The sequence below is a fragment of the Macaca fascicularis genome, chromosome 5 (assembly GCF_037993035.2).
Source record: "Macaca fascicularis isolate 582-1 chromosome 5, T2T-MFA8v1.1".
Taxonomy (NCBI): domain Eukaryota; kingdom Metazoa; phylum Chordata; class Mammalia; order Primates; family Cercopithecidae; genus Macaca; species Macaca fascicularis.
In genome coordinates, this window is record NC_088379.1 from 24,679,171 (window position 1) to 24,823,027 (window position 143,857).

The following is a 143,857-nucleotide window of genomic DNA, read 5'->3' on the forward strand; positions in this document are numbered from 1 at the left end:
CGCCTGGCCTTAAATTCTTAATTGCTTCGTTTGATGTCTTTTCAAGTAAGTGAAATATACACATATTTTTCATATAAAAGTATATATAAAATATGTATTTTAATAAAATACATATTTTTTAAGTTAAGTGAAAAAATATGTATATTACAATTTTCCAAGTAAGTGAAATATATACAGTCATGTCAACAATGGACTGCGTATATGATTGTGGTCCCATAAGATTATAATACTGTATTTTCACAGTACCTTTTCTACGTTTAGATACACAAATACTTCCCATTGTGTTACAGCTGCCTTTGTTTAGATACATAAATACTTCTGATTGTGTTACAGTTGCCTACAGTATTCAGTACAGTCACAAGTTGTACAGGTTTGTAGCTGTACCATATATCCTAGGTGTGTAGCAGGCTACGCCATCTAGGTTTGTGAAAGTACACTCTAGGATGATCACACAATGACGAAATTGCCTAATGATGTGTTTCTCTCTCTCTCTTTTTTTTTTTTTTTTTTTTTTTTTTGAGACAGAGTCTCACTCTGTCACCTGGGCTGGAGTGCAATGGCGCAATCTTGGCTCACTGTAACCTCCGCCTCCCGGGTTCAAGCGATTCTCCTGCCTCAGTCTCCTGAATAGCTGGGATTACAGGCATGCGCCATCACACCCTGCTAATTTTTGTATTTTTAGTAGAGACAGGGTTTCACCATATTGGCCAGGCTGGTCTCAAACTCCTGACCTCATGATTCACCTGCCTCAGCCTCCGAAAGTGCTGGGATTGCAGGCGTTAGCCACTGTGCCTGGCCTCAAGCTACTGTCTTGCCTCAGCCTCTTTTAGTCGCTGGAACTACAGGCACATGCCACCATGATTTTGCCATGTTGTCCAGGCTGGTCTCGAACTCGTGACCTCAAGTGATCTGCTCGCCTCGGCCTCCCAAGGTGCTGGGATTACAAGCATGAGCCACTGCACCTGGCCTGAGTACTCTATTTAAAACGCACTCCTCTCCTGTTACTCTCAGTGTTTGTTTACCTTCATAGCAATTAGCCTCACCTGAGATATATTCTACTCATGACTCCTCTGATGTAAGCTCTATGAGGCAGGGGCTGTATTTGGGCCTTTGCTTGTTCGCAGTGCCTGGCATGGAGTTATCTCTCAGCAAATATTTGTTGAATGTCCGGACGTGGTGGCGCATGCCTGTAATTCTAGCACTTTGGGAGGCTGAGGTGGGAGGATCCCTTGAGCCCAGTCGGTTGAGGCTGCAGTGAGCCATGACGGCGCCACTAAACTCCAGCCTGAGAGACAGAGCAGGAACTTGTCTCAAAAAAATTGTTTTTATTGTTGTTGAATGAGTGCTTGGAGAGCCAAAGGAGCTGATTTAACCTTTCAAAGGCATTAGATCAAACAGGCAGGGCCAGTTTTTCAGATCTGAGAGGGTGCCCAGGAGCTCTTCCCTCTTTCCAGCCCCTCAGTTCAGCTTTCTGGAACAAGAAGGCAACACTGCATTTGGATAATCACAGCTTTTTCTCAAAGGCTTTTGACCCTGCAGTTGGTTTTTTGTTTGTTTGTTTGTTTGTTTGTTTTGAAACGGGCGTTTGGCTCTTATCACCCAGGCTGGAGTACAAGGGCGTGATATCAGCTCACGCAACCTTGGCTTCCCAGGTTCAAACAATTCTTTTGCTTCAGCCTCCCCAGTAGCTTGGATTACAGGTGTGTGTCACCACACCTGGTTAATTTTTGTATTTTTAGTAGGACACTATGTTGGCCAGGCTGGTCTTGACTCCTGACCTCAGGTGATCCGCCTGCCTCAGCCTCCCAAAGTGCTGGGATTACAGGTGTGAGCCACTTTGCCCAGCCAAACATCTTTGATCTCTGATAGTCTACCAGACCATTCTGACTACCTGCCCACCTAGTAATTAGTTATTTCCTCCCTTCCATGATTGTCTCCCCCCATTACCAATTAATAGCATATTTATTAATTTCCTGTTATGAATATGACACTATGTTAATAATGTGGGTGCTTTATTAAAATGCAAAGTGACTCTTCCTCCTCAAGTAGGGTAGAGGCAGTATCGTTTAGTGATTAAGGCAGAGAAGGATACGGATGACAGAACGTCTGGGTTCAAACCCTCTTTTTGTTTTTGTTTTGTTTTGTTTTGTTTTGTTTGAGACAGGCTCTTGCTCTGTCACCCAGCCTGGAGTGCAGTGGCACTAACACAGCCTGGGCTCAAGCAGTCTCCCGCCTTGGTCTCCCAAGGTGTTGGGATTACAGGTGTGAGCCAATAAACCTGGCTCAAACCCTCTTTTTACTACTTACTAGCCATGTGACTTGTGCAAGTCACCTAAACTCCCTAAGCCTCAGTTTTTTGTTGTTGTTGTTTTTGTTTTTTTAGATGGAATCTTGCTCTGTTGCCCAAGTTGGAGTGCAGTGGCACGATCTCGGCTCACAGCAACCTCTGCCTCCCAGGTTCAAGTGATTCTCCTGTCTCAGCCTCCCAAGCAGCTGGGATTACAGGTGCATGCTGGCACGCCCGGCTAATTTTTCATATTTTAGTAGAGATGGGGCCCAGCCTCAGTTTTTTTTTTTTTTTTTTTTTTTGAGACGGAGTCTTGCTGTGTCGCCCAGGCTGGAGTGCAGTGGCCGGATCTCAGCTCACTGCAAGCTCTGCCTCCCGGGTTTTTACGCCATTCTCCTGCCTCAGCCTCCCGAGTAGCCGGGACTACAGGCGCCCGCCACCTTGCCCGGCTAGTTTTTTGTATTTTTTAGTAGAGACGGGGTTTCACCGTGTTAGCCAGGATGGTCTCGAACTCCTGACCTCATGATCCGCCCGTCTCGGCCTCCCAAAGTGCTGGGATTACAGGCTTGAGCCACCGCGCCCGGCCCCAGCCTCAGTTTTTAATCTCAGAAATGGAGATGACAACAGTACCTACTGCCAGTGAACCACGAGTTTGTTACAGTAAGCTCCCAGAGCCTTGCTCGGCACAATGCTACCACTAGATGACCTTTCATGGCTAGCATAGAATCGTATTGTGTGCTGGGCGCAGTGGCTCATGCCTGTAACCCCACCACTTTGGGAGACTGAGACGGGTGGGTCACATGAGGTCAGCAGTTTCAGATCAGCCTGACCAACAAGGTGAAACCCCGTCTCTACTAAAAGTACAAAAATTAACTGGGCGTGGTGGCGCATGCCTGTAATCCCAGCGACTCAGGATCTGGCTGAGGCAGGAGAATCACTTGAACCTGAGAAGAGGAGGTTGCAGTGAGCTGAGATCACACCATTGCACTCCAGCCTGGGCAACAGGGGTGAAATTCTGTCTCAGAAAAATAAAAAATACAAAAGAATCATATTGTGAAGAGTGTCGATGCATCGATAAAAACTGAAATAACAATACGTGGATTGGATGACTCAGTGCAGTGTTTATACACACAGTGGACACGGGGGACATCCTGGTATAACGGAAACAGCATGTGCTTGGGAACCATGCTGGCCTGCATAGGAGTGCCCACTCTAGCTTTTGCCAGCTGTGACATCTTGAGACCTCCCTCATCCACAGTTTCCTTGTTTGCATAACATGGACTTGAATTTTTGCTTATCGGAGTATTTGTGAAGATTTAACAAGATGCTCATTTCCTTCCCTGTGAATGTCTATTGCTGTTTAGAAATCCTGAAGAAAAGGCAAAGACTGTTCTGATTGAGTTGGGAAGTGGGTAGGAAGTCTATTGACTCGCTTGGTTAATCAGAAAGACTCCTTTTAGTGAATGGGATTAGAGTTTTGACTGAAAAAAAAAAAAGCTGCTGGATGGAGTGGCTCACGCCTGTAATCCCAACACTTTGGGAGGCCAAGGCAGGCAGATTACCTGAGGTCAGGAGTTCGAGACCAGCCTGGCCAATTGGTGAAACCCAATCTCTACAAAATATTCAAAAATTAGCCAGGCGTGGTGGTGCGTGTCTGCAGTCTTAGCTACTTGGGGGACTGAGGCATGAGAATTGCTTGAACCTGGGAGGCAGAGGTTGCAGTGAACCAAGATTGTACCACTGCACTCCAGCCTGGACAACAGAGCAAGACCCTGTCTCAAAAAAAAAAAAAGGAAGGAAGGAAGGAAAGAAAGAAGCTAAAGAAAAATTGTTCTATCAAAACAGAATAAAAGAGGATAACAATTTAGTCAAGGAATGTGTTGGTGTCTGTATCATATAGATCCTTATCTTGCAATCCATGTTATAGAATCCAAAAAACTCAGCCTCTGACGGGGACCAAGGAGCTCTGTAGCTTGTTGTAGAAGCCGTTCTATAGACATCATCTCCCAAAAAGGGGTCATCTGACCTCTACTGGAATACTTCTAGGATGGCCAATTCACTGTTGCATGAGGCTGACGATTTTGCTTTTGATAACTTGAGCTCTTCCTAAGGTTTGCCCCCAAATTCTTCCTGCAGCTGACTTCCACCAGCCTCTGACAAAGCACATTTTCCCATCTCTTCTCTCTGTGACTTGGCAGCGATTAGATTTTAATGGTTATCTACTGAGCAGAGTACTTTACAGTTCTTGGTAATAGCCCCTTATTCGGGAAAATCAATACCAGAAATAGTTGAAGCTTTAAAAAAATTCACCAGACATCTATCTGAGGTGGTTTAATAGCATGACATTTGTGATTCCCACCACAGTCTGCAATGCAGTGGTGAGCACTGGCACTGATAACGGTGATGATATATTCCATAGCTAAAATATATTTCTTAGTATCACATCTCAAGTCCAGTTCATTTTGTCAACATTATTGAGCATCTTACTAGGCTGTGGAAGGCACTAAATCCAACATAAACCTGCAAGCTGGTTTTCTCTTTCAACTCCTATTATCATTGTTTAGAACCACATTCATGAGATGTGATGTAAAATAACATGATTGATGCTCTTAACAAAGCCATGAATGGGATGGGGTGGAGGGAGGCAGCATAAATGTACGCTAGAAAATGTTGATGCAAGGCTGGGATGAGGATGAGGAGAGTGAGGGACCTGGGACACAAAGTCTAAGGATCCTGTCCACCTAGTCCCTGCTCCTGTCTTCAAGGCCTCTTCTAGGTCTGGCATTTTGTGACCCAGTGCATACACATGAAGTGTGTGGTCTTCAAAGTCACCACCTGGGAAAACTTCACTTTCAAACAATGCTTCTATTGTTCAAACTTTAGAACAATGTTCAAGGTGCTTGAGAATTACCTTCAGAGCCTGCATTGCATTTTTAAATTTCCACATGTCTTTGGGGGAATGATAAATCTTCATCCTTTGGAGGTAGATTTGATTTTCAGAAACAGACACAAACCATCTGTGGCCAAATCTAGGGATTAATATGGAGTAGACAAGCCACATAACTCTATGTGAAGTCAAAAGTAGATTTTCAATTGTGTGTTGTAAATTAGCCTTGAAGGTAATCTTGACGGAGGGGGCTGCAGAATGTGTTTTGAGCTACAACTTTCCAGATTGGTACATATGCTCTGAAGGCATCCACTCCAAAGCCATTACTTGCTCTATTATGAGAGTTTGGGCATGTTTATTCTTTTTTTTTTTTTTTTGGAGATGGAGTCTCGCTCTGTCACCCAGGTTGAAGTGCAATGGCACCATCTCGGCTCACTGCAACCTCCGCCTCCTGGGTTCAAATGATTCTCCTGCCTCAGCCTCCCGAGTAGCTGGGATTACAGGCGTGTGCCATCACACTTGGCTAATTTTTGTATTTTTAGTAGAGATGGGGTCTCACCACGTTGGCCAGGCTGGTCTCAAACTCCTGACCTCAGGTGATCTGCCTGCCTTAGCCTCCCAAAGTGCTAGGATTACAGGCGTCAGCCACCGCGCCCTGCCTGGAGTGCTTATTCTAAAAGTCACTTTGATTACTTTCTAGTCAAACTCTGTATTATTGAGTTAGAGTAAATAGAAACCATTTAACTTATCTTCAGTCCTTCTTCTGAAAGGTTGTAAGTGTGGAGAAATTACATAATACTAATATATTACAAAATACTAACGTATTTGCTTTATGATTAAGAGTTGACCCTTAAGAGAAATTGAACGGAACCAAGACATCATAAGTCCTCTTTTAATCTCTCAAACATCTCAATTTCTCTTCAGGTTTGATTGAAATGTTTCATGTTGGGCACATCCAAAGATTCCTTGGTGAGTTATCTCAGTCAAAGCAGGAAAGAGGGACCTTCCGATATTCCTACTGCTGATCTGGAAAATCTTAGCTAGCAGAGAAATGAAGAGAGAACTGAAGGCCCTGCAATCCAACCAGTAAGCATCTTCAGACAGTTCCAAGAACTCAGACTCGTTGACTTCTACTGTGGTCATGTGTTGGGCCAAAGTCTGAAAAACAGAACATCTGAGCTCCATGCCTGAAGACCATCCCAATCAATATTGTACTCACTCTTTTTTTTTTTTTTTTTTTTTTTGAAACAGAGCATCACTCTGTTGCCCAGGCTAGAGTGTAGTGACACAGTCTCGGCTCATTGCATCCCCCTCCTGGGTTCAAGCAATTCTCCTGCCTCAACCTCTCGTAAAGCTGGGATTATAGTCACGTGCCACCACGCCCAGCTAATCTTTTTGCGTTTTTACTAGGGACAGGGTTTCACCAGGTTAACCAGGCTGGTCTCAAACTCCTGACTTCAAGTGATGTGCTACCTCTGCCTCCCAAAGTGCTGGGATTACAGGAGTAAGCCACCGTGCCCGGCCAGCACTGGGCACTTAATCTCCCCAGATATCTACTTACGCATTTGCAAGTCCCTGCCCCAGACAGTAAGCTGCTTCTCCAGCTTCCCAGATAGCTTTTATTCCTTGTGAGAAACCAGCAGTTTCAGATGTCATTCCTGAAATTCAGTCTGAGCTTTTTCAGGCCTAAGACCTGTTGGCCACTTTCTGCTGACGTGGCCTTTGGGTAGAAGTAACCTTCAGCTGGGCTTCCCAGCCACTTGAGTTTGCAGGAAACTATTCTGTATAAGCCTTCGAAAAACGGCAAGCTTCAAAACTCTTACTAGTCTGTAAGTTGGAGCCTTGGGGACATATTTACACACCCTGGAAATTAATTGTTTGATAGCAGAGTTATTGCTAATTGTTTTATGGTTTTGCAACTCTGTGTGGTGGTTTACAATTGGTTCTCAGCCAGGCCAGGAGCGGTGGCTCATGCCTGTAATCCCAGCACTTTGGGAGGCCGAGGCGGGTGGATCATGAGGTCAGGAGTTCAAGACCAGCCTGGCCAAGATGGTGAAACCCCGTCTCTACTAAAAATACAAAAATTAGCTGGATGTGGTGGCACTTGCCTATAATCCCAGCCACTCAGGAGGCTGAGGCAGGAGAACTGCTTGAACCCAGGAGGCAGAGTTTGCAGTGAGCCAAGATGGTGCCACTATACTCCAGCCTGGGCGACAGAGTGAGACTCTGTCTCAAATAAAAGGAAAAAAAATTGGTTCTCATCTGAGACCAAAGAAACATGTGCCTTCAGGATATATTGAAACAAGAAATTATCTTTGAATGGGTGGAGTGATAGAGGGAAAGTCCAAAGGTTTATTATGCTTGAAAGCTAAAGAGGAGGGGAGTAAACACCTCCTATGAGCTGGGCACAGTCATGCTGTCAAGTGATGCTCTGCGTTATTCTATTGGATCCACTGGTCTAAGAGGGTAGGGCCATCGACTTCTTTTTAGCAGTCCAGAAAGTAGAGACTCAGAGGAGTTACGAACTGCACCAACTCTGGCTGGGCACGGTGGCTCATGCCTATAATCCCGGCACTTTGGAAGGCCAAGGCAGGTGGATCACCTGAGGTCAAGAGTTCAAGACCATCCTGATAAACATGGTGAAACCCTATCTCTACTAAAAATACAAAAATTAGCTGGGCATGGTGGTGGGCACCTGTAATCCTAGCTGCTCAGGAGGCTGCAGCAGGAGAATCACTTGAACCCAGGAGGCAGAGGTTGCAGTAAGCTGAGGTCGCGCCATTGCACTCCAGCCTGGGCGACAGAGCGAGACTCTACCTCAAAAAAAAAAAAAAAAAAAAAAAAAAAAATTAGCCAGGCATTGTGGCACACACCTGTAATCCCAGCTACTTGGGAGCCTGAGCCAGGAGAATTGCTTGTACCTGGGGGGCGGAGGTTGCAGTGAGCTGTGATCACGCCATTGCACTCTAGCCTGGGCAACAAAAGCAAAACTCCATCTCAAAAAAAAGAAAAAAGAAAAGAAAAGAAACTGCACCAAGTCACAGAACTAGTGAGTGGCAGAGCCACAACTTTTTAACCCAGAGTCCCAGTGAGGCTGGGAATTACAGGAGAAGTCAGAGAGGGAAAGAACTGGCTATCGAAGTGGACAAGCGACGTAAGAAGTGTCTTGGAGGATAAAATCCTTGAAGAGAGAAGCTAAGGGAAGAATGTGGAAAGGAAGATGAGGCCCCAAATAACCCTGGTTCAGTCATTAATTCATTCAACAAACGTTTGCAATTCCAGCTGTTAAGTTTTCTTCAGAGTCTCAGCTGCCTAAACTCAGCCATGAAGAGCTATTTAAGATGCATGTCATCCTTAAAACCCATTTATCAGGTGTGTGTATCAGATTTCCCAGCTGGACTTAAACAGCTGCAGTTCTGACCTCTAACCCTTGACTTCTAGTAGCAGATTACCAGAATCCGTATCTCAGCTTGTATATTTCCTAGCTGGGAGACTTTGGGCAGGTCACTTGACCTCTCTGGGCCTTTGTTTCCTCATCTGTAAAAGGGGATAATAATGATAGTAACTACCTGGCACGCAGGGATCATTTATTGGACGTAAGTTGAGTTCTGTGGCTTATAGCCTAGGATGGAACCTGGTCTGTCTTCCCCTCACTAACCTATGGTATGAACTTCAGACGTTTCTAATGCAGACCCAGCCTGCTTCACTCTTCTTTTTTTGTTGTTTTAATAGAGACGGGGCCAGGCATGGTGGCTCACGCCTATAATCCCGACACTTCGGGAGGCCAAGGCACGAACTTAGGACTTCCAGATCAGCCTGGCCAACACAGTAAGACCCTCTCTCCCTCTAATTTTTGTTTGGTTGTTTGTTTTGAAGACAGGGTCTCACTCTGTTGCCCAGGCTGGAATGCAATATTTTTGGCTTGCACCAAACATAATCGGCGCTGACCGTGATGGGAGGAAAAAGGGGAGCACGTGCTGGCAATCCCTAAAGCCATGCAGAGCAGCAGCTGAACCCCACTGCTACATAGATCCTTTGACACATAAAGGCTGGATCTTGCGTCTCCTCATTTTGGGCTGGCGAGATGGGTGGACTCGACCCCAGAGATACATCCAGGAAACTCGGTGGAGAAAAAAACTCTTCGGGAAATACAGCATCGCCCCTCTTCTGGGGGACCCCTGGGGTCTCCAGCCCCTGGTGTGTTCTCTCCTGTGCTGCCAGCAGGCATAGCCCCGAGTCTATGGGCCGCAAGCCCCTCTTTCTCTGCTGTGGATGTGGTCGACTGGGGTCCCATGAATGGGCTGCTCTCAATTTGCTTTGGTTTCCGGCCAAAAGATTCTCTGGGCTCAGGATGGAAATGTAGGTCTGCTCTGAGGTGTCCTGACTGGATTCTAAGCTTCATTTAGAATAAAAAATTTGATGAGTAAGTCAGGGACTTGGGAGCGTGTGCTGTCCCGTCTCCTACTGGGGCATTTTTGGACTCTGAATTGTGTCTCATTTTAATGCGATTGCTCCAAGGACCTTGACCTGGTCTGGCCTTTGCTCAGTCGTGTGGCTTCCATTGCCTCCAACACCCTTCTGCCTCCTCCTTGAGTAACCCCAACTCCCTGTCAAGCCTCAGCTTAGGGGCCACATTCTCCAGGAAGCCCCCATGACTTCCTCAAGACAAGAAGTTGCTTTGCCTGCTCTGGGGTTTCCTCTACCCCCAGTTTCCTCTCTTAGGTCACAGGACATCACAATGCACTTGCTTGTTTAATTGTCTGTTTCTTTTTAGATTGTAGCCCTCAAGGGCAGAGATTGGGTCTGACTTATTCACTCCTGTGGCCTTAGTGCCTAGGGTGTTGGGCTCATAGAAGGTGTCCAGTGAATGTTGAATAAATTAACAAATTGAGATCTAGGGCAGGGTGGGTCTTTGGGTCTACACAATAGAGATGATCTAGAATAATAAGAACTTTTGGAAGAAGGAAAACAAGCCAGGAGCAAGGCATGGTGGCATGTGCCTGTGGTCCCAGTTACTTGGGAGGCAGAGGTGTGAGGATTGCTTAAGCCCAGGAGTTTGAGGCTACAGTGAGCCATGACGGTACCACTGCACTCCAGCCTGGACAACATTGTGCTTTGCCATGCAGGCTGGAGCATAGTGGCACCATCACTTCTCACTGCAGCCTCAACCTCCTGGGCTCAAGTGATCCTCCCACCTCAGCCTCTCGAGTAACTGGGCCTACAGGCGTGCACCGCTACATCCAGCTAATTTTATTTTTTTGTAGAGGTGGGGTCTCACTATGTTGCCCAGACTGACCTCAAACTCCTTACATCAGAGGTTTTTTTTGGTTGGTTTGGTTTTGTTTTTCTGAGACAGAGTTTTGCTCTTGTCGCCCAGGCTGGAGTGCAATGTCACAATCTCGGCTCCCTGCAACCTCTGCCTCCCAGGTTCAAGAGATTCTCCTGTCTCAGCCTCCCAAGTAGCTGGGATTACAGGTGCCCTCCCCCGTGCCTGGCTAAATTTTTGTGTGTTTACTAAAGTAGAGACGGGTTTTTGCCATGTTGGCCAGGCTAGTCTCGAACTCCTGACCTCAGGTGATCCACCCGCTTCAGCCTCCCGAAGTGCTGGGATTACAGGCGTGAGCCACTACATTTGGCCCTTGTTTGTTTGTTTTTAAGATGGAATCTCCTGTTGCCCAGGTTGGAGTGTAGTGGTGGGATCTTGGCTTACCGCAACCTCCGCCTCCCACGTTCAAGTGATTCTCCTGCCTCAGCCTCACAAATAGCTGGGATTACAGGTGCCCAATACCACGCTCAGCTATATATAAAAAATAGCTGCATCCAAGCTAGCACCAGGGACCTCTTGCATCCAGAAATTCATGGATTTTCACCTTAGAGTTGCACCATCAATATGATGGGGGCTCTCTGGGTGTCTGCTCCTCTCATCTCCTTGTGTCTGATGGGGGACTCTTTCCCGAGAGAGGCAGAGGATTGGCCCCAGCTCATCATGCTATGCCAGACATAGACACGGGCTAACGGGGATGGGCTCCATTCCCAATCCATTTGTGGTTGGCAAGGGGTGTACAGAAGAAAGCAAGATCGTAGGATGCCCCATGTGGTCCCGCAAGCAGGCAAGATCTGAGGTTGAGTGTGCCCAGGACACATGCCCAGGGCAGTCTGTGAGACCAGTCCTCTGCTACTCAGTTCCCCGCACCACGACTCTGCTCAGAGGTGAAAGCCACAATTTGAAGTTCACTGGCGTGGTCCTCAGTCCTGCATCATGAACAGCAGAATGTAATATTTATTGCCCCCCTACAGACTGGGTGTGAAGATGAAAAAAAAGTAATAATTCTAAATCTCACACAAGGGCTTTGGAGATCAATGAGGTAATTTATATGAAATAGTTTGGGCTCGCTGGGAAACAAAGTATGGCATAAATTTTGGCTTTTTCACTGGATGGACCCTCATGCCAACAACTCACCCCAGTTGATGAAAAACGTGCTTGGCTGTGTAGACAGCAGGAATGTGCAGGCTGCTGTCTGAGTTCAGAATGGAATATTTTGGCCAGGCATGGACTTCCTCTAACCAAGATGCGGACAGTTGTCTCAAGACTTTCTCGGGCCGGGTGCAGTGGTTCACGCCTGTAATCCCAGCAGCTGGGGAGGCCAAGGCAGGCAGATCACCTTGAGGTCAGGAGTTCGAGACCAGCCTGGACAACATGGTGAAACCTCATCTTTAAAATACAAAATTATAAAATTACAAAAAATTATTAAAAATACAAAAATTAGCCAGGCGTGGTGCGTGCCTGCAAATCCCAGCACTTTGGGAGGCCAAGGCAGGCGGATCACTTGAGGTCAGCAGTTCAAGACCAGCCTGGTCAACATGGTAAAATCCTTGTCTCTACCAAAATTACAAAAATTAGCTGGGCATGGTGGCAGGTGCCTGTAATCTCAGCTACTTGGGAGGCTGAGACAGGAGAATCTTTTGAACCTGGGAGGCGGAGGTTGCAGTAAGTCAAGATCGTACCACTGTACTCCAGCCTGGGTGACAGACTGAGACCTTGTCTCAAAAAAAAAAAAAAAAAGACTTTTTATCACAGGGCAGCATACAGATAAATAGGCACTGGGTGTTTGGGATTTGCAATAAAGGTGCAATAAAATAAATAATGCCTGGGACCACACCATCAAATCTTAACCTTATATTTATTTTATTTTATTATTTTAGAGAAGGAATCTCAAGGCTGCAGTGAGCCAAGATCATGCCACTGCACACCAGCCTAGGCAACAGAGTAAGACTGTGTCTGGAAAAAAAAAAAAAAAATTAAAAAACAAAAAGAGAAGGAATCTCACTCTGTCACCCAGGCTGGAGTGCAGTGGTATGATCTCGGCTCACTGCAACCTCCGCCTCCCAGGTTCAAAAGATTCTCCTGTCTCAGCCTCCCAAGTAGCTGAGATTACAGGCACCCGCCACCATGCCCAGCTAATTTTTGTAATTTTGGTAGAGACAGGGATTTTACCATGTTGACCAGGCTGGTCTTGAACTGCTGACCTCAAGTGATCCGCCTGCCTTGGCCTCCCAAAGTGCTGGGATTACAGGCGTAAGCCACCACGCCCAGCTTCTTAACCATATTTTGATGGCTTCTGACTTAACTCTAGATCTTAAGGCTGTTTTTCTTGCAAATCCAAAGAGCACAAGTTACTTGAAACAATGGAAAAATGCTCAGTTTCCACCAGTGAATGAGTTCTAAAAAAACTCTTCGAAAGAGTCGTTTCTGCTCATGCCCATGCTTGCAATTTAGAGCTCACTTTCATCAGGCTTTTGCTCTTACCAGGCAAAGTGCTCCTGCTGAGGCCATCGTGATCTCTGTGTTCCCATAGTCAATGGCTGCTTCTCTTTCTTCATCTGACTCAAACTGTCAGCCACTTTGATACCACTGATCGCTCCCCTTGACAACACTTTGTCCTCCTGGCTTCCAGAGCACCATGGCTACCGTTCTTTCTCCTCATTGCACAACTCTTGGGCGCTACGTGGGTTCACCAAGGTTTGACAAACTACAGCCTGCAGCCCAAATCCAGTAAAACTTTACTGGAACAACCATATCCATTCACTTCCATATTGTCTATGACTGCTTTTGAACTGTAATGGCAGCACTGAGAGGTGGCAACAGAGACCACATGGTCCACAAAGCCAAAAATATTTACTATGTGGCCCTTTATGGGCCAACTTGCCAACCCGTGGCACAGACTCACTGGGGACCTGGTGTTTTCTCCTACCCCACTGACCACTCCTTGTGGTCTTCTTTGCTTCTCCTCATCTCCTTAATGTCTAAACCCGGAGTCCTTGAACTCTTCTCTTCTCCCTCTGTGCCTAGTCCCTGGGTGAGCACATCCAAACCAATAGACCAATATATCCAATAGACTTCTCAAACTTAGCCCAAACTGAACTCTTGTTTTCTTCTCTGCCAACCTAGTTCTTCCTGTGGTTTTGCTCATTTCAGTTAGTGGCAGCTCCATTCTTCTAGGTGCTCAGGCCAAATACACTAGAGTTATCAATGACTCTTTTCTCTCATACCCACAGTTAAGACTCTAACAAATCCTGCTAGACCTACCTTCAAAACGCACCCCTCTCCCATTCACATCTCAGTCTTCCTACCCCCATTGTCACATTGAAACAGCCATCATCTTCTGCCTGGACTATTTCAGTAGCCTCTAATTGGTCTCTCTTTTCAGGCCCTTGATCCTTCCAACCTCTATTTCTCACAGCAGACTAAGCAAACCTTTCAAACAGAAGCCAACTATAGCCTTTCCGCGGCTTTCCAGCTCACTCCGGGTGAAAACCAGATATTTCCTGCATCCTCCTATTTGAACACCTCTTCACCCCTGCTTGCCACACTGGTCTCCTCATTACATGAACTCCACAAAAAGTCCCTGCCTCAGGGTCTCTGCTTTTGCTGTTCCTTCTGTCAGGAAACCTTTTTCCTCAGATATTTGCATGACTGCCTCATGTCTTTTTTATTTTTTATTTTTTGTATTTTTTACTACAGACAGGGTTTTACCATGCAGGCCAGGCTGGGCTCGAACGCCTGACCTCAGGAGTTCTCTCTGCCTTGGCCTCCCAAAGTGCTGGGACTACAGGCGTGAGCCACCACGACTACAGGCATGAGCCACCACGCTCGGCCTTTTCTTTTCTTTTTTGAGATGGAGTCTCACTGTGTTGCCAGGCTGGAGTGCAGTGGTGCGATCTTGGCTCACTGCAACCTCCACCTCCTGGGTTCAAGCGATTCTCCTGCCTCAGTCTCCTGAGTAGCTGGGACTACAGGCCCACACCTTCATGCCCAGCTAATTTTTGTATTTTTAGTAGAGATGGGGTTTCACCATGTTGGCCAGGATGGTTTTGATTTCTTGACCTTGTGATCCGCCTCCCAAACTGCTGGAATTACAGGTGTGAGGCACTGCGCCCAGCCCTGCCTCAAGTCTTCTTAACAAGAGCCTCCCCAGATCACCCTAAATAAAACAGCAGCCTCCCCGACTCTCCCCACTCCCTTCTTAACACCATCTGATACACTCTGCATTGACTTCTGTGTGTGTTTAGTGTTCATCTTGCCATCTCAGTAAGCTCCATGAATGCAGACCTTTGTTTTGTTTACTGTATGTCCCCATTGCCTAAAACAGGGCTTGGTGCTCAGGAAATACTTTGTTTTGTTTTTTAGAGACAGAGTCTCACTATGTTGCCTGCCCAAGCTGGCCTCGAACTCCTGGGTTCAAGTGATCCTCCAGCTTCAAATCCTAAGTAGTTGGGACTACAGGTGTGCACCATTGTGCTCTCAGTAAATATTTAAATATCTTTCCCGCCTTACAATTCTATGAACCTTGTTTTAAGTTAAGAACATGAATCCGTGGCCAGGCGCAGTGGCTCATTCCTGTAATTACAACACTTTAGGAGGCTCAGGTGGGTGGATCACATGAGTCCAGGAGTTCGAGACCAGCCTGGGAAACATGACGAAACCCTATCTCTACAAAAAGTACAAAAATTAGTTCGGGTGGTGGTGCACACCTGTAGTCTCAGCTACTCGGGAGACCGAGGCAGGAGAATCACTTGGACCCAGGAGGCAGAGGTTACAGTGAGCTGAGATGGTGCCACCACACTTAGCTTAGGTGACAGAGCGAGGAGAATCTGTCTCAAAAAAAACAAAAAAACAAAAAAACAAAATAAAAACAACAACAACTTAGGTTACGGCACTTGCACGAGGTCAAATTAGGGTGGGAGTGAGGCGGGAATTTGGAGTTTATACCTGAGGACTGTCCTCCAAATTCAGTGCTCATTCTGCAATTTTGTGTTGCTCTCAGCCTCTGTCAGTGGCTCTGAGGATTGTTTTGCAGAAAGGCAGTTGTTCCTGGGGGAAAAGGATTTTTAGGATGCATAGACAACTCATTGTGGATCTCTGTTTTTCTGTCACCTTTATATTCTTGCACCATCCACCCTGGGGTTTGGGATACGTGTGTGTGTGTGAGTTCTCTAAGTTTGTCTTCCAGTATATTGAGTAGAACTCTCTCTGATTTTTCCTGAAACAAAATTTCCATTGATTTACATATTCATGAACTGTTTCCCCTCCCCAGTGACCTACACTATTGTTATGCTGGTCTGGGAATTCAGCAGTCTTTTGTGGATGACCAAATGTCTTGAATTTTAAGTTTCTGTGCCCATTTGCACTGCTAGCTAAGGATCTCCAAACAAATGCTTAAATGGAGCGGAATTGGTTCCAGGACTCCCTGAAGATACCAAAATCCTGCTCTGTTCTCTGGTATAAAATGGCATAGTATTTGCATGTAACCCATGCACTTTCTCTTGCATATTTTGTTTCTTTTAGAGATAGGGTCTTGTTCCGTCGCCCAGGCTAAGTGAGTGCAGTGGCACGATTACAGCTCACTGCAGCTTTCAACTCCTAGGTCCAAGCCATCCTCCTGCTTCCTGAGATGCTGGGATTACAGGCATGAGCCACCATGCCCCGCTACTCTGATATACTTTAAATCATCACTAGATTACCTGTAATACCTAATACAATGTAAATACTATGTAAATAGTTTTTTTTTTTTTTGAGACTGAGCATCCTTCTATCGCCCAGGCTGGAGTGCAATGGCACTGCAACCTCCACCCACCAGCGTTCAAGCAGTTCTCATGCCTCAGCCCTCAGCCTCCTGAGTAGCTGGACTATAGGTACGTGCCACCACGCCTGGCTAACTTTTTGTAATTTTAGTAGAGACAGGGTTTCGTCACGTTACCCAGGCTGATCTCCAACTCCTGACCTCAAGCAATCCACCCGCCTCGGCCTCCCAAAGTGCTGGGATTACAGACGTGAGCCACCGCACTCGGCCTAATGTAAATAGTTGTTATACTGCATTTTTAATTTGTATTATTTTAAATTGTCATATATATTTTTCTCCCAAATATTTTCCAGACGTTGTTGGTTGAATCTGAGGATGAACCTACGGATATGGAGGGCGGTTGCAGTTTCTAGTTAAAAAAAGCTGTGGTAAATTCGAACTTTTTTTTTTCTTTTTTGAGGCAGAGTCTTGCACTGTGGCCTGGGAGTGCAGTGGCGCGATCCCAGTTCACTCAACCTCTGCTTTCCGGGTTCAAGCAATTCTCCTGCCTTAGCTTCCTAAGTAACTGAGATTACAGGCGCCTGCCACCATGCCCAGTTAATTTTTTGTATTTTTAGTAGAGACAGGGTTTCACCATGTTGGCCAGGCTGGTCTCGAACTCCTGACCTCGTGATTGGCCCGCCTTGGCCTCCCAAAATTCTGGGATTATAGGCGTGAGCCACTGTGCCTGGCCTGAACCATTTCTTTGTAGAAAACAATTGCTAATTGATTTTCTTTCTAAATTTAAGGCCTTCTTCCTTCCTTCTTTCTTTTCTTTCTTCCTTCCTACTCTGGCTTCCAGAACTGCAGGAGATCTTGTTTTGCAGCATATTTTTTCTCCCACTTTCTACATGATAGTAGAGAAAGCCTCTTTAAAGGTCAGGCGCAGTGGCTCACAGCTGTAATCTCAGCACTTTGGGAGCCAAGACAGGCAGATCATGAGGTCAAGAGATTGAGACCATCCTGGTCAACATGATGAAACCCCGTCTCTACTAAAAGTACAAAAAATAAAATAAAATAAAATAAAATAAAATAAAAAAGCTGAGCGTGGTGGTGCACATCGGTAGTCCCAGCTACTTGGGAGGCTGAGGCAGGAGAATCGCTTGAACCCGGGAGGCGGAGGTTGTAGTGAGCCGAGATGGTGCCACTGCACTCTAGCCTGGCAACAGAGCGAGACTTCATCTCAAATAAAAAGAAAAAAAGAAAAAGCCTCTTTATTCGCACCTTATTTTTATTTTATTTTTGAACCAGGCTCTTGCTCTGTTGCCCAGGCTAGAGTGTAGTGGCACACACATGGCTCACTGCCGCCTCAACCTCCTGGGCTCAACTGAGCCTCCCACCTCAGACGTATGCCACCATGCCCAGCTAACATTCTACTTATTTTTTTTCATAGAGACGAGGTTTTACCATGTTGCCCAGGCTAGTCTCAAACTCCTGGGCTCAAGAGATCCTCCCACCTAGGCCACCCAAAGCATTGGGATTATAGGACATGGGCCACGACACCCTGCAGATAAATCCTCTTTAGTGTGGCCTGAGAGGAAGAGGCACTGTGCTACCTGAGAGGTGAGAGGGGCTGCTTGTGTAGGCACCAAACAGCCGGGCTACAGCCATCAGCGCGGCTCTGTCCTGGCCTCCCGTCTCCGCTGCTGATCCTGCAGTGAGTGCCTGTGCAGAAAGCTCAGTGGCCTTCTTTAATCCCCACACTCTCATCCAGGAAACTCCTTCCCCTTCCTTCCAGACCACTTGAGTCTTGTGCTCGCTGCAGGGTCAATGCTGTCGCCCCTGGTGGTCAGGTTTGATGTCAGCCTGTCTGTCCCTCATGTCTTCCCACTCTGGGGGCCTGTGGCAGCGGGTCTAACACTTGAGGATGCTGCCTGCGAAGGCGCGTTGCCCTTTCAGCCCTGGCACCACCGCCAGGCGGGCACACCCCAGCCACCCTGCACAAACAGGCTGTCATGGTGAAATTTTGCTCTGGGCATTTGGGTTTAATCCTCTGACCTTGCCAGCTTCACATTCTCCCAGCCTGCAAGGTTTGGTTTAGTTTTTAATCCGATTGTAAAGTGTTTGGCTTCTTTGGAGAGTCACAGAGATCACAAGGATCATGTGACAGCAAGAGATTAAAGCACCATCCAGCCCCTGATGCAGAGCTTCCTCATCTGCTTTCTTGTTGCTGGTTGTTCCTTTCTTCATTTCAGAGACAGAGTGGATGATTCAGAGGCGGATGTTTATTACGCAGTCCTTAGAGTTTTTCAGACTCTTTCTTCCTCTCCTGCTCCCCCTTTCCCTGCAGGTTTATCCTGCAGACGTTTTCTCTGACATTCACACGATAGAGTGCCCTCCAGCCCTCCCCACCCCCAGTCAGGCCTGGATCCGAGTCCTGGCGGTGCCACATTGCTGCTGCGTGACTCTGGGCAAGGTGACCTCCAAGCACCGGCATCTGAAGATGGCGACTGGGAGTCACACCACCACTTCAGAAGGTCTAGAGGATTCAGTGAGACCATGGTCACCCATCACACAGCCCGGGTCATGGCACCTTCATCATTGCTATCCAGGTGGTTGATATTATTGTTGTTGAAATTACTGAACTTTCCTGCAGAAAATTAGCAAGTAGAGGCTAGGTGCAGTGGCTCACTCCTGTAATCCAGCACTTTGGGAGGCCAGGGCAGGAGGATTATTTGAGCCCAGGAGTTTGAAAACAGGTTGAATAACATAGTGAGACTGTCTCTACAAAAAACAAAAATTAGCAGGGCATGGTGGTATGCACCTGTAGTCCTCAGGAGCCTGCAGTGGGAGGAGCACTTGAGTGTGGGAGGTTGAGGCTGCGGTGATCTCGTCACTACACTCACAGCACTTTGGGAGGCCAAGATGGGAGGATCACTTGAGGCCAGGAGTTCAAGACCAGCCTTGTCAACACAGCAAGACCCCCATCTCTATTTAAAAAAAAAAAAAAAAAAAAAGCCAGGCACAGTGGCTCAACGCCTGTAATTATCCCAGCACTTTGGGAGGCCAAGGCAGGCGGATTACAAGGTCAGGAGTTTGAGACCAGCCTGACCAACATGATGAAACCCCGTCTCTACTAAAAATACAAAAGTTAGCCAGGCGTGGTGGCATGCACCTGTAATCCCAGCTACTCAGGAGGCTGAGGCAGGAGAATCACTTGAACCCAGGAGGCGGAGGTTGCAGTAAGCCAAGATTGCACCACTGCACTCTAGCCTGGGCAACAGAGCAAGACTCCATCTCAAAAAAGAAGAAGAAAAAATAAAAATAAAAAAATGAGCAGGTAGAGAGAAAGATAGCCTCTTAAATAGGCCGCTATTGAGGATGAATTTGAACATTTGAACAGACTCAAAGCTGCTGCTGGTTGGATAAATGCCTAGGCCCAGACTGGAGCAGTTTATTATCATGTATTTTTATAAGCTATTTAGTGCCTCATCATTGTTCATAATCACCCGTCTTCTTTTCCTTCTTCATACCTGAAGACTGGAACCTGCATTTGTCTTTTGATCAATGACTTTGCCTAGAAGTCCTGTACCCCCTTGTACCATCAGTTTTGAGCTGTCCAGAAAGACAGGGAATCATGGACTGTGGGACACTCAACTATGCCAGGCATACTACATTATGACTTCATTAGGTCTTCACCACAAACCCATGTGGTTTTGTGATTGTCACCATTTTATTAATAGGGACATGGAGGCTCAGAGAGATGAAGTAACTTTCCTAAGGCCACACAGCTTGTGATGGGCCTATACTGATCCCCAGGTGAATCCAACAGCAAACCCCAGGCCCTCACTCCATTCCACTGCTTCCTGCTCATTCCTCAAAAAGTACCCCTTATCATCTGAGGTCAGGAGTTCGGGACCAGTCTGGACAACATGGCAAAACCCTGTCTCTATTAAACATACAAAAATTATCTGGGTGTGGTGGTACACCCCTGCAATCCTAGCTACTTAGGAGGCTGAGGCAGGAGAATCACTTGAACCGGGGAGGCGGGGGTTGCAGTGAGCTGACAGAGTCTCAAACACACACACACACACACACACACACACACACACACACACACGCCCTTAATATAGGTATAATCCACTCTTGCCAGGCCAAGTTTTGCAACGTGAAGGGTTCTGGGAGAAGTACAATCCTTTATACCTGTATTAAGGGGGCACTTTTTGAGGAATGAGATCTAACAGGCTTATACCTCAATACAGGCTTACACCTGCACTAAATTGGACCCGTATCATTAGATCGCATTCCACCTTCATCTTACATCAGAACATTTACAACAAATTAACAGATGAAGCTCACTTCTCATGTTTTCTTTTTATAAAACATCTCTCAACAAATTCCTCTCAGATCTTTTTTTTTTTAAGATGGAGTCTTGCTATGTTGCCCTGGCTGGACTCGAACTCCTGGGCTCAAGTGATCCTCCCGCCTCAGATCCTGAGTAACTCAGACTACAGGAGCACAGCACTAGGCCCTCCTCTTAGATTTTATATTCCTCTCACTTTCTTAGGAATTATCTTTTCAACTGGCCCACCCTAGCATTCCTTTTTTGGCAGCCTCTGGTAGGGAAGAGAGCCAGAGTCTAGTCCGTGGCAAGGCAATTTCTGGCTGTTCTTGCTGAGACATAGAAACCCTCCTTGGTGCACACAACTCCTTCCAGTAGCCACCTGCATCCCTCTCCATAAATCACTTCGAAGCTGTGTGTGTGGCAGGGAGAGGTTGCTGCATCTCCAAAAGGGGACAGCAGTTACTGGTTACTCAGCTCCTTAAATATTTTGTAAGAAAGGATCTAGAAGTACCAGAGCAGCCCCTGCATTTTTCAGGTGGGAAAAGGGCAACTAAGGACAGAAAGGGTTGGAGAAGAGGTCATAGCAAAAGGGAATAGAAGAAAGAGCAAAATTACACACAGGAGATAAGTAGGCAAGAGCCCCACCCGGGATAGGCAAATGCAGCTCAGTTCAGGACAGCTTCCTGGGGCTTGAGTATCCACTCATGCCAGGCAGGGTTTTGCGACGTGAAGTGGGTTTGGGCCTCAGGCAGAAAAGGCCTCACTATTCTGGAACCAGGGTTCTAGGCGGGGGGCTCAACCCTGAGCCTAGAGGCCAGGAGAAGGTCCGATGAACAAGCCCATCCCTCACACACCCCACACAGGGCATGAATCCAGGGATCTCTACCTTTGGAAGACCAGAATCTCCTGGGTGCTTGCTACATTTAGATAGTGGGGCTGCTTCTCTACTTTTTCTTTTTTTTTTGAGACAGAGTCTCACTCTGTTGCCCAGGCTGGAGTGCAGTGGTGTGATCTTAGCTCACTGCAACCTCTGCCTCCCGGGTTCAAGCAATTCTCCTGCCTCAGCCTCCTGAGTGACTGGGATTACAGGCACCTGCCACCATGCCCGGCTCATTTTTGTATTATTAGTAGAGATGGGGTTTCACCATGTTGGCCAAGCTGGTCTCGAACTCGTGACCTCAGGTGATCTGCCCACCTCGGCCTCCCAAAGAGCTGGGATTATAGGCATGAGCCACCCCGCTCGGCTTTTTCTTTTCCTTTTTCTTTTCTTTTTTCTTTTGAGACAGAGTCTCGCTCTGTCGCCTGGGCTGGAGTGCAGTGGCGCAATCTCGGCTCACTGCAACCTCCGCCTCCCAGGTTCAAGCGATTCTCCTGCCTCAGCCTCCCGAGTAACTGGGACTATAGGCACGTGCCACCATGCCCAGCTAATTTTTGTATTTTTAGTAGAGATGGGGTTTCACCATGTTGGCCAGGATGGTCTCAATCTGTTGACCTTGTGATCCACCAGTCTTGGTCTCCCAAAGTGCTGGGATTACAGGCATGAGCCACCGCGCCCAGCCTCTTTTCTTTTTTTTTCCCCAAAAGCAATTTACCATGAGATGGGCCTCTTCTCTAGAGGTTGGAATTTAATCCTTTTGAGGCCAAGAAATCTGTATTTTATTTATTTATTTATTTATTTATTTATTTATTTTATTTTTTGAGACAGAGTCTCACTTAGTTGCCCAGGCTGGAGTGCAGTGGCATGCGATCTCGGCTCACTGCAACCTCTACCTCCAGAGTTCAAGCGATTCTTGTGCCTCAGCCTGCCAAGTAGTTGGGATTACAGGCATGCGACACCATGTCTGGCTAATTTTTGTATTTTTAGTAGAGACAGGGTTTGGCCATGTTTGCTGAGCTGGTCCCAAACTCCTGGCCTCAAGCAATCTGCCTGCCTCAGCCTCCCAAAGTGCTGGGATTGCAGGTGTGAGCCACTGTGCAGGGCTGAAATCCGTATTTCAATGAGAGCCCCTGAAGGTTCTGAAATGGAAGATCCAGAGATCATCTTTGGAGAAACACTAACCTAGAGTGAATGGGCACAGTTTAAAGAAACTTTAATCCTGTCCTTGGCTACCAGGGCCCCTTCACAATGGATCAGTCACAGCCTTTATCAGTCACTGTGGGGACCTCCTGCTCCTGTTGTTTGGGGGTTGATGAGCTCGTATCTTGAGCTGGTTGCTCGCCCAGATGGACAGAGCAAGGTGGAGAAGGCCAGAGTGTAAAGGACTGACCTCAGTGCAGGGACAGCAGCTGCCTGAGAAACAGCCCCCCCTTCTAGTCCTGAGAGTAGCAGCAGGAAGCCCTGGCTTGCAGACCTAAGCTGGGACTCCATATGTGATTCTTCCACTTCCCTCCCCAGGCCTTGATGTCCTTATCGGTGCAATGGGTCAGCATATATTTGTAGAGGATTTCACAAAGAAGTGTCTGTGGGTCGGGCATGATGGCTCACACCTGTAATCCCCACACTTTGGGAGGTCGAGGTAGGAGAATTGCTCAAGTCAGGAGAGGCCAGCCTGGGCAACATAGTGAGATCCTGTCTCTAAATAATAATAATAATAATAAATAAAAATTAAAAATAAAAAGAAGCATCTGTGGAAGTAAGTGTCAGGTATTGCACCTGACACATTTGATAGGGGGAGATAAAGGTTCCCAGTAACAATGACGGGTGCTTCAGGCACAGCACCCCACACTTTACACAGATGAACTCATGAAATTCTCACAGCAACCCCAAAACACAGCTACTTGTTTTTTTTTTGAGATGGAGTCTCACTCTGTTGCCCAGGATGGAGTGCAATGGTGTAATCTCGGCTCACTGCAACCTCCACCTCCCGGGTTCTAGCGATTCTCTTGCCTCAGCCTCCTGAGTAGCTGGGACTACAGGCATGTGCCACCACACCCAGCTAGTTCTTGTATTTTTTAGTAGAGACAGGGTTTCACCATGTTGGCCAGGCTGGTCTCAAACTCCTGACCTCGTGATCGGCCCACCTTGGCCTCCCAAAGTGCTGGGATTACAGGCGCGAGCCACTGCACCTGGCCAGCAGCTACTATTTTTAACCCACACTTTACTATTCAGGAACCAACACAGAGATGTGAGGCAGTTTGCTCAAGATCACAAAGCTAAGAGCCAGGCCATCTGTCCCTAAGGTTTGTGTTCCTTACAAGTATGCTATTCTGACACTGGGAGAGCCCTTTGCATTTCCTTTATTTTTTTTCCTGCCCCCAGACTGTGTTTTACAAGCATTTGTAAGCCATTGAAATCTCTTCCAATGAAATCTTGTAAGGAAGTCTAAAGTAAAAGCAGCCCACGAGGTGGGGTTTAGGTTGAAGGGGGAGGGGTGCTGTGTGCCCCAGCCTGGTCCCTCCCCTTCCTCTTCCCTAGTCCAGGCATCTGAAACCTGGAGGGGCTCCACAGGGCGCTGGCTGAAAACTGGAACAGTCACATCACCTGAGCCATAACTAATTTCAGCTTCAGCTTAATGAATTCTTGGAATTTGGAGTAGAAACACATGGTTTCTTCCTGACCTCAAGGCTAGGACCTTATCTGTCCACCTTGGTGATGAATGCACATAGGCACACACACACACAGACACACACACACAGACACACACACACACACAGACACACACACACACACAGACACACACACACACACACACACACACCAGTAACAATGAAGGGTTCTTCAGGCACAGCACCCCGTACTTTACACACACACAGACACGCACAGAGACACACACGCACAGAAACACACACACAGACGTCCACAGACACACAGAGACATACACACAGACACACAGAGAGACACACACACAGAAACACACACAGAGACACAGACACACATAGACACACACGGGTAGAAACACACAGACACACAGAGACACACAAGCAGAAACACACAGAGACACACACACAGACACACATGCAGAAACACAGACACACACATACACACACACACACACACACACACACACACACACGGGCCTAATCCTCTGCTTTCCCTCCTGGGCTTCCCTCCCTTTCAGATGTAGCTTTGTGGGCCACCAATCACCTCCTTTTCTTATCCCTACCCCCCTCCCTTCTCTCCATTCTCACCCCCGTTCTGTCCCCACAGAACTGGCCAATGCTCCTTTCTGGCCGGCTGGGGCCAGAGTGAGCGAAGGAAGGAGGCTTCCCCTCATGGAACCTCAGGCTGGCTCCCAAGCCAAGACTCATCAGCATCCTGCCCGTCACACCCTTTTCATCTCAGGCACTCCGTAAACAAGCAGCCTCATTAAAGTCCATTTTATAGATGGCGACACTCATCACGGTAATGACATCCCCCAGAGAGTGGCCTTTCATCTGTGGATCACAAAGGACTCTTTCCACACACTAATTAGGAGTCACAGAGCAGGACTCCCCCTGTTTTTGCCTTGTTGCAGTTCTAGAAGATGAGGACATTAGAAATGCGGACGTAGCCCATTCCTCAGCCTGACTAGCTCGGGGGTCAAGTGCGTGCATTGCAACTGGACAGTTCGGCAGCTGGGAAGGGCTCTAGGAAGGGAGAAGCAGCCTGTAGACTATTCCTTGTAGGTTTTTGGTTTGTTTTGACAGAGTTTTGTTCTTCTTGCCCAGGCTGGAGTGCAATAGTGTGATCTTGGCTCACCCCAACCTCCACCTCCTGGGTTCAAGTGATTCTCTTGCCTTACCCTCCTGAGTAGCTGGGATTACAGGCATGTGCCACCACGTCCAGCTATTTTTAAAAATTTTTATTAGAGACAGGGTTTCACCATGTTGGTCAGGCTAATCTTGAACTCCTGACCTTGTGATCCACCTGCTTTGGCCTCCCAAAGGGCTGGGATTACAAGCGTGAGCCACCACGCCTGGCCAACTATTCCTTGTAATAGTAATAATAGCAAGAGCTGCTGTGAGTGGACGCCGCCTGCAAGATTTGCACAGTTCCTGGCTAATGACAGGGGTGGGGAGCAACTGTGGAGCACTTCCCAGCACAGGAGGCCGGGGTCATTGTCCAAATCCTGCTACGGGCCTGACGCCACCCAGATGGGATCGATTTGAGGACTGGACAGCAGCCATGGAAGGAAGAGGGTGGTAGAGCTACCTGGCTGCGACAACTGATGGGATCTCGCAGCAGTTAGACCCAGGGAGTGTGCACGCGAGAGAAACTGAGTTTACCTTCAAGGTTTTGGAGCTCAGATTTCCAGGAATCTGGAAAATAGGCGTTCCTTCATTATCCATGTTCTAGCTGAACCTGGGGAGATTTTAGTTTTTATTTTTTTGAGACAGGGTCTGATTCTGTCACCCAGGCTCTGGAGTTCAGCGGTGCGATCACAGCTCACTGCAGTCTTGACCTCCTGGGCTCAAGTAATCCTCATTCCTTGGCCTCCCAACGTGCTGGAGTTACAGGCATGAGCCACCACGCCCAGCACTGGGAGATTTGTACAAATGCTTGTGCTCACGAACACCTCAGATTCTGATTCAGTCGACCTGGAGTGGGGTTAGATGTTGCCTCTTATGTGGCCCTAGACAGCTGGAGCTGAGAATCGCCGTTCTAAACCCTGTGATTGCATGTGTTGGCATCACCTAAAAACTCCTTAGATGTGCAGGTTCTCAGCCCCACTCAAGACCCACTGAGCCGAAATTTGCATCCTAACTTCTTCTCAACCATTAATGTGCCTGCATCTTACCTGGAATCATGTTAACATACGGATTCAGATTCAGATTTAGCTCCCCCTAAACCCCTAAGTCTGAGATCTGTCCATGGGCCCACTAGAAGGTCAGGGGGCTAATAATGGATATTTCTACAGTGATTCAGAGCTTGCCAGACATTTGAAGTGACCTAATTGCATCTTCCCTAACCCTCAACCTTATCCTGCTCTGCAAAGCAGGCTGGCCAGGCATCATAGCACCATGTTCATGGTTTTATTTGACAAACTGGAGACCAAGGCTCTCAAAGTGGCCTCTTTTCTGAAGACCCATAGCTAGTATTGAGGCAGGAGAATAGGGCCTTGTGGTAAGGGAACATAAGGCCCATCCACTCTGGCTTAATCAAATGAAAGCACTTCAGCAGTAATAGGAATGCGAACGGCTTTGTAAGCTCTCTTCATCCTCTCCATTTACACCATTTATACTTTGTAACTTCACATTCATCCTCTCTGTTACATAGATCACACACAGGTAATATCCTCTCCATTTACATAGGGCGCATTCCTAGTAAATGACTCCATAACTTCACTTCATTCTCTTCATTTACATAGAGCATACACCAAGTAACCAATGGGAAACCCCTGGAGTATTGAAACCCCAGAAAATACGGTAACTGGGGCTCTTGAGTCCCTATGCTCACGCCCACTCCCACACTGTGGCGTGTACTTTCATTCTCAATGAATCCCTGCTTTTGCTTTCCTCACTTTGTTAGTGCTTTTTGTCCCTTTTTTTTTTTTTTTTGAGACGGTGGCGTCTCGCTCTGTTGCGCGGGCTGAAGCGTAGTGGCATGATCTTGGCTCACTGCAACCCCCGTCTCCCGGGTTCAGGTAATTCCCCTGCCTCAGCCTCCTGAGTAGCTGGGATTACAGGCACACACCACCATGCCCGGCTAATTTTTGTATTTTTAGTAGAGATGGGGATTCGCCATGTTGGCCAGGCTGGTCTCAAACTCCTGACTCAGGTGATCCACCCATCTCGGACTCCCAGAGTGCTGGGATTACAGGCATGAGCCAGCACACCCGGCCGTTGTCCAATTCTTTGTTCGAGATGCTGAGAACCTGGACACCTTCTACTGGTAACAGTATGGGTCCAATCAGGCTTTGCAACTTCAACTCTTTGGCACCGATACCAGACCACACTGATAAGGCTCACCAACCTCCCATAAGTATTTGCTAGTTGAATGACAGCTTACCACACTCTGTGAAGGGGGAAGATGATTAACAGGTGACTTGTGGGAGGGGAGGAAAGTGGTCCTGGATCAGTAAATTTCAACCTTGGCTACACAATGGAATCTTCAAAAAAAGTTCTGAAACCTGTGTTTAGCCCTAAGGATTCGGTTTTAACTGAAATAGACGTGGCCTGGGCTTTGAGACTAGCTCACACTAGAGTATAGTGGCACGATCTTGGCTCACTGTAACCTCCGCCTCCTGGGTTCAACCAATTATCCTGCCTCAGCCTCCTGAGTAGCTGGGACTACAGGGGCCTGCCACCGCGCCTGGCTAATTTTTGTATTTTTAGTAAAGACTGGGTTTCACCTCCATGATCAGGCTGGTCTCGAACTCTTGACCTCAGGGGATCCACCCACCTTGGCCTCCCAAAGTGCTGGGATTACAGGTATGAGCCACCACACCTGGCCGCTTTGAGACTGTTTAAAAGTCATGCAGGTGATTCTAATGTGCAGCGGAGGCCAGCAACTTCTTCTTGTCTTCTGCCCCAAATGACACAGTCTTGTCCTCTGAGTGGAGACAGCCTTCTCTCTCTATTTTTTTTTCTCTTTTCTTTTTTTATTTTATTTTTATTTTTTGAGACAGAGTCTTGCTCTGTCACCCACCCAGGCTAGAGTGCAATGGCGTGATCTCAGCTAACTGCAACCTCTGTCTCCAGGGTTCAAGCGATTCTTTCTCCTGAGCCTCCCAAGTAGCTGGGACTATAGGTACACACTACCATGCCCAGCTAATTTTTTGTATTTTAGCAGAGATGGGGTTTTATCATGTTGCCCAGACTCGTCTCAAACTCCTGAGCTCAGGCAATCTGCCCACCTAGGCCCTCCCAAAGTGCTAGGATTACAGGTGTGAGCCACTGCACCTGGCCATTTTCTTTCTTTTCTTTTCTTTCTTTCTTTTCTTTCTTTCTTTCTTTCTTTCTTTCTTTCTTTCTTTCTTTCTTTCTTTCTTTCTTTCTTTCTTTCTTTCTTTCTTTCTTTCTTTCTCTCTCTCTCTCTCTCTCTCTCTCTCTCTCTCTCTCTCTCTCTCTCTCTCTTTCTTTCGTGACAGAATCTTGTTCTGTCACCCAGTCTGGAGTGCAGTGGTGCAATCTTGACTCACTGCAACCTCCACCTCCCAGGTGCAAGCGATTCTCCTGCCTCAGTCCCCTGAGTAGCTGGTATTACAGGCGTGTACCACCACACACCTATAATCCCAGGTAGGGACAGGTTTTGCTATGTGGGCCAGGCTGGTCTTGAACTCCTGACCTCAAGTGATCTGCCCACCTTGGCCTCCCAAAGTGCTGGGATTACAGGCGTGAGCCACCTCGTCTGGCCAGGAGACAGTCTTCTGGCTGCTCAAATCCACCTTCCGAAGACCTGGAATTCCCTGGAGTTGGCCTTTTATCCCTGGGTAGCCTTGCACTGGGAATGCCTGCTGGGATCCCAATCTTCAACTTAATTTAGGGTTGCCACATACAGCCAAAAATAATAATAATAATAGAAGAAGAAGAAGAAGAAGAAGAAGAAGAAGAAGAAGAAGAAGAAGAAGAAGAAGAAGAAGAAGAAGAAGAAGAAGAAAAGGACTTCCAATTTAAATTTGAATTGCAGATGAACAACGACAAGTAATTATTTTGGTATAAGTATGTTCCATTGCAATACATGTGGCATTTTCATACTTAAAATCTGTTGTTTATCTGAAATTCAAATTTAACTGATTGTGCTATATTTTTATCCAGTAACCCAAATTCTCATTCCCAGCGACCAGGGTGTGCGGCGTGAGGGTATCTGGATATAGTGTGTGTCACCCAGCTTCATCAGGTGCAGCTCCCAAGAGGAATGGTGGGTTTTCAGGTTCCTTTGTTAAAACTGCCCCAGATGGACAGACACAACACCCTCCTTGTCTCCTTGGCTACAGAGTCGGTTTTCCGTGAATACATCTCATGGGAATGAGCAAACCGGTTTCTCCTCTTCCTGGCACCAGACAGTGTACACCAATAACGTAGCCCAGCTAGAACCTGGGAGCCCAGATTTGAACATGGAAAGATTTTTTCCCTGGAGCCACATAACATGAGCCAAAAAGCTATACATAACATTTGGTAGAAATGTTACTGCTAGCACATTCTGAGAAGGTTGGTGGTAGGTGATTTTGACTTAGTGACGCAGCTGGTGTTCACACTGAAGGCGCACAACAAATGCACTCTATTGATAATAAAAATAGTAGCTGGCTGAGTGAGGTTGGCGTGATGGCAATCTAAAATGTAGGGGCATGAATTAGTATAAGTTGCTGTTCACTCACTAATTCATTCAAAAGTGATTTCTGGCCAGGCGCTGTGGCTCACGCCTGTAATCCCAGCATTTTGGGAGGCCGAGGTGGGCGGGTCACTTGAGGTCAAGAGTTCGAGAACAACCTGGCCAACATGTGACACCCCATTTCTACTAAAAATACAAAAATTAGCCAGGCGTGGTGGCGCATATCTGTAATCCTAGCTGAGGTGGGAGAATCACTCACCTCACCCGGGAGGTGGAGGTTGCAGGGAGCTGACATTGTGCCACTGCACTCCAGGCTGGGGGACAGAGCGAGACTCCATCTCAAAATAAATAAATAAATAAATAAATAAATAAATAAATAATTTCTTCTCCACCTATTATGTGACAGGCATTGGGCAACAAAGATGCACCCCTGTACTCAAATTGTTCCATTCAATCTCTTTAGGAGAGACAGATGAGCGAAGGTAATTATAGTGCAACATGATGAATGCTTTGATGAGGGTAACTACAGGGTGCTGTGGGCACCCTTGGAGGGGATTTATCCAGGAGCGAAGGTCAGGAAGGCGCCTCTAGAGGAAGACCTGAAGCATGAGTGCGAACTAGTGCAGTGAAGCAAGTGGGAGGAACAGAGAGAACTCCAGGCAGAGGAAATAGCACATGGCAAAGCAGGGGGAAGGGAAAGAACATGACACCCTCAGGATGGTGCAAGTTCAGGGAGCTGAGCAGGGACCAATGAGGACATTGGTGAGCCTGTGGTTTGAAGCAAACAAAACTCTCACGGAAGGTGTTTAAGCAGAAAAGTATGGTCAGATTTGCCCTGGCTAAAGTATGAAGGATGAATTGCAAGGGGCAAGCCTAAAGTCAGAAAGACCAAGTTGAAGACTGGCCTAGGCATCCATGGGAGAGATGATGATGGACCTGCCTAGGTAGTGACAAAGGGGTGGAGACAAATGCATACACGAAGCGGCATTGTGGAGGTGGGGTCTGCAGAACTTGGAGCATTCACAGGATGTGAGGAGTGAGGGAGGGCTAGTGTCTAGATGGATCCCAGGGTACTAGATGCATTTGGCAGTATAGATGACCAGGTTAGGAGATGTGACCCAAGCTGGTACCTGAGCTCCAGGCTTGAAGACCCAACTTCCTTCTTGTCCATCCTCACGGACAGCTAATAGGCTTTTCCAATTGGATGTGGCTATAGGGGAGGAAAAAACTTTTTCTTCTACCCTCAGTCAGACACGGTGGCTCATGCCTGTAATCCCAGTACTGTGGGAGGCTGAGGCGGGCAGATTGTCTGAGCTCAGGAGTTTGGGACTAGCCTGGGCAGCATAGTGAAACCTCATCTCTACTTTTTTTAAATAAAAAAGAAATTAAAACATTTTTCTTTTACCCTCTCAGGTCAGTGACAAGGGCTCTGCAAATTAAACAAATGACAGATTAACAGAAAAAAGGCATGTTCATTTTATTTGATGTTAATATTTTAATTTTTACATGTACATGGGGGTCTCATAGAAAAAGAAGTAAAAATCTAAAGAAGCAGTTAGGTCTGAGAGTTTATATAATAACAAAGAGCATTACATTTATAGAGAAGTGAAAAGACAAAGGAAAAGGGTGCGGGCTTCTAGGGAAGGTAATTCTGGGAAGGTAAATATATGGGGGAAAGAAGGCCGGGTGAGGTGGTTCACGCCTGTAGTCCCAGCTCTTTGGGAGGCCAGGGCGGGTGGATCACTTGAGGTCAGGAGTTTGAGACCAATCTGGCCAACATAATAAAACCCCGTCTCTACTGAAAATACAAAAATTAACCGGGCGTGGTGGTGCGCACCTATAATACCAGCTACTCAGGAGGCTGAGGCAGGAGAATTGCTTGAACCTGGAGGGCAGACGTTGTAGCGGGCCAAGATCCCGCCACTGCACTCCAGTCTGGGTGACGGAGCGAGACTCTGTCTCAAAAAAGCAAAAAAAAAAGTTGTTTTCCTTCCTGGATTGGAGAAGGGAGGGGGAAATCTTCATAATAGGAAATGTATGCCCTGCTTTTAGACAGAAAGGAAGGTGGTAGAGAGCTTTTCCTGTGTCTGCTATTTCTAAACTGCCATCATTTCAAAATAATCTTCATGCCAAAGAGGCGTATTTTGGGGTAGCATATTTTGGAGAGGCATATTCTGATCCCCTTTATGGCCAATATGGGAGTATTGGTCTCATCCTTCTCTCTCCATTCTGGATCCCTCTCTTCTGTCCCTCCTTCCTCCCTCTTTCCTTTAATTCCAGTTCTGCTCCCATCTATTTGACTTCAGGTAGGTCATTCAAACCCCTGGGCCTTTCTGCATCAGGGAAATGGGAGGCATCAGTGAATTCCTGTAGCTCATCTTCAAGGAATCTTCCTGTTCTAAAGTTTCAAGACTTGGGCCTTTGAATAAGCAGAACGTAACAGCTATGAAGGAGGACTTTCAAATCCAACCACCAGGATTTTATCCCAGCTCTACCAATGCTAAGCCTTTAATCTACAGCAAGTCACATCAACTCTCCAAAGTTTCAGTTCCCAATATAAATTAGGAACAATCATAATACGTACCAAATACAGTAATTGTGGGGATATAATTTATTTAGTACAGTGCCTGACACAAAGTAAGCTCCCAATATATGTTAGCTATTAAAATATAATATAGGTAGGCTGGGCATGGTGGCTCATGCCTCTAATCCGGGCACTTTGGGAGGCTGAGGTGGGTGGATCATGAGGTCAGGAGAGCGAGACCATCCTGGTCAGCATGGCGAAACCCCATCTCTACTAAAATACAAAAAAATTAGCTGGGCGTGATGGTGCGCGCCTGTAGTCCCAGCTACTCAGGAGGCTGAGGCAGAAGAATCGCTGGATCCGGGAGGCAGAGTTTCAGTGAGCTGAGATCACGCCTCTGCACTCCAGCCTGGTGACAGAGCAAGACTCTGTCTCAAAAACAAACAAACAAACAAACAAACAAAAAATATATATATATAAATAAATAAATATATACACACACATACACACATATATATGTATATACAATATAGGTAATGATATCACTGTAGCCATTATTATTATCCATGCATTAGCAAATGTAGTGAGCGGATAAGTGAACATAATAGCTAACACTTATTGAACCCCTGCAATGTGCCATGAATTTTCTGCATTTTACATAATTCATTTATTATTTGTACAATTCCTTGAAGAGGGCCTATAATTAGCTCCATTTAATATATCAAGAAACCTAAGCACAGTAAAGTTAAGTGACTTGCTCAAGGTGGTGTCACTAAGAAATGGCAGAGCCAGGCCTTGGAACTCAGGAAGTCTGGCTTTGAGGACTATATCTGTGGTTACTATGTGCCACACGAACTTATCAGAATACACATTTTCAGGCCAGGCACAGTGGCTCATGCCTATAATCTCAGCACTTTGGGAGGCAGAGGCAGACTGATCACCTGAGGTCAGGAGCTCGAGATAAGCTTGGCTGACATGGTGAAACCCCGTCTCTACTAAAAATACAAAAATTAGGGCCTGGCACGGTGGCTCACGCCTATAATCCCAGCACTTTGGGAGGCTGAGGCAGATGGATTGCTTGAGGTCAGGAGTTTGAGATCAGCCTGGCCAACATGATGTATCAGGGGAATCCACCCCCAATATTTCAACGTAGGTTCTTTCTATTTTCCCTAACTGTTGGCCAGCTGAGAAATAAAGAGAAGGAGTACAAAGAGAGGGATTTTACAGCTGGACCTCCGGGACTGACATCACATATTGGTAGGTCCGTGATGCCCACCTGAGCCACAAAATCAGCAGGTTTTTATTAAGAACTTCAAAAGGGGAGGGGGTGTAGGAACAGGGAGTAGGTCACAAAGATCACATGCTTCTGAGGCCAAAAAAGATCACAAGGCAAAGGGCAAAGTGAAGATCATAAGGCAAAGGGCAAAATCAAAAACTCCTGATAAGGGTCTATGTTCAGCTGTGCACATATTGTCTTGATAAACATCTTAACAGAAAACAGGGTTTGAGAGCAGAGAACCAGTCTGACCTCAAATTTACCAGGGCTGGGGTTTCCCAATCCTAGTAAGCCTGAGGGTACTGCAGGAGACCAGAGCGTATCTGAGTCCTTATCTCAACCGCATAGGACAGACACTCCCAGAGCAGCCGTTTATAGACCTCCCCCCAGGAATGCAAGTCTTTTCCTAGGGTCTTAATATTACATTCCTTGCTAGGAAAAGAATTTAGCAGTATCTCTGCTACTTGAACTTCTGTTTATAGGCTCTCTGCAAAAAGAAAAATATGGCTTTTTTTGCCTGGCCCTGCAGGCAGTCAGACCTTATGGTTGTCTTCCCTTGTTCCCTAAAATTGCTGTTATTCTGTTCATTTTCAAGGTGCACTGATTTCATATTGTTAACACACACACGTTTTATAATCAATTTGTTCAGTTAACGCAATCATCACAGGGTCCTGAGGTGACATACATCCTCATCTTAGGAAGATAACAGGATTAAGAGATTAAAGTAAGACAGGCATAAGAAATTATAAGAGTATTATTAGGGAAGTGATAAATGCCCATGAAATCTTCACAATTTATGTTTCCTCTGCTGCGACTCCAGCCATTCCCTCCATTCGGGGTCCCTGACTTCTCGCAACAATGGTGAAATCCTGTCTCTACAAAAACACAAAAATTACCTGGGCGTGGTGGTGGGTGCCTGTAATCCCAGCTACTAGGGAGGCTAAGGCAGGAGAATTGGTTGAATCCAGGAGGCGAAGGTTGCCGTGAGTCGAGATTGGGCTCATTCACTGCACTCTATCTAGCCTGGGTGACTGAGTGAGGCTCCATCTCAAAAAAATAAATAAATAAATAAAAAATAAACACACACACACACACACACATTTTCAGCATTTTATTCTCAAAAATAAATACACACACACACACACACACACACATTTTCAGCATTTTATTCTCAATCTCTGCTCATTCCTTTGCAACATCCCATGAATCTCCTCATCCAGGAAAATAGACTTAACATCCATGTAGCTTAGATTATTTTTTCCACCAAGAACTCTAAAAGCACTGGGTGCAGTGGTTCACAGCTATAATCCCAGCAATTTGGGAGGTTGAAGCAGGAGGATTGCTTGAACCCAGAGTTCAACACCAATCTGGGTAACACATGAGACTCTGTCTCTACAAAAAAATCTAAAAATTAACCTAGCATTATGGTGCATGTCTATAATCCCAGCTTCTCGGAAGGCTGAGGTGGGAGGATTTCTGGAGCCCAGGAGGTCAAGGATGTAGTGAGGCTGGGTAACAGAGCAAGAACCCGTCTCAAAAAAAAAAAAAAAAAAAGCTTCAAGTAACCTAAATCTGTGCTACTCAAATTGTGTTCCATGGTCTATCACTTCTGTAGCAGTAACATGTTTTGGTTTTTTAATTGACTTTTTAGGGGGCTACATAAATTCCAAAAGAATTTATAACACCGTTTGTTTGTTTCTTTTTTTTTTTTTTTTGAGATGGAGTCTGGCTGTGTTGCCCAGGCTGGAGTGCAATGGTGCTATCTCAGCTCACTGCAACCTCTGCCTCTGGAGTTCAAGCAAATCTCCTGCCTCAGCCTCCTGAGTAGCTGGGACTACAGGCTCACGCCACCACACCCAGCTAATTTTTGTGTTTTTAGTAAAGACAGGGTTTCACCATGTTGGCCAGGCAGGTCTCCAACTCCTGACCTCAGGTGATCCACCTGCCTCGGTCTCCCAAAGTGCTGGGATGACAGGCGTGAGCCACCACACCCGGCCTGTCAGCCTGTGTTGTTGTTGTTGTTGTTGTTGTTGTTTTGAGACAGAGTCTCCCTCTGTCGCCCAGGCTGGAGTGCAGTGGCGCAATCTCGGCTCACTGCAACCTCCACCACCCAGGTTGAAGTGATTCTCCTGCCTCAAGTAGATGGGACTACAGGCGTGTGCCACCACATCTGGCTAATTTTTGTATTTTTAGTAGAGACAGGGCTTCGTCACATTGACTAGGCTGGTTTCAAACTCCTGACTTCATGTAATCCACCCACCTTGGCCTCCCAAAGTGCTGGGATTACAGGTGTGAGCCACCATGGCCATCCTGTTTTTGTTTTTTTGAGACAGGGTCTGTTTGTCACTGAAACTGGAATGCAGTGGCACAATCTCAGCTCACTGCAGACTCAACCTCATGACAGTGAGCTGTCATCGCACCACTGCACTTCAGCCTGGGCAACAGAGCAAGACCCTATCTTAAAAAAAAAAATGTGCCAGGCGTGGTGGCTCACACCTGTAATCCCACCACTTTGGGAGGCCAAGTCAGGTGGATCACTTAAGGTTAGGAGTTGGAGACCAGTCTGGCCAACATGGAGAAACCCCATCTCTACTAAAAATACAGAAATTAGCCGGACATGGTGGTGCAGGAGAATCGCCTCCCAGGAGAATCCAGGAGACAGGTTACAGTGAGCTGAGGTTGCACCACTGCACTCCAGCCTGGTCTACAGAGCCAGACTCCATCCCCCCCACCTAAAAAAAAAAAAAAGTGTGAGAAGTTATGCCCCCAAAGGGTTCTGTGGCCCCATGAGCTTGGAAAATAGTAGACTATGCAAAGTTTGCTTGCTTAGTAAACTGCAGGACTTCTCAAACATTTTAAAGCACCAGTGGACACTGTGAATCTCTGGCTGGGAAATATAAAAAGCAGTTAATGTTGAAACACGCTAATAGAGAGGCTGGAGAAGAAGAGCAGGGCAATTACAATATATTTTTAAGTTTTTTGTAGAAGTGGGGTCTCATTATGTTGCCCAAGCTGGTCTGGGACTCCTGGCCTCAAGTGATCTGGCCTCAGCCTTCCAAAGTGCTGGGATTACAGGCATGAGCCACCATGTCTGGCTGGACAGGGCAATTAAAATCTGTAGTCTGGCAGTAAAAGTCAGAAGTTTGAATATCAAGTCAGAGTGACCGGAAACTATCTAACTTAAAGGTCACTGACAATGGCGAACTGGAACATAGATTTTGTTTGACCTCACTGTTAAAAGAAGAAAAAAAGGTGTGGGGCAGGGGGTGAGGCTACAGGGAGATTTGTAGAAATGCTTGTGCTCAGGAACACCTCAGACTCTGATTCAATCAACCTGGAGTAGGGTTGGATGTGGCCTCTTATGTGACCTTAGGGGACAGCTGGAGCTACGAATCGCTGTTCTAAACCCTGGTGATTCAAGGTGTGGCCCATGGCCCACGGCATTGGTATCACCTAAAAACTCCTTAGAAGTGCAGATTCTCAGCCGGGTGTGGTGGCTCATGCCTGTAATCTCAGCACTTTGGGAGGCTGAGGCGGGTGGATCACTTGAGGTCAGGAGTTCGAGACCAGCCTGACCAACATGGTGAAATGCCGTCTCTACTGAAAAATACAAAAATTAGCCGGATGTGGTGGTGAGGGCCTGTAGTCCCAGCTACTCGGGAGGCTGAGGCAGAAGAATCACTTCAACCCTGGAGGTGGAGGTTGCAGTGTGCTGAGATCTCACCATTGCACTCCAGCCTGGGTGACAGAGCGAGACTCCATCTCAAAAAAAAAGAAAAAAAAGGGAGAGTGAATTTTACCTAAATGTCCAATATCAGAGTATTTGATAACACTGGCCTCACATTTTCACGTGACAATAATTGGCCGCCCTGTTTAGACAAATTTCCTCAATTTACCGCAGTACCCATTGTACCCTATTGTATTATATTACAGTTGGCCCACTTCTGTCACTTATGTTACATGGAAGTGGTTGAGTTTGTGACCCTTGGTCTAACTGCAAATTGTAGACTTCTCAGAAGCTGGAATAGTGGTCTAGATTCTATAACTGCCACACAGGCATTTATTTCTGTAACTTGTTTCTTTTTTTCCGATTATAAAAGTTACTCATGCTGATTCTAGAAAACTTGGAAATATAAAAAAGTATGAAAAATAAAACAGTGACATGCATAGTAACTGCAATTAGTGATGACTGTTTAACTTCTGTTATTTTTTTCATCTTTTTTTTTGCATCTAGTTATCTAAATTTTCATCATATTTTGGATCAGACTATATTTGCAGTTTGGTATTTTGCCTTATTTAGAAGACATTCTACCAGCTACTAAGTATGGCTTGTTCTGCCATATTGCAATAGTTGAGTTGTCAAGAAAACTCATTGGATCAAAAATCAAGACTCCCGCAAAAAGGGTATTTTTTTAATGCTGGAATGTCTATCTGAAAGTCATTTTTTTATAGTTACAAGGGCACAGCTCTAAAAGTTAAACATAATTGGAGAATTCCAACATCATACGGTTCGAAAGTCACTCAAAAAAACAAACAAACAACAAAAAAACAAAAAACTAATGTCTAAGTGCACGTGAAAGGCTTGAATAATGTTATTTCATTAAATGAGAGAATTGAAGGTCAGGTGTGGTGGCTCATGCCTGTAATCCCAGCACTTTGGGAGACGAAGACGAGCGAATCACTTGAGCTCAGGAGTTTGAGATCAGCCTGGGGGACATGACGAAACCCTGTCTCTACAAAAAATACAAATTTAGCCATGTGCAGTGGTATGCACCTGTAGTCCCAGCTACTTGGGAGGCTGAGGCAAGAGAACTGCTTGTGCCCAGGAGACAGAGGTTGCTTCTGTCCAGGAGCAGAGATCATGCCACTGCACTCCTGTCTGGGCAACTGGAGTGAAATCCTGTCTCCAAAAAACAAAGAGATTTGGAAAAAGCAAATTTTCTAAATTCCTATTTAGAATTATAAATTCCTATTCATAATTTTATGTAATAAGTACATGTAAAGATTTGCGTAAATAACTGATATAATGAAAATATGGGCCAGGCGCGGTGGCTCACGCCTATAATTCCAGCACTTTGGGAAGCTGAGGCAGGCGGATCATTTGAGGTCAAGAGTTCGAGACCAGCCTGGCCAACATGGTGAAACCCTGTCTCCACTAAAAATACAAAAATTAGCCAGGCGTGGTGGTGGGCGCCTGTAATTCCAGCTACTCAGGAGGCTGAGGAAGGGGAATCACTTGAACCCAGGAGGTGGAGATTGCTGTGAGCCGAGATTGCGCCACTGCACTCCAGCCTGGGCAATACAGTGAGACTCTGTCTCAAAAAAAAAAAAAAAAAAAAAAAAGTATGACTAGACATTTGACTATTTCATCCATATGCCTAAAAGGTATTTTATTTTATTATTATTATTATTATTATTTTTTGCAGTGCAGTGGCATAATCTAGGCTCACTGCAACCTGCACCTCCCGGGTTCAAGAATTCTCTGCTCAGTCTCCCAAGGAGCGGGGATTACAGGTGCCTGCCACCATGCCTGGCTAATTTTTGTATTTTTAGTGGAGACAAGGTTTCACCATCTTGGCTAGGCTGCTCTTGAACTCCTGACCTCGTGATCCACCCACCTCAGCCTCCCAAAGTGCTGGGATTACAGGCATGAGCCACCGCGCCTGGCCTTATTTATTATTTTAGAAATGGGGTCTTACTCCTTATTTTAGAAATGGGGTCTTACTCCTTATTTATTATTTTAGAAATGGGGTCTTACTCCTTATTTTAGAAATGGGGTCTTACTCTGTTGTCCAGGGTGGAATGCAGTGCTTTGCTCATAGCTTACTGCAGCCTTGACCTCCTGGGCTCAACTGATCCTCCCACCTCAGCCTCCCTCATGGCTGGGACTATAGGTGCAGGCCACCACTACTGGTTTTTATTTTTTATTTGTAGAGATGGGATCTTGCTATGCTGCCCAGGCTGGTCTCAACCTCCTGGCCTCAAGGGAGCCTCCCACCTTGGCCTCCCAAAGTGCTGGAATTACCGTTTCTTTTTTTGTAAATTAAATTAAATTTTACTTTTTAGACAGGATCTAGCTCTGTCGCTCAGGCTGGACTGTAGTGGTACAAAATCACAGCTCACTGCAACCTTAACCACCTGGGTTCAAGCTGTCTTCCTGTCTCAGTCTCCTGCGTAGCTGGGAGTCCAAACACATGCCACCATGCCCAGCTAATTTTTCATTTTTTTCTAGAGACAGGGATCTCACTATGATGCCCAGGTTGGTCTTGAACTCCCAGGCTCAAGTGATGCCTCCACTTCAGCCTCCTAAAAGCAGTGGGATTACAGGTATGAGCCACCACACCTGGCTCAAAACCTTTTTCATGAAGAAAAACATTGGAGATATTAGAAACATAAGAGTAGTCATTGTATTCGTTTTTTTTTTTTTTTTTTTTGGACAGTCTCACTCTGTCACCCACACTGGAGTGCAATGGCGTGATCTTGGCTCACTGCAACGTCTACCTCCTGGGATCAAGTGATTCTCATGCCTCAGCCTCCCAGGTAGTTGAGATTACAGGTGAGCACCACAATGCCTGGCTAATTTTCATATTTGTAGTAGAGATGGAGTTTTTCCATGTTGCCCAGACTGGGCTTGAACTCCTGGCCTCAAGCAGTCCACTTGCCTCAGCCTCCCAAAGTGCTGGGATTACGGATGTGTGCCCCCATGCCTGGCCTCGTATTTGGCACTTTATTTCGAACCCTAGCATTCTAAAAGTGAGAGGGCTTTGGATGCCATCCCTGTAACTCTCTCCTTGAAATAGGAATCCCCGCCGGCTGCAGTGGTTCACACCCGTAATCCCAGCACTTCGGGAGGCCAAGGTGGGCGGATCACGACGTCAGGCGATCGAGACCATTCTGGCTAACACGGTGAAACCCCGTCTCTACTAAAAAATACAAAAAATTAGCCGGGCGAGGTAGTGGGCGCCTATAGTCCCAGCTACTCAGGAGGCTGAGGCAGGAGAATGGTGTGAACCCAGGAGGTGGAGTTTGCAGTGAGCCGAGATCACACCACTGCACTCCAGCCTGGGCAACAGAGCAAGACTCCATCTCAAAAAAAAAAAAAAAAAAAAAAAGAATAAAAGAAATAGGAATCCCCTCTACAAATCACAGTAAGTGATTGTCTTTTTTCCACCTGAAGGTCTCTTGCAGTAGGAAACCCACTGCCCCAGAGGAGCAGTCCAGAGCTTCCTGACTAACAAGTTCTTCCTGGCCGGGCTCGGTGGCTCATGCCTACTATCCCAACACTTTGGGAGGCCGAGGCTGGTGGATCACCTGAGGTCAGGAGTTTGAGGCCAGCCTGGACAACATGGTGAAACCCTGTTTCTACTAAAAATACAAAAATTAGCCAGGCGTGGTGGTACAAGCCTGTAATCCCAGCTCCTTGGAGGCTAAGGCAGGAGAATCACTTGAACCCAGCAGGCAGAGGTTGCAGTGAGCTGAGATCGCACCACTGCACTCCCGCCTGGGCGACAACAGAGAGACTCCATCTCAAAAATAAAGTTCTTCACATTAAAGCAAAGTGTCTTCTGCTGATTTCCACCTGGTTGCCCAATTCTGCTCTCCAACTCTGATTCTTGTCCATATGACAGGCTCTTCACTATTTCAAGAAAGTGATGACATTGCCAAGCCATCTTTTTTAAGCTAACCATCTCCAATTTTTTCATGTTTCTGATATGTCATCGTTTCCAGATGTTTTTAGAAATTCAGAATGATTTTAGGATTACATGAAATTAAAAAGGAGTTAGATGAAAATAGCTCTGGATCTGAACAAGGAAAGGAAAGGAATCTTGCTCATAGTAGGACTACTTCATGTCATCTCAGTCCTCACGGCTGCACACTAAGGCCGACTGTTGGTCAAGACTTACTGTCCTGCAAGTGACAGACAACCTAACTCAACCTGGCTTAAGCAAAACAAATAAATACACTAATGAGGAGCTAAAAAGTCCCACAATTGACCTCAGCCTTCAGTATAACTTGAGCAGGAACTTGCAGGGACTAAAAGAAATTTCCTCTTCACCCTTTGAAAGTTTGCAGAAAAAAAATCAACTCACAAAAGACAGATTCATTGGAGAAAAGGGATACAAATCTTTTTTTTTTTTTTTGAGCCAGAGTTTCTGCTTTCTCACCTAGGCTGGAGTGCAGTGGTGTGACCTTGGCTCACTGCAACTTCCGCCTCCTGGGTTCAAGTGATTCTTCTGCCTTAGCCCCCAAGTAGCTGAGATTACAGGTGCGTGCCACCACAACCAGGTCATTTTTGTATTTTTAGTAGCAATGAGGTTTCACCATGTTGGCAAGGCTGCGTTCGAACTCCTAGCCTCAAGTGATCTGCCCGCCTCGGCCTCCCAAAATGTTGGGATTACAGGCGTGAGCCACAGCGCCTGGCCATGAATCTTAGTAGGTATTTGGGGAGAACCACAGAGTGATTACCCAACCCACAGTGGTTCAGAAGTTTATATACCATCCTGGTAAAATAGCTTATGGGAGGACGGGAAGAGAGGAAATCTATTGAAGGGATTACTAGGAAGAATGAGTGGATCAGGGAACAGAGAAGGACTTGGACAAGCCAGTCACGGTGGCTCACGCCTATAATCCCAGCATTTTAGGAGGCCAAAGCCGGTGGATCACTTGAGGTCAGGAGTTTGAGACCAGCCTGGCCAACACGGCAAAATTAGCCAGACGTGGTGTCACAAGCCTATAATCCCAGCTACTGGGGAGGTTGAGGCAGCAAGAATTGCTTGAACCCGGAAGGCGGAGGTTGCAGTGAGCTGAGATTGCACCATTGCCCTCCAGCCTAGGGGTCAGAGTGAGACTCCCTCTCAGAAAAAAAAAAAAAAAGAAAAAAACTTGGAGATTATCTTGGGAGAAGGTCTGTTCAGGTGTGGTTACATTCTTGGTCTAACAAGGAGGGGAAAGAAAACACAGTAGGTTTTTTTTTGGCGGGTCTAGATTTCAGTCAGATAAAGGAACTTCAGTGTTATCCTGTGCTTTGGGAGGGATGGCTGGGGAAGGGGAAGGTCAGAGAGGCCTTGAGGCTTCTTCAGTTTACCACATTGAAGTGCCATATGTTGGTTTCTGTGCTCCAGCAAACTCAAATGATGACACTAGGTCCCGGTTTCTGGCCACCTCTCAACAATGTTATCTTCTGCATTGCCTTCATTCTTGGTCAAAACTGGTGGCTCCATGGCCTGGGGTAGTGGCTCATGCCTAGAGTCCCAGCACTTTGGGAGGCAGAGGCTGGAGGATCACTTGAGGTCAGGAGTTTGAGGCCAGCCAGGCCAATATGGTGAAACCCCATCTCTACTAAAAATACAAAGAATTATCTGGGCATGGTGGTGTATGCCTGTAATTCCAGCTACTTGGGAGAAGGAGATAGGAGGATTGTTTGAACCCGGGAGGTGGAGGTTGCAGTGAGCAGAGATTGTGCTGCTGCACTCCAGCCGGGGTGACAGAGAGAGATTGTCTAAAAAAAAAAAAAAAAAAAAAAAAAAAAAGAATTAACTGGGCATGGTGGCTTGCCTGTAGTTCAGCTACTTGGAAGGCAGAGTTGAGAGGATCTCCTGAGCCAGGGAGGTTGAGCAGTGGAGCCTGTGGCGAGCTGTGAACACGCCACACAAGTACACTCCAGACTGGGTGACAGAGCGAGACCCTGTCTTCAAGAAAGCAAGAACAAAAAAATCACTTTTAGTGACTCCTGCAACTGTAGGCTCACATCCTCCCCAAGTTCAAGTATATCAGGGAGAGGTACACTCTCCCCAAGTTCAAGTACATCAGTAAAAAAGCACTTGATGTTCCAATAAAAGTTTCATTGTATGGCACTGGCTCTGACTGCATGATATGCCTGCCTGTGAACCAGTGATTTGGCCAGGGACACGGTAAGTCTTGCTGGTGGTCAGCGTCCCATATCACCTCTGAAGTTAAGGGCAGTGATGCATGATCCAAAATGTATGGACTACAAGTGGCAGAGGCGTGTTTCCCCAGAAGCAAATCTGGATGCTGTTACCCAAAGGAAAGGAAACCAGATCACCCACGTCCAGTTACTATTTTATTTTACTATTTTATTTTTATTTTTGAGATGGAGTTTCACTTTTGTCGCCTAGGCTGCAGTGCAATGGCGTGATCTCAGTTTACTGTAATCTCTGCCTCCTAGGTTCAAATGATTCTCCTGCCTCAGACTCCCAAGTTGCTGGGATTACAGGTGCCCACCACCATGCCTGGCTAGTTTGTTTTTGTTTTTGTTTTTGTTTGTATTTTTAGTAGAGATGGAGTTTTACCATATTGGTCAGGTTGGTCTCGAACTCCTGACCTCAGGTGATCCACCCGCCTTGGCCTCCAAAAGTGCTGAGACTACAGGCATGAGCCAGCACGCCAGCCCAGTTATTATTTTAATTTTCCATTTAGATATAAGGGAACTAAAGCTCAGAGAGAGGAAACATTTGTCCAAGGTCATTCACTTAGAAAGAGGCAGAACTGGGGTGGCTCACGCCTGTAATCCCAACACTTTGGGAGGCCGAGGTGGGTGAATCACCTGAGTTCAGGAGTTCTAGACCAGCCTGGCCAACACCACGAAACCCTGTCTCTCCTAAAAATACAAAAATTAGCCGGGCGTGGTGGTGCACGCCTGTAATCCCAGCTGCTCGGGAAGGTGAGGCAGGAGAATTGCTTGAACCCAGGAGGTGGAGGTTGCAGGGAGCCGAGATCACACCACTGCACTTCAGCCTGGGCGACACAATGACACTCCATCTCAAAAACAAACAAACAAAAACCAAACCAAACCAAAACAAAAACAAAACAAAGAAAGAGGCAGAACTGGGATTTATGCATGTTTGTCTGCAAAGCCATTCTTTTCTCCTTCTTCCCACAGTGTCCAGGGAAGTTCTACTGACTGGAACTGAACCATAGCAAATGCATCTCCACTTTCCATGATTCAGTAGCTTTGAGTGACAAAGTAACTCATCTCCAGCCCTGGTTATTGAGAAACTCCTGAATTGTTTGCACTGAGCTACCGGTTTCATCCAGAATTCCTGGCAAAGGTGTTAGAACGGCTCCATGATTGGTCAGTGAGATCACCAGCATCTTCCCAGAACTCAGGCGCATGCTGTTGGGATGGGAAGCCAGTCACCCACTTTGTTTTCATTTCCTGAAAGTGATCTGGTACGGTTTGTCATGGGTCTTTGTCTTAAGAAGCCTCAACCGTAAGCACAGAGACTGGGGACACCACCGTGGACACTGATGCTCCAGGGATGAGGTGTGCCCAGCCAGTGCAGTTTTAAGACAGAAATGTGAATGCCTTGGTCACCATGGGCACCGGTCATTATTGTTGCTCTGCAAAGCATTTCATGTATTTCTCTTATTTGTCTGTCCTGAAGACATTTGAAATGCCATTCCCAGTTAGAGTTCAGAAAGTTAAATTACGTCCCTCATCGATAGCAGAATAAACTGTGATGTAACCATGCAGATAATATGTTCATGCATGGAATACCATCCAACTGTTTAAAGGAATAAACTGGCTGAGCATGGTGCTCACAGCTATAATCTCAGCACTTTGGGAGGCCGAGGCGGGAAGATCCTTTGAGCCCGGGAGTTTGAGACTAACCTGGGCAAAATGGCAGAACTCCACCTCTACAAAAAAAAAAAAAAAAAAAAAAAAAATTAGCCAGACATGGCTATAGTTCCAGCTACTCGGGAGGTCGGCTTGAGCCCAGGAAGGTGCTGCAATCAGTTGTTATTGAGTCACTGCTTTCCAGCCTGGGTGATAAACTGAGGGCTGGGTTTGGTAGCTCATGCTTATAATCCTAGCACTCTGGGAAGCTGAAACGTGAAGATCTCTTGAGCCTAGGAGTTCAAGACCATCCTGGGCATCATAGTAAGACCCTGTTTTTTGTTGTTGTTGTTGTTTGTTTGTTTGTTTTTTGAGACAGAGTTTTGCTCTTGTTACAATGGAGTGCAATGGGGTGCAATGGAGTGATATGTGGGCTACATAAGAGGTAAAAATGTACACACACACACAGGCACTTCAAGATGATAGGCCCTTGAAATAAGAGGTGGGGGTTTTAAGTGGTAAAGAGGAAACAGAGCCATCAATTTTATTTCCTTCTTTTTTTTTGAGATGGAGTCTGGCTCTGTCACCCAGATTGGAGTGCAGTGGTGAGATCTCGGCTCACTGCAACCTCTGCCTCCCGGGTTCAAGTGATTCTCCTGCCTCAGCCTACCCAGTAGCTGGGATTACAGGCACCCACCACCATGTCCGGCTAATTTTTGAATTTTTAGTATGGACAGGGTTTCACCATGTTGTCCAGGATGGTCTTGAACTCCTGACCTTAGGTGATTTGTCCGCCTCGGCCTCCCAAAGTGCTGGGATTACAGGCGTGAGCCATTGCACCCGGTCATTTGTTGTTGTTGTTGTTGTTTGAGACGGATCTCACTCTGTATTGCAGGCTGGAGGGCAGTGACCCAGTCTCGGCTCACTGCAACCTCTGCCTCCCAGGTTCAAATGATTTTGTGCCTCAGCCTCTCAAGTAGCTGGGATTACAAGTGGTGCCACCATGCCAGTCTAATTTTTGTATTTTTAGTAGAGTCAGGGGCTTTGCTATGTTGGCCAGGCTGTCTCGAACTTCTGACCTCAAGTGATCCGCCTGCCTTGGCCTCCCAAATTGCTGGAATTTCAGATGTGAGCCACCTCGCTCAGCCTCAATTTTATTTTTGAAACTTGGTGGGGGGTACAAAGATGTTTGTCATGCTATTCTCTATGCTTTTTTTTTTTTTTTTTTCTTTTTTTTTTTGAGACGGAGTCTCACTCTGTCGCCCAGGCTGGAGTGCAGTGGCCTGATCTCAGCTCACTGCAAGCTCCGCCTCCCGGGTTCACGCCATTCTCCTGCCTCAGCCTCCCGCGTAGCTGGGACTACAGGCGCCCGCCACCTTGCCCGGCTAGTTTTTTGTAGTTTTATTAGAGACGGGGTTTCACTGTGTTCACCAGGATGGTCTCGATCTCCTGACCTCGTGATCCACCCGTCTCGGCCTCCCAAAGTGCTGGGATTACAGGCTTGAGCCACCGCGCCCGGCTATGCTTTTTGTTTAAATGAAGTCTTTGGCAACGAAATTTCCTCTGCACCCCAGTCATGGTCAGATTTTCATCTCAATGCTGTATTGGTCAGGAGTCAGTGACAGACATAATCTACTCTAGCTGGCTAGCTAGTTTAGGCTGAAGGAGAATTAATATTGATTACAGAATTGATCAGGAGGCTGAAGGTACCCCTCTGAGTTTTAGAAGGGGGAAGATACGCCAGACATGCTGGTTCATGGCTATAATTCCATCACTTTGGGAGGCCAAGGCGGGCAGATCACCTGAGGTCAGGCGTTTAAGACCAGCCTGGCCAACATGGTGAAACCCTGTCTTTACTAAAAATACAAAAAAATTAGCCAGGCATGGTGGCACACGCTTATAGTCCCAGGTACTTGGGAGGCTAGGGCACGAGAATTGCTTGAACCCGGGCAGTGGAGGTTGCAGTGAGCTGAGATCGTGCCACTGTACTTCAGCCTGGGGGACAGAGTGAGACTCCATCTCAAAAAAATAAAAAAGAAAAAAAAAAAAAAGAAGGCCAGGCACGGTGGCTCATGCCTGTAATCCCAGCACTTTGGGAAGCTGAGGCAGGTGGATCACGAGGTCAAGAGATCGAGACCATCCTGGCCAACATGGTGAAATCCCGTCTCTACTAAAAATACAAAAATTATTCGGGTGTGGTAATGTGAACCTGTAATCCCAGCTACTCGGGAGGCTGAGACAGGATAATCGCTTGAACCCGGGGGGCGGAGATCATGCCTCTGCACTCCAACCTGGACAGCTGAGCGAGACTCCATCCCCTCTCCCTCCACCAAACAAAAAAAAAAAAAAAAAAAAAAAAAAAAAAAAAAGGAAGAAAAAGAAAGAAAAGAAAAAAAGAAGTGGGAGGTCAGGCAGCAAGGAAATTACTGACTCTTTTGTTATTGGCTGGTTTGGGAAGACACTGTGGGAAAGCCAGATTCCACAGGAATGACCCTTGCCACGAGAAACAGTGGAAGCAGCAGGATAAGGATAAGAAGCGGGGGTCTTATCCTTGTTGCTTCCTGCTGGTTGATGGAACCTCATCAGCATCTGGAATCCTAGAGCTTGGGAATTGTGGTTCTTAACCTTCCAGCCTCTGCTATGGAGGAAGACCCACCCTAGGAGAAGGCAGGAAATGTTGATCCATCCACTGTATGTACTTCTCACAGAAGCCATCTCGTTCATCTCTTTTAGCTTCTACACACCCGGTCCTCCAGCTCTGAACTTCCACCTTTGCCCCCACTCTGAACTCTTACCACTAGCCTTCGTAATAGATTGGGGTAGGCAGTTGGAGCGACTCTTAGTGAAAAGCAATGCCATTCAGTAGGCACTATTATAAGATGGCATGTTTATGCATGTAGGACGCTGGCACAGAATTGGTACGAATGCATTAGTTCTAGAAAGATATCTGAGGTCACAGTGGACCACAGCTAGCTAGATGGTCCGGGGAAGGCAGTAGTGTTTAGTGGTAAAAGAGCTTGGCTCTGAGCTGGGCACAGTGGCTCACACCTGTAATCCCAGCACTTTAGGAGGCTAAGGTGGGTGGATCACAAGGTCAGGAGTTCGAGGCCAGCCTGACCAGCATGGTGAAACCCCATCTCTTCTAAAAACACAAAAAATTAGCTGGGCATTGTGGTATGTGCCTGAAATCCTAGCTACTTGGGAGCCAAGATAGCACCACTGCACTCCAGCCTGGGCAACAGAGGCAGACTCCATCTCAAAAAAAAAAAAAAAAATATATATATACACACACACACACACACACACACACACACATATATATATGTATACACACACACACACACACACAAAGGGTTTGGGACAGACTGTGCACCTGGTGAGGCCAAAGTAACCTTTAGGTGTTACTCCTAGGTGGATCAGATAGAGAGAGAGGGTGGGGAACTAACAACAACTACCTGTTGAGTCAAATGCCAAACGTGTGCTCCATGTGGCCAGGGGCTAGGGCAGAGCTTGGCTGCGGCCCCTGGAGGCAGTCAACTGTGTTATCTATCACCAGGCACTCCTACCTACTGTGTCCAGAATTTATTCATTCCGGTGAGTTCTTGGTCTTGCTGACTTCAAGAATGAAGCCGTGGACCTTCGTGGTGAGTGTTACAACTCTTAAAGATGGCATGTCCGGAGTTTGTTCCTTCAGATGTTCAGATGTGTCTGGAGTTTATTCCTTCCGGTGGGTTCGTGGTCTCGCTGACTTCAGGAGTAAAGCTGCAGACCTTCACAGTGAGTGTTACAGCTCTTAAAGGTGGCGTGTCCAGAGTCGTTTGTTCTTCCCGGTGGGTTTGTGGTCTTGCTGACTTTAGGAATGAAGCTGCAGATCCTTGCGGTGAGTGTTACAGCTCATAAAGGTAGTGCAGACCCAAAGAGTGAGCAGCAGCAAGATTTATTGAGAAGAGCAAAAGAACAAAGCTCCCACATCATGGAAGGGGACCCGAGTGGGTTGCTGCTGCTGGCTCGAGTGGCCAGCTTTTATTCCCTTATTTGGTCCCACCCACATCCTGCTGATTGGTCCATTTTACAGAGTACTGATTGGTGCATTTACAATCCTTTAGCTAAACACAGAGTGCTCATTGGTGAGATTTTACAGAGTGCTGATTGGTGCATTTACAATCCTTTAGCTAGACATAAAAGTTCCCCAAGTTCCCACCCAACCCAGAAGCCCAGCTGTCTTCATCTCTTACTACCATGTGAGGGGTGGGGACAAGTGAAAGGAAGAAGAACCTGCAGCGAAAGCAGTTTTGATTTTTATCACTTTTTAGAAAGTTCTCCCATGTGACCAGCAGCAGCAACCCACTCACTCTTCCTCAAATGGAAATGGAATCTACTGGAAGTCTGTGGGGGCTCTGGATATCAGTGGCTGCCCAAAGGTGCAGGTTGCGAAGATGGGTGGGAGCTGAGAAGGAGCTGTGGAGAGGAGTCCTGCAGGTGATGGCCAGTAGGGATACTGCAACTGTGATGTCCCCGAGAGAGCTTCTTATCACCTCTTCATCTCCTGGGTATTAGCATCTAAGTGACAGTGCTTAGGTGTGCCTGGGCTCCTGGCTCCCAGGAGGTGAAAAGTACCACCAGGAGCTGTTCAATTCTAATCAGATATTTCTGCTTGGGAAAGGTTCTCAACCTGTAGCCTCCTCTAAGTTACAAAGGGAACTTAGCAAGTGTTAGAAAACTGTTAGAGACAGACTGGTACCTAATGAGGACTTTCTTAGGTAGAAGATATATTCATAGATAAAATGTCACATAAAATTAAGAAACTCTTTCAAATAAATATGTATTTTATTAAATTCAGTAGTGATAACATATGTCCGGGCGCGGTGGCTCACGCCTGCAATCCCAGCACTTTGGGAGGCTGAAGCGGGCAGATTACAAGGTCAAGAGATCGAGACCATCCTGACCAACATGATGAAACTCCATTTCTACTAAAAATACAAAAATTAGCCGGGCGTGGTGGCGGAAGCCTGCAGTCCTCGCTACTCTGGAGGCTGAGGCAGGAGAATTGCTTAAACCCGAGAGGCGGATGCTGCAGTGAGCTGAGATCACACCACTGCACTCCAGCCTGGGCGACAGATAGAGACTCTGTCTCCAAAAAAAAAAAAAAAAAAAAAAATTGACGACATAATGCTGAAAAATAGCAGTAGATAGAAACACTAAAAGTATTCCCTCAGTCTGCAGATAATGACTGCTTGGTGAATATATGCATGAGAGGATGAGACGGGGAGAAGGAAGCAGGAGGATCTGAGTCCCCAGCCCTTATGATTTCCATATCCACTAGGCAGGACCGGTTACAGAATTTGCAGAACTCAGTGCTGATAGAAAATGTGAGCTCATTGTTAATAACTTATTAGGAATTTAAGGCCGGGCGCGGTGGCTCATGCCTGCAATCCCAGCACTTTGGGAGGCTGAGGTGGGTGGATCACCTGAGGTCAGGAGTTTGAGACCAGCCTGACCAACATGGAGAAACCCCATCTCTACTGAAAAAAAAAAAAATACAAAATTTGCCAGGCATGGTGGCGCATGCCTGTAATCCCAGCTACTCAGGAGGCTGAGGCAGGAGAATCGTTTGAACCTGGGAGGCAGAGGTTGCGGTGAGCCAAGATCGCACCATTTCACTCCAGCCTGGGCAACAAGAGTGAAACTCCATCTCAAAAACAAACAAACAAACAAACAAACAAAAACCCACAAAGAATTTCAGCCAGGCGTGATGGCTGAGGCCAGGCATGGTGGCTCATGCCTGTAATCCCAGCACTTTGGGAGGCTGAGGTGGGCGGATCACTTGAGGTCAGGAGTTTGAGACCAGCCTGGACAACATGGTGAAATCCCATCTCTACTAAAAATGAAAAATTAGCCGGTGTGGTGGCACACACCTATAGTCCCAGCTACTCAGGAGGCTGAGGCAGGAGAATCGCTTGAACCCAGGAGGCGGAGGTTGCAGTGAGCCGAGATCGCTCCACTGCACTCCAGCCTGGGCGACAAAGTGAGACTGCATCTCAAAAAAAAAAAAAAAAAAAAAAAGAATTTTAAGATAGTAACAGAAGAGCGTTAAATTAAATGTAAGGGCTTTTTAAGTGTGGGATCCTGTATGATGGTATAGGTCACACATACTCAAAGCTGGCCTGCTGCTAGGGGATTCTCCCCAAATAGACTGGATGCGGCAATGGTCACTCTACTGGAATCCCCTTTTTCATGCTGGGAAGTTAGGTGAGCAGGCTGACAAGACATATTTGTGGACTATCACAGTATGTGAAGCTCAATGGGCTCCTATTGCCCATCTTCTATTCTTTCTTTCTTTTATAGAGACAGGGTCTCCTTATGTTGGTCAGGCTGGTCTCCAACTCCCAACCTCAGGTGATCTACCTGCCTCAACCTCCCAAAGTGCTGGGATTACAGGAGTGAGCTACCATGCCTGGCCTTTTCTTTTTATCTACAAGCAATCTTTCGTTTGTTTGTTTTTAAACCATTTTCTCGGTGTGGGGTGCTGGGAAAAACAGAGCTCCCTCCTTTAGGATGCTCATAGTCTAGTGAGGCAGACAGTTTGTGTGTTTGCTTTTTTAGATGAGGTCTACTTCTGTCACCCAGGCTGGAGTGCAGTGGTATGATCTTGGCTCATGCAACCTCCCAGGTTCAAGCGATCTTCCCACTTCAACCTCCCAAGGAGCTGGGATTCCAAACATGTGCTACTGCACCCAGCTAATTTTTGTATTTTTTTTTTTAGTAGCCACAGGGTTTCACCCTGTTGCCCAGGCTGGTCTCGAACTCCTGGCCTCAAGAGATCTGCCTGCCTCGGTCTCCCAAAGTGCTGGGATTACAGGTGTGAGTCACTGTGCTTGGCCTTGAGGGAGATAATTTTGCAAGCAAAGAATTAAAATGCTGTGGAATCCTCAGTGCACGGGACATACATGAAGGTCTGAGAGAGGGGTCCCAACTTGGCCTGGGGGAGGCAAGAAATGTCCTCAATGGGCCATTCCAAAGACCATGGACTTTGCATATGGTGGACACGGAGCTAGGGTTCTGATTTGTGTTTAGAACATCACGTGGCTGAGTGCGGTGGTAGCTCACGCCTGTAATCCTAGAATTCTGAGAGGCCAGGGTGGGTGGACCACTTGAGCCAGGAGTTCAAGACCAGCCTGGGCAACATGGCGAAACCCTGCCTCTATAAAATACACAAAAATTAGCTGGATATGGTGGTGCGTGCCTGTAGTCTCGGCTACTTAGGAGGCTGAGGGGCGGGATGATCGCTTGAGCCCAAGAGGTCGAGGCTGCAGTGAGCTGGGATCGTGCCACTGCACTCCAACCTAAGTGACAGAGTAAGACCCTGTCTCAAAGCCCCCCAAAACAGGCTGGGCACGGTGGCTTATGCCTGTAATCCTGGCACTTTGGGAGGCCGAGGCAGGCAGATCACGAGATCAGGAGTTCGAGACCAGCCTGACCAACATGGCGAAACCCCATCTCTACTGAAAATACAAAAATTAGCTGGGCGTGGTGGCCCATGCCAGTAATCCCAGCTACTTGGGAGGAGAATTGCTTGAACCTGGGAGGCAGAGGGTGCAGTGAGCTGAGAGCGAGCCAAACCTCCAAGCTGTCCTTGTTCATTCCTAGACATAATTTTGGGAGGCACTTAGCTTATAGTTTATAGTTTAGAACAAAGATGATAACAGCCCTTCCCCAAAACAAACCCCTTTCTTGCCTGGGGACGAGAGTGTCTTTATAGACTAACAAATTAGTCAAAAGATGAGAATTATGGTTTAGGAGTCATGCAGTTGGAGGCTACAAGATTCTGACTGTTCCTGGAGATAGCATCACTTTGTAAAGCCTGAGGTCAGTGCTTGAGATATTTTGCAGACCCTGACCTTGATGGATCAGCTGGCACCACCCAGGTCGATAAATTGGCTCATCTGATCCTGTGGCCCCCATCCATCTGTGTTCTTGTGGAACTCACCCAGGTGAGTTCACGTCTGACCCAACCAATCAACACTCCTGACTCACTGGCTGTCCCCCCACCCACCAAATTATCCTTAAAAACTCTGATTCCCCTATGCTCAGGGAGACTGATTTGAGTAATAATGAGACTCCAGTCTCCTGCACAGCTAACTCTGCGTGAATTACTCTTTACTGTTTTCTCTCTTGCAATTCTTCCTGTCTTGATAAATTGGCTCTGTCTAGGCAGTGGCCAAGGTGAACCCATTGGGTTATTACACTCACTATCCTGGTGAGGCACAGCCAGGTCCTGAGCTACAACAGTGGTACCAGGCCTGGGGAGGGGGTGTGGATTCAATAGTTAATTCAGGGCTGGGTGTGGGGGCTCACGCCTGTAGTCCTAGCACTTTGGGAGGCCAAGGAGGGAAGATCACTTGAGGTCAGGAGTTTGAGACCAGCCTGTCTAATACGGTGAAACCCTGTCTCTATCAAAGATACAAAATATAGCCAGATGTTGGTGGCACGGGCTTGTGGTCCCAGCTACTCAGGAGGCTGAGGAAGGAGAATCGCTTGAACCCTGGAGGCTGAGGTTGCAGTGAATGGAGATTGTGCCACTGCACTTCCGCTTGGGCAGCAGAGTGAGACTCTCTCAGGAAAGAAAAAAAAAAAGGGTTAAAGAGTTAATTCAGGCTGGGTGCAGTGGCTGCCTAGGTGCTGTAATTTCAACACTTAGGGAGGCTGAGGCGGGAGGATTCCTTGGGCTTAGGAGTTTGAGACCAGCCTGGGCCACATAGTGAGACCTCATCTCTGTTAAACAAACAAACAAAAAAAGAGTTAATTCAGAGATGGGATCGACTTGGGCTGTTGATTGATTGGATTAGGTGCAGGTTGAGTGGGTATTAGAGTTGAAACAATGTTCTTTTTTTTTTGCAAAGTCGAAACAATATTCTAAGATGACTGATTGGATTCTGAGTTTGGTCAGATATATGGACACAAGAAAGTTAGCTTGGAGGGAAAGACTATGCATGTTATTAGTAATTTCGTAACTCAGTAAAGATATTGGGAGAACTACATGTCACTAAATGTTTTTTTGTCTTGCAGAATCACCAATGATTTTTAGTATAAATATGGCAGGTTGGAAACCTGGAAAATAGAACAAAATGAGTGGATTGGCTATCCTACCACTGAAGCAATTAAAACAGCACAACTCGGGAAGAGAAAGTCTAGGGTTCACAATTGTTTTTAGTTCTGTAATTAAGCCAATCATTCTAACACAAATATGTTATTTGAAAATAAAAACCATTTCCCTAGCTTTTATCAGTAGACTTAGAACTTATTTATTTATACTTTTAATAGACTGTGATAGAATTCAGGTACTTAAATTAAAAGATGTAGAGGGATGGTGGGGAAGGAGGATTCTTCTAAAGTTCAACTAAATCATTCAAATTAAAAAATGTCCTTAATGTTTTAATTGGTTAGTAGTCACCCTGTGTATACAACATAAATCCTTGAAATGATTAACAGGAGGGAAAGATGGGTGGCAGCCCATAATAGTCTCCTTATTTAGAAAGCATTTGGAGGCAGGTTTTATAATGCAGTCTTAAAATAGCCGCTAACCAGATTCTGATTTCAGGAGCTGTAAGAATGTGGAAGCCTTAGCCACATCACCTGAGTGGTAATTAGCATTAAACCACGCAGCAACCATTTCTCATTTCACACTTTATAGGCCCCTTAGTTCCACCTCGGCAGTAATGGAGGGAAACTATTTAGATATTCATATATGCGAGATCACACCGGGTACCCCTGTGGGGGAAATATTCCTTTGATAGAATTTAGCAAGGGGGGACCAAGTGCAGTGGCTCACGCCTGCAATCCCAGCTACTCAGGAGGCTGAGGCAGGAGAATCGCTGGAACCCAGGAGGCAGAGGTTGCAGGGGGCCGAGATCGCACCACTGCACTCCAACCTGGGTGACAGAGCGAGACTCTGTCTCAAAAACAGCAACAAAAACAACAACAAAAAAGAATTTAGCAAAGGAATTCTTGTCTGTTGAAACACACCAGTTTTCAAGGTACCCAGTGCAGGTCTTAAAGCAAGGGCTTTTCTTCTCTTCCCAGCTGTGATGAGGACTCTGCCACCTTGAAGCCATGTGCTTGTCTTAGCTCAGGTTTGGGAGACAGACGCAGGGAACTACAAGGACAGAGGTACCTGTTCTCAGAGCTGCCAGGCTTCTCCTTTCTTTTATTTTTTAATTTTAATTTAATTTTGTTTTATTTTTGAGATGGTGTTGTTCTCTGTCACCCAGGCTGGAGTGCAGTGGCGCGATCTCAGCTCACTGCAACCTCTGCCTCCCAGGTTCAAGCAATTCTCCTGTCTCAGCCTCCCGAGTAGCTGGGATTACAGGTGCCTGCCACTACGCTCGGTTAATTTTGCATTTTTTTTTTTTTTTTTTGAGACGGAGTTTTGTTCTTGTTGCCCAGGCTGGAGTACAGTGGCGTGATCTCGGCTCACCACAACCTCCGCCTCCCGGGTTCAACCAATTCTCCTGCCTCAGCCTCCCGAGCAGCTGGGACTATAGGTGCTTGCCACCATGCCCAGCTAATTTTTGTATTTTCAGTAGAGACAAGGTTTTACCATGTCGGCCAGACTGGTCTCAAACTCCTGACCTCAGGTGATCCACCCACCTTGGTCTCCCAAAGTGCTAGGATTACATGCTTGAGCCACCGTGCCTGGCCCAGCCTTCTTCTTTCATAGCTTCCTGCAGGAGGGAGTTACCACAGCAGTTGGCAGGGGCAGATCAGAGGGAGACTTTGCTACCAACCTGTTAAATAATGTGATAATGTATTTTTATTTTTCTTTAGAATTTTAAAATATTGAAACAGAGTCTCCTTATGTTGCCCAGACTGGTCTTGAAGTCCTGGCCTCAAATGATCCTCCTGTCTCAGCCTCCCAAAGTGTTGGGATTACAGGCATGAGCTATTGCACTCAGCTGATAACACACTTTTCATATAGGTAATGGCTCAGTGAATTTGGTTTATGAGTCTTTCCACCTAAAAGGCTGGGCAGCTGGAAGGATGAATGACATAACAGCCCTGATGATACAGGCCCTCTCTTCTCTCTGCATTGGGGACATTGGTTTTTGTCAGAGGCCAGCTGTCTCCCGGAGCACACGTTCACTGGGGCCAAAGAGTCTGCACTGGTCTGAGGGACTTCGCGTGTGGAAATCACATTACTGCCTCTTACAGGAACTCCTTGTGTTTGGAACCAGCCTAACGAGACTCCTCTCTGGGCAATAGTTGATGAAGAAGTGTTTTTTCTCTTGACAGCCTGCTCTAGGGGTTGAAGAATGACCAAGTTGATTCGGGTTCTCAAAACTTAATCAAGCATCTTCCTAAATGGGATTATTCACATTCTTGCGGCATGTGAAGCAAAATTGGAATCTGCTTGAATATTTTTGCTGGAAGCAGGTGGAAGTTTTATAACCAGCCTTTAGGGGAAAATGCCAGATATTCTGACGGACAAAGAAGTGAGTTTGCTGAGAGAGTCGGCAGCTGGAGGGCATGCATAGGGGTCATAGACTGTACTTGGCAGCCAGGGTGGGACAGTTGCTGGCCTTGGAGGAATCATTGAGAGATTGCTCGTCACATGGCTCTGTGTCAAAGTGTCAGACCATGAAACGCCTCCACCCTAGGTAACTTCTGGATGACTGAGCACAGAGCACATCGGGGCTAAAACAGCTTCAAACCTTCCGTGAATTAGTGACAATCATTGTTTGGTTATCAACTCTTGCATGTGGGGGCCGAGCCCCTGACGGCTAAACCAGGGGAATCAAACCGCCTTCTCCACTGAGAGCCCTTAACCCATTGCTGACTTATGTTCCGGGTCCTGCTTGGACAGCCTTTCAGATTGGCTACAGGATGTGTTGATCTAGGTACTGCAAAAAAACTTCCTTCTACAAGCCAGGACTCTTAACTTTACTCAACTATCTCTTTGACAAAAGGATGTGGTTATTTTGTTTCCTTCTCTCGAGCTCAGGGACGCTGTCAATAGCTCTCTGAGGCAGAGTCTTCCAGCCGAAAACGGGTACCTCTGGGATTTAGGAGGGTATAAACGCAGGAAGTTCCCATAACTATGTACAACTTAATGTATGCATAATAATTAAAAACAGGTTTTTTGTTTGTTTGTTTGTTTTTTTGAGACAGAGTCTCGCTGTGTCACCCAGGCTGGAGTGCAATGGCACAGTCTCGGCTCACTGCAACCTCTGCCTCCCTGGTTCTAGTGATTCTCCCACCTCAACCTCCCGAGTAGCTGGAATTACAGGCATGCGCCACCACGCCCGGCTAATTCCTTATGTTTTTGGTAGAGATGATGTCTCACTATTTTGCCCAGGCTGGTCTCAAACTCCTGAGCTCAAGCGATCTGCCCATCTTGGCCTTCCAAAGTGCTGGGAAGGTCATTCCTCCCAGGTCATCCCTCCCACAGCGCCCGGTCCTAAATTATTTTCAAAAAATAAAAAAGTGGAGAAAGGAATGACTTTAAATGTTCTTCCTCAGATCACCCAATATAATTTATCTCCCCCCCACCCACCCAGGCGCTATCTACTATAATATCACTCTGATATATTTCCATATATAGTATAACACATTGCTATTTAAAATGATCCTGCTTGAGCAGATGCTGCGTCGCTGCAGAGGCCCCGTCCTCTGCCTTTCCTGTTTCTCCGCTGAGGCCATCAAGCTCTCCTTAGCCTCTGGCTGGCTGTCTCCTTAAGAACCAACACCCATAATACCTTCAATTAAGTTGCTGAGTTCTGATGGAGAGATATTTGAAGTTGATGTGGAAATTGCCAAACAATCTGTGACTCTCAAGATCATGTTGGAAGATTTGGGAATGAATGATGAAGGAGATAATGACCCAGTTCCTCTGCCAAATGTTAATGCAGCAATATTAAAAAGGTTGTTCAGGCTAGGCACGGTGGCTCATGCTTGTAATCCCAGCACTCTGGGAGGCTGAGGCCGGCGGATCACATGAGATCAGGAGTTCGAGACCAGCGTGGCCAAGATGGTGAAACTCCGTCTCTACTGAAAATACAAAAGTTAGCCAGGTATGGTGGCAGCATGCCTGTAGTCCCAACTACTCAGGAGGCTGAGGCAGGAGGATCACCTGAACCCAGGAGCTGGAGGTTGCAGTGAGCTGAGATCATGCCATTGCATTCCAGCCTGGGCCACAGAGCAAGACTCCATCTCAAAAATAAATAAATAATAATAACAATTTTTTTTTTTTTTTTTAAAAAGGCAATTCAGTGGTTCACCAACCAAAAGGATGACCCTCTTCTCCTCCAGAAGCTGATGAGAACTAAGAAGAGCGAACAGATGCTATCCCTGTTTGGGACCAAGAATTCCTGAAAGTTGACCCAGGGACACTTTTTGAAGTCATTTTGGCTGTAAACTACTTAGACATCAAAGGTCTGTTTGATGTTCCATGCAAGACTGTTGCCTATTTGATCAAGGGGAAAGCTCCTGAGGAGATTCGCACGAACAGTCTTCCGTCGATACCAAAACTGACTCTACTGAGCAGGAGGAAGCCCAGGTACCCAAAGAGAACCAGCGGTGTGAAGAGACGTGAAATGTTGTGCCTGACACTGCCACACTGTAAGGATTGTTTCAAACACTGGTTGCACTGCCCTGTTTATAATTGTCAATATCAGACAAACAGTGGACAAGCACAGCAGCCTATCAATTGTATCAGCAGAATATCGTCCTCACTGTATGGGTAGTTTGAGTGCAGATTCCAAACTTACGGCTGAGTTTCCTCTAGTATGATCGAAAATTTCTTTTCTCTTTGTTGTGAATAAGACTGAACTGTGGGTTCTCTATAAGTGACATTTTGAGCTTTCTTTCCTTTTTTTTTTTTTTTTTTGTAAAGCGATGTCTGCCTAGTTTATTGTCCAGTTAACTTTAGTGACCTTTTAAAAGGCAGTATGTAAATAAAACCACTTGCAAAAAATAAATAAAATAAAAGAATCTTGTTTATTTAAGTGTTTCTTTGATTATGGTCTTTTCCCCATCTAAAATAAACTGCAGGTTGGGTGAGGTGGCTCACACCTGTAATCTCAGCACTTTGGGACGGAGGCAAGCAGATCGCCTGAGGTCAGGAGTTCAAGACCAGCCTGGCCAACATGGTGAAACCCTGTCTCTACAAAAATACAAAAATAAACTGGGCATGATGGCGGGTGCCTCTAATCCCAGCTACTCGGGAGGCTGAGGCGGGAGAATTGCTTGAACCCAGGAGGCGGAGGTTGCAGAGAGCTGAGATGGTGCCATTATACTCCAGCCTGGGTGACAGAGCAAGGCTGTGTCTCAAATAAATAAATAAATAATAAAATAAATGCCAGGAATCTAATTTGTCTCTTTTTTAGAGACAGGGTCTTACTATGTTGCCCAGGCTGGTCTCAAACTCTCAAGCTCAAACAATCCTCCTGCCTCAGCCTCCCGAGTAGCTGGGACTATAGGTGTGTCCCACTGCATCTACTTCATCTGTCTTGATCATCCATCTATCCTCGAGCTAGGACAGTGCCTGGTCCAGGGTAGGTGCTCAATAAATATGTGTTGAATGAAGAGATCCATGAATGTATGGATTTCTTCAAGTGTGAACCTTCTACAGAGTCCCACACCTTTTTTTTTTCTTAAGTAGACATTTGGGTTAGAAATTTTCTAAAATGAATTATTCAGTTCCATGCTATCTGCAGATAGAAGATATCAGAAAATTAAACCTACTGAATGACTCAGGGCACCATCAGGAACACTGCCTATTATACTGGGCTATCATCCAGTCCTATTGAGCTCATGAATTTTTTTTTTTTAACCTCTACCCAAATCACTGCGATTGTTGAATTTTTGGCTGTCTCTGCCATGTGTGGCTTTTCTCTCTTCGTTTTGGCTGGGCTATCAGCTCTTTCTCTCATGGAAGCACCTGCCGCAGCTGTTTTCCTAATACTCATTTATAACTTTGATAAAAACTGCATAACTGAGCTTGTGAAGAATGAATTTAAAATACAAGTAAATAGGCCCTGCCTGAGATGTAAGGGAATCTCTTAAGCAACATGTGTGACGATTAAGTTGTCCTTAGTAGCATTTATTTAACTTAATTCAAAATTTTTTTCCCACCCCTTGTTCATGGTGGATAAGTTAGGGAGTAGTTTGATTGCAAGCAACAGAAACTGGTTTTGGTTATCTCTAGAACAAGGGGGACTTTTTTGGAGCCCTGTGACAGAGCACATAAAATGGAAGTGATTCTCTCACCAAGGAGCTCATAGTCTACACAAGGAAATTAGATAAACCATTTGGAGGTAATAATAGAAGAGGCAATTGTATCATTCTTTCTGTTGAGTCTCCATGTTATGTATACAAACTCTAAATGAGCAGGAGTTCTGAGGAAGAAGGGGTCTTTCTCCACTGAGAAGGTCACATTAGGCTTTAAAGTAGAGGCGAGATGGGATTGGGAGCCTAAGGGGGTTATAATTTGCCTAAGTGGGCCGAGCACAGTGTCTTATGCCTCTAATACCAGCACTTTGGGAGGCCAAGGTGGGAGGATCACTTGAGGTCAGGAGTTTGAGACCAGCCTGGCCGACATGGTGAAACCGCTGGCCTGACTGGGGCGTGGTGTCTCATGTCTGTAATCCCAGCACTTCGGGAGGACAAGGCGGGAAGATTGCTTGAGGTCAGGAGTTCAGTGCTGCTGCAGTGAGCAGTGATCACACAACTGCAATCCAGGCTGGATGACAGAGTGAGACCCTGTCTCGAAAAAAAAAAAAAAAGAAAAAGAAAGAAAATTAGCCAGGCATGGTGGTATGCCCCTATAGTCCCATCTATTTGGTGGAGGGTGGGGGTTGGTGGGGGAGCTAAGGAGGGAGAATTTCGTGAGGCCAGGAGGTCGAGGCCACAGTGAGCTATGATTATGCCATTGTACTCCAGCAAGGCAACAAAGCAAGACCCTGTCTCAAAAAAAAAAAAAAAAAAAAAAGTTGAATCTCGACTCAAAAATGCCCCTATAATGCAAAGGCAAAGTTTTGAGCGCCTTCACAGTGTGCTAGGTGCTGGAATACAGCAATGAGTGAGACAAAGATGGTTCTGTGTATATTTCTCATCTATTTTTGCAATGAAATAGATATTTTGTGGGAAAATGCTTAATATAACGTCTGGAAGCTAGGGTGGGCTTAATCAGTGTCAGCAGAATGAGTAAGTGAATACATGAATAAAAATGATAAAGCTAGCAATTTCTCTGATTGTTTAGTAGGGGAGCACAGAAATCACCTCATTCAGTATTTTCCAATTTTCTATCATTTTCATACCATCATCATGATTTTGCAATATACACAAATCACATTACTATTATTTATTGAATAGTCATTCTTAAAGCCTAATCACTCGCTTTTTGCCTAAAAAATTATTTGAAATGAAAACATGCTATTACTGTGACAAAAGGAAAATTGTTATCACTTTGTATTTAGATAGAAGTAACCCTGAAAGTGCATATAATGCAAAAAATAATTCTCTTCTATGCAGGTATTTCTTCTTGAAGAAGGTTCTGAGCCTGTGGCTTCCTTTCTACTGCTTATAAAGGGAACTTAGCAAGTATTAGAAAGGTGTTAAAGGCAAGCTAGTATCCAACTGAAACGTTCTTTAGTACAAACATGCACAATGATAAAATGCCCCTTAAAATTAAGAGACTTGGCCGCGTGTGGCGGCTCATGCCTATAATCCCAGCACTTTGGGTCACTGAGGCAGAAGGACTGGTTGAGCCCAGGAGTTCAAGACCAGCCTGGGTAACATAGTGAGACTCCCATCTCTCTTTTAGTGTGTGTGTGTGGTTTTTGTTTGTTTTTGAGACGGAGTTTCGGTCTTGTTGCCCAGGCGGAGTGCGATGGTGCGATCTCGGCTCCCGGCAACCTCCGCCTCTCGGATTCAAGCGACTGTCCTGCCTCAGCCTCTCAAGTAGCTGGAATTACAGGCGCCCGCCACTGCCCCCAGCCGGAGACCCCCATCTCTACAAGAAATATTTCAGTCTGGGCACGGTGTCTTACGCCTGCAATGCCCGTGCTTTGGGAGGCTGAGGTGGGTGGATCACTTGAGGTCAGGAGCTCAAGACCAGCCTGGCCAACATGGCGAAACCCCATCTCTACTAAAAAAAACAAAATTAGTCAGGCACGCGCCTGTAGTCCTAGCTACTCAGGAGGCTGAGGCAGGGGAATCACTTGAACCTGGGAGGCAGAGGTTGCAGTGAGCTGAGATTGCGCCACTGCACTCCAACCTGGGTGACAGAGTGAGACTCTGCCTCAAAAAAAAAAAAAAAAAAAAAAAAAAAAAAAATTTCATTTTCAGCTCAGCTGGGTGCAGTGGCTCATGCCTGTAATCCCAGAATTTTGGGAGGCAGAGGAAGGAGGATGGCTTGAGGCCAGGAATTCAAGACTAGCCTGAGCATCAGAGTGAGGCCCTGTCTAAAAAAAAAAAACCAAAAAAACAAAAAACTATTTTCTAGCCAGGTGCAGAGCCTTGTCCCTGTAATCCCAGTGACTCTGGAGACTGAGGTGGAAGGATTGCTTGAGTCCAGGAGTCTGAGACTAGGTTGGGCAACAGAGTAAGACCCCATCTCTAAAAAAAAAAAAAAAAAAGAAAAATCCAGTGTCCAACCCTCATCCCAGACCCATTGCCCATTGAATTGGACTCTCTGAGGGAGAGGCCTTGAAATTGGTATTTTATCAACCACCCCACATGACTTCATGTTCAGCAAACACTGAGAACCAAGGAACTCCATGCCTCTCTGAAGAGTAGGTAGATCAAGTGATTGCAAGTTCCAGGGGCGCCCACACTTGCCTCGGTCTTTAAAGGAACTGCCTTTCTACTTTGACCATCCTTCCTAACTCTCATTTTTCCACACTGGGACACACTTCTCCATCCATCCAACCAAGACTCGCTGAGTATCAATGTGGCAGCTACTGGGAGAAAAATATAAATACCACATGACCTTTCCTGTTTAAAAAATAAAGCATACAGTCTTGGGGGAAAACCAGAAGTATGATTATTTAATAAGGATAGTGCTATTCATTCATATATTTATACATTCATTTATCAACTATTATTTATTTATTATATATATGATATATACTTTTCTTTTTTTGAGACGGAGTTTTGCTCTTGTTACCCAGGCTGGAGTAAAATGACGCAATCTCAGCTCACTGCAATCTCCGCCTCCCAGGTTCAAGCAATTCTCCTGCCTCAGTCTCCTGAGTAGCTGGGATTGCAGCCATGCACCACCTCGCCCAGCTAATTTTGTATTTTTAGTAGAGACGGGGTTTCTCCATGTTGCTTAGGCTGGTCTCGAGCTCCCAACCTCAGGTGATCCTCTCACCTCAGCCTCCTAAAGTGCTGGTATTACAGGCATGAGCCACCGCACCTGGCCATATATACATATTTATATCTATATAAATTAAAGATGGGGTCTTGCTAGTTTGCCTAGGCTGGATTTGAACTCCTACCTCAACCTCCTGAATAGCTGGACTATTGGCATGTGCCACCATGCCTGGCTTTCATTGATTACTTTTTGTTTGTATTTTTAAATATTTATTTATTCATTTGCAGAGGCAGAATCTTGTTCCTTTACCCAGGCTTGAGTTCAGTGGTAGAGTCAGGGCTCATTGCAGCCTCGACCTCTAGGCTCAAGCAATCCTCCCACCCAGCCTCCTGAGCAGCTGGGACTACAGGTGTGTGTCACCACATCTGGTTAATTTTTTAAATGTTTAATTAATAGATATGGAATCTTGCTATGTTGCCAAGGCTGGTATTGAACTCCTGGCCTCAAGTGGTCCTCTCACTTTGGCCTCCCAAAGTGCTGGGATTACAGGAGTGAGCCACTGCACCTGGCATCATCAATTACTTTTTTTTTTTTTTTTTTTTTTTTTTAGACAAAGTCTGGCTCTAGCCCCTAGGCTGGAGTGCGGTGGCACAATCTCAGCTCCCTGTAGCCTCTGCTTCCTGGGCTCAAGCCATCCTCCCTCCTTAGTCTCTTGAGTAGCTAGGACTACAGGCATGCCTCACCACACTCCATCTAATATATATATATTTAGAGCTGGGGTTTCACCACGTTGTCCAGGCTGGTCTTGAACTCATGAGCTTGCATGATCCGCCTGCCTCGGCCTCCCAAATTGCTGAGATTACAGGCATGAGCCACTGCACCCAGCCTCAACTACTTTTTGAATATCTACTATGCACCACACTGGGTGCCAGGGACACAGGTAAGAGCAAGAGAGCCAGTGCCCATCCCCATGGCTCTGGCAGCAAAGAGAGAGGTTGAGCAGCAATCAATTGTGGGATAAGTTATGGTAGAGAAGGGCAAGGCATTCTGGAGACACACACCAAGCGACTCAAAGAAAGAAGGAGCATTGCCTTGAGGAACTGACATTTAAGTTGATATCTCAAAGATAAAAAGGAGCCACCCAGGCCAGTGTAGCCCTCATAAGAGCAGAATCATGTTGCCTTCTTATTCTCCCAGTGTTTGGCTCACATTAGGAGCTCAACGGATTTTTGTTAAATGGCAGAGGGAAAATATCAAAGTTGATGGCTGGAGGGATAGGTAGGGGCTAGATCAGGGAATTTCATAAACTGTCAAAAGAAGTTTGGCTTTATATTGGAGTCAAGGGGGAGCCACTGCAGATTAGGAAGAGTGGCCAGATTTGTGCTGTAGAAGCATCATTTTGGCTGTGATGTGGGATTGGATTGGAGGGGGATGTGGGAAATGAGATCAGCAGCTGGGTGACAGTGGTCTGCTCTAGGGACTGGAGAAATGAGGATTATCCAGGCAGGATAGACTGGGCCTGGTGATTAATTGATTGGATTTGGGGTGAGGGAAGAAGCAGAGGCAACCCTTGGACAGCTGGTTCAGGAAGCTTGGGGATTGGTGACACCATCCACTAGAGCAGAAAGCACTGGTGACTGGGCAGGTGTGGGGCAAACATGCACTGTTTGTCTTTTTAATTTTTTTATTTATTTAATTTCTGTTGTTTTATTTTATTTTATTTTATTTTATTTTAGAGACAGGGCCTTGCTCTGTCACCCAGGCTGGAGTGCAATGGTGTGATCATAACTCACTGCAGCCTTGAAATCCTGAGCTCAAAGGATCCTCCTGCCTCAGCCTCCTGAGTAGCTGGGACTACAGGTGCCCACCACCATGCCCAGCTAATTTTTGTATTTTTAGTAGAGATGGGGTTTCTCCATGTTGTCCAGACTGGTCTCAAACTCCTGACCTCAAATGATCCACTGGCATCGTCCTCCCAAAGGGCTGGGATTACAGGCATGAGTCACCGCACCCAGCTCAACCTTTCCTTTACACAAAGGGTGCAACCTACATCATAAACTGACTTTTTGAGTTTGTCGAATCTTTTGACGAGCACAAACAATAACCACCATTTACTGAACAACATAATATGTATGAGGCACCCCCGCACGTGTTAGCTGTGTGGCTTTGGGGAGATTCCTTAGCCTCTTTGTTCCTTAATTTTCCAAACTTCAAAATGAGGCAAAAATTACTTACTTCAAAGGGTTGTTGTTGTGAGGGTGGAATGAATTTCTTACTAGATGTAGACTCCTGGAATAGCTCCTAGAACATAGTAAGCACAATCTGTCATGTGCTGTTGATCACCTTTATTATTGCTGTTGCTGTTTTGTCCAATTACTCTGCACAGCAGGAATTAGTAGCATCATTTTCCAGGTAAGAAAAGAGAAGCTCAGAGAGGTAAAATAACTTGTCCAGAGTCCACCCCTAACCTCTAAGGAGTTTTGTGTCTTTTTTTGTTTGTTTTCTTTGTTTTTTGTTTTTGTTTTTGGTTTTTGTTGTTGTTGTTGTTGTTGTTGTTGCTGTTGTTGTTTTGAGACAGGATCTCACTCGTTGCCCAGACTGTAGTGTGGTGGCATGATCTTGGCTCACTGCAACCTCTGCCTCCAGGTTCAAGCGATTCTTCCACCTCAGTCTCCTGAGTACCTGGGATTACAGGCACACGCCACTACTGCCTGGTTAATTTTGTATTTTTAGTAGAAACAGGGTTTTGCCATGTTGGCTAGGCTGGTCTCGAACTCCTGACCTCAAATGATCCACCCACCTCGGCCTCCCAAAGTGCTGGGATTACAGAGCTTATTTCGGGGGATGTATACAGGACTGTCTCATGGAACTCAGGCATCTGATATAACTTCATATATCAGTCAGTACCTCTCAGTTGCAAATCAGAGAAACCAACTCTGGTTTTGCTAAAACAAAAGGGAACTTAAAGACAGAAAGAAGGGGGCACACAAGGCAGAAGGCTGATGGCAACTGAGGCAGAGGCAAGGCAGCCTGGAGGGGTGGGCAGGAGGCCTACCAGGACCGCCTGGGCAGGTAGCCACCACTGCAGTCACTTGCGTGGGATTTGTGACCTGGGAGAGGCCAGCTGAAAACACGTGTCTGTGTGTGGCAGTCCCTGGCAGTGGGCAGAAGAATTTGGCTCCCCGCAGTATGGTGAAAGTGGCCTGGAATGACCCTTCTTCAAAAGGTGACCCACTGTTTTAGTTTATTTGGGCAGCTGTTACAAAATGCCATAGACTGGGTGGATCACAAACAGAAGAAATGTATTTCTCATGGTTCTGGAGGCTGGGAAGTCCAAGATCAAGGTGCCAGCACGTTTGGTGTCTGGTTAGGGCCAAGTTCCTGGTTTGTAGAAAGCACCTTCTGTCTGTATCCTCACATGGTGGAAGGGGTGAATGAACTCCTGTGAGCCTCTTTTATAAGGCGACTAATCCCAAAGGACTCACCTCCTGATACCATCATCTTAAAAGGATTTCAACATATGAATTTGGGGGGAATATAAATACTGAGACATAGCACTCATAGTGGAAATGGGGGCCTGTTTTGGAAGGTAATGGGTACTGGACTGTTAAAAACACACAAACCTGCACCTCCTGAGGCCCTGACCGGGGACTTGCCAGGGACAGGAATGCTCACAGGACTGTCTCCAAGTCCCATTTCAGCCCTTATTGTATTTCTGCTTCACGCTTCTCTTTTTCTTTTCCTGAAAACAGGCTGTCTCTGCAACCTATTATCGTTCCCAGTGTAGAAAAGGCCTTAGAATTTCTTTTCTTTTCTTTTCTTTTTTTTTTTTGAGATGGAGTCTGGCTCTATCACGCAGGATGGAGTGCAATGGTGCAATCTCAGCTCACTGCAACCTCTGCCCCTTGGTTCAAATGATTCTCCTGCCTCAGTTTCCCGAGTAGCTACGATTATAAGCACCCACCACCATGCCTGGCTAATTTTTGTATTTTTGTAGAGATGGGTTTTCACCATGTTGGCCAAGCTGGTCTTGAACTCCTGATCTCAGGTGATCTGCCCACCTCGGCCTCCCAAAGTGCTGGGATTATAGGCATGAGCCATCGCACCTGGCCAAGGCCTTAGGATTTCTTGACTGGCCCAGCCACCATGGGACTGAAATCTCTTAGCATGATTTCAAAGTTTGAGGCCAGGGACCCATTGGTTCCACTCAGGTCAGATGTCTACTTGTGGGCCAATCAGTTGAGGCTGGAGGGTGGAGACAATCTGAACACTCTACCAGTGTGGATTGGGAGAGGGGAGCACTTTGTGAGACAGAGTTGGGGACCTCTCATAGGATATGACCCCAGTCTATGGGGTTTGTAAGTCCCTGTCTACTAAACAGTCCCTCATTGGCCCCAAGATCCCAGACCAATCTCAGGGGAGATGCCCTAGCCTTGCATCTCCTGCATATCTGGGGTCTTTGGAGACTCTAGCAACTCAGCAAGGCAGAGACAATAAGACACTTGTCATAGTAAGACATGAGCCAGGAGTGAACATTGCTGGTCAGGGCAACCTAAGAGATGCTGAAAGAGGAGGGTGGGTTGGGGGAGGCAGCATGTGCAGAACTGGGGACTATGTTCTGTGGGAAGATGCACAAAAGGACCAAAGATTCTGTTCCCTGCCATCAGAGAGTGGTGCCTGCAAGCCGCCCATGAACTGGGACTGCAGCCCTTGAGGTCTGAGCCTGAATCCAGGGAAGGAGGAGAGAGTCAGAAGACAAGCTCGAATTGGGAAATTAGGCCAGAGGGGAAGCTGGGGCACATCAGCCCAACTCTCCACTTCACAGATTCAGAGGTTCAGCGATGGGATGCCTGATCCAATGCCTGCTGCTGGTGACAGAGCTGGAACCTATACTTAGGTCTCTGGATTCTTCATCTGGGCATTCCCCATGCCATCGTACTACCTCCCGTGTCTCATTTTTTTTTTTTTTTTAATTACAATCTTTTATTGAATAGCACTGCTCCTTCCATAGCAGGGTGACCCAACCAGGAGGGAGGACGTGAGCTTTTTTCAGAGCCACTGTGGGGTTGGTGTCCCCTTAGATTTCATAGTTAATCCCAATTGTGAGCTTCTGGCTGCGATATCCCTTTTTTCCCCTCCAACAGACCGAGAGAGGATTAAGGACTGGCTGGCCAGGCCACTTACCCCTCATCAGTGCAGTCTTGGGAGCTGTCCTGTGAAGATTGTTCTTGAGACTGGATCATTTGGAACCCAAAAGAAAAACTTTGTAGGCCCGGTCTTGCTCTGGGCCGATCCGAGATTAGCAGAAAGTCGCATATCTGGGGAATCTAAAATGCGGGTCCAAGGAGTGAACTAATGCTGGGGAGCCTGGTTCACTTGGCAGCCAGGGAAGACCATTCTGGGAACCCATGAAGATTTTGTTGAAATAGAATGCATTTTATGGCTAATTCACTCCAGTGTTCTGAAGATAATTCGTAAGTCTTTTCTCTTTTTAATTTTGAATTTTAATTCTAACATTTTTTTTTTTTTATTAAAAAAATTTTTTGAGACAGAGTCTTGCTCTGTCACCCAGGCTGGAGTGCAGTAGCTCGATCTTGGCTCACTGCAACCTCCACCTCCTGGCTTCAAGAGCTTCTGCTGCCTCAGCCTCCCAAGTAGCTGGGATTATAGGCGTGTGCCACCACGCCCAGCTAATTTTTGTATTTTTAGTAAAGACGGGGTTTCATCATATTGGTCAGGCTGGTCTTGAACTCCTGATTCAAACGATCATTCCGCCTCAGCTTCCCAAAGTGCTGAGATTACAGGTGTGAGCCACTGGGCCCAGCCAACATTTATTTTTGAAGAGGTAATATCTATAGTTAGATGGCTCCAAGTTCAGAAGTGCAAAAGGGTGTGCAGGAAGAAGGACCCCTCCTTGTGCATGTGCCCCACGCAGCTAGTTCCATCCCACGAAAGCAGCCAGTGGGGAACTGGTAAGTTTTTGCCAACTTTCCTCTTGAGGAGAACTTGATTAATGAATGTAAGTTGCCAGTACGTGGCATGTTCTGTAAGATAACCTGTTCACTGGAGTTTATTCCTCCTTAATCCTAGCCACACTGGGCGCCTTCCAGAGCCACCAAGAGGCAATGGGCAGAACATCAGCTCTGAGTGCAGATGTCAGATTCCAAAGCCTTCTCGCATTCTTTCTGGGATCCCATACAAGCTCTGGCCTCTCTCTGAGTGGTGTCATCTGCTAAACACGAGGCAGGAGTGAAACGGATTGCAAACCGGTTGAGAGGATGATGTGAAATGACGCAGGTTATTATTGACATATCTGTTGCACACATAATTCTTTTTTTGAAAAATTTGTTATTGGCAGGGTGTGGTGGCTAACACCTGAAATCCTAGCACTTTGAGAGGCCGAGGTGGGTGAATCGCTTGAACCCAGAAGTTTCAGACCAGCCTGGGCAACATAGGGAGACCCCGTCTCCACAAAAAATAAGAAAATTAACCAGGCATGGCGGCTCACACCTGTAGTCCCAGCTATTAGTGAAGCTAAGGTGGGAGGATCGCTGGCTCGAGCCAGGGAGGTCGAGGCTGCATTGAGCTGAGATCATGCCACTGCACTCCAGCCTGGGCAACAGAGGGAGGCCCTGTCTCAAAAAAGAAAGAAAGAAAGAAAGAAAGAAAGAAAGAAAGAAAGAAAGAAAGAAAGAAAGAAAGAAAGAAAGAAAGAGAGAGAGAGAGAGAGAGAGAGAGAGAGAGAGAGAGAGAGAGAGAGAGGAGGGAGGGAGGGAGGAAGGAAGGAAGGAAGGAAGGAAATTTAAAAGACTGAAAACGGACCAAAAAAAAAAAAACCAAGATGAAAATGTATTATTAATATTATTTTTGATGAGCAAATCATAATTGTATGCATTTCTGGAGTACGGTATGATGTTTTTGTATAAGTATACAACGTGGCATGATTAAATCACGCTAACTGACATTTCCGTCACCTCGCTTACCTATCTTTTTTTTTCCTTCGTAAATAATTTATTGTCATTAAGATCCTAAGTGCCGAAGATAAAAGGCTAAACTGGGCCTCAGGACGTGAACATTTTAGAAAGTTCCATTCTTTTCTTATTATTTTAAATTTGGGGAAAAAAATCTATTATAGGCCAGGTGCGGTGGCTCATGCCTGTAATCCCAGCACTTTGGAAGGCCAAGGAAGGAGGATCACCTGAGGTTTGGAGTTCAAGATCAGCCTGACCAACATGGAGAAACCCTGTCTCTACTAAAAACACAAAATTAGCTGGGTGTGGTGGTGCAGGCCTGTAGTCCCAGCTACTCAGGAGGCTGAGGCAGGAGAATCACTTGAACCTGGGAAGTAGAGGTTGCGGTGAGCCGAGATTGTGCCACTGCACTCCAACCCGGGCAACAAGAGCAAAACTCTGTCTTAAAAAAAAACAAAACAAAACCAAACCAAAAAAAAACCAACTATTATAAAGGGGCAAAGGACAGGATAAACCCACAGAGGACTCAGCATGGGGACCTCATTCCCCACGACTGAAGTGTCATAAGAAAAGGATAGAGTTGGAGGAAGAATGGCTTGGGGGGAGTCACTGCACAAGAGGATCCTCTTTCCTGAGCTGCATTTAGAAGGCTCAGAGTGGCTGCTCTTCCTAAAGAAATATCGAAATGGGGAGAGAGGGCTTAGAAACCCAGTGAAGCCGCTGGCTCCTCGCTCCTTAGGTGGAGATGAGTTGTGCTGCAGCGGTGGGACAACTGGCCCTGGCAGGCTGTCACCCCCACTAAGAATCTTGTCTCTGGACATCAGTGATATCAGAGGCCAGAGTCTCCTGCAGTCCTTGTTGGGTTTTGCTTTCCCATTTTCTCCTATTTTCCATGAGGGCCTTCTTTTTGCTGGGGTTTGGCTGGGAGTCCCTATCTTGGCCCTGTCCAGCCCTGGCCTGCTGAGGGAGCTGGGCTTGCCAATGTGTTTCCGTTTCCTCGTCACAGCTCCTACAGCTTTCTTTTTCTTTCTTTTTTTTTTGTTTTTTTGTTTTTTTGAGACAAAGTCTCCCTCTTGTCCCCCAGGCTGGAGTGCAGTGGCACAATCTCGGCTCACTGCAACTCCTGCCTCCCGAGTTCATCAATTCCCTGCCTCGGCCTCCTGAGTAGCTGGGATTACAGGTGTCCGCGACCACGCCCAGCTAATTTTTGTATTTTTAGTAGAGATGGGGTTTCACCATCTTGGCCAGGCTGGTCTTGAACTCCTGACCTTGTGATCTACCCGCCTCGGCCTCCCCAAGTACTGGGATTACAGGCGTGAGCCACCACACCCGGCCTTTTAGCTTCTACTGCTTTCTTCTCAGCTGGGACCTCCAGCTCCCGGTTGATGACTTCCTTATTTTCTGTCTCTTCTCCTCGTTCTACATGGCGGGAGAGGCCTCAGAATCATGGCGGAAGGCGAAAGACACTTCCTACATGGTGGCAGCAAGAGAAAAATTACCTACCTTTTTTTATGTTGAGACATTTGAAAATTATTCTCTTAGTTATTTTGCAATATATAATACATTATTGTTGACAATAGTCTGCCTGCTGTGCAATAGCTCTCAGAACCTATTCCTCCTGTCTATCTGAAACTTTGATCAAAAACAACTCTCCATTTTCTCCCTCCTTACCCACCAGCCACTGGTAACCATTGTTCTACTCTCTACTCTATAAATTCAAGTTTATTATCATTTTATTTTTATTCTTTTTTTGATTTGTTTGTTTGTGACAGTCTTACTCTGTCGCCAGGCTGGAGTGCAGTGGTATGATCTTGGCGCACTGCAAGCTCCACCTCCGCAGTTCAAGCAATTCTTCTGCCTCAGTTTCCCAAGTAGCTGGGACTACAGGCGTGTGCCGCCATGCCCAGCTAATTTTTGTATTTTTAGTAGAGACGGGATTTCACCATGTTGGCCAGGATGGTCTCGATCTCTTGACCTCATCGTCTGCCTGCCTTGGCCTCCCAAAGAGCTGGGATTACAGGTATGAGGTACCGCATCTGGATTTTTTTTTTTTTTTTTAGACATTGTCTTTCACTGTCACCCAGGCTGGAATGCAGTGGCGTGATCTCGGCTCACTGCAGGTGCGCGCCACCATACCAGGCTAATTTTTGTAATTTTAGTAGAGACACGGTTCACCATGTTGACCAGGCTGATCTCAAACTCCTGACCTCAGGTGATCTGCCCTCCACCCCACCACAGGGCCTCCCAGAGCTTCAACGAATTCTCCTACCTCAACCTCTCAAGTAACTGGGACTACAGATGTGTGCCACCACACCCAGCTAATTTTTTTTTTTTAGAAACAGGGTCTTGTTCTGTTGCCCAGGCTGGTCTTGAACTCCTGGCTCAAGCGATCCTGCTGCCTCAGCCCCTTGAGTCACTGGGATTACAGACGTGAGCCACTTCGCCTGGCAATGCGTTCAGCTTTATCAGATTGTACCTATAAGTGAGATCATGAACTATTTGTCTTTCTGTGCCTGGCTTATTTCATTTTTTATTCTATCTAATTTTTTTTAAAGATGGGATCTTGCTCTGTCACCCAACCTTCTTAGCTCGCTATAGACTTGAACTTCTGGGCTCAAGCAATCCTCCTGCCTCAGCCTCTCAAGTAGCTGGGACTACAACTGCATACCACTGCACCTAGCTAATTAAAAAAAAAAAAAATTAGAGATGGGATCTCACTATATTGCCAAGGCCAGTCTTGAACTCTTGGTCTCAAGAAATCCTCCTGCCTCGGCCTACCAAAATGCCAGGATTATAGATGTGAGCTACTATGCTCAGCTGGCTTATTTCACTTAGCAAATCCTTTGAACCTGGGAGAAGAGGTTGCAGTGAGCCAAGATGGCGCCACTGCACTCCAGCCTGGGAGCAAGAGCAAGACTTGGCTCCCTGCTCCTTCCATGGCAGATTTCGTCATCAGGCATTGATGACTTCATATAAACTCCACAAGCCACACCAAGGGCAGAACTGGGTGTGGATTGCTTATTCCGAACTTTATCCTTTCACATATGGGGAATGCCCTTGAAGTGCCCTTTGCTTTGCCTCTGGAAATCTGTTTCCTTTCAGGACTCACATCCTCCACAAAGATTTAGGCATATTGGGCCGGGTGCAGTGGCTCACACCTGTAATCCCAGCACTTTCGGAGGCTGTGGCGGGTGGATCACCTGAGGTCGGGAGTTCGAGACCAGCCTGACCAACATGGAAAAACCCTGTCTTTACTAAAAAATACAAAATTAGCTGGGCGTGGTGGTGCATGCCTGTAATCCTAGCTACTCAGGAGGCAGAGGCAGGAGAATTGTTTGAATCTGGGAGGCAGAGGTTTCGATGAGCCAAGATTGTACCATTGCACTCCAGCCTGGGCAACAAGAGTGAAACTCCATCTCAAAAAAAAATAAATAAAAAATAAATAAATAAATAAATAAATAACGATTTAGGCATTTTTTTCCTTTGCTTTTTAAAATTTTTAAATTTTTAATTTCTGCGGGTACATGGTAGGTATATATGGTTTGTAGACATGACTTACTCCCTTTTAAAGGCTGAATGATATTCCATTGTATATATATATGCCACATTTTCTTTTCTTTTTTTTTTTTTTTTTGATATGGAGTCTTGCTCTGTCGCGCAGGCTGGAGTGTAGTGGCATGACCTTGGCTCACTGCAACCTCCACCTCCCAGGTTCAAGCAATTCTCCTGTCTCACTCAGCCTCCCTAGTAGCCAGGACTATAGGCACATGCCGCCACACTCGGCTAATTTTTTGTGTTTTAGTGGAGATGGGGTTTCACTGTGTTGCCCAGGCTGGTCTCAAACTCTTGAGCTCAGGCAATCCATCTGCCTTTACCTCCCAAAGTGCTGGAATTACAGGCATGTGCCACCGTGCCTGGCATATACCACATTTTCTTTACCCATTCATCTGTTAATAGAGACTTAAGTTGATTCCGTATCTTGCCTGTTGTGAATAGTGCTGCAATAAACATGGGAGTACAGATACCCCTTTGACATCCTGATTTCAGTTCCTTAGGATAGATACCCAGAAGTGGGATGGATATCTCCTGTGGGTTGTATGGTAGTTCTATTTTTAGCTTTTTGAGGAACCTCTGTATCATTTTTCATGATGACCATACTAATTTACCAACAGCATATAAGAGTTTTCAGCTAGGCATGGTGGTTCACACCTGTATTCCCAACACTTTGGGAGGCCAAGGCTGGAGTGCTGCTTGAAGCTAGGAGTTCGAGACCAGCCTGGACCACAAGGTGAGACCTTGTCTGTACAAGAAAAAAAAAAATTTTTTTTTTTTTTGAGAGCCTCGCTCTGTCGCCAGGTTGGAGTGCAGTGGCGCAATCTCGGCTCACTACAACTTCCGCCTTCCAGGTTCAAGCGATTCTTCTGCCTCAGCCTCCTGAGAAGCTGGGACTACTGGCATGCGCCACCACGCCCGGTTAATTTTTTTCAAGACGGAGTCTTGCTCTGTTGCCCAGGCTGGAGTGCAGTGGCTCAATCTTGGCTCACTGCAACCTCCGTTCCTGGGTTCACGCCATTCTCCTGCCTCAGCCTCCCGAGTAGCTGGGACTACAGGTGCCCGCCACCACGCCCGGCTCATTTTTTTGTATTTTTAGTAGAGACAGGGTTTCACCATGTTAGCCAGGATAGTCTTGATCTCCTGACCTCGTGATCCACCCACCTCGGCCTCCCAAAGTGCTGGGATTACAGGTGTGAGCCACCGCACCTGGCTTTTATTTATTTATTTTTTTTTTGAGACAGAGTCTCACACTGTTGCCCAGGCTGGAGTGCAGTGATGTGATCCCAGCTCACTGAAAGCTCCACCTCCTAGGTTCACGCCCTTCTCCTGCCTCAGCTTCCCTAGTAGCTGGGACTACAGGCGCCCGCCACCACGCCTGGCTAATTTTTTTGTTTTGTTTTTGTTTTTGTTTTGTTTTGTTTTTAGTAGAGACGGGGTTTCACTGTCTTAGCCAGGATGATCTCGATCTCCTGACCTCGTGATTTGCCTGCCTCGGCCTCCCAAAGTGCTGGGATTACAGGCGTGAGCCACTGCGCCTGGCCCCCAAAATTTTTTAAATAAGCTGAGCATGGTGACATGAGCCTGTGGTCCCAGCTACTTGGGAGGCTGAGGTGCGAGGAGGATTGCTTGACCCCAGAAAATTGAGGCTGCTGTGAGCTGTGATTGCACCACTACACTCCAGCCTGGGCAACAAAGTGAGACCTTGGCTGGGGGAAAAAAAGTTTTCTTTTTTCTGCATCCTCTCCAACACTTACTGTTTATCTTTTAAATAAAAGCCATTCCATTCCAAAAGGTACACATAATTCTCGATATTACCTGTTCATGGTGTGACTTCCCCACTAGCACCTAGAGCTCCTTAAGGGCAAGGCTGTGTCCATCACAAGTACTACTATATGCCCACTCCCTAGAACAGTGGCCGGCACGTGGCAGGTAATAAATCAACATCAAGGCTAATGGTCTGAAACACTTTCTAAACGCCAGACACGGTACCAAGCTCACTCCAGATGAACAGATGAACTCACTTAATTCTCACAATAGCCTCCTCGGAGGCTTCTCCCATCCTCAATGCGCAGAGGAGGAAAGAGAATCACAGAGAGGTTGTTCCCTGGCTGGGAGCAGCAACACCAGGATTTGATTTCTGGCAGCCTGACTTTAGCACCAGCTACTCCTAGGGTGGCCACCTTTTCCAGGTTTTCCCAGAACTATCTTGATTTTAAAGCTGAAGTTCAGGCCAGGGGCGGTAGCTCACGCCTGTAATCCTAGCACTTTGGGAGGCCAAGGCAGGCAGATCACTTGAGGTCAGGAGTTCGAGATCAGCCTGGACAAGACAGTGAAACCTTGTCTCTACTAAAAATACAAAAATTGGCCGGAAATCGCTGGAACCCAGGAGGCAGAGATTACAGTGAGCTGAGATCATGCCACTGTACTCCAGCCTGGGCAACAGAGTGAGACTCCATCTAAAAATAAATAAATGGGCTGGGCACAGTGGCTCACGCCTGTAATCCCAGCACTTCAGGAGGCCGAAGGGGGCAGATCACCACAGGTCGGGAGTTTGAGATCAGCCTGACCAACATGGAGAAACCCCGCCTCTACTAAAAATACAAAATTAGCTGGGTGTGGTGGCGCATGCCTGTAATCCCAGCTACTCGGGAGGCTGAGGCAGGAGAATCCCTTGAACCTGGGAGGCAGAGGTTGTGGTGAGCTGAGATCGCACCATTGCACTCCGACCTGGGCAACGAGAGCGAAACTCCATCTCAAATAAATAAATAAATAAATAAACAAATAGATAAATAGATAAATAATAAATACATACATAAATAAATAAAACTGGAAGTCCAGGCCAGGCACCGTGGCTCATGCCTGTAATCTCAGCACTTTGGGAAGTCCAGGTGGTAGGATGGCTTGAGGCCAGGAGTTTGAGACCAACCTCGGTAACACAGCAAAACACTGTCTCTCCAAAACAAACAAACAAAAAAGAGTCTCACCTCCCAGGTTTTAGTCTCCTTATGCATGTGTCACTGCCAGCAAACCAGAAGGACTCAGGTTACGGCAAAGTGAGTGAGTCACTCAACTGGAGCACAAAATCTAAAGGATTCCAAAAAACTCAGCACCCAAGAGAAATAATATCTTAATGCAATATTTAAAAAGTAATCTAAGGTAATGCAAACAATTCATAATGAACAAAGTAACAATAAGACATAGTCTTGCTCTGTTGCCCAGGCTGGAGTGCAGTGGCGTGATCTCAGCTTACTGTGACCTCTGCCTCCCAGGTTTAAGCCGTTCTCCTGCCTCAGCCTCCCAAGTAGCTGGGATTACAGGTGTGCACCACCACACCTGGCTAATTTTGGAATTTTTAGTAGAGGTGGGTTTTCACCATGTTGGTCAGGCTGGTCTCAAACTCCTGACCTCAAGTGATCCATCCGTCTCAGCCTCCCAGAGTGTTGGGATTACAGGCGTGAGCCACCACACCTGGCCATAAAATTTACATAAATAAAGAATTGGTGCCAAGTGCATCACTTCTCCCCTCCTCCTGCTCTGAGAACACATATATTTGGGTGGGAGACATGGGACCAGACACAAGGAAGAAAAAGCAGGAATGCTAACAGCCTCGGGCAGGTTAGCGGAGATGGGAAGGTCCAGCCTCTCCTCCCCTCCCTCCCAGTTTGCCCTAGGGAACCTCCTGGTTTTTCTTCAATTTAGACTGGTGGGCGGGGGTCTCTGTAGATAGCAGGAATAGCTGCTGCAATGGAGAAGGAGCAGGCTGGGCTTGTGGGAGGAAATGCAGGAGGTGGGATTCCCTCCAAGGGAAGTGTGTGGCTACTAAGAGCAAGGTCACGGGGGAAAGACCAGCACACGGGACAGGAAAGCAGTCCTTTTAGCATCTGTAGGACAGAGGACTAACGCTGTTGGGAGATGCTTCTAGAAGCCCATTTGCTGTAAAGGCATCCTTGGCAGCTGAGGTCAGAGGAAGGAGAAAGGTGTGCTACAACAGAAGAAAGAGAAATAATTGGACCCAGGATGGAGTATCTCGGTGGAGCTAGAGACAGAGAATGATGCTCCTACATTAACTTGATGTGACCCCTCCCGCTGCCCTCCCCTCCCCATCTTGAATTAAATTTGCGTCCATCACAAATTGCCAGGGATGGGGTCTGTAAGGAGACAGCAGAGGCCAGGGTCAGCATGGCCCCTAGCTCACTCTGGATTGTGCTAACATCATATCTGTTGGAAACGGATGCATCCCCCTCTTTCTGGGAAGGATGACTCCTTTGTGACTGTTAGCCAGCAATTACGGGATCCCAGAGCAATTTTGCTGTTGATTAGATTGCCTATTTTTGTATTCACTTTGGATCTCCATAGATCTGGGAGAGCAGAAGGTCTCTCTCAAGGGTTATAACAGTGACTTTGCCATTTGGCAGAGATTTATGGAGCTCGCCATGGGTATCTCAGAAAGTTGAACTCTTGATTTTCTCTCTGAATCTGTTCCTGTCTCATTTTCTGCATCCCAGTAAATGGCACCACCATCCACTCAGTTGCTCAAGCTAAATTCCTATCAGTCCCCATCGATTTCTTCTTTTCCTTCCTTCTATCCATCAGTGAGTAAGGTGGACTTGGTCTACCCATGGTGGCCTAGGATGACCACTCATCCAGGTTTGCCAAGGACTGTCTCATTTTAGCACTGCAGTTCCTGTGTCCCAGGAAACCCCTCAGACCCGGCAAATTGGGGTCGTTGGTCACCCTCATCTTTCACAGCCATGCGAGTCCAATTGGCACTGTTCTGTCCCTTCCTAGCCAGCCCCTGCTTCCTCCTGGACCCGCAAACATTATCCACACAGCAGCAGAGTCAGCTGGTAACTGAATGAATCATAGGATAGGATTCCTTTGTCTGCCTGAGACCCTTCAATGCGCTTGAACCCACAAGAGTCCCCTTACAGTTCTGTACGATCAGCTCTGGCTTTGCTTGGGCCTCTCTGCCACAGCGCTTCCTCATTTGCATTCTACAGCCGCATGCTTCAGTGTGCCCAGGCCCTTCTTCCATGTCTGCCCCTGTTGTCCCTCCTCCCTGACATGCTGTCCCTTAATCTCCACAAGGGGCTTGCTTCTGGTCATTCAGGTCTCAGCACACAGTTGACTATCTCAGGAAGGACCACCCAGATCTGAATTAGCCTTCTGTTTCCTGACTGAGTGAAGGCTAAAGTTGATCTGTTTCTAATAATTGGCCTCTTTATCTCATAACTCTGTTTTAATCTCCTGATGCATGTGCCACTGCTAAAACAACTTTGTGCTGGGCACGGTGGTTCATGCCTGTGATCCCAGCACTTTGGGGGGCTGAAGCAGGTGGATTGCCTGAGGTCAGGAGTTGGAGACCAGCCTGGCCAATATGACGAAACCCTTTCTCTACTAAAAATACAAAAATTAACTGGGTGTGGTGGTGTGTGCCTGTAAGGAGAAAACGATCCCTAAATATTTGTGGAGGATGTGAGTCCTGAAAGAAGACGGATTTCCAGAGGCACAGCGAAGGGCAGCGCTTCAAGGGCATTCCCCATATGTAAATGGATAAAGGCGGGAATGAGCAATGCACACACAGGTCTGCCCCTTGGTGTGGCTTGTGGAGTCTATATGAAGTCATCAATGCCTGAGTGATGAGACCTGTCATGGAAGGAGCAGGAAGCCACAGAATGCTTTGCCACAACACATCTTTTGTTTAAAATTTTTTTTAAGAGATGGGGTTTCACTCCGTTGCCTGGGCTCATCCCATTGCAATCACAGCTCACTGAGGCCTCGACTTCCTGGACTCAAGTGATCATCCCAAGTAGTTGAGACTACAGGCATGAGCCACCACACTTGGCTGATTTTTAGAAATGTTTTAGTAGAGGCCGGGTGCGGTGGCTCACGCATGTAATCCCAGCACTTTGGGAGGCCGAGGCGGGCGGATCACGAGGTAAGGAGATCGAGACCATCCTGGCTAACACAGTGAAGCCCCATCTCTACTAAAAATACCAAAAATTAGCCAGGCGTGGTGGCGGGCGCCTGTGGTCCCAGCTACTCAGGAGGCTGAGGCAGGAGAATGGCTTGAACCCGGGAGGCGGAGCTTGCAGTGGGCCAAGATCGCGCCACTGCACTCCAGCCTGGGCGACAGAGCGAGACTCCATCTCAAAAAAAAAAAAAAAAAAGAAATGTTTTAGTAGAGCCAGGGTCTTGCTATGTTGCCTAGGTACCAAATAGCATTTTGGCGAAAGTCATTCAGTTTGCAGAAGACAGCAGAGTGAGCAGAGTGGCATGGAGAGCTATTGGTCCAGGGCTGGGAGGCTGAGGCAGGGGAATCAGTTGAGGTCAGGAGCTCAAGACCAGACTGGCCAGCATGGTGAAACCCCATCTCTACTAAAAATACAAAACTTAGCTGAGTGTGGTGGTGGATGCCTGTCATCCCAGCTACTCAGGAGGCTGAGGCACGAGAATAGCTTGAACCCAGGAGGCGGAAGTTGCAGTGAGCCAAAATTGCGCCACTGCACTGCAGCCTGGGCCACAGGGCAAGACTCTGTCTCAAACAACAACAACAAAAAAGAGAGAAGCATTGCTAGGGCCTGATGGCAGTTTAGATCCTTGTGGCAAAGAGGAAGGAAATCTCCAATCAATTACCAAATTCTATTGATTTCCAATAGAATTGATCAAGAGACTCAGGTAATTTCAGAGATCAATAGAACTAGGGAATTCAATAGGAAGAGAAACAGAATTAAGTAATTGGCCAGACATTTTTGGTAAAGGAGAGGGTGAAAGCTGACAAAATTTGGGTTGCTGGGTAGGGAGTGATCTCTGTGTGAAGTACTTACTTGAGAGGGTCACATTAGTGAAACGGTTTTGTGGACTATTACATGTAGGGTGCTGGTGGCTTCCCAGGTGTCCTCAGCAGCCACTGTGTCCTGTGGGGCTGGAGAGAGACAGACAAGTTGCTTCTGCTGTAGGAAAAAAGGTTCTTAAATTCCTTTAGGACAAGGAGCTTTGTGAACACACAAAAAGCTCCCCAGAAAGATTCATTTACCCACAAACTTAGAAAAACTTGCATTCATAACCAGTCATTGAGACTAGTTAAAACAAATAAATAAATAATTTTTTAAAATTTATTTTTGTTTTTTGAGACAGTTTCACTCTGTCACCCAGGCTGGAATGCAGTGGCTCGATTTCAGCTCACTGCAACCTCCACCTCCCAGGCTCAAGTGATTTTCCTGCCTCAGCCTCCCGAGTAGCTGGAATTGCAAACATGCCCCACCATGCCCGACTAATTTTTGCATTTTTTAGTAAAGACGAGGTTTCGCCATGTTGGCCAGGCTGGTCTCAAACTTGTGGCTTCATGTGATCTGCCCGCCTAGGCCTCCCAAAGTACTGGGATTATAGGTGTGAGCCACAGTGCCCGATCTATATATATATATATATATATATATATATATTTTTTTTTTTTTTAAAGAAAAACTTGCATTCTAATTTAACCCATCTTTCTTTGTTTTGTTTTGTTGAGACGGAGTCTTACTCTGTTGCCCAGGCTGGAGTGCAGTGGTGCGATCTCAGCTCACTGCAACCTCTGCCTCCTGGGCTCCAGCGATTCTCCTGCCTCAGCCTCCCCAGCAGCTGGGACTACAGGCGCATGCCACCACGTGTGACTAATTTTTGTATTTTTAGAAGAGACGCGATTTCACCTTTTTGGCCAGGCTGGTCTCGAATTCCCGACCTCAAGTAATCTGCCCTCCTCAGCCTCCCAAAGTGCTGGGATCACAGGCGTGAGCCACCGCGCCTGGCCAAACACGTCTTTTAAATGGGTGTTTTTTGTTTGTTTTTCATTTTTGTGTGCGTCCTTGACAGTTGGGTTTTATGCATGGAAAAGATTTTCCAGAAATGATTTTGGTTTTTGAAACAGCATTTCAAATTTGTTAGAGTTTTAACTTTTAAAAACGTTCTTGTTTTCTTCATCTTCTTAAAGTCAGTTTATAAATATTTTTGTACTATTTCTAAAGTTACGAAAGTTTAAACAACCCATTTTAAAAGCACTTTAATTACATTTGAAACTTCACTTATACTTTCAATATATTTAGTTTATTTTTATAAGTTACTCCAATTGTCTAATGTAACAAACCTTCCAATATATCTGAATACTTTTTATAAATCTAATGAATTAAACCTAAAAATGATGGATCTGAAGTTCTCATTGGGGTTCTAACATGGTTTACAAACTTAATGAGATTTCAACTTAATCAGAGTTCCAATGCAGAAAAAAAAGACTTCAACTTAAATTCACAAGTCTAAATCAATTATTTTTATATTTACGTATTTAGAGATGGGGTTTCGCTCGTTGCCCAGGCTGGAGTGCAATGGCACGATCTCGGCTCACTGCAACCTCCGCCTCCTGGGAATTTCAAGAGATTCTCCTGCCTCAGCCTCCCGAGTAGCTGGGATACAGGCATGCGCCACCATGCCCAGCTAATCTTTTGTATTTTTAGTAGAGATGGGGGTTTCTCTATGTTGGTCAGGCTGGTTTCGAACTCCCAACCTCAGGTGATCCGCCCACCTCAGCCTCACAAAGCGCTGGGATTACAGGTGTGAGCCACTGTGCTCGGCCTCAATTACCAATTTTAAATTATGATCACTGGGTTAGGCCTGGCGTGGTGGCTCCTCTTGGTAATCCCAGCACTTTGTGAGGCCGAGGCCAGCAGACCACTTGAGCTTAGGAGTTTTAGAGCAGCGTGGGCAATGCATGGAAAAACCCCATCTCCACTAAAAATACAAAAATTAGGTGGGCATGATGGCGCATGCCTGTAATCCCAGCTACTCCAGAGGCTGAGGCATGAGAATCCCTTGAAACTGGGGGGCGGAGGTTGCAGTGAGGCAAGATCGTGCCACTGCACTCCAGCCTGAGTAACAGAGGGAGACTCTGTCTCAAAAATAAATAAATAAATTTAAAAAAATAAAAAATATATAAATAAAATTAAAATTAAAAATAAAATTTAAAAAATCATTGGGTTAACCTACTATAAATGCCAATATGCTAAATTATCCTTAACACTTCAAGAAATTAAAATGACAGACATGTATGGATTATTTTTAAATTCATCACAAAAAATGTGAATATTCTAGGTTTGATTTACCTTGTAGCTCTTCTAAATTCTGACTCTCCCCTGGGGTTAGTTTTTCTGGCAAGAAAAACTTTATCAAGAGATAAAATATCATTTAATCAGGGGACAAGATTATGCCACCCCAATTTGGAGCCTATTTTTACAGTCCTTCTATCAAGGCTCCAAAATTCTGAAAGGGATTGGCTGTCATCTCCTCCTAGAAGTCTGCACGGCCCGCATCGCCATCCAGACGACCCTTACAAGATGACATTTTTCTGTTTTTCGTCAGACTTGATGTTTAAAAATAGATTAGATGAGATTTTCTGGACTTTTTGTTTGTTTTCTGTTCTTAGGATTGTTAAAATACTTTTCTATCAAACTCCAAATACCTTGAACTTGATGGAATTCTTTCATATGTCCTGTTTCTGTCTCACTTGATGGGACAGGAGTGGGTGGCAGGATCTCCCTGGTCACGTGAATCTCAGGCCTGCCGGGGCAGCAGGGTGGTAAGAGGCCAGCCAACCCCGGGGAGTGACCCCCGAGGCATATGTTACCAGTCGAATTTAGAGACAGTAGAGAAGGGACCTTGTTCATCGGGGTGAGGGAGGTGCTGGGAGGGTGCCAAGCAGTCACTGGCAGGACAAACTGAGCCAAGAACCGAGAGGGCACCCAGACCCATGCAGTGTCACAGAAGCCGAGGGTGGAAAGTGTTTCCAGAAAGAAGCGTTTATCAAAAATATCAGGCTGGTCGCGGTGGCTCATGCCTGTTATCCCAGCATTTTGGGAGGCTGAGGTGGGCAGATTACGAGGTCAGGAGTTCGAGACCAGCCTGGCCAACCCAACATGGTAAAACCCCATCTCTACTAAAAATACAAAAATTAGCCGGGCATGGTGGCGGACGCCTATGATCCCAGCTACTCCGGAGGCTGAGGCAGGAGAATTGCTTGAACCCAGGAGGCAGAGGCTGCAGTGAGTTGAAATTGTGCCACTGCACTCCAGCAGGGACAACAGAGTGAGACTCCGTCTCAAAAAAAAAATAATAAGTCAAAACTAGGTAAAGCTTGATGGCTGGGCGTGGTGGCTCATGTCTGTCATCCTAGCACTTTGGGAGGCTGAGGCAGGCAGGTCTCTCAAGGTCAGGAGTTTCAGACCAGCCTGGCCAGCATGATGAAACTCCGTCTCTACTAAAAATACAAAAATTAGCCAGGCATGGTAGCGGGCACTTGTAATCCCACTACTTGGGAGGCTGAGGCAGGAGAATCACTTGAACCTGGGAGGCAGAAGTTGCAGTGAGCCGAGATCACGCCAATGAACTCCAGCCTGGGTGATAGAGCAAGACTCAGTCTCAAAAAAGAAAAAAACAAAGAAAACAACTAAGTAAAGCTTGAGATGGATAAGGGCTTATGAAAGATCAGAAATCATTCGGATTACAACAGCTTGGTTCCTGAACTTGATCGTTAGCTGAAGCTTTTCGGATACCAGGCACAAAGGTCAGCATCATTTCAGAGAGTGTACCCTTTTCTTAAAAGGTGTTGGAATTTCTGTGTCCCCAGTACTATGTTATAGTTAAAGTGGCAGCTGTGTTTTTTCATACAGACTCCATATTGTCATACCAGGTATTTCAAATTTATGTCAAAGTCCCTGGATCTGTTCTACTGGGGACTAGAAGAAGAAATTGACCATTTGACTTTCCTTAAGGTCACCTCCCTGCGTCTCTTGCAGAGAGGAATTATTCTTCACATAATAAGCTTCCTAGATGAGGCTGGAAAACAGCACCACGCAGTAGATGGGACATAGATTTAGGACAGAGATTGCAAAGTGGCAACCTCTTTGCAGCTCAGGATTTCTTGACTGTGGCACTAATGACTTTCTGGGCTGGATCATTCTTGGTGGTGGGGTCGGTCCTGTGTATTGTATTATAGGATCTTCAGCAGCATCACTGGCCTCTACCACTAGATGCCAGTTACACTCCTTGCCCCTAGTTATGACAACACAAATGTCTCAAAGCTTTGCTAAATATCCCCTGTGGGCAAAACTGCCCCTAGCTGAGATCCTGTGCTGTGGCTATTTTAAGCAGAGAGGGGTTTAATTCCAGGAACGAGAAGGTGCTTTCAGATCCACACTGACATCGTTGCGGGAGCCAGGCTGGGCTTCAGAACACACAGAACTGGCCTTGCCCTGGCCCTGCCTCTCAGCCCCAATCAGTGGTTGCTCTCTATCATTCCCTTGCCCTATAAGGGGTCCCCCTTGATTCATTCACATCCCCCAGCCTCCAAAGTCTTTGATTTTGCATCAGTGTCTGACAGACCTGTTTGCAAATCCTTGGTTCTGCTTCTTGTCAGCTGGGCATTCTTGGGCAAATTATTTAATTTTCTTGAGCTTGGTTTCCCCATCTCTGAGATGGTAAATAATACCTACTTGGACCAGTTAACTCTGTCTTTCCGAAATGCAGATACTAATAGTACTGGATAGTACTAGGTAGGGCTGTTGTGACAATTAAATAGAAATACACTTCAAAGACTGGGCATGGCGGCTTGCTTTTTTTTAAAGAAATCAAGGTCTCACTATGTTGCTCAGGCTGGGCAGGATCCTGGCCTCAAGCAATCCTCCCACCTTGGCCTCCCAAAGTTCTAGGATTACAAGCTTGAGCCACTGCGCCCAGTCAGTTTTTCTCCTTGCAATATGAACTGTAATGCCTTTCACTTGTCAGAAAGGAAACTGAGCATTTTCTCCATGGAAGATGAAGAAAAAGATTATAAAGAGCCTCAAGTGTTTTCAAAATTTAGATAGAAATGAAGATATTATTATGTCTAAAATGTTTATTTTTTGAAAAGGTTGAATTCACAGCTGAGCTGGATGACCTGGCTCTTTCCTCCCCTGCAGCCCTTTCTTCTAATCTCCCTTGGATCTCACTAGTCTCTTGGTCTGGGAGTGGGTCTGTCCTGCTGCCTGAGCCACTCCCTGCTCTCGCTCCTCAGTGAGCCTGAGCGTCTTTCTCAGCTCATATTCTCTCTCTGCCTTGTGGCTGTCTGTGAACTCCCACAACTGTCTCAACTCCTCTTTCTACTTCCCTTCGTCTTTTATTTTCCTTGACATCTTTTTTCCTTCTCTGTGCCTTTCCTTCAACAACTAAAGTACATTGATCAAATGTGAGGTTTGACGGTGTGCTCTTTAAAAAACACCGCATTGCAAAACAAAACCTCTATCAAAGAAAATCGGGAAAAATAAGGAACATTTAAAATACTCCCTTTAATCTTATCTCCCTAAAACAATCTTTCTGACAAATCTAGATGCATCTTGTCTTTGTTGCATTGCTTGTCTTTCCCGCCTATTTTTTTCTTACCATAGGCAGCGATAATAAAATACCATAGACTGGGTATTTTATAAAAAAACAGGCTGGGCGCGGTGGCTCACACCTGTAATCCCAGCACTTTGGGAGGCTGAGGCAGGTGAATCACCTGGGGTCAGAAGTTTGAGACCAGCCTGGCCAACATGGCGAAACCCCTTCTCAACTAAAAATACAAAAATTTACCCAATATGGTGGCAAGCGCCTGTAATCCCAGCTACTCTGGAGGTTGAGGTGGGAGAATCGCTTGAACCCGGGAGGCGGAGACGTGGTGAGCCAAGATCGAGTCACTGTACTCCAGCCTGGGCAACAAGAGTGAAACTCTGTCTCAAAAAAACAAAAACAAACAAAACAAAACACAAAACAACAGCAACAACAAAACTCCAGAGGTTTAAAGTTTATTTCTAAAAATTCCAAGGCTAGGAAATTGGAGATTAAGGCGTTGGCATATTTGGTGTCTGGTGAGGAGCCGCTTTCTGGTTCACAGAACAGCACCTGCTAGCTATGTGTTCACGTGGTGGAAGTGGCAAGGGTCTCTCTTGGGCCTCTTATTTTTTTTAAATTTTTTTATTTTTTATTTATTTTTGAGATGGTGTCTTGCTCTGTCACCCAAGCTGGAGCAGTGGCACGATCTCAGCTCACTGCAACTTCGGTCTCCCAGGGTCAAGCAATTCTCCTGCCTCGGCCTCCTGAGCAGCTGGGATCACAGACACCTGTCACCACACCTGGCTAATTTTTGTATTTTTAGTAGAGATGGAGTTTCGCCATGTTAGCCAGGCTGGTCTTGAACTCCTGACCTCTTGGGCTTCTTTTATAAGCACACTAATCCCATTCATGAGGGCAAAGCCTTCATTACCTAATCACCTCCCAAAGACCCTGGGTTCCAATACCATTACCTTGATTAGGTTTCAACATAAATATTGGGGGAGGGGAGTCATAAACATTCACACTATAGCACCCCATATTTCTGTTTTGAATTCATAATTTCTTTGTTATATTGTATCATAAACATTTTGATGTTGCTACATTGTTTTCATAAATGCCATTTAAAAATTTTTTTTTTTTTTTTTTTTTTTGAGAAGGAGTCTCGTTCTGTCGCCCAAGCTGGAGTGCAGTGGCACAATCTTGGCTCACTGCAAGCTTGGCCTCCCAGGTTCACGCCATTGTCCTGCTTCAGCCTCCCAAGTAGTTGGACTACACGCCCACCACCACGCCCGGCTAATTGTTAGTAATTTTAGTAGAGACGAGATTTCACCTTGTTAGCCAGGGTGGTCTGTATCTTCTGACCACGTGATCTGCCTGCCTCGGCCTCCCAAAGGGCTGGGATTACAGGTGTGAGCCACTGTGCCCAGCCCATAAATGCCATTTTTTAAAGTGACTGCAAATAGTCTTCCTTACCTAGTGAAAGGGTCACAACTTACTCAGGTCACTCTCCCATTCTGGAAATGTAGTTTGTGTCTTTCTTATCTTTATTCTTTACTCTGTAATGAATATTTTCATGCTTAAGGATAAAATATTTTTTCAGTGTAGGTATCCGTAAATATAATTATTAAGTCAAAGGATAAAAAAAGTCCTGTTTCTTAATAAATGCATATTTCCAGTTTTCCCTCAAAGGTTCTATTGACGTGAATCACCAATATCTATTACATTTCCCCCTCACCACTGTTAGACATTAATGTTTCAAACAAATTGTACTAGCAGGAAGAAGTGTCCTATTCACGGTTTTAATATGTACTTCAAAAATTATTGGCATTTTTCATGATTGAATTAGTAGATCTGTATCTTTTGTGGTGGATTTTCTGCTTATTCCTTTTGTTTATGGAACCCTTAGTGTCTGGCTTCGTAATTTAAATGAACTCTACAAATGATCCGTCTATTGTTTGTTATACTGTTCAGTGGGGATATTTTTTCCCACTGTGTTTGCCTAATTTTACATAGCTATATTGTCAAAACTATAGCTCTTTGGGTTTATCTCATTCATGGATTTTCTGTGATCTGAGTTTTAAAGTCTATCTCCCAGAATTAATTTTTGTTGTTGCTGTTTTTTTGTTTGTTTTTCCTTTTTTCCTGTTGTTTTCCATCCTGAATTAATATCCTTGGAATTAATTTTGATATCTGATATGATATATGTCTGAGTCAATTTTTTTCTGATTGACAACTGGTTAGTCTAGAAAATTTATTAGTAATCCTTAACTTTAAAAATTGATTTGAAATACCTTTTTAACCTAATAGCAGGAATCTATTTCTGGGCCATTTTATTCAGTCATTCATCTTGCTGCTCCTTGGTTATTACCACATTGTTTTGATCATTGTAGTTTATTAGTGTGTTTTTATATCTTATAGGACTTGTTTCATCTCATTTCTTTAGTTTCTTCTGAATTTTCTTCTATATTCTTGTCTTCTCTATCCTGTGTTAGTGTTACAGATACTTTCTTTTTTGTTGTTTGCTTTATTTTTTCCTTTGGAAACAGGGTCTCGCTATGTTGCTTAGGCTAGGCTCCAACTCTCCATCCTTCCATCTCAGCCTCCCGAGGAGCAAGGATCACAGGCATGCACCACCTTGCCCAGTAACTCAGATGAGTTTAGAATTTTCTTGCCAATGTCCTATCTTCTCCTTTGGTGGGGGATGCCAGGGCGGGCTGGCCCAGGTGTTTTGGTCCTTAATGTCTGACACACATACACACACACACGTGTGTGTATGTGTGTATGTGTGTCAGACAGGCCTGCTCAGGCTGGTCACCAGAACAAGAGGTTTGATGTGAGTGTGTGTAGAACCAAGGAACAAGCTCCAAAACAGGGGCTTCCAACCAGAGAGAGGTGATTAAAACCGCCTTAGGGTGGGACTGTGTTGATTAAATTAAGGAGGTTGCAGGCATGGGTGGGGCTAAGTGGGACCTATTTGAGGCCTCTTATCTTCCCCGTTCTCAGACTATTGGCTTACAGCTCTGACTGAAGTGGTCTCCAGCTCTGAAGGGTCTCCAGCTCTGATTCCAGCGGTTTCCAGCTCTGCAGCAGTCTCCAGCTTGTAGCAGTCTCCAGCTCTGCAGTGGTCTCCAGCCCGGCAGCGGTTTCCAGCTCTGACTCCAGTGGTTTCCAGCTCTGACTCCAGCAGTTTCCATCTCTGACTCCAGTGGTTTCTAGCTCTTCTGGACTGAATTCTTTCCAGGTAGGAAGACCAATGCGGGGTATCTGGAACCTTCACCACAGTATAACTAATTTCTTCAAGTTCTGGGTGAGTAAAGGTGGTCTCTGGGGAGGTGGTGAAGGCTGGGGTGTCAGAGCGTCATGTGGGGCTTGGAGTAATGAAGGAAGTTGGGGTGACCAGTCAAGGAGGTCCCCATTTTCTGGCCTGGCAGGCTCTCCGTGTGTTGTTGGGAGTGGAGCAAGGGGCCAGTCTCTGTGTCCAGTGAAATGAGAGTGTGTTCGTGTGTCAATGAGCTCCCCATGGGGCCTGTTGGAGAGCTTGGGTCTCATTTAGGAGATGATGTTCACAGATTCTTGCTGAGGCTTATGAGAGGTTGGTAGAGTTGTGAATCTGGTTTGAATCCTGAGTGGACCAGAAACTTGGGCAAAATCTAAACTCCTGAGCCCGACTCCTCATCTGCAAAATGGAGATAAAATTACTGGCTAATCTAGGGTTGTTGTGAGAATTTAACAATTGAGTATTCAGGCTTTTGACGTTTATTGGAGACAGGGTCTCGATTTGTTGCTCAGGCTGGGGTGCTGTGTTGTGCTCATAGCTCATTGTAGCGTTGGTCTCATGCTCAAACAATCCTCTCACCTCAGCCTCCCAAATAGCTAGGGCCCCAGGTAGGCATCTCCCTGCCTAGCTGATTTTTGAACTTTTTGTAGAGACAGAGTCTCCATATGTTGCCCAGGCTGGTCTTAAGCTCCTGGACTCACAAAATCCATCCTTCCCAAATTTGTGAGATTACAGGTTTAGAAATCAAAAGTTAAGAGATGAAAGTTTAGGCTGGGCGTGGTGGCTCATGCCTGTAAACTCAGCACCTTGGGAGGCTGAGGTGGGTGGATCATGAGGTCAGGAGTTCAAGACCAGCCTGGCCAAGACGGTGAAACTGCCTCCACTAAAAATACAAACAAATTAGCTGGGTGTGGTGGCGCGTGCTTGTAATCTCAGCTACTCGGGAGGCTGAGGCAGAGAATTGCTTGAACCCAGGAGGTGGAGGTTGCAGTGAGCCGAGATCATGCCACTGCACTCTAGCCTGGGCGACACAGCAAGACTCCATCTAAAAAAAAAGATGACAGTTTAGAGGTGAAAAGTGATAGCTTTTAACATCTTGGTTTCACCATCTGATGCACGTAATCTGCAAAATGTGGATAATGGAATCAAGGGTGGTTGTTAAAGTTTTAACTTTTAAAAACTCTCTTGCTTTCTTCATCTTAAATTCAGTTTATAAATATTTTTGTACTATTTATACATTTACTAAAGTTTAAACAACACATTTTAAAAACACTTTAATTATATTTTAAACTTCATTTATACTTTTAACATATTTAGTTTATTTTTATAAATTATTGCAATTGTCTAATATAACAAAACTTCCAATCTATCTGAATAATTTTTATAAATCTAATGAATTAAACCTAAAAATGATGGATGTGAAGTTCTCATCGGGGTTCCAACATGGTTTACAAACTTAAGATTTCAACTTAATCAGAGTTCCAATGCAGAAAAAATTTTTTTTTCAACTTTAATTCACAAGTCTAAATCAATTATTCAATTACCTATTTTAAATGAAAATCATTGGGTTAGGCCGAGAGTTGTGGCTCACACCTGTAATCCCAGCACTTTGGTAGGCAGAGGCGGGCAGATCAGTTGTGTTCAGGAGTTCAAGTGCAGCCTGGGCAACACGGCGAAACCCCATCTCCACAAGAATTAAAAAAATTTAGCTGGGCATGGTGGCATATGCCTGCAGTCCCAGTTACCAGGGAGGCTGAGGTAGGAGGATTGCTTGAGCTTGGGAAGTGGAGGTTGCAATGAGCCGAGATCATGCCACTGCACTCCAGCCTGGGTGATAGAGCCTGACCCCACCTTGAAAAATTAAAAAATTAAACAATTAAATTTAAAAAAAAGAAGCAGGACAACCTGGGGAGGGATGGGGTGAAGGTGGTTCATTGTTTCTTTGGCAATCACTCTCATCAGAATTGGGAAGCATTTGCAAGCTGGGAGGTTGACAGCTTCAAAGAACATTTGGTGACACAGAAAAGTGTTCACAATATAATGTAGGGAAAAATAGGGAAATCAAACTTCTTCATGAAATGATAGCAATTCCATGAACATCTCCATTGGCCATCTCATTTCCATGCCAGTGGTGCCCAAATAACCTTTGTTCGAGACGTGCCCCTGCCTAGTGCCGTGCTTAAGTTATTTTTTGGCTCAGATTCTTCCAGCCTGCAGACAGCAACATGAGAATAGGAAGCCATATTGAATCTGGAGGTAAAAAGTTGACTTGGCTTCAAGTAGATAAATTTTAGTAAAAGCCAGCTTTGGTTCCAAGTGGAAAATTCATGCTAATGCACCATCTGGATGGGGTGGGGTGGGTAAGCCATGTCACTCCTGATGGAAACTTCTCCACACCTGCTCTTCTCTACATTGAGCCCAACTAGACAAAGGCTCCTTCATTCTATCACTTTTTGAAGTCAGGCCCCCCCACACCGCCCCACCAGCTGGAACCCTGTTGAAAGGTTCTGGTTACGTCAGCACAGTGGTGTTTTTGGTTAGATTGGTTTTGTTTTGCAGGGGAATGTAAATGCTTTAGGGCGGGGCATGCCCTTTTCACTTTGCCTCAAGCCCCACATTTCCCTATGAGTTACCATCTGGCCATTCCATACATTGTCCTGCTTGCACTAAAGGCACTGAGTTTCTCTCTTTCTTTTTTTAAATTGTCCACCCAGCCCCAAGTTTCGTTTATTAAGTCAATAAATATTCAAAGTATCTGTTGTGCATCACCACCAGAGAGTTTATGGTAAGCAAACAATGGGAAAAGTTGAAAATACATAACAATGTTGTAAGTTTGAAGAAAAGGAAAACAAAACAAAGTAAGGGGTTACATGGCACCCAAGTGGTGGTCAGGGTAGAACTCCTGGAGGAGGCAACATTTGAACAGAGACCTGAGTGAAGCAAGTTGTGCAAATATTTTGGCCATCTAGGAAGAAGGACCAGAAAGGCCAATCAATGGCCCTGAGACAGGAGCATGCGAGTCAAGTTTGAGGAACAGCGGGAACGCTGTGGACAGAGTGGAAGGAAATGGGGTTAGATCAGTTTGGTTTAGTCTTAGAAAGATTTTTTGAGACGGAGTCTCCCTCTGTCACCCAGGCAGGAGTGCAGCAGTGTGACTTCGGCTCACTGCAACCTTCGCCTCCCAGGTTCAAGCAATTCTCCTGCTTCAGCCTCCCGAGTAGCTGAGATTAGAGACACGTGCCACCACGGCCAGCTAATTTTTGTATTTTTAGTAAAGACAGGGTTTCTTTTTTTTTTTTTTTTTTTTTTTGAGACGGAGTCTGGCTCTGTCGCCCGGGCTGGAGTGCAGTGGCCAGATCTCAGCTCACTGCAAGCTCCGCCCCCCGGGTTCCTGCCATTCTCCTGACTCAGCCTCCCGAGTAGCTGGGACTACAGGCGCCGCCACCACGCCCGGCTAGTTTTTTGTATTTTTTTTAGTAGAGACGGGGTTTCACCGTGTTCGCCAGGATGGTCTCGATCTCCTAACCTCGTGATCCGCCCGTCTCGGCCTCCCAAAGTGCTGGGATTACAGGCTTGAGCCACCGCGCCCGGCCAAGACAGGGTTTCACCATGTTGGCAAGGCTGGTCTTGAACTCCTGATCTCAAGTGATCTGCCCACCTCGGCCTCCCAAAGTGCTGGGATTACAGGCATGAGCTACTGCAACTGAACCAGGAAGACTTTTAGATTGTATTGTAAGTGGGATGGGAGGCATGGGAAGGTTTGAGTAGAAAAGGACACAGTCTAGAGTATGTCAAAGATCTCTTTGGCTGCTGTAGTGGAGAATAGACTGTAGGGGGTTGGAGTGAAGACACTAGACATAATCCAAGTGAGAAGCTAATGGCCAGGCTAGCATGGAAACAGACGGTGAGAAACGAGTGCATTGGGGATGCATTATGAAGAGAGACATTGGAAGGATTTTATGACATTAGGTGTGGGGTGAAAAAGTCAAAGGGGTACAAATTCAGGCTGTAAGATTTTTGATCCAAGCAACTACGAAAATCATGACTGAGAAGAGAAGCCTGGGGGAGTCGGGAGTTGAGTTAGGGGCATGTGAAATTTGAAAGGCTGGTGGGGTGTGCCCATGAAACACTCAGGAGAACTGTCCTGTAGCCTTTGAGATTCAGGTGTAAAGCTCAGCTCCAGGCCGGAGATAATAAAGTTGGAAGTTGTCTGAACGTAAAAGGCACTTGAAGACATTTAGAGATGAAGGCAGTGTTTTTCAAGCTACAGTAGTAACCTATTACTGGCTCATGAAGTCTGTTTCATAACTCAATGGTATTCCTGACCATCATTTTTAAGAGTGAGAAGAAAGAAAATAGAAAACTTTAGAGTGCAGTTTACCTAAGGTTTGCCATTGTTTTGTGAAATGTTTTAATTGTATTTGTGTGCATGTCCATGGACTTGGTCAGGATGTGAAATGTATTTCTTACTGTGAGTCACGGTCAGGAAAGTTTGAGAGATGAGTGGCTCTAGAGAGCTGAGGGCTGAGCTCTGGGACACTTTGATATGTGGAGGTCAGGATGGGACTCCAGTAAGGGAGGCTTACTGGAGGAATGGCCAGCAGTGTAGGAGGAATATCAGAAAAGCAGAGTGATGAAAGCATATGAAGTCAGTGCAAGGGACTATGAGTATTTGATGCAGTTGATAGGCTGAGTCAGATGACTGAGCACAGACCTTGGGTTTAGCAACATGGGAGCCAGTGATGACCCTTGATGGAAGCACTTCTAGTGGCACAGTGGGGACAAAAGACTGGATAGAATCGGTTCAAGGGAGAATGAGATGGAGAAAAGAGGTGGAGAGGGAATATGGACAACTCTTTCAAGGAATCTTATTGTAAAGAGGACCAAGATAAATGGGAAAGTAGCAAAGAGAGATGGGAGGTCAAAGCGGGTAGGATGGCTTCTAAAGATGGGAGCAAATCCAACAAGTTGTTTGCCAATGGGAAAGATTCCCATTGAGAGAAGAACTAAAAGATGCAGGAGGTGGGGCATTTATGGGAGCACATCAGAGGGGTGAGAGCATCGTGCCTCTGTAAGTGTCTGTCTATGATAGGAACAGACCTGTTTGGCCAGGCAGCAAGAGGAAATGCAGAGTATGAGTATATGGTACATATTCAGGGAGATCGGTTCATTTGGTGGAAGGATGGGAAGGTGTCTTCTGAGGGCTTCCATTTTTCTCAGCAAGACTAGAAAGAGTATCGCTAGTCCAGAATGAGGAAAGGGGAATTTGTGATCTCTGCTACTTGCTCTACAAAAACCCAAAGTCATCAATGGTTTGTAGCCTGCTGCTAAAGCATGCCCAGCCTCCCCTCTGAGCTGTTGGAGAATGCTTGGCGGAGGCCCACTGTGATGGCTATAACTCTGGCCTCACCCTGGCTCTAAGTGTAATACCACTTTCCTACCCATTTTTCCAAGGGTCCTGGATCTTTCACTTATGCATATCCACACTAACATGCAAGGTCACCGAAAAAGGGCAATTGTGGTTCAAAATAGAATGAAACCAGACCCATGGTGTCAGCCTGGTATAAGCTGAAATCTCTGCAACTACATAGTACTCCACCATCAGTCTTCTGTAGGAATTAGGAGGAGATTCTCTGACTCTGATTGGACACAGCCTCAGGTTGAAAAATAACAAAACCCTCTATATAGAAAAATGTAAGAAGTGGAAGGGCATGCAGCAGAACCTCAACTGTGGCTTTTCCTTGATAGTAACTGCCCCGGTTTTTGGAAATGTCAGTTTCCACAATGACTATAGATCGTTTTATAATAGAAATCTTCAATAAGCTTTTTTCCCCCAAGTAAAAGGGTGGGATCAGATTTTCAAACAGCAATTCAGGAATCCCGGAATCCCACAGCTTTCTCCTGGATATGCACCACCCACCCTGCCCTCCCCATCTTTGTAGGTTATGCCAGGGCAGGAAGGGAGATGGAGAGGAAGAAAGACCGTGGTAACGTGGAGGGACGATGAGCTCAAGCAATTCTGCTTTTGTTTCATCTGTTTGCACTGGAAAAAGTCACCAGGCTTGACGGTTTCTATGGCTTACTCCAACTTCAACAGTCTGCGCTTCTGTGTTGCCTATAAATAGTTGATGGTCGCAGGACTACACTTTTATCTGAACAAACGTTTTGACAGAATTATACACAGGATGGTACCCTACAAGCCTGGAAGGGAAGAGAGTGTTTTGATAGGTTTGTGGTGAGAAGGGGTCAGTGGGTACCACTGATCTGGATCAAAAGGGGTTACTCAGGAAGCTTCTGGGAAGAATTGACATTTGACCAGACTTGTTGTGAGAGAAGAGACTGACTTGTGCATGACCCCAAGTTGGGAAGGCTCCCTTTCTGAAATAGGATGAGAGTAGGTTGTGCCTTCCTCCTGTGTCTGCCCACTTGCACGTTCCTACGAGTCACACTCAAGGATCCCAGATCCTGCCGGTCAGGAAGAATGAAGGAAGTTAGCTGTAGCCGTTAAAAATGGCAAGCCTCGTCCGCCTTTCTCAGGGGTTACAAAGCCTGTAGCAAGGTACAAACATACATCAATTTTATGTAGTTCCTTTAAGGTCAAAGAACCTGTATTGTTCCTGTTATTGAGTGCTGTTCCTGGCATACGATCCTCAGGACACCTGGTTAGTGTTAACATGGACACATCAAAGAGATGAACAGCCCCTCCCAACCCTCCAGTGATGGGATAGAACAGGAAGGGTTTGGGGTGGGAATGCGATGTCTACAATCAGGTGGGCTCTGTTAGTGATCCCAGAACTTCCTGAGATGAACGAGGTTCTGTTAAAGGGAGGAATTAGCACAAAGACAGGCCATGGTATTGGTGGTTTAGGGCTGTCCTCTGTGCCATTCATTCATTCCCACAAATGTCAGTTGAGCTCTGCTCCAAGGCAGACATAGGTTTGGGGGATGCAGCAGTGAGTAAGAGACAAGCACCCCTATCCTCATGCAGAGTATCTTCTGTCAACAAAAAACTTGAGCACCAGGCAGAGGTAATAAGCTGGCAAGCAAGCAGCTAGTGGGCTGCATTTAGCTTGACATGGATTTTGCTTGGCTCCTACAGTTGCTTAAAACTATATATATATATATATATATATAAAACCACACTTAAATTCTGAACATTTTTTCATTTATTTTTAAATTATTTATTTTATTTTGAGACTGGGTTAAGAGACTGGTTAATTTTTGTATTTTTGGTAGAGATGGGGTCTCACCCTGTTGGCCAGGCTGTCCACAAGTGAACCGCCCACCTCAGGCCTCCCAAAGTGCTGGGGTTACAGGTGTGAGCCACTGTGCCTGGCCAAAATTCTAAAATTTTACCTGAACGTCTTAATTTCTAGCTTCTGAAATGTGAGAAAGGTAGCAAAACTTGCCCCAATTCCCAACAGCGGCAGTCAGGCAAAGTTGAGGAGTGGCTGCTCCTTTTAGGGGGAAGTCAGTGCATCAGTTCTCTACTCTGAGATCTTTTTTGTCCCACCTGGCCTTTTTCTGTTTTATTTTTGAGACAGGGTCTCCTTCATCACCCAGGCTGGAGAGCAGTGGCAATTACTGTTCATTGCAGTCTTGACCCCCTGGGCTCAAGCAGCCCTCTTGCCTTAGCCCCCTGAGCAGCTGGGAATACAGGTGTGTGCCACCACGCCCAGCTAATTTTTAAAAAATGTTTGTGTGGAGACAGAGGTCTTTCTATGTTGTCCAGGCTGGTCTTAAACCCCTGGGATCAAGGGATTATCCCGTTCCAGCCTCCCAGAGTGCTGAGATTATAGGCATGAGCCACCACACCAGGCCAAGAGCAGGGGGTTTTAAGGGAACATTTATAACTTTAAAAAACTAATCTCTCAGCCAGGCGCGGTGGCTCATGCCTGTAATCCCAGCCCTTCAGGAGGCTGAGGTGGGCGGATCACGAGGTCAGGAGTTCGAGACCAGCCTGGCCAACATAGTGAAACCCCCATCTCTACTACTAAAAATACAAAAATTAGCCTGGCGTGGTGGCGGGCACCTGTAATCCCAGCTACTCAGGAGGCTAAGGCAAGAAAATTGCTAGAACCCCAGAGGCAGAGGTTGCAGTGAGTTGAGATTGCACCACTGTACTCCAGCATGGGCGACATATCAAGACTCCGTCTCAAAAACAACAACAACAAAAAACTGATCTCTGCCAGGCACGGTGGCTCATGCCTGTAATCCTAGCACTTTGGGAGGCTGAGGCGGGCTGAGGCAGGAGAATCGCTTGATCCTGGGAGGTAGAGGTTACCGTGAGCCAAGATCGCACCCCATTGCACTCCAGCCTGGGCAACAGAGTGAGACTCTGTCTCAAAAAAAAAGGGAAAACAGGCCAGGCGCGGTGGCTCACGCCTGTAATCCCAGCACTTTGGGAGGCAGAGGCGGGCGGATCACGAGGTCAGGAGATTGAGACCATCCTGGCTAACACGGTGAAACCCCGTCTCTACTAAAAATACAAAAAAATTAGCCGGGCATGGTGGCGGCGCCTGTAGTCCCAGCTACTGGGAGGCTGAGGCAGGAGACTGGCGTGAACCCGGGAGGTGGAGCTTGCAGTGAGCCAAGATCACGCCACCGCACTCCAGCCTGGGCGACAAAGCGAGACTCCGTCTCAAAAAAAACCAAAAAACAAAAACAAAAACAAAAAAACAGCAACAAAAAAAACCTGATTTCATGCGGGCAAGATTCAAATGTCAACTGAAGTTTGAGATTTGGAGGCCCTGATTCATTAAACCCATAGTTACCTATTGGACCTGCCATGAGTTGAATGCATGCGTACAGTGTGGTGGGAAGGGTCTGTGAGCCCTGAGAGGCCAGAGTTTGAGAGTCTGGTGGTGCTTCTAGTCATAACAGCCACATAATAGGAAATAAAAGGAATAGTATTTACCTATGAGGTACCAGGCCTATGATAATGCTTTATGTTCACTGACTTACCAAATAACTTACAAACTATACAAACTTTATTATCAGGAACTGTTCGTTATATTTAATAACTCGGGCAAAATATTCACATACTCTTACTAGTACCAATAGTCATTACCACGATTGATCTTTTAGGCTGTCTTTGACATACAGAAATGGACAGTGTCGTACGGTTCCACCTAATAAGTAGCACTTACCTCTCTTCCACCTCAATCTTACTTCCCTACATTTCTGTTTGCCTCTTCTTTCTCACTTAGTTTCGAATCAGTTACACTTTGTCAATTTGTAAGCTGTCTTAAATCCTTTTAGGAGCAGCATAGAAATAGAAAAATACAGTGTGCCCTATGCCACAACCAGATATAACCACTATGGACATTTTTGTGTGTTGCTTTGCAGTATTTTTCTCTGCATATTTATGCACACATTGAAGCCAGGTTGAAGACAGCCTGTAATTATGTCAGCCCTGTGTTCTGTTCCGTTAGCATTTCTCCATTTAAACCTGACTCTTTGAAGTCTAGTGCTGTCTCACGACTATGTAACACATTATTTGACTTTTCCGGAATTCTGGCTGTATCTAAGGGGATAGGTTTCCTGTCACCGAGCCTGACTGAACAATTCTGAGATTATCAACACTGCCATAGGGCCCCGAAGAAGCGTCTAATGAATGCAACAGTTCAAAGCGGTTTTGTTCAGGTGTTATTTTTGGAGACACTTTCTCTGGCTTTTATGATGCAATCCTCTTTGTGCCCCTTTCTTGCAGCAGCTGCGGCCAGGAAAAAAGCACTAAGTGGGCTTGCTTACAGGTCCCCAGGGGTGGGTACCCTGGGCAGGCCAGCCCAGAAGTCAGTTGCCTCCTCTCCAGGCCCTGCCTGGACAGCTGAGAGTCAAGCAGACAGTTATTCGCCATCCCTACCTCCGTTCTGTCTTCAGTAACTGGCAGCTTCATCCTGCCGGGGAGTTTGGAATGAGCTAGGACCTTCCCATCAGTCTGAACTCCTGGGTTTTCCCAGGCCTGGTGACTCAGAGGGTAAGGCACCGAGCCGAGGAAGAGAAAGGAGAACCTGGACTCCTGGGTGCCTTTGTCTCAGCACACAATCACCTCCCAGGAAGGTTGTCATCCACTCACTCCTGTGGAATCTCTCTGCCACTTTGTTGTAAAGAAAGTCAGCCCCAATGAAGGGTAAAAAGAAGTGCCAGGGGGCCGTGGGGACAAGACATATACTGGTAGAAAGGGCACTGGGGCAGGGTCTGGACAGCTGAGAATGTGTCTAGCACCGGGATGAAAAGCAGTAGTTCACAGGGCTGCTTTGTTTGGCCTACTCAGTATTTTTTTAATGCTAAATTTCACATAAAGACCTGTATATCTGGCTTCCCCAGAAAAGTCAAGATCTGACAGCATCTGACCATATCTTCTCATGCAATATCTGAGGCTGGGTAGCAGCCGGCCCCGGATGGGCTGTTTCCTCTCCAGATTAACACAGAGCCCACCCACTTGTGAAATCTCACCTCATAGGACGATAGGCACAAAAATATACTGAAATGAGTTGAAACAATGGTAATACTTTTTTGATGAAAGTATTTTTTTTTTAATTTAATTTTTTTGAGACAGATTCTTGTTCTGTCACCCAGGCTGGATTGCAGTTAGCGCTCACTGCAACTTCCGCCTCCCGGGTTCAAGTGATTCTCGTGACTCAGCCTCTTGAGCAGCTGGGATTTTTAAAATACTTTTAGCAGAGACAGGGTTTTGCCATGTTGGTAGACGGGTTTCCAGCTCCTGGGTTCAAGTGATCTGCCCGCCTCGACCTCCCAAAGTGTTGGGATTACAGGCGTGAGCCACCGCACCCAGTCTCGATGAAAGTATTTTAGATGTTTGTGTTTACACGTAAGGCTCTATGTTTGAAGTACTAAATAGTGATAGTATTTTGTATCTCAGATGGAATAACAATAGGAAAATGTTCTTCAGCAAATTGTATTCCCCCAAAGGGAGAGATTATAGAGTGATGAACACAGACACTCCATCTACCTTTCCTCCACACTTTGTAAAAAAAATTATAGAAATTACCATCCCACACTAGAATCAGATACCATCCCTGATCTGCTACCAAGATCTACACACATTAAGAGAACAATATTCTGGATTGAACCTGTTTTGCCTTTTTAATTGGAACATAAAAGGGAAACCTTTTTCTCTTTCCAAGTTTTTGAAATTTTGGTCTCCCTCCTACATTCACTCCTTGTTGAAAGTAATGGAAAGGCAATTAGGTCTGTGTCCTACATGAAAGCCCACAGTCAGGAGGGGAGTCTCAGTGAGGTGATTGTCCGGTTAAGACCTGTTCCTGGCCGGGCGCGGTGGCTCAAGCCTGTAATCCCAGCACTTTGGGAGGCCGAGACGGGTGGATCACGAGGTCAGGAGATCGAGACCATCCTGGCTAACACGGTGAAACCCCGTCTCTACTAAAAAATACAAAAAAAAAAACAAACAAACAAACTAGCCGGGCGCCTGTAGTCCCAGCTACTCCGGAGGCTGAGGCAGGAGAATGGCGTGAACCTGGGAGGCGGAGCTTGCAGTGAGCTGAGATCCGGCCACTGCACTCCAGCCTGGGCGACAGAGCGAGACTCCGTCTCAAAAAAAAAAAAAAAAAAAAAAAAAAAAAAGACCTGTTCCTGTGAACCTCCAAGCACCGGGCAGAGCAGGACACGAACTAAGAGCCAGGCTTTGCCGAATCCGGGTCAAGTTCACCGAGAGCAGTGTGTGCAGCACCCTTCCTCCTCTGCACCCTGGCAATAGAAGCCTTTCTCACTGAAAACCCAAGTGGTGTCTGCAGTCCGCCTTGCCCAGGTCTGGAGGCAGAGCTGAGCTTGGTGAACAGGTGCCAGGGGATTCCTGTCGTCACTGGACTCTGCTTTAGAAGCTGCTTATTGCAAAGGTACTGCTTGATCACGGTCTGAGAGCTGGATTTGAAGGCCAACACCCGCTAGCAAAACCATCATCCCTCTAATAACAGCAACCCAAGCCGATTTGATTTCTCCAGTGAAGGTTCCAGATGAGTCTAATCAAGGCTTCCCACCCATCTTCTCCCAACACCAGAGGTTCCCTGTGTAAACGATCATGGTTAACTCGCACTGAATACTATTTATATGCCAAGTACCATTCCACATTCTTTACATATTTTAGCTCATTTTACTCTAACAGGGACCATTATTCCCAGTTTGCATATGAGCAAACAGAGCCAGGGAAAGCAAGGGCAGAACAGGGAACTGATTTCCCGGAGTTTGGGCCCAGAGTCAGTGTGCTTAACCACGGCCAACACCAGCCCCAGAGAGCTCCAGGCTCTGTGGTTTCTGGAAGTTGTGCTCCCGACTCCTTCCCCTTGCACAGTGGTGAGAACTCGGTGTTGGAATGAAACCAGCTGATTCCAATAGGGCGCTTCGGCTGTTGTGAGGAGCTGGGCAACGAGTGAGCTCGCCAAGCCTCACTTTGCTCCACTATAAAACCAGGAGAGTGTAGCAGAGGAGAGGGTCTGGGTTTCAGAACAAGCCGCGGGTTTTCTTCCTGCTTAGCAAATCCTGGGTAATTGTATCATGTCCCCTAACCCCTTAAACCTCAGCTAGAAAGGGAGCCACTCTAAGCCCCAGGGAAGGCTTTCGTGTGCACATTGGAGACAGCCCCTCCCAGCAGTGCCCGGCACAGAACTGGGGCAAGCTGTTGCGATAAGCACGGGGGTGCACTCTCCCTGGGACACATCCTATCTCACAGCGGTTTGGAGAACTGTTGTATACACACGCAGGTGACACAAGGCAGAGCAGGATGTCTGCAGCAGGCTTAGGACCGAGCGGTGATAACAGCCCCCTTCCCTTTCCTCAGCCTGACGGTCCCAGCCTTTCCCATTGCGAACCTAGAGCCCAGACTCCCAAGGCAGAGAGCTCCCTACAGGCTGATAAAGCCGAACAATCCAGGCTTGGTTTCTGACAGCTTTATCCTTGACTTTCCAACTGGTTTTTATGTGTGTCTTCACATCTCTGACCTCCTCAGCCTCACAGGAACTAGACTAGGAGGTTCAAGTTCTTGAGGAGAAGGCAGGAGCGGGGGAGCTTCGCTAGCCCGCACTTGCGGGAATCTCGTGCGGACCGAGTCGGGGCGGGAGAGGGCGCGCACCAGCCAGGCTAGGGCGCACGGGGCGCCAAGGGGCGCGGGGCCGTTCGGGGCCGTTCGGCCCCTTTCGCGCGGCGGGGCCAGTCGGAGCTTTTCTCTCGGCAGCTTGGTTGGCCGCCCGTCTTCTCCGCGCAGCGGGCGAAGTCTCGATGGGCTCATTAAGGCGGCAGGTAGGCAGTGCCCCGGCGGCGGCGGCAGGCGGTCCTGGAATGTGCGAGGGGCGTGATGACAGCGGCCGCCGGCCTCTTTGCGCAACACCTTCGCCATATATACCCGGGGCGCTGCGCTCCACCTGGCCGCCGCCTCCAGCCCAGCACCTGCGGAGGGAGCGCTGGTGAGTACCGCCGCCGGGGCAGGGGCGCTTCCTGGCTCTTTCAAGGACTATGATTCACTTAATTCTTGTAAATACCCCTCGATGCTGACTTCAAGGAACTTGGCTGGCTTTGGGCCACAGAAGTGAAAAAAAAAAACAAAGCTTTTCACAATGTTCAAGCTGTTTTCTTCTTAATGTCACGGTTACTGATTTTGTTACAGCTCTTACTGCTACACTCTTACTATTGACAGTGTTATTAATCAACCACACTTGCGGATTCTAAAATGATCACTGTTTTGAGAGTCGTGGTTTGGAAGAGAAAGGCCCAGGGGATAGAAGGCTCCACCCAGGAATCAGGATGGCTAGGCTCTTTGTGGCTGGGTCACCAACTAGCTATGTGACTTAACGCTAGTCCCTGTGAGCCCCTGGGCTGCCGTCTTCCACCCTTTATAAGAAGGGGAATGCGACAGCTCAGGAACATGAAAATTCTAGGTTTGTGGTGGCTGCCTGGTGATGCGACACTGCCCCCCACCCAAGTGTGACTTCCACGTGCTACAGTGCTTGTTTACAGTTATTTAGGGTACCTAGGAGACAGCCTTAGTTTGTTTCTATTAGGGCCCGTGGCCATCAGCAAAGGGTCCGTCCTTCAGCTGTCTTGGGGAGCAAAGCCCACAATTTCTGTTTTCCAAGCCAGAAATGGGTGAGCAGGCTGGGGAGATGACTTACAAGGAGATGTGCACAGAAGTGGTTGGCTTCGGGGACTGCGCATCCTCAGGCCAGAAAGTAGGGGGCTGCATGGCATGGAGGTAGTTCACGTTCTGTGGAGCGATGCCTGCCACGGGTGGCTCGCACTGCGCTGAGGAGAGTTGGAATCTCGTTTTCTTTGAGGAGGTCCCTTTCTCAAACATGTTAATTTCATGGAAGCAGCTTATGGATTTCATCACTCCGAGTCCGCTCTTCCTGTTCAGGTGCCCCAGGAGGTTTATGTGTTAGCCCTGATGGCTCTGGGCCTTGTCCTTCTTTCCTTTTTCCTTCTTCCCTTGTGTGCTGGCAGTTCTTTAACTTGTCCTGGGTTGGGTATTCTTGGAAAACTGTGCCTGTGGGAGTGGCCATTGTTTCAGATTGTTTAAAAAAAAAATGAAAATAAAAAAGACTGCTTCTTTTGTCCCATGCCAGCTGATCATGATCTTCTCTGCTTTTGTAATTTGGGAAATGGGTGATAAGAAGGGCGTGCTTTGTAAAAGGATTGGATACTAAACAAATTGCCCCATCCAAAACTCTCCCAGATTGTTCAACCGTCTCACTGAAGCAAGTGCCCTGTGGTATGAAGATGGGCTTCTGATTGTTGCTGTTAGACACAAAGGGGACACAAAAATAGCCCGAATTCAATGTAATGAGGAAAACAGCCTCTCAGAATCAGAGTGCTTTGGAATAAACTGGGCTTTAATAACCAGTTTCAGGCATCTTCCATCCCTCCATCCTCACCCACACCCCCACTTCCATTCTGGGGACAGCAGGGAGCAATCAGGACATCCAAGGGAATTTATTCATCTCAGTGAATTTTAAAAATGCAAAGGTACAAAAAGAGGGCTATAAAAAGATTGTGGTATGTTTAAGATGTTTATATTTACAAATTTAACTGCTTTAACCTCCCCCCCAATACAATGCAGCATAACTGATATAGTTACAAGTTATTTACAGGATTTATTTTAAGATGCCAAAAATACAAATTGATAGTGCATGGTGAGGGTGAGGTTTGGTGATATGGCCGAAGTTTAAAGTGATAGAATAAATGTCTTTAAAATTTTATTAGTGTGTGACATCAATAATGTAAACTGAAGTTATCTAGCCATGTGAGGCCCAGGCCAATTGCTTCTTTGACTCCTCTCATCACTACCACCACTGTGTCCTTGAAGAGATTATTATTAGCAGTAATGTAGGGACAGGGTCTCGCTATGTTGTCCAAGCTGGTTGCAAACTCACAGGTTCAAGGGACTCTCCCACTTTGGCCTACCAGAGTACTGGGATTACAAGTGTGAGCCACCATCCTTAGCCTGTAGGGGTGATTGTTCCTTGTGATGGCTGTAAGGGAAGCAGAGAAAAAAGAGCCATCACCCTCTTGGGAATGTTTGAAGCACGGAGTCATTCTTTCAAAGTACAAGAAAGTTTTCCTGGGCATCCTGAGAACATTGGCCTGCATAAGGTTGAACTTATCTCTGCAGTGTTTGGTGCCTATGTGATTTGAAGCAATTACCTTCTCTGCGGCTCAGGTTTTCCCTCTTTAGAACGAGGATACTGTTCATTCTAAAGGAGACTCTAGTTTACATAGATACATGAAATGCTGTGAGTAAATTTGTGCACCAATTTGCAAGTGCCAGGCACAAAGTCCTTAATAAACACTGCTGGCTACCATGTGCCTGGCACTGTCCTATGTGCTGTGGATACAGTGGCCGTACTCTACTCCCTGTGCTGGTGAAGGCCACCATCTGGTGGGAGACTGTGTGTCCATGTCCTGGTTCCTCACAGGACCACTGCCCTGGGCTTCCTCTTCTCTCCATTTCTTCAGATGGCCTTGACTGCTGCTCTGAATACAAGGGGCCCCGGAACAGGCCTTGGTTGGAGAAGCCCAAACAATGTGAATGTAGGGGTTGGGTGATTGCCAGGTGCCCTACATTCCCCTGCTTCCCAAGTCTGAGACGAGTCAAGAAAGTTCCTCTCCTGGGTCTTTGAGAAAGTATAAGAGCTCTTTCTGGCAGTGGGTGCCCATGTGGGACAGGAAGTGGAGCCAAGAGGGTGAGGCACACAGGCAGCTCAGTTATAGAGGCCAGTGTGGGCAGCAGGGGAGCCCCTCCCTGGGCTTTAGTAAAAAGCTTCCAAATGATGACTTCTCCCTTCCTCTGCTGCTTCTGGTAGGTGGCAAGAATGTGCTGGAGTGAGGCCTTGGGAAGGCTGGGAGAAAACAAGGCAGTGGTTACGCCAGGTCTATGAGGGTAGGAGAAAGGCTTCAGAGGGGCTCAGAGCTCCAGGGTACATTCTCTGCCTGCACCATGTAATACCCGCCCCCGTCCCGCCCTCCTCCCCGCAGCCCCAACCACATGCTCCTGCTCAGCCATTGCAACATTCTTGGGTGGGCATTTCCAGCATCTGAATGACCACGTGGGAGTGACCTGTAGACATGCCAATCTAGCTAGCTATCCGAAAACACTCAGAGCCCTCAATGTGCCTAGACCTAAGGTCCTTGGGTGCCCTGGTGCTTTGAGGGCTGGAGAATTCCTCCTCCCACCTTTGCCCCTCGCTGTGAGATCTATGGAAAAGCTTCTGGCTTTGGAGCCAGCAGTCTTGGGTTCATATCCTGACACCAGCTCCAGGTAGCTGGGGGCAAGCTTCTTTGTTTCTCTGTGCCTCAGTTTCTTTGTCTGTACACTGAGAAGAAAAACTCCTTCCTTATTAGATTTAATGAGGTCACAAACTGCATAGGACACTCCCCTGCCACAAAACAAATGTTAGCATCTTTCTCCCATGAAGGCTTTGGGTTCATTTATTCAAATATTGACTGAAATTCACTACCGTGCTGAACATTGGAGATGAAGAGCTTATGGTGTAGGGTACACACAGTGCACCCACAATGCATTTCCACATAATAAACACTCTTGTTTATTGTTCGTGACACAGTGCATTTCCACATTGTGTCATGAAGAATAAACAAGAGTTCTGAGTGTTTATTCTGCCAGGAACCATGCTGTAGCCTCACCCACACTTATTAACCAATTAGTCCTCATAACAGCTCAGTAAGCGAGATGGTATTGTCCCCATTTTTGAAATGATGAAACTGAAGCTCAGAGTGGCTCAGGGTTGCATGTAGTCAGAGGCAGGCCTCTGCAGAACCAGCACCCCCTCCATTGTGATTCCCTCTCTCCAGGTATGACTGAGCCATCTTACCTTTGTGGGTTTAGGGGTTGAGTTGCATCATTTAAAAGAATTTGAAAATTTTAGAAGAAAATTTAAAAAATCACCCACAGTCTCACCACCCACTTTAACCCCAGAGAACATTTCTGGATCTTGTCTGCCTTGTTGAGATGATGCTGTGAATGGGAAAAAGAAGTGCTTTAGATTCACGGTTTATCTAAAGCATTTTCCTATGGTTTTACTGATGCAGTATAACCTTTTTAATAGCATACTCTTACAACGTATGGACATACTATAGTTAGAAGGAGTAATTTCTCTTTTTTTTATTTTATTTTTTAACACTGTAAATGATAGAGCAGCAAATATCTTTCTGGTCTACATCCCATTCATTCTGTCGTAAATACGCCCGGCAGAGCTTAAGACCTTGAAGATGAAGTAATGAACAAGACAAAGTCTCCTTTTTGGTAGGCTTTGCAGTCTGGTAAGCAGGAAATAGGTTGAAGAGGAAAGGGGTCAGGTGGACTCACGCTCTAGAAAGCCCTCTTGGAAGAGGCGATCACTGCAGATTAGGTATTTCTGAGAGCAAATATTCCTAGCTTCCTGATTCCTAGAGTGAAATGACTGGGTCACAGATGTGTGATGAACGTAAGACACTTTGGACAGTTTGCTAACTTTTCCGGAGCTTCTAGCAGTGTTCAACTCATAACATCTTTTCCAGCACAGCATAATAAACTTAAATTCTTTTTGCTACTTTGATAGTTGTCACTGTTTTAGTTTGAATATATTGGATTGCTTCCTTTTTTTTGTTTTGAGATGGAGTTTCACACTTCTTGCCCAGACTGGGTTGCAATGGTGTGATCTCGGCTCACTGCAACCTCTGCCTCCCAGATTCAAGTGATTCTCCTGCCTCAGCCTCCTGAGTAGCTGGGATTACAGGCATGCGCCACCACGCCTGGCTAATTTTGTATCTTTAGTAGAGACGGGGTTCCACCATGTTGTCCAGGCTGATCTCGAACTCCTGACCTCAGATGATTCACCCGCCTCGGCCTCCCAAAGTGCTGGGATTACAGGCGTGAGCCACTGCACCCATCTTGGATTGCTTCTTTTTTAATGGGCATTTTAGCCATTTGTTCCTTTTCTGTGAATTGCCTTTTTCCAGTCCTTTGGACTGCTGTGTCTAATGGACAAGGACTAATTGTCTAGTGTCAAAGAAAAAGGACTGCAAGGACTGGAATGTGAGGTGTGTCAAGTGCCTTGTAACTGAGAAAGGCTTTGTGAAGAAAATGGATTGTAGGAAGGTCTTTTATGAAGGCTGAAAAGAATGTGGTTCTAACAAAGGATGATTAATCCAGACAACATGACATAGTAATAATTGCTGCTATTTATTGGATGCCTCCTCAATGCCAGTCACTTTCTAGACTTTTAATTTCACCATTAGTCTCATAACCCTGCAAGAACTGTTCCATTTTATAGATGGATAAACTGGCAGTTTATGCTCAGAGGCATAAAGGGACTTGCCTAAATACACACCCACTAATAGGCGGCACTGCTGGATTTTAAAACCAGGTCCATCACACTTTTCACAGAAGCCCTGGCTGGTAGGTAAAACACGCAGATGGTATACAAACACTTGCATATATATATATATATATATATTTTTTTTTTTTTTTGAAACAGAGACTCGCTCTGTATCCCCCATGCTGGAGCACAGTGGCATGATCTCAGTTCACTATAACCTCTACCTCCCAGGTTCAAGCAATTCTCATGCCTCAGCCTCCTAAGTAGCTGGGATTACAGGCACCCACCCCCTGCTAATTTTTGTCTTTTTAGTAGAGACAGGGTTTTGACATGTTGCCCAGGCTGGTCTCAAACTTCTGGTCTCAAACCCACCCACCTTGGCCTCCTAACGTGCTGGGGTTACAGGCCTGAGCCACCTCGCCTGGCCCCTGCATATATATTCACATACACACTAAGTTGTATAAATCTGTTATATTTCACCGGACAAGGTTTTGCATAGATCTGCAGTGCACTTGTCTTGATATAAGAAGTAGATGGAGTGCCATTGAAGGGTTGTGAGGATTTGGTATGCTATGAGACAACAAAGATGAATGGGCTTGCACCCTGCCTTTTTTTTTTTTTTTTTTTTTTTTTTTTTTGAGATGGAGTTTCACTCCTGTCACCCAGGCAGGAGTGCAATGGCGCAATCTCGGCTCACCGCAACCTCTGCCTCCCAGGCCTCCCAGGTTCAAGCGATTCTCCTGTCTCAGCCTCCCGAGTAGCTGGGACTACAGGCATGCGCCACCACGCTGGCTAATTTTTGTATTTTTAGTTGCCATGTTGGCAAGGTTGGTCTCGAACTCCTGACCTTAGGCGATCCACCTGTCTCAGCCTCCCAAAGTGCTGGGATTACAGGCATGAGCCACGGCACCCGTTGCTCCCTGCTTTTGACTGAAGGAGAGAGTCAAGACAAAAACAAGTTTAGGAGATTAAAGGTGGTGCGTGCAGCTAACTCAACATTGTAAGAAGTAGTTTGCTTTAGTGACCGGGTGAGTGAGGCGGAACCACAGAGGACTGAAATATGGCGCTTAAGATGCCACACTTAGGGGGCATAAGTATGAAATCCTTCCCTTTCTTTTGCTGCCGCCTCCCCCCGAACCCCCCACCCAGTAGACGCTTTGCAACTGATGATTCTTCCTCTTATAGCATCTCGGTGCGCCTCCTTTCCATGACTGCTGCTTTAAACTGTTTTCTCATCCACAGACCATGGCTCCCTGGCCTGAATTGGGAGATGCCCAGCCCAACCCCAGTAAGTACCTCGAAGGGGCTACAAGTCAGCAACCCATCACCCCTGATAAAAGCAAAGAGACCAACAAAAGTAAGTGTCGCTCGTTTGTCTGCAGATCGGCCTCTTGTGAGGGGTCTGCAGGACACCCAGGTCTGATTCCTCATGACCCCTTTTGCTTGTTTCAGCAGATAACACTGAGGTACCTGTAACCAAGTTTGAACTTCTGCCGACCTACTCCACGGCTACACTGATAGAGGAGCCCACTGAGGTGGACGACCCCTGGAACCTACCCACGCTTCAGGACTCGGGGATCCAGTGGTCAGGTAAGAGTGAAGCCAGCTGAGACATTCAGGAAGGAAACAGGAAACCTCCTGTGGTTCACAGTGTCACCATCCTCGTGTCCCTCCCCCCTTTTCATTGTTCTGATGCCCTTGAAGCAGGGGTCCTGGCTAGGGATGTCACCCTCCCGTCTTTTTTTTTTTTTTTTTTTGAGACAGAGTCTTGCTCTGTCGCCCAGGCTGGAGTGCAATGGTGCGATATTGGCTCAGTGCAACCTCTGCCTCGTGGGTTCAAGCAATTATCCTGCCTCAGCCTCCCGAGTAGCTGAGATTACAGGCTAATTTTTGTATTTTTAATAGAGATGGGATTTCACCGTGTTGGCCAGGCTGGACTTGAACTTCTAACCTTGTGATCCATCCGCCTTGGCCTCCCAAAGTGCTGAGATTACAGGCATGAGCCATGGTGTCTGGCCACCCTCCCATCTTTGAGGTTGAGTCAAAGCATGTTGGAGCAATTGGGGGTCATTCATTCAACAAATGTGCCCGGCACTGTGGTTGTAGCAAAGATGGACATTGTCTGGCTCCTTATAATTCGCTGTGGGAGAACAGTTTCCAGGTACTGGTTTGGAGATGCTGTGGATACAGTGATAAACAGAAAAGGCCCCTCTTCTCAGAGAGATTGCAGAGGGGTCTCCTCACCCAAATATGGACATAGGGAAGGTTTCTAGAAAAACAAAATATGCAGCCAGACAGCTGGTGCAAACAATCACTGTTTCATTTCCAAGTGTATGTAGGGCAGAAGGTCTGCCAGTGAACTAGACAGCAAGGAGGAAAAAGGAGATTGGGGTGTGGGGTGGGGAGGAGAGGTAGGAAGGAAAGAGCTGGGAGGGGTAAGATGGGAACCATTTTAAAAGCCAGTGGAATAAACAGTAGTTAACGATGAACGATGTAGCATCCCAGGATGTATGATGCCCCAAGCCCTCCATAAATTGAGGCTGATTGCTGCTGTGCAGCTGCATTCTGGAAAATACTCTGCTGTTCGGAACGTGACAGCCATTATCTCCGACCCTGCACTTAGCAGGTGGCGAGTGCTGTTAACTGCCTCACTCAGCGACACTGTGGCTCAGCTGAGCATGGAGCCTGGTTTTTCTGTCACAGACCACATTGAACCCCTCCTCCCAAATGCAAATCCTTTAGAGGCACTTTACCAGGGGTTTCGGCTAAATGGACCACAGTGGTAACTGCTTTGAAAGCTACAGCGATGGCTGCGTCCCATCTGTAAGCCTCGCTAGACATAAGAACTTACGGCTGCCAGGCTGGGAAGGGAGGGCAGGCGGGGGAGCTCTGAGCTCATTGCCGAACTTCTCAGTGTTTCCAACGCTAAAAGTTTCATGCCTTTCTCTCTCTCCCGCCACCCCACCCCGCTGCAGAGAGAGACGCCAAAGGGAAGATTCTCTGTGTCTTCCAAGGGATTGGGAGATTGATTTTACTTCTTGGATTTCTCTACTTTTTTGTGTGCTCCCTGGATGTTCTTAGTAGCGCCTTCCAGCTGGTTGGAGGTAAGAATGAAAGACCGAAAGGTCTGGGGGTGAGGGGCGTTATCATGAAATGTGGTTCCGAGAATAAAACTCAGCAAGCCCTCTCCAGCTGCAGCCTCCTCGAGTGTTTTAGGACTGGAACCCACCTCAGATCATTTATGAAGTCTATGCTTTCTGTTACAGAAGAGAAAACCGAGGCCTACACAAAGGGCTATGACTTGGCCCAGGTGGCTTAGGCCAGGAACTGGGGCTAGAGACTATTCCAAGCTATCAGCCAGTTGAGTTTGTCCACAAACCCCAGGCAGGAAGTTGTTTGACATAAAAACTTAGCCAAGGAATTCCTATATCCTCCCCACCAGAGATAATTCTGGAATGAGAAAGAGCGCCCTTTCAAAGGTGGGCCCTTGCTGGGGGAAGGACAGAGCCCCTTCTCTGGGCTGGAGGAATCTGCATCCATTGTAGTTACCTACACAGCCCTCAGGGCTGCGTGTGCCCATGCAGTGTGAGAACCCGGAAGTGAAGTCACCATGTGCTTGGTTACCTTGGTACCTCAATGGTGACATCAGAAACAAACAGGCAGCACTCTGAGTGTCTACTAGGTGCAGGCATTTTTGGGGGCCCTCTATCAAACATTCTTTCCCAAAGCTCTCCCATTTACAGAGATATCATGAACCAGACCTGAGACTCACAGCCTGTAATTAGCAGAGTAAGATTCAGTCTCAGATCTGGGTGTCACAAAGGACCATGGATTTCTGCAACCCTTGGTGCCTCTCTTGGGAACCCATCTGTGTGGCTTGGGAGAGTTGGGGAGGTAGGCATTCATGGGAGAACATGAGGGGCAAAAACTTCTTTTTTTTTTTTTTTTTTTGAGACGGAGTCTCGGCCCAGGCTGGAGTGCAGTGGCCGGATCTCAGCTCACTGCAAGCTCCGCCTCCCGGGTTCACGCCATTCTCCTGCCTCAGCCTCCCGAGTAGCTGGGACTACAGGCGCCCGCCACCTCGCCCGGCTAGTTTTTTGTATTTTTTAGTAGAGACGGGGTTTCACCGTGTTAGCCAGGATAGTCTCGATCTCCTGACCTCGTGATCCACCCGTCTCGGCCTCCCAAAGTGCTGGGATTACACGCCTGAGCCACCGCGCCCGGCCTTTTTTTTTTTTTTTTGAGACAGAGTTTCATTCTTGTTGTCCAGGCTGGAGTGCAATGGCGCGATCTTGGCTCACTGCAACCTCCGCCTCCCGGGTTCAAGCAATTCTTCTGCCTCAGCCTCCTGAGTAGCTGAGATTACAGACATGCACCACCATGTCTGGCTAATTTTTGTGTTTTAAGTAGAGACGGGGTTTCTCCATGTTGGTCAGGCTGGTCTCCAACTACCGACCTCAGTTGATCTGCCCGCCTCGGCCTCCCAAAGTGCTGGGATTACAGACGTGAGCCACTGCGCCCGGCCTCCTGAACATTGTTTCTGGGCTCCCTGGTCCATGGGAACATCGGCTATGGGCTTTGCTGTCTGGTTATCTCGGACAATTCATCTGCATCCTCTGGGCTTCCATCTTCTTTATACAATGGACTTGGGAATGCATTGATGGTTTCAGGCACACTCTTGAGGATAACTCTCCCAGCATTCAATTACAGGCTGGTGCTAGGGCTAAGGATGGATAGAGAGATCTACTCTTGGAGGATAAATCTGAATTAGGTATACACCCCAGAGACATCCAGGAGGCTCACTGGCACCCACTGGTCCCAGTACAGAGTTGAGGCTGGACTCCTGAGCATGGAAGGGCTTGCTGACCGAGGAGTGTTTGAAGAGTGGGAGGATGCAGGGCAAAGGAACAAGAGTAACTGGGGGCTCACAGTGGGTCGAGAACCAGGGCAGAGAGACAGAGACAGGAGGCACGTGTGGGCAGCCAGTGGGTTTCCTGCCTTATCAGCAGCACTGGGAAAAGACATGGGGAAGCAAGATTCCTTGGGTGACTGCCGGGATGGAGACTGGAGGCTGGACTCTCCAACCCACAGCCAGCTGGCCTTGGATGGAGGCTTCTGTTTACTCATTGCCTACCTAATCCACCTCGATCACGTTATGATTGTTTTTTGTTTTTTTTCCCCAGGAAAAATGGCAGGACAGTTCTTCAGCAACAGCTCTATTATGTCCAACCCTTTGTTGGGGCTGGTGATCGGGGTGCTGGTGACCGTCTTCGTGCAGAGCTCCAGCACCTCAACGTCCATCGTTGTCAGCATGGTGGCCTCTTCATGTGAGTCAGGGCACCCATGAGCCCACCTGCATTCCAGACACTCTTCTGTCTGTCTGGGGGAGGGAAGGGGTGGGCAGGAATTCACGCTGAATATGTCCAGGCCTTGTTACCGTTGTCTTGCTATCTTGTCCCGGCTACAGTGTGTTCCCCTCTTGATCCAAGGCAACTTCCTGTTTCCATTTCAATGGCAGGATCTGGACATAGACCCTGCTGCTGGAGTTCTCAGCTCTGAATTCTCTAGGACTGTGCTTTCCAGACCTGTGGCCACTAGCCACATGTGGCAATATTAATTTTATTGAACCTTAATTGATTTAAAATTAAAATATAACATTCAGTTCCTCAGTTGTACTAGTTACGTTTCAAGTGTTCAAGAGCCACCTGTGGCTGGCAGCTACCCTACTGAGAAGTAGAGACACAGAACATTTCCATCACTGCAGAAAGTTAGTTCTCTGGGACTGGGCAACTCTCAGTGCTAAGCAGAAAGACAACTAATCTCATCACAAATTGCTCTGGGACAACTGAGCTTGGGGAGATGGCACACTAAACTTGTACCTGCCTGATAATTGCTGCGGCTAGGTTGGACAGACTCTCTGAGGGGGACCAGTTTGAACTGATTATTATTATTCTTTTCTCTATTTTCTTTTTAAATAGAGACTTGGGTCTCACTGTGTTGCCCAGGCTGGTCTCAAACTCCTGGGCTCAAGTTATCCTCCCACTTCGGCCTCCCAAAGTGCTGAGATTACAGGCCTGAGCCACTGCCCCTGGCCAGAACTATTTTTCTTCCCAAGCCAGCATCGTAGCCAAAATAAAATGTTTCCGGTCCAGTTAGAAAAAGGTATTACACTTTCAAAATATTTTACTTGTTTATGTCAAAAAAAGTGCAGCAATATGCTGATTTTGTTTGAAAAAGTTACACTGCCTGGAATGAAGTGTCTGATATCTAGCACAGAAATGATGCTTCCTGGTGGGGCCCAGTGGCTCACGCCTGTAATCCCAGCACTCTGGGAGGCTGAGACCAGCCTGACCAACATGGTGAAACCCTGTCTGTACTAAAAATACAAAAATTAGCTGGATGTGGTGGTGCGTGCTTCCAATCTCAGCTACTCGGGAAGCTGAGGCAAGAGAATCGCTTGAACCTGGGAGGTAGAGGTTGCAGTGAGCTGAGATCGCGCCATTGCACTCCAACCTGGGTGACAGAGCGAGATTCGTCTCAAAAAAAGAAAAAAAAGAAGGAAAAAAATGATGCTTCCTTAAAAGCGAGCCTTTGTGCCATGCACAACTGACTCACCTGTACGTGCAAGCCCTGGCACTCCACCTAAGTCCTTAATCAGTGGGTGCCTCCGGGTCTCCTTCAGGCTAGCCTTGGATCTGCAATAGGGAGGAGGGAGGAATCTAGAAAGGCACTTTCATCAGATTCATAGTGAGGTGCATAGTGAGGTGCAAAAAAAAAAAAAAAAAAAAAAAAGTTTAAGAATTCACTTGCATAGGGGATAAAAACTACTTCTTTAGAGGATATCAGCATGGATCACTTTAGCCTGTCTCCAAGCTGCCTTTCTAAGCTTGCTAATGGCACTTTTCCATACTCTAGTGCTCACTGTTCGAGCTGCCATCCCCATTATCATGGGGGCCAACATTGGAACGTCAATCACCAATACTATTGTTGCGCTCATGCAGGTGGGAGACCGAAGTGAATTCAGAAGGTAAGAGGCTCAAAACCAGCCTTTGCGATATCAGCTCTATTGTTCTCGGCCATGTTGTTGTAACTACTTTTAACCAGTCAAAGATGACATGCTTATCAGGTTCATTCCTGGAGTTCCTAGAAGTAATCACAGGGAGGTATGGCTAGGGTTGGATCACATACTCACCAGCTGATTAGACTCAGCTCCGTGATCGGCAGAGCAGGGATAATATTATCTCTCACCACTGCGTTGTCATAGGATTAAATATACAATCCAGCAGGTAGAGCACCCAGCACATTGAGTTCGCTAAATAAATGCAAACTCTAGCTAGAAACTTAGCCGCTGGGTGGCAGAATTGAAACAAGGCCAGTTAGAAGAGTAGAATTTATTAGGACTGGGGGTGGTGGCTCATGCCTGTAATGCCAGCACTCTGGGAGGCCAAGGTGGGCGGATCGCCTGAGGTCAGGAGCCTGACCAACATGGTGAAACCCCATCTCTACTAAAAATACAAAAATTATCCAGCCATGGTGGCAAGTGTCTGTAGTCCCAGCTACTCTGGAGGCTGAGGCAGGAGAATCTCTTGAACCCAGGAGGTGGAGGTTGCAGTGAGTCGAGATCACGCCACTGTGCTCCAGCCTGGGTGACACAGCGAGACTCCATCTCAAAAAAAAAAAAGAAAAAAAATTAATAAATAAATATTGTTTTGTTTGGTCATAATTATAACTTATTAAAACTTCCACTTTCGGTCAGCTCAACCCATTCCACCTTTTCTTTGTTCTTCACTTACAAGTTAATAAAAAACAAAATGTAGTTTCTGGCATGCATAAAATCTGAAAATAGAGCAAGTAGACAGTTGGAAACTCTTTTCTTTCAAAAAGGTTAATGTGAAAATTAAGTGTTTCTCAGCCTCTTCTAGCTAGGTTTTTTTTTTTTTTTTTTTTTTCCTTCAGTTTTTTTTTTTTAAAGGGAAGCTGTTTCATTGAAGACAACATCCAAACAGAGTTTTTAAAATCTGGAGATAAGATGGAATCGAGCAGGAATCTTTGAACCTCCTCAGATGGATGCAAAATATTTTAGCCTTGTTTCCCGTGGAAACTATTCATGTTTCATCACTTTCAAGATCTTTAAAAAAAAAAAAAAAAGTTTAAGAATTCAGTTGCGTGGAGGTCTTTTTAAGTTAAATTTTTAAAAATTGCTTTGGGGATTTATGACTTCTACGTGTTTGGAACAATTGAAAATTCCTCATAGAGGGCTTTGGTTGCCTTCATACTGGTCCCCACCTTTCCAAAAGAAGGTGGGCTTCAATATACATGATACAAAAGTGCCCTTGATGCAATTCTTCGAAGCAGTAATTGCTGAGCTAATTATTCCAGCCGTAACATGCTTGCTGGCCCGCAGCTTCCTCATCTGGCCAATGGGGATATAGCTACCAGCCACTTTGGGGATTGCTATGAGAGAACAGAAATGAGATTGCATACATGTGCACACTTCCGTAGGTGACACCTAGCAGAGGGTGGCAGATGACACAGGTAATGGCCCACCTCACATGGTGCCCACTTGCTTAGTGACTAATCTGGCTGTTGGGCTTTCCCTCCCATAGAGCTTTTGCAGGAGCCACTGTCCATGACTTCTTCAACTGGCTCTCCGTGTTGGTGCTGTTGCCTGTGGAGGTGGCCACCCATTACCTTGAGGTCGTAACCCAGCTTATAGTGGAGAGCTTCCACTTCAAGAATGGAGAAGATGCACCCGATCTTCTGAAAGTCATCACTAAGCCCTTCACAAAGCTCATTGTCCAGGTAACTTGGCTCCTTCAGAGAGAGAAAGAGACAAATTTCCTATCCACAACATCCCCAACCTAAGCGGACAGATATAGAGTGTCTACAACACTATTCTGGTCCTGGCACAGTGGCTCACCCTTGTTTTCCCAGCCCTTTGGGAGGCCGAGGTGGGTAGATTGCTTGAGGTCAGGAATCCAAGACCAGCCTGGCCAACATGGCATAACCCCATCTCTACTAAAATACAAAACATTAGCTGGGCATGGTGGCGTGCACCTGTAGTCCCAGCTAGGTGGGGGCCTGAGGCAGGAGGATTGCCTGAACCCCGGGAGGTTGAGGCTGCAGTGAGCTGAGAATTGTGCCATTGCACTCCAGCCTGGGTGACAAAGTGAGATTGTTTTTAAAAAATAAATGGATGAATAAACACTACTCTGTAGCTGCCTCTGGAAAAGGCCAAGTGAGGCAGAATTTTAGGACCACCTAATAGAGTGACCTTGACGGTTACTTTGACTTCCATGATATGCCACCTTTATTGGGGTGGAGGTGCTTCTTAAGACTGGACACTTGAGACCACTTTGTTCCCACTGCTGTCCTCAACACCGGTGGACTTAATAAAGTATGTTCTACCCTTTCCTGCCTAGAGTCATCTCAGCCCCTTCTCCCTGGGTCCTTGCTAGGACCTTGTGATTTCACTCTTACTGGTTTTCTTGGCCATTCAGTCATCCAGAAACTATCTACTGCCTATTCCCTAGATATCAGTGCCTCTGCAGATAGAGCGAGCCCCACTTTGCCTCTCTGGGGGCTCACAGTCACATTTATCTCCTTAGAGCCCCTCTCACTGCAACCCCCTGGGTTTGTGTCCTAAATCGGTTCTGAGGATGTACTGATGGTCTCCTGTCTACTGTTTCCACAGTTGGATAAAAAAGTTATCAGCCAAATTGCAATGAACGATGAAACCGCAAAAAACAAGAGTCTTGTCAAGATTTGGTGCAAAACTTTTACCAACATGGTACGTTTCCAAGATATTCCCGGGTGGGTGAACCTTTGCATCTCAGCATTAAGCCAAATCTTGCCTTCAAGGAATTTAAATAGAAAGTCAGAGGAAAGAAATATTGGGAGCCCCTGAAAAATCAAAAGTGACCAGTGAATGCCTTTAGAAAACAAGTCCCTGAATGAATGCTGAATGCAGGTAAACAGTAGGACAGACAGACTCCCTTTTGCCCCATCCCGGGGATACATTATTCCTGATTTGTTATTTCCATGCCTCTTGGACAAGACTTAGCTCTGCCTGCCATTCTGTTCTCATTTTTGGAGGGACTTGTGGAAGGAAATAGTCCAGCACGCCCTATGGGTGTTGGCAGCAAGTATCGTCTCTCTTACTTTCCAGAGTCTTCCAGAGTATTCCCCCTGCTTGGGCCCAGAGCATTCATGCCCTCTGTCAGGAACCTACCCAGCCTGCTTTGCACCTGGGTTGTGGCTTGCCCTTGCTTCTGGGGTGTACGTGTATTTTTTTTTTTGTGGGGTGCTAAAGACTGGAGACTAAAATAAACAAACTAGATGTTTTTAAATGGTGAAGGCTGATTTCAGTTGTCCTCAGTTATTCTAAGAGATTTCTAATAAAGGTGACAAATAAGTCTTCGAGAGAAAGGAACTGTTCTGTTGGGACCACACTACATGCACCGTGTGTGGTGTCTGTGCCCGTTCATTCCCACCCCCGCCATTGCCTTCCATTCCCCACTAAAAGCCAACGTTGTGGGCATTTGTCATGTTTGTCATCCAGACCCAGATGAATGTCACTGTTCCCTCAATGGCTAACTGCACCTCCCCTTCCCTCTGTTGGACGGATGGCATCCAAATCTGGACCATGAAGAACGTGACCTACAAGGAGAACATCGCCAAATGTGAGTGGAGCTCAGTGGATTGGCCGCTATGACAGGTGTTGTCTGGGGGTGACGTATTTATCTGTGTGAAGTCCCAATAAGTGAAGACAAGGACAGTAGGAGTCACTAAGCACCTGCCCTACATCAAGCAGGAGCCACACGCTTTCACAGCAGAGGAAACTATGGCTTAGGAACTGAGGTGACAGGCCCAAGGTCCCACAGCAAGGGCAAAACTGGAACTTGGAGTCCATTTCCTTTGCCAGCTCCACACCACCTCAGAAAAGCCCAACAGATTCTATAGGGTTTCCTGTACGTGCTTTGTTCAGACTCCTTTAGTCAATAACTCTAGGGGCCAGGCATGGTGTCTCATGACTATAATCCCAGCACTTTGGGGAAGACAAGGTGGGCCGATCACTTGAGGCCAGGGGTTCGAGACCAGCCTGGCCAACATGGTGAAACCCTGTTTCTACTACAAATAATACAAAAAAATTAGGCAGGCATGGTGGCACAAGTCTATAATTCCAGCTACTTTGGAGACTGAGGCATGAGAATTGTTTGAACCCCAGGAGGCAGTGGTTGCAGTGAGCCAAGATCGCACCACTGCCCTCCAGCCTGGGCAACAGGGAGGTAGCTTGTGTCAAAATAAAATAACTTTAGGGAGATGACAACCAGATTTGAAGGAAGATGTGGGACCCACATAGAACAGATGTATTCGCTCAATTAGTCCCCACTGTACAGCGGGCCCCATTTCAGGGCACTGGGGCTATAGCGCTTGAACAGACAGTGAGCTTGCATGATGCTCTGATTATTAACAAGCTGTAATGTTTTTTCCAACCCAGCCACCCTTCATTATTCTAATTACTCCTTACATATACTTTTGTATATCTCTGCTTCTCTCTTCCCACCCTCCCACCACATTAATTTTGAGCAGTATACTTTAATACTCTAGGTATGATTACCCCAAAGAATCAAGTTAACATACCACCTCCCACATTCTAGGCACTATATAATGGTTATATATTAATTCGTATAACCATGTTTTGCTGGAATTATCTAGGGGATGCAGAAGGGGCTTTATAATTAGCAATGCCCCTTACTTTGACTTGCCCATGGAACCCCTCAAAGCATACTTATCATTAGTAAAAAATTAGACCATCCACAGCATGGTCTTTAGAGACAGAACTGGGCTGGGTCTGCCCCTGAGTAGTTGTGTGATTTTTAAAGTCATCACTTGATCTTCCAGCCTCATGCGATCCCACTGACTATGACATAATCTCAGTGGTGCCCTTTGCTGCAAAGGAGGCTGAGAAGAGCTGTCTTGATTTGGGGCTGCCATATGTCAAACTAACAACCAGGAATCTGTTCGTAGAAAAGATAGGATCTGGGGGAATAAATAACAATCTGTAGCCGTGGTGGCTCCATGCCCTCCTGACAAGGTTCTTCGTGGTCTTTTTAGGCCAGCATATCTTCGTGAATTTCCACCTCCCAGATCTTGCTGTGGGTATCATCTTGCTCATAATCTCCCTGCTGGTCCTCTGTGGTTGCCTGATCATGATTGTCAAGATCCTGGGCTCTGTGCTCAAGGGGCAGGTCGCCACTGTCATCAAGAAGACCATCAACACTGGTAGGTGCACTGCCCTCACTTGTGGGCCTTGAGGGATGGTGTCATCATGGCCACTGCATGAGGTGTGAGGGTGCTTTAGATTCCCATCTAGCAATGGCCTCTGCATGGAGTTTCTCTCTCAGATTGGATCAGCAGCAGAAGTGAGGATGTCATTCATGTGGAAAAGTTCTTGGTGTCCTGGGTGGGGTCTAGGGAGCAGGCCCAAGCTTCCATTGCATGTTGGCAAGGTCCTGAGAAGGAGTTCCTATCTGGAGAACTGTGAATCAGGCCTTCCTTCCTAGTGGATTTCCTGTATGCTCAGGGCTTTACTGGCTCTGTCAAGACCCCTTAGAAAAAGGACCCCAGGTGTCCACCCACACCCCCACCTCCCTTCACTCTTGTGAAGGAAATGTGACGTGTAAATACATCAGCATCTAGAGGTGGCCAATGAGACTGCTGGCCAAGAGGATTTCCTGCCAAGTAGGGTGTCCTGGCCAATGAGAGCTCACTAAGCCAATGACATCATCACTCCATGACAACTCAGTTAAATGTAGCCAAGAAAATTCACCCCCCACCCCAGGTTGTCTTGGGGGAACAGAGCAACTCTGAGTGCTTGTGGGAAATGCAGGGCCTGATCTGGTGCTGGTTGGGTGGAGGACTCAGTTAGTAGGCATGTTCCAAGCTGCTGTGTTTTCCTGATGCTCCTTAAGGCGGACATGAAGGTTGAAGGTTGAATGTGGGTGCTAATGGGAGGCCAGGGCAGGGGAGGAAGCATGCTCTCAGCCCTTTCTGGAAGGAGAGTGGTTACTTGGGTGGGTTCACTCTTTCTAACCTGACCTCCAGGGAGTCTGTGTTTTTGTTTCCATAACACTTACCTGCATCCTTGGTTTTTCCATCTGAATATGTGGAGCAAAAGACAATGGGGAATGAAACTGGATTCTAAAACTCAACTCTGTAATCTGAGACCATATATAGGATGAGGAGGTGCCTGTACAACCTTACCTGTAAGCCCAGCCCCTGCCCTAGGCCATCAGCCCATTCCTTCTCCAGAGAGGCCATGACATATCTTCCTTCTGTCTTCCAGATTTCCCCTTTCCGTTTGCGTGGTTGACTGGCTACCTGGCCATCCTCGTCGGGGCAGGCATGACCTTCATCGTGCAGAGCAGCTCTGTGTTCACGTCGGCCTTGACTCCCCTGATTGGTGAGTTATTCCTGAGCTTCTCGCTCTGGCCACCACTGCCATTTCCTGTCATCCCATGGGGCTGATGTGTTTGTGTTTGTATCCCCCCCAAGGAATCGGAGTGATAACCATTGAGAGGGCTTATCCACTCACGCTGGGCTCCAACATCGGCACCACCACCACCGCCATCCTGGCCGCCTTAGCCAGCCCTGGCAATACATTGAGGAGTTCACTCCAGGTGAGGACTCGGGGCCCCGGGGCAGGGGCCCTGGGGGTGGGACCACACATGGTCTTGCAAACTGGTCTCTAACAAGAGCCAGGCTTTTTCTCTGTGCTGTCCAAAAGATGGAACTGATATGTGGAGGGGAAGCCACAGGTAAAGTTTTCAGGACCTTGATATGAGAACAATCAAAACTATCAGTTCTGAGACAGGCAGTAAGACTCCCATAACTGGTGGTGGTTTCAGCAGAAGTGGGGTGGCCCCTTGATATAGATGTAGAAAGGGTACTTAAGAAGCACAGCCACCACCTCCCATCTCCTCACTGCCTCCTGTGGGGAACTTTACAATTAGGAGAACTCCTTGGCGTGGACCATCTAGGTTACTTTGTGCAAGACCTTTGGGATTTGAATTTATTTGTTTTATTTTATTTTATTTTATTTTATTTTATTTTATTTTATTTTATTTTTTTGAGACAGTCTCGCACTATTTCCCAGGCTGGAGTGCAGTGGCGTGATCTCCACTCACTGCAACCTCCGCCTCCCGGATTCAAGTGATTCTCCTGCCTCAGCCTCCCGAGTAGCTGCGATTACAGGCACCTGCCACCACGCCTGACTGATTTTTTTGTATTTTTAGTAGAGACGGGGCTTCACTACGTTGGCCAGGCTGGTCTTGAACTCCGGACCTCATGATGCACTTGCCTTGGCCTCCCAAAGTGCTGGGATAACAGGCGTGAGCCACTGCGCCCAGCCTGAGATTTGAATTCTTATCTCACCATTTACATCCCAAATGACCTTTGGCAAGTGATCTAACCTGAGTGTCAATTCCCTCATGTGAAAGATGGAGGATATAACCCCTATCTCATTAGGATTACTATAAAGATCTGATGAGGGAAAGCAATCTATGCAACAGAAATAGAAATTCAAGCATATAATATAAATTAACCACATATGTCATCCTAAAAGATTTTAGCAGATACATTTTTAAAAGTAGAAACAGGCAGATTCATTCTTCAATAATGTGCTTGATTTAAACCATTATCACTTTAACATGTAATCAGTCTGTCAAAAATTGAGATATTTGACATTGTTCTTTTCTGGGACTAAGTCTTTGAAATCTAGTGTGTATTTCATACTTAAAGCAAATCTCAGTGTGGACATGCGGCTAGTGTATTGGACAGTGCTGGTTCATAGCCTGGGCATGGTACTTTGCACCTTGGCAGCCTTGGAAAAGTGACTAAGCGCCTGGCCTCTGGAGCCAGGCTCCCAGGATGTGAATTTCCACCTCTTCCATCTCCCACCTGTGGGAGTTGAGGAGCCTCCATTATCTCATGTCAAGAAATAATGATTGACACTCTGTAGAGTGTTTTTTGAGGATTGAGCTAATGCACAGTTGAGTGCTCCTGGCCCTCCCAGACATGTAGTAGGTCCTCATGGAAACCAGGTACCCTCTGGGCTGAACCGCAAAGACAAGGAAGGCCTGGAAGGCCCGAGACTGTGCTACCTGTGATGCCTGCTAGCTTACCTCCCCCGTCCCCTCCTCCCTACTGCCACCCCCATTAGGCAACAGGCCCTCACCTGTCCAACCTCTTGTGTTGCAGATCGCCCTGTGCCACTTTTTCTTCAACATCTCCGGCATCTTACTGTGGTACCCGATCCCGTTCACTCGTCTGCCCATCCGCATGGCCAAGGGGCTGGGCAACATCTCTGCCAAGTATCGCTGGTTCGCCGTCTTCTACCTGATCATCTTCTTCTTCCTGATCCCGCTGACGGTGTTTGGCCTCTCGTTGGCCGGCTGGCCGGTGCTGGTGGGCGTCGGGGTTCCCGTCGTCTTCATCATCATCCTGGTACTGTGCCTCCGACTCCTGCAGTCCCGCTGTCCACGCGTCCTGCCCAAGAAACTCCAGAACTGGAACTTCCTGCCACTGTGCATGCACTCGCTAAAGCCCTGGGACGCTGTCATCTCCAAGTTCACCGGCCCTTTCCAGATGCCCTGCTGCTGCTGCTGCCGCGTGTGCTGCCGCGTGTGCTGCTTGCTGTGTGGCTGCCCCAAGTGCTGCCGCTGCAGCAAGTGCTGCCAGGACTTGGAGGAGGGGCAGGAGGCGCAGGGTGTCCCTGTCAAGGCCCCTGAGACCTTTGATAACATAACCATTAGCAGAGAGGCTCAGGGTGAGGTCCATGCCCCAGACTCAAAGACCGAATGCACAGCCTTGTAGGGGGAGGCCCGGATCGTCAGAGGTGGGGGGATGGGCCTTGAGTTTTGCATGCTCTCCTCTCTCCCACTTCTGCACCCTGCACCCTTTCACCACCTCGAGGAGATTTGTTCCCCATTAGCGAATGAAATTGGTGCAGTCCTACCTAACTCGATTCCCTTTGGCTTGGTGGATAGGCCTGCAGGGCACTTTTGTTCCCGCCCCTGGTCACTCAGTAGTCTTTTACTCCAGGAAGGCACAGGACGGTACCTAAAGAGAATTAGAGAATGCACCTGGCTGGACGGGGGTCTAATCCTGCATCTGGCTGGGTTGGTCAGTAGAACCTGTTTTCAGACTCAAAAACCATCTTCAGAAAGAAAAGGCCCAGGGAAGGAATGTATGAGAGGCTCTCTAAGATAAGGAAGTGTATTCTCCGTGACTATGAAGCTCAGGCCTCTCCCTTTTTTTTAAACCAAAGTCTGGCAACCAAGAGCAGCAGCTCCATGACCTCCTTGCCCCAGATCAGCCCGGGTCAGGGGACATAGTGTCATTGTTTGGAAACTGCAGACTACAGGTGTGGGTCTATCCCACTTTCTACTACTCCCCACATTCCCCGTCAGGGTTTCCTCACGTGGGCAGGTGTGCTAGTCCAAGCAGTTCACTTGAGTGTCCTTGTCCTCATGCTTCAGGAATGGGAGCCACACCTGAACTACAGAGAGTTCAGGCTGGATACACGTGCTCACCTGCTGCTCTTGTCTTCCTAAGAGACAGAGAGAGTGGGGCAGATGGAGGAGAAGAAAGTGGGGAATGGGTAGCATAGCATTCAGGGGATATGGTTTATCTGCCAAAAGGGCCTCAGGTTCTTAATTTAGCAAACTAAGAAGCCAAATTAAAAAGCATTGTGGCTAAAGCCTAATGCTCCTCTCTTGGTCAGATAACAAAAACCTTCCCTGTTGGATCTTTTGAAATAAAACGTGCAAGTTCTCCAGGCTCATAGCCTGCATGCTGCCACCTTGAAACCCAGGGAGTATCTGCGCCTGGAATAGCTCTCTCCCTCTCTCTGCTTCCTCACTTTCTGTGCAAGATGACTTGCGGGGTTTACTTCCTTCTTTCCATGCACCCACCCACTGGAATCTCTTTCCAAACATTTTTCCATTTTCCCGTAGATGGGCTTTGATTAGTTGTCCTCTTTCCATGCCTGTAAAACTCCAGATTTTTGGGGAAAGCTGTACCCAACTGGACTGCCCAGTGAACTGGGATCACTGAGTACAGTCTAGCACAGGTATGTCCCCGGGTCAAAGGGGTGTGCTCCTTCTCATCCTAGATGCCTTCTCTGTGCCTTCCACAGCCTCCTGCCTTATTACACGACTGCCCCCGCCCCACCCTCAGCCATTCCAATTCTTCCCGGCCAGTGAGCTCCAGCCTTATCTAGGAAAGGAGGAGTGGGTGTAGCTGTGTGGCAAGACTGGGGCCTCCCCCATCCCAGCTTCTCCACCACCCCAGCAGGTCAGGATATCAGACAGTCCTCCCCTGACCGCCCCCCCCCTTGTAGATACCAATTCCCAACCAGAGCCGAATACTCGATATTTATAGTCACACCCCTGTACAGCATTTTTCATAAGTTATATGGTAAACGGTCTGGATGATTTGTGCTCCTAGTGCTCTCATTTGGAAATGAGGCAGGGTTCTTCTATGAAATGTAAAGAAAGAAACCACTTTGTATATTTTGTAATACCACCTCTGTGGCCATGCCCGCCCCACCCACTCTGTATATACGTAAGTTAAACCCGGGCGGGGGCTGTGGCCATCTTTGTACTCCGGTGATTTTTAAAAATTGAATCTTTGTACTTGCATTGATTGTATAATAATTTTGAGACCGGGTCTCACTGTATTGCTCAGGCTGGTCTCAAACTCCTGAGCTCAAGCAATCCGCCCTCCTCAGCCTTCCAAAGTGCTGAGATGACAGGCGTGAGCCACCACACCAGGCCTGATTGTAATTTTTTTTTTTTTTTACTGGTTGTGGGAAGGGATAAATAAAATAATCAAACCCAAAAGGAGTGTGTTGTTTTTAATTACAGGGAAATGGGGACCTCCTTGGATCTATTTTATAAAGAAGTGAGGTCTCTTCCCTTACCGAATGTCACTACCCACCACTTACTATGTGACCCTCCAGCTGCATAATTTGTGGAGCCTCTTGTTCAAAAACCTGGGGAAAAGTGTAGTTTTATATTGTGCAATGCCAATTTCAAACACAAAGATAAGGCCTGTTAACTCGTCTGTGGAATCACTGACATGACGTAGCTCTTACGTGTAGCTCACACATGTATTTTATTCCTAAAAGAACAGTGAGAGCATTGCACAAAACTAACTCAATTGTTTTCATTTCACTAATTTTTTTTTTTTTTTTTGAGACAGTGTCTCGCTCTGTCGCCCAGGCTAGAGTGCAGTGGTGTGATTTCTGCTCACTGCAACCTCTGCCTCCAGGATTCAAGTAATTCTCCTGCCTCAGCCTCCCAAGTAGCTGGGATTACAGGTGTGTGCCACCACACCCAGCTAATTTTTGTATTTTTAGTAGAGACGGGGTTTCACCATGTTGGCCAGGCTGGTCTGGAACTCCTGACCTCAGGTGATCCACCCGCCTCGGCCTCCCAAAGTGCTGGGATTACAGGCATGAGCCAACCTGCCCAGCCTGATTTCACTTTTTGTACACATTCTGCCCATGCTCTCTGCCTTCCTGATGAGTAAGGAAGAACTGAAAGGAAAAAGAGCAATGGGCCACCCTTTCCAAGTTAGCGTTTTTCAGCCTAAGTGAGAAAAATAGGATAGAGTTTCTTAGTTGTTCCTTGCTTGTTTCCTTGGAGTGCCACTACCTTTTTGCTGCATTCAAAGAAAGTTCTGGTTTGAATGGAAAGTATGGCCTTTCAGTGCTATGTGTTCTGCCAACCACCTGTGCTAGTCAAAATAACATGTTGGTTGGGTGCGGTGGCTCATGCCTGTAATCCCAGCACTTTGGGAGGGAGGCCGAGGCAGGTGGATCACTTGAGGTCAGGAGTTCAAGACTAGCCTGGCCAACATGGTAAAACCCTGTCTCTACTAAAAATACAAAACTAGGTGGGGTGCAGTGGCTCCCACCTGTAATCCCAGCACTTTGGGAGGCCGAGGAGGGTGAATCACAAGGTCAGGAGATCAAGACCATCCTGGCTAACACAGTGAAACCCCATCTCTACTAAAAATACAAAAAATTAGCTGGGCGTGATGGTGGGCACCTATAGTCCCAGCTACTTGGGAGGCTGAGGCAGGAGAATCGCTTGAACCTGGGAGGTGGAGCTTGCAGTGAGCCGAGATCACGCCACTGCACTCCAACCTGGGCGACAGAGTGAGACTCCATCTGAAATAAATAAATAAATAAATAAATAAATAAATAAACAAACAAACAAATAATACAAAACTAGCTGGGTGTGGTAGTGGGTGCCTGTAATCCCAGCTACTCAGGAGGGTGAAGCAGGAGAAACACTTGAACCTGGGAATAGGAGGTTGCAGTGAACCAAGATCGTGCTGCTGCACTTCAGCCTGGGCAAAAAGAGCTAAACTCTTAACTAAATAAATAAATAACTTGCTACGGAAGAGTTGACTTTAAGAAATATTTGCAGGACTAAGCAGGTCACACCTCTTTGTAGGTCAGCTGTACTGAGGGCTTAATCCGGATTGCAGAGCACAGTGAGTTTGGACTTGGAATCACTCAGGTTGCTGGGTTTCACTCGTAGCCCTGTCATTTACTGTCTCAATAGCAACTTCCTCATCTGGAATATGGGACAGTAACACTTGGTTTCCTGTGATTATGCAAATGAAGCAATATATGTAAATATTTAGGCAGGGTGGGTTTACTGTAAGTGCTTGGCATATGGCTCTGCCTCAAAATATAGGGGATGAACATGCATGGCAGATGTACAAGACACACTTCCCACGCTTGTTTGCATTTTTCTCCCTCTGAGTATTTCCAAAGTGACATGCCAAGTCAAGAAGGCTGCTACCAACCCAAGAAACCAAGGCCAGCACTGGCCTGGGATTATTAGGATGAGCTGAATAAATGCCACATGGCCTGAGAGCAGTCCTCGGACTGGGCTCTGCAGCCACAGGACAGGAGCCAAGGACCACTCGGCATTTCCAAAACAAATCGTTGCTCTGTAAACTCACTTTCTAGTCCCAACTAATGGCAGTGGTGAGTGTTATTTTTAAAGGAGGTTTTGTTTTTGTTTTTGAGTCAGAGTCTTGCTCTATCACCCAGGCTGGAGTGCAGTGGCATGATCTCGGCTCACTGTAACCTCCACCTCCTGGGTTCAAGTGATTCTCCTGCCTGAGCCTCCCAAGTAGCTGGGACTGCAGGTGCCCACCACCATGGCTGGCTAATTTTTGTATTTTTAGTAGAGATGAGGTTTCACCATGTTGACCAGGCTGATCTCGAACTCCTGACCTCAAGTGATCCACCTGCTTCGGCCCCCCAAAGTGCTGGGATTATAGGCGCAAGCCACCACGCCTGGCCTTAAAAGGGTTTTTTACATTATTATTTGTCAAGATTGAAGATCACATATGTCTGGCTGGGCGCAATGGCTCATGCCTATAATCCCAGCACTTTGGGAGGTCAAGGCAGGCAGATCAGTTGAGGTCAGGAGTTTGAGACCAGCCTGGCCAACATGGTGAAACCTTATCTCTATTAAAAATACAAAAAATTAGCCAGGAGTGGTAATCCCAGCTCCTTGGGAGGCTGAGGCAGGAGAATCGCTTGAACTCGAGAGGTAGAGGTTGCAGCGAGCTGAGATCATGTCACTGCACTCCAGCCTGGGCAACAAAGCAAGACTCCATCTCAGAAAAAAAATAAAATGTCTAGAGATGTACAATAAACAACATTGTCATTTCCTCTGCTCCCCGCTCTGTCCAATACTCGTCTCTGGCTCCCCAGGGGCAATCATCCTTTCCAGCTCTTTCAGTGCTTTCTTCTGTATTTTGTTCTGCAGTTATCACATGATTATAGTGGCTTTTTCTTAATGCAGCCATTGATCTGTTTTGGAGGAGATAGAATTTAGTTCTCATGCCACTCACCCTCACTACCAATGACTCCTTCTCCCAACCAGTAGTTAATATTTACAATATTATTATTATATAAATGTGATAAACTGCAGAACTAAATAGTGCACCAACATTTTCTTTCTTTGTTTTCATCAGTGCTGTCATCTACCTATAAATAATCTTCCCCAGTTGCTTTCAATCACCTGACAACCTTTTGGCTTCTTCCCTCCCCTCTCTCTTCCCCTTCCCTCACGTCCTCTCCCCTTCCTCCCTCTTTCTGTCTCTCTTTCTTTTGCTCACCTTCTGCACTTTCTCCCTCCCTCTCTCCCTCCTTTTTTCTTTCTCTCTCTTTCTTTCATACCCAAGAAAGGATACAGAGAAAATAAAATTTTTGAGTCTATGCGTTGAGTCCATGTGTGTGTGAAAATGTATTTTTGCCCCAAGATTGATCAATAGTTTGAAAACCACTGCCTCGGCATAAGGAAAGTATTGCTCCATTGTCTTCTAGAATCTTGTGGATAAGTGACCTGGAGCAGAGACAGGCCCAGCATCCAGTCAGCACTGTCACCAGACATGCAGATGAAGCCACCATAGAGCATCCAGCCAGCATCCTGCCTGACTGGTGGGGTCAGCGGAACAGCTCAGAAAAGCCCGTCCCTGATTGCTGACCATGGAGTAACCAAATAAAATGGTGATTGTTTTTACGACGTTACAAATTTGAGGTTGTTTGTTACACAGCACAAGATAACGGATACAGAATTCAACACTGAAGTGTAGACCGTGGCTTCAGTCTGCTGTATTTCCTGCAGCTCATCACCCACCCTTTGTCCTTCTTACTGTGGCTCCTTTGGTTAATTCCTTCAGAGAAGAAACCTCCTGTCTCTTGCCTGGCGTGGTGACACAGGTTCACCAGGGCGCATTAGTTAATCATTAGCTTCAGGCCAGGCACAATGACTCAACCTCGCAATCCCAGTGCTTTGGGAGGCTGAGGTGGGAAAATCACTTGAGCCCAGGAGTTCAACACCAGCCTGGGCAACAAAGTGAGACCCTGTCACTACAAAAAATTGTTTAGGCCTGGCGCGGTGGCTCATGCCTGTAATCCCAGCACTTTGGGAGACTGAGGTGGGTGGATCACTTGAGGTCAGGAACTCGAGACCAGCCTGTCCAACATGGTGAAATTCTGTCTCTACTAAAATAAAAAAAATTAGCTGGGTATGGTGGCGGGCACCTGTAGTCCCTCAGTAGCTACTCAGGAGGCTACTGAGGAGACTGAGGCATGAGAATTGTTTGAACCTGGGAGGCAGAAGTTGTAGTGAGCCAAGAATCGTGCCACTGGGTGACAGAATGAAACTGTGTCTCACAATAACAACAATAATAATAATTTTTAAAAATTAGCCAGGTATGATGGTGTGAGCCTGTAGTCCCAGCTACTTAGAAGGCTGAGGCAAGAGGATCACGAAAGCCCAGGAGTTGGAGGCTGCAGTGGGCTATGATTCGCCACTGCACAGCAGCCTGGGCAACAGAGCAAGACTCTGTCTCTAAAAAAAATTTTTGGTTTTTTTTTTTTTTTTTGAGATGGAATTTTGCTCTTGTCTCCCAGGCTGGAATACAATGGCGTGATCTTGGCTCACTACAACCTCTTCCTCCCAGGTTCAAGTGATTCTCTTGCCTCAGTCTCCTGGGTAGCTGGGGTTACAGGCACACAGCACCACATTAAGCTAATTTTTGTATTTTTAGTAGAGACGGGGTTTCACCATGTTGGCCAGGCTGGTCTTGAACTTCTGACCTCAAGTGATCCACCCACCTTAGCCTCTCAAAGCGCTGGGATTACAGGTGTGAGCCACCATGCCCGGCCTAAAAAATATTCTTTTTAGTTAAAAATAAATCACTAGCTTCAGCTTCAAGTCATTGGTGTGCTGTATTAGCAGAGTGAATCATCCTTTGCAGGCCCTGGTTAACATATGGCCTGTGAGGACAGCATAAATTACGCTGCCATGAAGTAAAATTACGTCTTCTGATTTGGCTCTGGTTAATTACCTAGGACCCAGAGGGGCTCTGGAACCTGCCTGTTGGTGCTGAGATTGTAGTTTTGCATTTTACTTCATTGGAGTCTTAGGAAGTCAGTAAATAACATCCTTTTCTTCCCTTACAGAATGTATGTATTTATTATTTATTTATTTTATTTATTTACTTATTTATTTTTTGAGGCCGAGCCTTGCTCTATTGGAGTACAGTGGTGCCACCTCAGCTCAGTGCCACCTCCGCCTCCCAGGTTCCAGTGATTCTCGTACCTCGGCCTCCGAAGTAGCTGGGATTACAGGCATGCGCCACCACGCCCGGCTTCTTTTTTTTTTTTTTTTTTTTTTTTTTGTATTTTTAGTAGAGACGGGGTTTCACCATGTTGGCCAGGCTGGTCTCAAACTCCTGACCTCAAAAGATTCACCTGCCTCAGCCTCCCAAAGTGCTGGGATTATACGTGTGAGCCACCACGCCTGGCCACCTTACAGAATTTAGAATCAACTGAAAAATAAGACACACAGGACAGAATGATGGAGATGAAAATATTCATTGTATTATTTATTAAGGAAGCTAATTGTAAGATGTGGCATTTAGAATTGCCAGGAGGTGGGGACAGGGGAACTTACTAACACTTTACCTTTGAATTAAACGAATTTTCTCACCCAGGCTCAGGCAGAGGTGAATCTACAGGCCTTTCCCATGAGAATGGAGCCTGTCATGAGGTTCCCCAGCTGACCCATGGGTGGGCGAGCTCCAGAGCTCAGCGTGCTCTGTTTCTCCTCCCAGACTTGACAATCAGATGCCATGGAGGCCCAGATGTGACAACCATGGATGCTCTGGGTGGTTGAAGGTCCCACTCTAACATCCTAGTAAGGTCGGGTGCAGCGGCTCATGCCTGTAATCCCAATACTTTGGGAGGCTGAGAAAGGCGGATCACTTGAGGAGTTCAAGACCAGCCTGGCCAACATGGAGAAACCTCATCTCCACTAAAAATACAAAAATTAGACAGGCATGGTGGTGCACGCCTGTAATCTCGGCTACTCAGGAGGCTAAGACACGAGGATCGTGTGAGCTTGGGAAGCGAAGTTTGCAGTGAGCCAAGATTGCCACTGCACTCTAGCCTGGGCAACAGAGCAAGACTCTGTCTCATAAAATAAAAAACAAACAAAAAACATCATAATAGGAACTGCAGGTGACTTCCCAAAATAGGCATTTTCTTTCTTTCTTTTTTCTTATATAATCCTCATTATTTTGGAGGCATTTTCTTTTTTAAAAAAAAAAATATGTTTTTTCAGAGTCGGTTCCCTCTTGTCACTCAGGCTGGAGTGTCGTGGCATGATCATGGCTCACTGCAGCCTCCAACTCCTAGGCCCAAGCAATCCTCTCCCTTTAGCCTCCCAAAGTGCTGAGATTACAGGTGTGAGCCACTGCACCCAGCCCTACATAGGCCTTCTCCATTCATCACCTCACTGACTCATCATATAGCCTGAGAAATAGGAGTTATTTATCTCCATTTAGTAGAGAGAGAGATGCAGAAGCTTCCAGGGACATAGCTGAGGGTCCCAAGATGAGAAGATTAAGATCCACAGCCCACTCCTCGGACCACTGAATTGTGCTGCCTTGGGATTCACTGACCTCACAGTAATCACAGTTACTAGAGCAGGACAGACGCATGGGAGTCGAAGGATCAAGGTGTCTGGAAGGAAGGACTTATAGAAAGGCTGCAGAGCCACCCAGATACAAGAATAAAGGGCAGGCCAGGTGCGGTGGCTCATGCCTGTAATCTTAGAACTTTGGGAGACCGAAGCGCATGTATCCCTTGAGGTCAGGAGTTCCAGACCAGCCTGGCCAACATGGTGAAATCCTGTCTCTACTAAAAATACAAAAATTAGCCAGGTGTGGTGGCATGGGCCTATAATCCCAGCTACTTGGGAGGCTGAGGAAGAGAATCACTTGAACCCAGGAGGTAGAGGTTGGAATGAGCCGAGATCACACCACTGCACTCCAGCCTGGGCGACAGAGTGAGACTCTGTCTCAAAAGAAAAAAAAAAAAAAAGGAAAAGGTCGGAGACTCAGAGACTCCGTCTTACTGAAGGTCATTAAGCCCCAGCTTCCTTGTCCTCGGGAGTGACCTGGTCCTTGCATTTCACAACTGCATGAAGTATTTGTGGGACACGTTGTGTGTCAAGGCAGGAAGGTCACTTCCCAAATATCCACGACTGTGGGGAAAGGGAATGAGGTTATCATTGCAGGCTGCCTTGGAACCAGGTGAGAACCTTGAGGTTAGCTGGTGGAGGGAAGAAGCTGTCACCCTTCTTTCCCTTGGAGTTTATCGTCCCTGGTAGCCAATGAGGACATTTGTTTGTTCGTTTGTTGTTTTTCTCAGTTATGTTAACTTTATTTAATAGGCTGAAACGGTCTTAAAAATTTTTCTCTTCATCATCAGATGTTTGCAAAACTTTTGGCCTTTGAGCTTAAACCTGGAGCTTTACTCCACCTATAATATGATTTTCCTGCTGTAGTGCATTCTGAAGTTCTGAAGAAAACTGAACCCAACCCAAACCTCTGTGAAAGCCAGTCTCCTTGTCTTGACGCCACGGTCCAAGGAATTTTTCTTACAAAAACAACTGGCCGACTGATACTTCCACACAGCGCCATGGCACCTCTCCCTGCTAAGGCCACCATCTTTAGACTTTTTTTTTTTTTTTTTTCCTGAGACAGAGTCTTGCTCTGTTGCCCAGGCTGGAGTGCAGAGGCACGATTTCAGCTCATGGCAACCTCTACCTCCCAGGTTCAAGTGATTCTCCTGTCTCAGCCTCCTGACGAGTGGGACTACAGGTGCCCGCCACCACGCCCAGCTAATTTTTTTGTATTTTTAGTGGAGACGAGGTTTCACCATGTTGGCCAGGCTGGTCTCGAACTCCTGGCCTCATGTGATCCGCCCGCCTGGACCTCCCAATGTGCTGGAATCACAGGCGTGAGCCCCCATGCCTGGCCACCAATGGGAAAATTTGGTTAGAAAATTGTGTCCACTTCTGGCCCTGTTCCTGCCCCTGGTCCCCCAACATTCTGTATGAAAACAGTGAGAAAATCTTGTTCCTTCTGTTAAAATAATTAAATGACAGGCCATTAGCCTGGAATCCTACATAAGCAAAGGGAAACTTAACTCAGAATTTAAAGGAAAAGGAAGCTTAAACTCTGCCCAGCACGGGCAGCTACTTGGGCATTGGTTGTCTTCCCATTAACCTCCCACTGGGATAGGCCAAGTAAAGGAATGGCTCAAACTTGAACCAATCACAGAGTTTCTTTGCTCTGCCTCTTCATTCACCCTATAAAAGCCTCACCTTCATGCCCCTACCTGATTCATCCTTGCCTGCTCAGATAAACTCTACTTCTTTTCCCGTTTAGAGAACAAAAAGTGCAGCTCACTGGCAGCGCTCATTTAATTTTACATAAACACACTCTTGGAGGCTGAAGCAAATCTGACTGATTTTCAATGTAATAAGAAGATATAAAAACTGTTCCTGGAGTTCTTTCTAAACATAGCTAGCATCAGAATCCTCTGAATGAAAAATCAGATTCATCAAATGAATCTGTGGCCAACAAGTATTCAAGAACAATGCTAACGTCATGCGTAGGAATGTTTTGTTTTCTAGGATTTCACATTTTCAGTGATTGAGAATGACTATATTTTGTCAATGGAAATACCACTACTGAAAACAGAATGCTCTAAGTAGAATGATGGCTTTTGTTTCCAAAGTCTATATTATAGAGCAATGCAAAAATGATTTTAAAAAGTGCCAGGTGCGGTGGCTCACGCCTGCAATCCCAGCATTTTGGAAGGCCAAGGCGGGTGGATCACGAGGTCAGGAGTTCAAGACCAGCCTGGCCAAGATGGTGAAACTCCATCTCTACTAAAAATACAAAAAATTAGCCAGGCGTGGTGGCAGGCGCTTGTAATCCCAGCTACTCGGTAGGCTGAGGCAGAGAATTGCTTGAACCTGGGAGGCAGAGGTTGCAGTGAGTGGAGATCGAGCCACTGCACTCTAGCCTCGGTGACAAAGCAAGACTCTGTCTCAAAAAAAAAAAAAAAAAAAAAAAAAGCGAGATCTTTTGTGGCAAAATTATCTCAGGGTAAACACTGTGGCTGCAAGTGCCACTGGCGAGTATTTTGGGGGGCAAGCAGGAAATGGGTTGAAATTTTAACATGACCAAGCTTATTTTATGACACTTCTTTGATCTTCCTATCACTCTCATTCTTACGCCCCAAGGAAAAAAGGAACGTAAGTATTAAGAATCTGTATGTGGTGGATGGAAGACATTATCAGGAGATATTTTTAGACAAAGCAAGAAGTGTGGGCAGAAGCAGGCCTGGCTGTTGGTGGCCCAAGCTAAGCTGAGGAATGTTGGCTGTGATCACTAACTTCCTGCTCCCCACCCCTCCATATGTTTTCATCTGAGGGCCAGTCCAAGATGGGTGCTATGATTGGAATATCTGTCCCCTCCAAAACTCAGGTTAAAATCTAGTCCCCAATTCAACAGTGTTAAGAGGCGGGGCCTTTAAGAGGTGATTGAGGCTGGGCGTGCTGGCTCACACCTGTAATCCCAACATTTTGAGAGGCTGAGGCAGGCAGATCACAAGGTTAGGAGATCGAGACCAGCCTGGCCAACATGGTAAAACCCATCTCTACTAAAAATACAAAAATTAACCAGCCATGGTGGCAGGCGCCTGTAGTTTCAGCTACTCGAGAGGCTGAGGCAGGAGAATTGTTTGAACTCCAGAGTCAGAGTTTGCAGTGAGCCAAGATTTCACCACTGCACTCCAACCTGGGCAACAGAGCAAAACGTCATCTCAAAATAAAAAAATAAATACATAAATAAATACGAGATGATTGGGTCATGAAGACTGCACTCACAAATGGATTAATCCATACATGAATGAATGGATCAATGGGTTATCGTGGGTATAGAACTTCATAAGAACTTCATAAGAACATAAGGAGACCTGAGCTATCACGCTTACCCCCTCACTTTGTGATGACCTGTGCCACCTTGGGACTTTACAGAGTCCCCAGTGGCAAGAAGGCCCTCACCAGATGTGTCTCCTCAACCTGGGACTTCCCAGCCTCCATGGTTGTAAGAAATAAATTTATTTTCTTATAAATTACCCAGTTTCAGGTATTAAAATGCAACAGAAAATGAACTAAGACAATGGGCATGCTTCCTTCTCCCTCGAAGTCTGGTGAGATGGCTTTAGTGGAACCCTCAGAGAGCTAGGTAGGAGTTCTCTGCTACTGGAAGCATGAAGGTCTGCTAGCTGACTTGTGTCCGAGAAGAAAAGGTTGTATTTAAGAAATAACCAGCCGGGCGCAGTGGCTCACACCTATACTCCCTGCACTTTGGGAGGCCGAGGAAGGTGGATCACCTGAGGTCAGGAGTTCAAGACCAGCCTGGTCAACAAGGTGAAACCCCGTCTCTATTAAAAATACAAAAAATAGCTGGGTGTGGTGGTGGGCACCTGTAATCCTAGCTTCTTGGGAGGCTGAGGCCTGAGAATAGCTTGAGCCCGGGGAGATGAAAGTTGCAGTGAGCCTAGATCGTACCACTGCACTTTAGCCTGGGCAACAGAGTGAGACTCCATCTCAAAAAACAAAACAAAGCAAAACAAAAACACCTCACTATTATTCTGGTCACTCTTAGATTTTTAAAGAAAGTTTTATTTTTGTAGTCAATATAAAGTATACTAATGAGATATTTTGCATTCCTTTTTCATACAAAGGCTTCAAAATTCAGTGTGAATTTTACATTTACACCACATCTCAATTCAGATGCTAAATGATCACTGGAAATACTTTACTTGTTTTGTGATCACTCTAAGCATAAATCTCATGGATTAAAGAAGGCCACACATGTTTTGCCATTCTTCCACTGGAGAGGTGGAATTATACATATATATAACTTTCGTATGTGACATAGTCTCTGTCTGCCACCCAGGCTGGAGTACAAAGGCACAATCTCTTGAATCCCAGGTTCAAGCAATTCTCCTGCCTCAGCCTCCTGAGTAGCTGCGACCACAGGCTTGTACCACCATGCCCAGCTAATTTTTGTATTTTTTGTAGAGACAGGTGATCTTGCTTGGTTGGCCAGGCTGGTCTCGAACTCCTGATCTCAGGTGATCTGCCCTACTCAGTCTCCCAAAGTGCAAGGATTATGGGTGTGAGCCACCATGCCAGGGCTCTACAAAATATATATTTTTAAAATTTAGCTGGATATAGTGATGTGTGCCTGTAGTCCCAGCTACTCAGGAGGCTGAGGTGGAAGAAATCACATCACTTGAGCCTAGAAAGTCGAGGCTGCAGTGAACCATGATCATGCCACCGCACTCCAGCTTGGGTGACAGACCAAGATCTTGTCTCAATAAATAAATACATAAATAAATAAATAAGGGCGTAAAGCTGCCTGTTCAGTACAGCAGATTGTAGCCATGTGTGGCTGCTGAGCCTCTGAAATGTGGTTAAGGTGATTGAGAAATTGAAATTTTAATTTTATTTAATTAATTTTAATCTATTTAAATATGATTTTAAAATGATTAATAATTTTTTAAATAAATTCATGGGATGCAGCTTAAGTGGTGCTTGAAGGAAGTGAATAGCTTTTTTTTTTTTTTTTTTTTTTGATAGGGAGTCTCACTCCATCACCCAGACTGGAGTGCGGTGGTGTGATCTCTGTTCACTGCCACCTCTGCCTCCTAGGTTTGAGAAGCTCTCATGCCCTAGCCTCCCGAGTAGCTGAGATTACAGATGCCTGCCACCATGCACAGCTAATTTTTGTGTTTTTAGTAGAGACAGATTTTCACCATGTTGGCCAGTGGCTGGGCTTAAACTCCTACCCTCAAGTCATCTGCCACCCTCAGTCTCCCAAAGTGCTGGGATTTCAGGCGTGAGCCACCATGCCTGGCTGGTATTAACAAATTTTAATTTTGTGACTGGTATTATCAAATTTTTAATTTTGTGACTCTATTTCTTCAACTTCTTCAACTAGATTTTATGACATCTAGACACAGATTATTTCCAATGACATTTTAGCATCTGAATGGAGATGTGCTGTAAATGTGAAATTCACACTAGATTTTAAAAACTTGGTTTGAAAAAAAGAATGCAAAAGATCTCAATATATTTTATATTGGATACATGATAAAATGATATTACTTGGGTTATATTGGGTTAAATAAAATATATTAATTAAAATTAATTTTGCCTATACCTTTTTATTTTATTTTATTTTTTGAGACAGGGTCAAACTCTTGTCACCCAGGCTGGAGTGTGTGGCATGATCTCGGCTCACTGCAACCCCTACCTCCCAGGTTCAAGCAATTCTCCAGCCTCAACCTCCCGAGTGGCTGGGAGTACGGGTGCACGCCACCACACCCAGCTAATTTTTGTATTTTCAGTAGAGACAGGGTTTCACCATGTTGACCAGGCTGGTCTCAAACTCCTGGCCTCAAGTTTGGCCCTCAATACTGGGATTACAGGGATGAGCCACCGAGCCTGGCTGTATCAGGGGAACAAGCCCCCAATATTTCAACGTAGGTTCTTTTCTATTTTCCCAAAGTGTCAGCTGGTCTGAGAAATAAAAAGAAAGATTACAAAGAGAAGAATTTTACAGCTGGGCTGCCGGGGGTGATATCACATATCGGCAGCTTCCATGATCCCCACTTGAGCTGCTAAACCAGCAAGTTTTTATTAGGGATTTCAAAAGGGGAGGGGGTGTACGAATAGGGAGTGGGTCACAGAGATCACATGCTTCAAAGGGCAATAAAAGATCACAAGGCAAAGGGCAGAGCAAGAGCATAAGGCAAGTATGAAATTAGAATTACTGATGAGGGTCCATGTCCTGCTGGGGACACATTATCTTGATAAACATCTTAACAGGAAGCAGGGTTCAAGAGCAGACAACCAGTCTGACTAGAATTTACCAGGCTGGAATTTCCCAATCCTAGTAAGCCTGAGGGCACTGGAGAAAACCAGGGCATATTTCATCCCTTATCTCAACGGAATAAGACAGACACTCCTAGAGCAGTCATCTATAGACCTACCCCTGGGAATGCATTCCTTTCCCAGGGTATTAATTATTAATATTACCTGCTGGGAAAAGAGTTCAGCGATATTTCTCCTACTCACACATCTGTCTATAGGCTTTTTGCAAGAACTATGCCTCTATTCTGCCGAACCCCACAGGCAGACAGACCTTATGGTTATCTTTCCTTATTCCCTGAAAATTGCTGTTATTCTGTTCTTTCTCAGGGTGCACTGATTTTATATTGTTCAAACACAGATTTTTACAAACAATTTGTATAGTTAATGTAATCATCACAGGGTCCTGAGATGACATACATCCTCAGCTTACAAAGATAACATGATTAAGAGATTAAAGTAAAGACAGGCACAAGAAATTATAAGAGTATTAATTGGGGAAGTGATAAATGTCCATGAAATCTTCACAGTTTATGTTCAGAGATTGCAGTAAAGACAGGCATAAGAAATTATAAAAGTATTAATTTTGGGAACTGATAAATGTCCATGAAATCTTCACAATTTATTGTCTTCTGCCACGGCTTCAGCTGGTCCTTCCGTTCTGGGTCCCTGACTTCCCACAACATGGCCACCTTTTTATTTTTTTAATCATGGCTACTAGAAACTTTTAAATCACATATGTAGCACAAAGTAGATTTCTCTTGGCTGTCAATGCACTCCAGTCTGGGCAACAAAAGCGAAACTTCGTCTCAAAATAAATAAATAAATAAATAAATAAATAAAGATTTTCTAGTACTCGTAGATCACTTTAATTATACAGTTGACTTTGAACAACACAAGTTTGAACTTCAAGGGTCCACTTACATGCAGATTTTTTTCCACCTCTAACACCCCTGAGACAACAAGACCAACCCTTCCAGGGCTGGGCATGGTGTCTCATGCCTGTAACCCCAGCACTACGGGAGACTGAGGCAGGAGGATTGCTTGAGCCCAGGAGTTTGAGACCAAACTGGACGACATAGCAAAATCCCCATCTCTACAGAATAAAAAATTAATTGGGTGTAGTGGCTCATGTCTATAATCTCAACTACTTGGGAGGCTGAGGTGGAAGAGTTGCTTGAGCACAGGAGTTTGAGACCAGTCTAGGCAACATAGTGAGACCCCATCTCTACAAAAAATTTAAAAATATCTAGAATTAATGAAAAGAGTGTTGGATTAAAAACAAAATAGATAACATTTTACTTGTATAATAAAGAAAAAAATAGTGAAAAATCTCAAATGCCAAATATTAGATATACAAAAATAGCCCACATTTACCAAGTATTTCCTGTTTGCCAGGCACTGAACTAAGCACTTGTCTTGCCCTAGCTCACCTCCTAGTTCAGTGTTCTTACATGGTCCAAGTATTGTTATCTCTGTTTTACATTTTCTCCATTTCAGGAAGCCAAGCACAGAGAAGCTGCAATAACTTGTCTAACCAAGCTCATCATAAGGGTGAGTGGTAAACTGAGACTTTAACCCAGATCCTCTGGATTTAGATCTTGCCATTTTAAATCTATACACTGCAGGGAGTAGTAGCTAAAATCACACATATAGGCCAGGCATGGTGGCTCATGCCTGTAATCCCAGCACTTTGGGAGGCTGAGGCGGGTGGATCACTTGAGGTTAGGAGTTCCAGAGCAGCCTGACCAACATGGTGAAACCTCATCTCTACTGAAAATACAAAATTAGCCAGGCGTGGTGATGTGCACCTGTAATCCCAGTTACTTGGGAGGCTGAGGCAGGAGAATCGCTTGAACCCGGGAAGTGGAGGTTGCAGTGAGCTGAGATAGCACCACTGCCCTCCAGCCTGGGCAGTGATAGCATACAGATGGGCCAGGCATGGTAGCTCATGCCTGTAATACCAGCACTTTGGGAGGCTGAGGCGGGCTGATCACTTGAGACCAGGAGATAGAGACAAGCCTGGATCCCGTCTCTATTAAAAAAAAAACACACAAAAATTAGCCGGGCATGGTAGTGTGCACCTATAGTCCCAGCTACTTGGAGGCTGAGGCGGGAGCATCTCCTGAGCCCAGGAGGTGGAGGTTGCAGTGAGTTGAAATTGTGCCACTGCACTCCAGTCTGGGTGACAGGAGTGAAACTGTCTCTAAAATAAAATAAAATAACCAAATTACACATACAGAGATTTTTAAATTCTGTGCACACCTCGGTGCTAATTCATTTGAAAATCTTTAGGAAGGGAATGATTCTGTAGTAAAATGTAAATGATCAAACTTAAATCAAGTCACGATAATCTACACAAAGCAATGACCATAACAGAAAAGTTGACGATTACCTCTGCAGAAAACACTGGGTTTAAATGATTACAAGATAAAGTGTTTTATAAAAGACCTTCAAGGAATAGAAAACTCTCATGATAAAGGAGCAGTTTTTTTGCTGTTGTTTTGTTTTCTTTTTTTTGAGATGGACTCTCGTTCTGTCACCAGGCTGGAGTGCAGTGGCGTAATCTCAGCTCACTGCAACCTCTGCCTCCCAAGTTCTAGCGACTCTCTTCCCTCAGCCTCCTGAGTAGCTGGGATTACAGGCACATGCCACCACGCCCAGCTAATTTTTGTATTTTTAGTAGAGACAGGGTTTCACCATGTTGGTCAGGCTGGTCTCGAACTCGTGACCTCGTGATCTGCCCACCTCAGCCTCGCAAAGTGCTGTGATTAGAGGCATGAGTCACTGCACCTGGCCAAGGAGCAGTATTAAACACAAAAGTTTTACACAAAACTCCAGTAAATAAACCCAGAAGTGCATGAAATACCAAATGATGTTATCTTAGAAACCTAAGGAAAGTTTAGTATGAAAAACCTACTCGTCAAATTCAATCAATATGGCCAGGCTCGGTGGCTCATACCTGTAATCCCAGCACTTTGGGAGGCCGAGGTGAGTGGATCCCTTGAGGTCAGGAGTTCTACACCAGCCTGACCAACATGGTGAAAGCCCATCTCTAATAAAAATACAAAAATTAGCCACGCCGTGGTGGCGTGCACCTGTAGTCCCAGCTACTCGGGAAGCTGAGGCAGGAGAATCACTTGATCCCGGGAGGCGGAGGTTGCAGTGAACCGAAATCAGGCCACTGCACTGCAGCCTGGGCAAAAGAGCAAGACTCTGTCTCAAAAAAAAAAAAAAAAAAAATTAATCAATATCTGTTCTCTTGAAAGATTTTGTTTGTCATTTGATGAATTTAAATATCCACTTCTAATTTAATATTTTTAGAAATTTTTAAAGATTTTATTCTTTAGAGCAGTTTTACGTTCACAGTAAAATTGAGTGGAAGGCACAAATTTCCCATATGCCCCCTGCCCCCACATGCACAGCACCCCCCACCCTCCATTCTCCACATCCCGGTCCAGAGGGTACGCCTGTTACAATCCACGAGCCTACCTAACACATCATTATCACCCAAACAGCAGAGTTGACATCAGGTTCACTGTTGGTGTTGTACATTCTATGGGTTTGGACAAATTTATAATGATGTGAACCCACCATTTTTTTTTTTTTTTTTTTTTTTGGAGACGGTGTTTTGCTCTTGCTGCCCAGGCTGGAGGCCAATGGTGTGATCTCACCTCACCGCAACCTCCGCCTCCCAGAACCCACCATTATAATACCATGAAAATCCTCTGTGCTCCACCTAGTTATCTCTCCCTCCCCTCAACACCTGGCAATCACTTATCTTATTATTATTATTATTATTTTTTTTTAAGACTGTGTCTTGCTCTATCACCTAGGCTGGAGTGCAGTGACGCCATCTTGGCTCAAAGCAACCTCTACCTCCCAGGTTCAAGCGATTCTCCTGCCTCAGCCTCCCGAGTAGCTGGGACTACAGGCAAGCGCCACCACGCCCAGATAATTTTTTGTATTTTTAGTAGAGATGGGGTTTCACCATATTGGCCAGGCTGGTCTCAAACTCTCGACCTTGGGTGATTCACCCACTTCAAACTCCCAAAGTGTTGGGATTACAGGCGTGAGCCACTGTGCCTGGCCTCTAATGTGTGTGTGTGTTTTTGTTGTTGTTGTCATGGTTGTTTGTTTTTTTGAGACGGAATCTCACTCTGTCACCCAGGCTGGAGTGCAGTGGCGCGATCTCAGCCCACTGCAAGCTCTGCCTCCCAGGTTCACTCCATTCTCCTGCCTCAGCCTCCCGAATAGCTGGGACTACGGGAGCCTGCCACCACGCCTGGCTAATTTTTTGTATTTTTGGTAGAGACGGGGTTTCACCATGTTAGCCAGGATGGTCTCGATCTCCTGACCTCATGATCTGCCCACCTCAGCCTCCCAAAGTGCTGGGATTACAGGCATGAGCCATCACGCCCGGCCCTCTAATGTGTTTTAATTGGGATATAATTCACACACCATAAAGTTCATGT

The 143,857-nt window shown here is 46.3% G+C and overlaps 1 protein-coding gene and 2 pseudogenes across 4 annotated transcripts; 2 read left to right on the forward strand and 1 right to left on the reverse strand.

The window, feature by feature from the left end:
* The first annotated feature begins 11,194 nt into the window (after positions 1-11,194).
* Positions 11,195-59,147, forward strand: LOC135970751 (uncharacterized; annotated as a pseudogene).
* Positions 59,148-103,031: 43,884 nt separating this feature from the next.
* SLC34A2 (solute carrier family 34 member 2) lies at positions 103,032-126,380 on the forward strand. Of its 4 annotated transcripts, none has more exons than XM_005554615.5 (13): positions 103,032-103,071; positions 109,717-109,831; positions 109,927-110,064; positions 111,450-111,578; positions 113,658-113,801; positions 115,390-115,501; positions 117,081-117,276; positions 118,169-118,264; positions 119,036-119,156; positions 120,592-120,759; positions 121,823-121,939; positions 122,032-122,156; positions 123,736-126,380. In XM_005554615.5, exons 2-13 carry the CDS (start codon positions 109,720-109,722, stop codon positions 124,348-124,350), a joined length of 2,073 nt encoding a protein of 690 aa, XP_005554672.3. In that variant the 5' UTR covers positions 103,032-103,071; positions 109,717-109,719; the 3' UTR covers positions 124,351-126,380. The 4 variants fall into 4 exon arrangements, with proteins under 4 accessions (XP_005554672.3, XP_005554673.3, XP_005554674.3 ...); XM_005554616.5 differs by having other exon boundaries at positions 109,930-110,064; XM_005554617.5 differs by having other exon boundaries at positions 109,717-109,762.
* A 7,449-nt stretch (positions 126,381-133,829) lies between these two features.
* Positions 133,830-134,094, reverse strand: LOC123573497 (SRA stem-loop-interacting RNA-binding protein, mitochondrial-like; annotated as a pseudogene).
* Positions 134,095-143,857: the final 9,763 nt, after the last annotated feature.

Bases quoted from the DNA above. Each gene is read 5' to 3' on its own strand.
- SLC34A2 (XM_005554615.5), top strand. From the start codon at position 109,720: ATGGCTCCCTGGCCTGAATTGGGAGATGCCCAGCCCAACCCCAGTAAG. The intron at 117,277-118,168 runs GTAACTTGGCTC...CTGTTTCCACAG, and splicing joins TCACAAAGCTCATTGTCCAG to TTGGATAAAAAAGTTATCAG. The intron at 119,157-120,591 runs GTGAGTGGAGCT...TGGTCTTTTTAG, and splicing joins CAAGGAGAACATCGCCAAAT to GCCAGCATATCTTCGTGAAT.